Raw genomic sequence first — 144,179 nt, forward strand, 5'->3', positions numbered from 1 at the left:
TCATCACACATACTGGACATAATAAAAACAATCTTGTTATGAAATCCAGGAAACAATTTCTTTGACTATATAAATGTTTATTTAGCCGTGGCTGAGAGAGCAACAGCAGAAGGATAATGAGCTGTTGTTTCCTGTTATGAATGGACCCAAGCAGAGTTGTCAACAACTGCTATCTCACTCTGCTTTTAGAAGCCAGCCCTGATAAACACATTTGATTTTAGAATAGAGGATTAGAATAACCTCAACAACAGGCCAAACTGAGCGCAATAACAATACACAAATGTTACAATTCTGTAGATAATATCTGTTTTTTTAGAAATATTTTTCTGTTTTCTTTGTCACGCATGTTTTCCAATTTCCACTGGCCCCGTCATATGGAAATAAAGGAGGTCATTAAAAGAACAATGAATGTAGCCTATTGTGTTACGTGAATATTATCATTCAGTACAAACATACATACTTATTTGTGAGTGTGATGTTGCTTTTATGCAACAAGATTTTAGACACTTTTAGCCTACTTGGTCTATTATTGCTCCACCAACGAAAGTAGTTCCAAACCCAGCCACAGCAGATCGAATTAAAGTCAACATGAAATCAAAATGCACAATTTTGCAGTGTTTATTATAAATTATTCTTGCACATCAATATTTTTTTTATTTTTTTTATTCATATGCTCTTGTAATGTGTAATAAGAAATGTTAATCTCCCCTACCCCTCGACATCTGTTCTCTTCATGATCTCTCGGCAGAGTGTGGGACTAAATATCCTCCACAACTGACTGCAAACCGACTTTCAGATCTGCCTCCATTTAGTTAGCAAAGCCCAACTTCCTATGATCCAATCAATTCCCGAGGACGAAATCAAGTCCCGCCCTACAAGAGCTAATATAGTTATCTATCTCATAGTTATAACAACACACAGTAGTGGTGTTTTGTTCCTGGAAGAATCATGTTTTTTAGAATAAATAGGTTGAATGAACGATTTAATGAATCACTCATGGCCGTGTCCGAAATCGCATACAGTACATAGAGCTCGTTAAAGTCAGCATGAAACGGAAGTTGCGATCATCATAGGCTAAATCGTGCGCACGATTTATAAATCAAGGGAACAAATTAGAAATTTGTGCGCACAATTTAGCAAATCGAGGGAATTAAATAGTAAGTTGTCCACACAATTTTTTTTTTTTCTTGCATGTCATGTGTGGGGCTCTGTATGAAACAGCTTCTCGAACAAGAAAAATTGTAAGGCGGGACTTGATTTTGTTGGGAATTGATTGAATTGTTGTCATTTGCTGCCGTGATCTCATGACTGGTTGTCCCGCCCTCACGCCTTTTGATTAAATATTACGACCCGAATTCCGGAAAAGTTGGGTCATTTTTTAAATTTGAATAAAATGAAAACTAAAAGACTTTCAAATTATATGAGGCAATATTTTATTCACAATAGAGCATAGATAACATAGCAAATGTTTAAACTGAGACATTTTACATTTTTATCCACTAAATGAGCTCATTTCAAATTTGATGCCTGCTACAGGTCTCAAAAAAGTTGCACGGGGGCAACAAATGGCTGAAAAAGCAAGAAATTTTGAAAAGATTCAGCTGAGAGAACATCTAGCAGCTAATTAAGTTAATTGACATCAGGTCTTTAACATGATTAGCTATAAAAGGGATGTCTTAGAGAGGCAGAGTCTCTCAGAAGTAAAGATGTGCAGAGGCTCTCCAATCTGTGAAAGAGTGCGTGAAAAGATTGTGGAAAACAATGTTCCTCAACGTCAAATTGCAAAGGCTTTGCAAATCTTATCATCTACAGTGCATAACAATATCAAAAGATTCAGAGAAACTGGAGAAATCTCTGTGCGTAAGGGACAAGGCCGAAGACCTTTATTGGATGCCCGTGGTCTTCAGGCCCTCAGATGACACTGCATCACTCATCGGCATGATTGTGTCAATGACATTACTAAATGGGCCCAGGAGTACTTCCAGAAACCACTGTCTGTAAACACAATCCGCCGTGCCATCTGCAGATGCCAACTAAAGCTCTATCATGCAAAAAAGGAAGCCATATTTGAACATGGTCCAGAAGTGCCGTCGTGTCCTGTGGGTCAAGGCTCATTTAAAATGGACTGTTTCAAAGTGGAAAAGTGTTCTATGGTCAGACGAGTCCAAATTTGACATTCTTGTTGGAAATCATGGACACCGTGTCCTCCGGGCTAAAGAGGAGTGAGACCTTCCAGCGTGTTATCAGCATTCAGTTCAAAAGCCAGCATCTCTGATGGTAGGGGGGTGCATATAGTATGGGCAGCTTGCATGTTTTGGAAGGCACTTGAATGCTGAAAGGTATATAAAGGTTTCTTGACGATGTCTATTTCAGGGAAAAAATGAAGAATTGTTGCCACCTATAACTTGTAGAAAAATGAGGACTGGAATTATTCTATTCTATTCTATTCTATTCTATTCTATTCTGCTGTGATACAGTAAATACTAGTGACTATTTCATAGATCACAGATCACAGATTTCATCAGAATTTATTTACATACCCCTCACAAAAAATACTGTGGTGGTACCATGAAACAATAATGGTATCTGATAATACCATGTTACCGAATTATTACCATATTCATATACCATGGTAATTATTTGGACCTCCAATGCATTTCAAAAATAGCACAAAAATGGTAGTACCATTGTGCTTTTTGATTTTGTTTTTATGACTCTTTATAAAATTACCTACAAATCCTTATATTTAGGCAATATGCTACCATGCTTATATTGGAGTACAATATTATTCTCTCTTAAACTCAAGGCTTTAACTTTGAAAAATGAATATTGCAGAGGAACTGTGACACATAACCAGCAGAGGGCGCATGCCAAGTAAATATGTGTTATAGTATTGAAATAGCGATCGATAAAACAACCTGGACATTTATGATTTCACTCTAAAATCACAACCTCACTATCACTACATTACTGACAAGACAGCAGCACAAAAAACAAACATTTTCAAATTTCGGACGTTGCCTGTGACGTCGCACCGAGCGTGCGTTGAGGTCATTTCCTGTTTGTGCTCCCGTTGAGTCGCTAGACGGAGGCCTATTCGCGACACCACCACCACTACCACCGCCGCAACATCGCTCACAGACCTACAGGACGGGCACGACGAGGTTTTAAAAGCCTTAAACGCGTCAGAAAAGCGCTGTGGGATGAGTTTGGGCGACCGGGCTCGTGTTTTGGGCCACTGAGGGGCGGTTTGTGAGGATAATCGGACGGTTGGGTGTTGTTATTTTTGGGGCAGCTGAGTGGTCATTGGCAGAGCTCAATACACAGCAGCTCTCGAGAGGAATAAATACACACTTCAGGTCTCTAAACACCCTCGTTTCACCCCACTTACATGGGCTTTTGAGGATTTTTACATTTCAGTTGACCAACACAACGCAGGAGAATAAAAGTGGAGGTAAGGGACTAAAACGTGCATCGATGATTGATGGCTAGCGTGATGTTTAGCCTAGCCCGAGTCTCTATATTTAAATTGCACTTAAATGTTATGTGTTGTTGCCCATTGTGATACATTACCAGACAGAATCTCTTTACGAATATGTTTCTTAGGCTTACTGGATAGATAAACATCATCTCCCGTCATAACACACGTTTGTTCCTCGTTTCCCTTTACACATCATTTTAATATATAAAAGAACGCTTATATATTAATTTAAACCCATTTGGCGCGTATGCTGGTCTCTCCCGCGGGATCTTTGATTGTTGTAAGTGCATCATTGTGTCTTGACGGAAATCTCAGTCTATTAAGTAAAAAAAGAAAAAGAAGCTGAATTAGTGGTAATGAGAGTATATTATTGATCAGGCCCTTTACACGTTGTACAGATGCATGATGGATGTGAATCTATAGGACGAACTCACTGTACATGCTGTATGATCGATCAAACTGATGCCCCTTTGCCATTGGTTTTATTAATAGAGCTGCCATGCTGTTCCACGTGGAGTTCAATTCAATTCTGTTTGCGTGTTTAAAATATTTAAACTTTATTTAAGGTTAAAGTGGTCAGATGTTTGACAGATATGAAATAATGCATCCATCCGGTTAGTGCGTGAGTGTAAACGAGGCCTGAAGGTTATTGGGTTTGAGAGGGGTCAGGTTTAGGACTTCTCAGTATGGAATTATTCCACTCAGCACAGAAAATGTGTAATCATTTGTTTGTTGAAATGGTCACAGCTCTTGTTTGTCTTTCTCTTGTGGACTTCAAAGTGCGTATGTGCGCGCGAGAGAGTTGTTGTTGAAAAAGAGGAACAGACAGACCACTGACCAACTGATACACGCACGCTAGATGCACGACACGTATATGCCAGCGATAGAGACAGTCCGTCTGTTTTTAATGCCAGTGCATGTGTTAAGCAGTTGTGTAATGGACTAGCAGGGGCGTCACAAGGTGGGGATTTTATTTTGCAGGGATAATCCAGTGTTGTGCCCATGGTGATAGGACAGCATGCCAGATCTGTGCCAGAGGCACTGCTATGCCAGGAAACTCCTCTGGCACAGACTGATCTTACACTCAGATCTCACAACAATAATAATAATAATAATAATAATAATAAAGCAGAAAAACAGCTTTTTTTTAAATTTTAGTGGTGTTTGCTAAGGCAGTAATCTCTGTTACTATTGTTTATATAGGGTTAGTGGTTTGAACAAACACCTTACACTAAATGTTAAACTGTGCCATACATTCTGTCCTGCACCGTGTGTGCTACAAACAATAATGGTACTTTAAAATATGTCTTGCTGAGGAGAGGTGTGTTTTCTAGGCGATCAGCTATAGATAAAATTAGCATTAGGGTTAGCACTAGCATTACATTCCACAGACTTGCATTATATCAAGACACTAAAAATTAAAGAGACTCAGAGATGGGCTTTTTGGACCACATTGCTGGAAAAAAAAAATTCTGGTAAAACTGGTAAACAATTTTATAGCAAAAAGAATTTTGCTTATCAAATTTCATTAAAATATTAGACTAATATATATATATATATATATTTTTTTTCCCAGATATATTTGGAGTTAGTTTATTTGTTTTACTCATCTGGCAGATCTTTCAAGATTTATTCTGACAATAACTCTTATGTTACACGGTTTTGCTTCTTAGATTAATATTTCATGCAATTTTGCTTCAAGTTGATTGATCTAATACCTTATGCTGCTTTCACACCGAACGCGTCTGGGGCGTCTGATTTACATGTTAAGTCAATGTAAACGCGCGTCTAGACGTCCTGCGGCGCGAATGGCGCGCGCTCGAATTGAGCGTTCACGCGTCTGATGCGCGAATCGAGCGTCTGACGCCATAGACGCCCGAGTTGAAAACTCTGAACTTTGGCGAAAATTCGCGTCGCGTTAACCAATCAGGAGCTTGCTCTATTAGTGACGTGACTGAGGCAGAAATCCGAAACAGCAATGGAGGACAAAATTACGTCGCTGTACATCTTCATACTTTTATAGAAACAGGAAAAAAGAGGATCTTGCTTGAAAGAAAGTGAGTGAGGAGGTCGGACAATCTGGTAAGTTATAAAAAACGGTCTTTACTCAATTTGAGCTATATATATACATATTGAGACCTCAAGCTAGCTAAAGCTGGCAAATTGATCTTATTCTCTGTAATTTACAACTATTTTCCCGCTGACGAGTTGTTTATTCAGAAGAAGTGGAAGAGTCTGGGACACAAAGGAGCGGGAGAGCCCCTCTCATGACGCGAATTCGCGTCTGTTGTGAAGTCAGTTTCACGCGCGAATGAAGCGAGTAAACTCAAAATGTTCAAGCGTCCAACTAGACGCGTCTGACGCGAATTTGACGAATTCGCGAATTTGAATTTGATTTTTTTGATTTTTTATACACAAGCAATGCACCAATATTAACATCCTGAAAGATAAAATAAGCCAATAATTATTTTAATGTCATGGTCAAAAAAACATTAAAGGACAATATTAAAATATAATGTGATGGTTCACCCCATAATGAAACCTGTATGACTTGCTTTCTTCCATAGATCTAGGGCTGCCCCTGATTAAATATTTTTCTAGTCGACTAGTAGTCATTCAGTTAAGCCATTAGTCAACTAATCACATGTTTATATTAATTAAATTATTTAATTAAATTAAATTAATTAAATATACTGAGAATACTAAACCATAATGAGCCTTTAATATAGGTGTAATATCTATTCTGCGTTCAAGCGTATGCATAAATCTTGCCGCAAAGCACTGGCAAAAGTTATGATTATGAATATGTCGGGGGAAAAATTGCAAGGAGACATTTTAATTGTTTATGGTAACACTTTACAATAAGGTTCATTAGTTAACATTACTTAACTACATTAATTAACATGAACTAATAATGAACTGCACTTATTCAGCATTTATTGATGTTTCTTAATGTTAATTTCAACATTTACTAATACATTATTAAAATCTTGTTAACATTAATGCACTGTGAACTAACATGAACAATCAATGAACAACTGTATTTTACAGTTAAAATACAGTTGTTAAAGAAGATTAATAAATACAGTAGCAAATGTATTGCTCATGGTTAGTTCATGTTAGTTAATACATTAACTAATGTTTAACTAATGAACCTTATTGTAAAGTGTTACCTTGTTTATTAATAAAGTTGTGTTTTCTGAGTCAGTGTCGGCTACAAAGATGGTTTACAAAGCTGCCTCGCCATCTCTGCAGTATAGTAAATGCGCCTATAGAAAGAAATGCAACTGTCCTATGGATTACATAAGCAGAGAGTATTTCTTTTCGATTTTATTTGGTTAGTTTAAAAGTAGACATTTCATGATTTCTATAGATGTATTTCTCATGCCTGTGAGGCAAGTAGCCTATACGCTATATAATTTTGGTTCATTTTTGTGACGCTCTCCAGATCAGGGAGACCGAAACAGCAGAAATCGCATCCTGTTTTTTGTTTTTTGTTTTTTATATACAAAGGCACACCGTTTTCTTGTTGTTGTGAGTTTACACAAATAAAAGTACATACATCAATTTCGAATGATGTATAACTCTTATCTGTATGACCAAAATGTTTCCGCTGTTGTCAGGAAAAATTGCAAGTGATTGCGCCGGCGCCGTTTTGCAGTAAGTGTGCAAATACTTCAGCTTCCACACTCTGCACGAACACTTGGATATGCCCCTAATAACAACGTTAGAGTGGGCGGCCATGTAAAATTGCTACTTACATGTTTCAAATTATAAGTCATATTTGAGGTCGATGGATGATAGACGAAAGTTTGGATTTCTTGCCCGACATACTGTAATTACCACCAGGTGTGTAAGAAAATATCGATACACGTGAATATCGCGATATTATGTTTGGCGATACTGTACTGATTCTCAAAAACACTGCAGTGCTTCCCACAGGTTTGAAATATACTTGTGGTGGTAGCCAGGTGAAAAATCCTCGTATTACCCATGGCACAAAAATGGTCTACTGCATGTGACAAACAAATAATTTGTGATTTTTAACAATATTTTTATTGAAATTCATTTTAATTACATAGGCTACTATTACATTTAATTAAATACTAATATTATTGAATAATGTGTCAAATAATGTTCTTAGGCTATTCTTCCTGTGGGGGAGCATCCCAGCCAGAGACTACAATAGTTTACTATGAATTAAATGGATATCAAAATAAATACAATTTATTGTGTAACCAAAATACCAATAATGCCCAGAAGAAAAAAAAAAAACTTTTAATGACTTTTAATTATAAACAATCCCGAAATACACCGGGACTCTTATTTTGAAATGTCTACACTATTGTGGGCTGATTCTTCAGATGAGAGACCGTCTCTAAAACGTATTATATAAAAGTCATACAGTAGACATTGTCATAATTCATAAAACTCGAGTATATTAGCAATCGCTTGGCATAATGGTGCTCTATTCATTGATTGGGAATCACTTTGAAGCAGTCTGAAACACTGTTGTGCGAGCCTGTAGAATGCGCAACAGCGCCGCCTTTGTGAAATATCCACCGCGTCTCTGCAGCGCACGTGGGAATGTCAGAGGGAGCAAATAGTTCTCGCGGACAGCCGCACACAGAGCCAGCAGGTAAGAAACACGTAGGGCGAGGGGAGATTTTTCACTAGTTAATCGATCGCGGATGGTTTCATTAACTCGGGCGGATAAAAAAGTATAAGATGATAAAAATAATAAAAGCAAAAATGTGTCTCCAAATTATCCCAGCTCCTGCCGCAGTGTACAGAGCTAAAGTGTGGACTCATTTTGGCTTCAACTCTAAAGAAACCACTAAGGAGAGTAGGCCATGTTAAAATCCAATACTTGGGAAACGCATTGAATCTGAGAGCTCACTTAACATCCAGATGACTTCCGCGCTGCTAAGAGAGGCGTTTCAATAGAATATTTAATATGTACTGCACGCTTTCCTCTTAATAACAAAATAAAACCACAACAAAAATGATGTTGATATGTTTGCATCAGCTCTGTTTCAGCACTTCACTGAAGGCACGTTTATTTAAATAGCACTTTATACAATAGACTGCTTTAAAGCAATCAGCTTTACAGTATTAAATATGAAAAAAAAAGAAAAGAGTAATGCAGTCAATGGACTATGACTTTGTGTTGTTAAATACTTAAGAAATTAAAAACTGCTATACTGTGTGCTATACTTTAAAACATATACACCTAAAGAATCCTGCAGTCACTTTACTATTTTCCTAGATAGCACAAAATAGTGATAAGTAGGGCTGGGTATTGACACAATTTTCGCGATTCGATTCGATTACTATTTACATGCTTTCGATTATGATTTCGATTTGATTTGATATTGATTATTTGTGGATGTAGTATATCAGTACAGTACATGGCAAGTTTTCTAGAGGAAAAAAATCAACTAATGCTGTAAACTACACATGTTAGGTCAGTTGGTACTACTATAATACTGAAAGTTAAATTAACTTATTTATATACAAACATTTAAATTACACTCAATGATGTTTTTATTATAAATAGTTTAGAATTACATAATTATATTTCTACTCCAATTCGTAATTCAAATTTAAATCGCGGCTGTCATAACTGATTTATTCAAACATGGATTAAATATTGAAGAACATTAAAAATTATAATATGTAATGGTGCATAGCTATATTTATCAGAATGTTGCTTTCTAGAGTTCACTTTTCTAGCTGACTAGCGAGTTTATGGTCACTGAATATGTTTTTCTGAGGTAAATGTGACGTTACGTGACATTGTTTACAAGCTGTTTTATTGACGTCTTTCCGAGGTTGAAACACTGATTGAGCTATTACACGAGACATGATACCGATTTCGGTAAGTTGTACTGTATATTTTAACATACCTTCAGATGTTTAGTCGTGTTTATTTCGCGCTGTAACTGGTACTAAAGCGGAGTAAAGGATGTTCACATGCGCTCCGTGCTGCCGCTTCTCTTTAACTGAGGCGCTAAAGCGGTCTGTCACGTCACAATAAACAGCGCCAAAACGGTATTTATTTTTTGAATCCCATAATAAGATGGATGTCATTTGAAATCTGAGACTTTGCTTCATATCAAAAGTAACAAAGCACAAAGATTATTGTGATTTATTGGATGGGAGGCGCTACGTATTCTGCTCATTCGTCAACTGAAAACAGACTAGACTAATCGATTCTTGGGATTTAAGAATCAATATCAGTTCGTAAAAATGAGAATCGGTTAAAATTTTTACCCAGCCCTAGTGATAAGTGATAATCATCTTAATCATCTTGATTAAATAAAGTTTTTTGTCAGGTTTTATGCATATGGTAGTGTTCCTTTTGACAGGTTTTTTTTTTTTTTTTTAAACAAGAAATATTGCAATATATCACCTTTCTTGCAGTTTCGCAATATATATCAATATATCATATCGTAACCCTGTATCGTGATGCGTATCATATCGCCAGATTCTTGGCAATACACAGCCCTAATTGCCACAAGGACCCGCCGTTAATGATCTGTCCCCTCACAAGACTTCGCCACAGGTTTTTTTTTTTTTTTCTGCGACTAACCGACTATAAAATTTTGGTCGACTGTTGGAGGCCAGCCCTACATGGAACATAAAAGAAGATATTGTAAAGAATGTTTTGGCATTTGTTTTCCATACAATGAAAGTGAATAATGTTCTAATCCATGTCGATCATATCTAACCTGCCACATCTAATGGTTAAAGATTAAATTTTATGGCAGCAACCATTAACTTGATATGTAATTCACATGTCATATTGAACTACTTTTAGTAATTTTGCAGTTTTGAAGTGTCTTCTTCAGAAAACAAAACAGATAGGTTGTGTTTTAAAATGTTTAAACTTTTTTTTGGCCATACAATGGTCCAAAACAGCACTGGATCCCACTGAAGGCCCAATACACTTTAAGCTAAATTGGGGAATGAACTGGGGTGACGCCATTTCGAACAAAATCAGGCCACAACAAAGTTCATTTGGAGTTCATTTCGGGAGTTCAAAACAGCTTGCCAAAGCGAACTTTCGGAAAAAGGTCGCTCCGGCTGGTAAAAACCTTCATGCTACCAGTGGTCCATGGCGATTACATATTAGGTAGGAGTACGCTGAGGCTCCGCCTTCTTTAACATGGAAAGTGCACAGCACATATTTACATATTCATCTAATTGTTGCTCTCATCAGTGTGGGTAGAGTTGGGATGTTATGCCGTAGTATACCGCTGGTCACACATTATGAACTTCTTTTTACCCCAAGCGAAGAACGAAAAAGAACTTCGCCAAGAGCATATCGGGGCATCGACTTCAATTGTACTGACAAAAAAAAACATTGGTGGGCAGCGCTCCAACACATAGCATGGAGTGATGACAGAAATGATGATGGATTTTTCATTTTTTTTTTGGTGAACTATTCCTTTAAAACAAAAATTAAATGTATGCAACTATTAAACTAAACCATATTACTATTATATTAATAATGAATAAATTAAACACACTAAAGATCTTATCAGTAGTTTTTAATCATTGCCAAATCAGTGTTTAAACTAATCAGCTTAAAAAGAATTACCAGCAATGCCTTAGCAACCACCCACAATACTCTGTCAACTTTCGCATTTACAAGGAGCAATTTCATTTGCGGATGAACAATTCTGCTCCCAAATTGTCATTTAAGCATTGCTTTATGCAGCAAAAACCATGTGCTTTCTAATGCTGATTCTGAAAACAGCAGGTGTCTTGTCTTGTTCAGTGTACAGAGTGGCGTGTTCACCTGTGGATCAGACTGGCTTCACTGCAGTCTAATTGGCATCTCCATGGTGATAGAATAGAGCTGTCGCATTTCCCGTCAGAAATGGTTTAAAAACACTTTGTGGTAAATGAGGCTCATCCTTGTCCCATGTTCATTAAGTCTGTGTTATTCTCTTCACACGTATTGTGATTTTAAAAACCACAGCATTTGCATTACACATAATATTGTCAGAGTAAAAGCCTTGCGAATAACATGGAATAACAGGGAATGCAGGTTTCATGGTTATTTTGCACTCTCATCCAAAGCATCAATTAAAAACATTTGTAAATTAAATTCAAATTAAGTTGTTCCACAGGAAGAAAAGTAGTTTTTTTCCCTTTTTGTAACTGATGTCAGTTTAATCACATGCGAGTAAATTTAGATAAAGGGTTTTAGAACAAATGCATTATACATTTAATCACTATCATCAGCATAAGCATAATACATTTATTTATGGGTCGTTGCCGAATAAGGTTTTTAAAAAAGTAAAAAACATAATAAAGATGTACTTAATTTTAAAGTTTTATTAAGTGTTAACAATGAGATTGTGTTTTTTATAATCAATTTACACTGCTTTTTTTTTTTTTTTTTTTTTTTTTTTTTTTTTATACAAGATGGACAAAATTTGTCATCAAAAAAAGTTTGAATTTTGGTTTTACCGAATGAAGATATTTTCAAACAATGCTAACAAGCTGATAGCTAGCTAGATAGCTAGCAAAAAGGACAGTCAAACATTTTATATTACAAGTTTTTAAAATATTACAACATTTTCCATGTTTTATAGCAGTTGTACCGAATGACCTGATGTTTCGGGACATGCGTATGAGCAAGTAAAAACATTAATTTTTTAAAGAGTTAAAAGAGAGTTGGTTACTTTGCTTCAGGACCATGTGGTCCTTTGCAGGTGTCTGAATGATGTCACATCCTGTCACATGATATTGACCGCATGACTTGATCCAAAATGGTCCCTTTATATTGGTTCCCCCGAATGACATCAATGAAATTCATTTTTCTGGACATTCTTATAACAAATCAACGACTTCGACACATAATTTTAATTCCATTTTGCACTATGTTGAGAAATGATGTTATAAAATCATGCCAGAATAAAAAATATATACATTACATTTTTAAGATATTTTAATCACAATTGCAATGGCTGTATTGGCCTTTGGACGGTTAAACCGAATGACCTTTTGACATTTCAAAATCTTTAAAGGTCGGAACACACCAAGCCGACGGTTGGCCGTCGGGCAGTTTTTGTTCGTCGGCCGACTAAGTTTTCTCAGTGTGTTCTGCACCATCGGCTGAAGTTGGTCCTCGTCGGCTTTTTTCCGGCTGATTCGAAATGTTGAATCGATGCTCGGCGGTCCGTCGGGCCATCTGATCATTCTGATTGGCTGTTCAGCTACTGCCACCTGCTGGTACGGAAAGGCATTTCATCTTGCGCAGGCGCAGAACGGACATGCTACTTGGCCGTCGGGTGTCGAGCGTTGGTTTGGTGTGTCAGGCCAACTTTGGACACAGATGCTGCCAACGTGAGCCAACTCCGCAGTCTGCTTTCGTCACCACCAGTTCGTCGGCGTCGGCTTGGTGTGTTCCGGCCTTAAAATACCCTTATATGTAGCAAAATATAATTAAAACCTTTTGGATTCAATAAAAGAGATCTAGTTGTACTTCCTTACATACTTTGGATGTCATATCTTTGTTGATTATTATTATTATTAAGGTGTTTGGACAAAAAAAAATGACCGGTTACGTCATTGACCCTTATATTAAGCGTAATTTTATATAATCATAAATTCTTAGCCTATATTTTTTTTTTCATTATAGCTACAATAAATTATTCATCCAAAAAAATGGACTTCTTAAAAAGACTAATAACATCTTAAAGTATCTATCTTATCTTTTCGAACTGGTTTGCTCTTATTTTTAGTAACTGAGCTCAGGACAGATGTGAGGTGAATATTGCATTATTCACATTAGCACTTTTAGAATAAAAGGTGATGATTAGTGTTCAACTCATTGCCTGGAATCATCTTCATAAAGTCAAAAAAATGATTATCCATCAGCATCCACCAGGATCAGACCCTGATCCTCGATCAGCACTTTATCCCGCATGTAAAGACACTTTTATGTGAATAATGACTCAGCACTTAAGATTCATTCATGCAGTGTATAACACCACTGAAATTTTCCATAGAAAGTCTTACACTCACCTCTCTGTCATGATCATTGCTCTCCTGCCCCCAGCTAGAGTTCAATATTGGTGTACAGGACGCTCTGTTTTATTCAGTAAGATGATAACAAATGCAATTCAGCTGTTCCTCTTCTGTTAAATGTGAAATCCTTAGAGATTGAGGCTTATCTCTTACAGAGTGCTGAATGCTGCATTTATGTCAAGTTTACATTACAAACTTTCTGAACAGGTGGCATTCCTGTAGCTTTAGTCAGGTGACAATTTGTGTAAAATCTTTCAGTTTTGTGCTAGAGCAGTGTTTCTCAACTGGTGGGTCGCAAGATCGTTTTGAGTGGGTTGCGGAGTGTGTAGTCAAAGAAACAACAACAAATAAAACTTAATTCTAATTAATTACATCTAATTAATGTTTTTCTGATGCGAAACTTTTTTATTTTGAAAGACGTGCATGAACGCTGTTGACTTTTTCTTTCAGATGCAGTTTAAGCTTGTCTGAGAAAAACGAGTTGTCCTGATTCAGTATCTGTGGTCAGATGAGATGTCAGGCTATAACTGTATGTAATGTCAGTGTCATTATTCTAATGTTATTTTCGTAACTTGCTGCAAAACAAAAAGTCTCTCACCTCAGAAAAACTAAATTTCCTGTCCTGTCGGACGTTATTCTGTGCTCGAGCGCGCACTCTTCATTTGCTCGTGAATGTGGAGGTGCGTACTGTATAAAAGAGCAAATGAAATTACAAGCATGCAACGTCACGGTTACGTTGTCAATTAGTAAGTCATACACAATGCTTTTATTAAAGGTATTTGCTCACCAAATGGTGTTGCAAACCTATATAATTTTCTTTATTCTGTGGAATAAATGCACCCATACAATGAAACGCAATAGGGTCTAATGTTGTTTCCATTATTATTCTCTTGTTTTGTTCATAAATACTATTTGCTATTAGCAACCCTCTACAGACACACTGAAGCTTGATTTGCCATTGGCTAGTAACATTTTTTTATTTTACTCGCCAGACTTTAGTTTTTACATGGAATGCAAGAACAATGCAAATGAAAAAATTCTATATAAATATAAGAACAAATAATCAAACTACAAGAAATAGCACAAATAAACACAATGGATGCAAATTAAATAAACAGTGCTTTTCAGTTTTTTCAAGTAGATCTCACAGTAGTTAGATACAGATTAGGTAGATTATGTACAGAAATTTAATAATCAAACACTGCATAGTCTTCTCTGTATAAATTAAATACAGATTAATCCTTATTAAAGTTACAAAAGTTCAGTCAAGAGCAGTAATTTTTTTTGCAGTGAGTCTTTTGTTGTTTGATTAACATTAAAAACACAGCAGCAGGAATATTAGGCTGTCACTTTAAGACAGTGCACGGATATACTGATATTGTTACACATGCGCTTTCTTTTTTTTAAACTGTTGTTTGTTCACTTAAGATAACCGACTATGTTTACTAAAATACAAGCCAAGATGGACATTTTGACAATTTTGTGTGAAATTGTCCGTTCAAGTGCAAGACGTGAAAGAGCTCAATTCAGTGTTCGCATCCCAGGCCTTCTGTCAGACAAGCGTGGTTTATATTTTGTGTCTTCTTGCTAAAAAACACGAGCAAATGATAAACTTTTATGCAGCACTGGCCCGTTTGGGAAAATGACAGATCTGTCATCTCTTGCCCATCGGGCAGTCATGTCGAGCCTTGCGTTTAGATCTAGCACATCAATTCTCTTTACGTGGCATCTGTAAATCTCTCTCTTTCTCTTGCGTTGGGCGCGCGTGTGAGAAAGCGGCAGAGGGCGCTCTTAGTCAAGCGACGGTGCGTAAACCTCAGCAGGCAATGAAATTATGTCTGTGTTAAACTTATTTTGACTGAAATCATACAATTTACTAGCCACTGGCTAATTAAAAACATTTTTTAGTTGCCTAGCGTGAAATTTAGTGATTTACTTGTGTTGTAGAGGGTTGGTTATAAGCAATAGATATGTAAAACTTCTTAGTCTGTAGTGCTTCCTATGTTGTACTTTGTGGTTGACATTGGTTTATTTGTCTTGATCCCAGGTGAGTCTGGCTCTGTGGTACTGAACGTCTGTCTGACCCGAGGCTCGACGCTCCCCCTCCCCCAACCTCCCTGCCACCCTGCCCTACGCCCCACATACCCCTAACCCAGCATGAACGAGGTCAGCATCGTCAGAGAGGGCTGGCTCCACAAGAGAGGTGAGCACTGCATGCTCACACATTCATCAGAACAGTCCGTATCATATTTTTAGATGGTAAACACTGATTTGTTGTTTGTCTCTGTCTTTTCTTTTTTTTCCCCTTTTGACGCTTTTATCTTCCTGCCATCTACTTCCTTGTATCTCTTCCTCCTTCTGTCTGCAGGTGAATATATTAAGACTTGGAGGCCCCGATATTTCATACTAAAAAGTGATGGCTCTTTCATCGGCTACAAGGAGAAGCCTGAGACGTCAGACCACAATCAGCCGCCTCTTAACAACTTTTCAGTCGCAGGTCTGCCACAGTCTGTTTCTCTCCATGCGCACCAGATCGTGTAGTATTCTAAAATATGGCTCCCTTAGTTGGTTTATTGCTTACCAATTATAGTTTACAGAAACTATTGCTAAGGCAAGGGATGTATGATATACAGTCAAACCAAAATTTATTCAGACACCTTGAACATTTCATTCATTATTACAGTTTATTCTCTATAGTTTAAAAAAATGGTAATAAAATATGACAAGATCTCAGAGTTAAACTGTGTCAGAAAAAATTAATCTTAATTATGTCAGATAACACTTCTAGCAGTTGAAACTGTAGTTTGTAGTTGGGACTTGATTTTGTTAATCAGGAATTGATTGGCTCATTGTTGTTTGCTATTGCTGTGATGTCATGTGAGTGGCAGGTTGCCCCGCCCTCATGCCAGTAACACATCAACAGAGAAGAGATGTCACTGCAAAGGGGGAGGGGAAGTTATTTTGATTAAAGAATATGAGAACACGTGAATTTAAAAAACGATGTGCACAAATAAATAATTTAATAAATACTGAAGTATTCCATAAAAAAAAATAACAATCATGGTCAATTTTGTTTTTAATGGTGACTTTAAAGTATAGTGGTAAATGATGGCAAAAAATTTATTTGTTTGTCTGACCAATAGCAAATGGAGTCAGTGTTCAATAATACCTTTTTGAAAATAGACTTCAATTTTACAAAAGTGGCATAGAAATTACACCGTTCATCTTTAACTAAAGTATAAATACGAATGTTTGAAAAAGTATGAAAACACCACTGAAACTGTAAACTACAATTTGACCAAAAATGAAAGAATTCATGAAAAAAATGACTTTTTACTTTATTTTATAATTGTTATTATTATTATTTTTAATCAGTGTTGAACAGTCTGATGCGTTTAAACCTGGAAATCAGAGTATTCAGTCAAAAAGAACCACCTAATCAACAGCAAGCAAGGGGCACAGATCAAATCACAGTTCACCTTTAATATATGGTGTTTAGAAATTTTGACCCATTCAAGAAATTTAAATCCAAATTACAACTTTTTAAAACTGTAATATCCTTTGCAGAGTGTCAGCTGATGAAGACTGAACGACCTCGGCCGAACACGTTTGTCATCCGCTGCTTGCAGTGGACCACTGTTATTGAGCGCACCTTCCATGTGGATAGCAATGCTGAAAGGTGAGATGAGATGGAGAGTCCTGCTGGAATCTGTGTTTGTTGTGGATGAATGAATGAGTGGAAGAGAGAGAAAGCTTAAGATGGAGATGCTAAATGGTAGGGCTGCCCCCTAACAGTCGACGAGAAGAGGCTTAGTCAACCAAAATTTTATTAGTCGCAGAAAAATAAAATCGACAGGATGTGGCGAAGTCACGCAGTCTGTGACAGACAGACCATTAACAGCTGGTCTGTGTGGTAATTACAGTACATCAGGCAGGACATCCAAACGCTCACCTATCATTCATCGACCTCATATATGGCTTATCATCTGAAAAAAAGTAGTAGCAACTTTAGATGGCCATTTGCTCTAACACTAACCTAGAAAAATGTGGGCTATTCAAGTGTTTATGCGGAGTGTAAAAACTGAATAGTAGCGCGCTTACTGCATGACAGCTAACATGGAGGTGCCGGTGTGATCACTTGCACTTAAAATACTCCTTCATTTTTGGTCATACAGATAAGAGTAATACATCTTTTGAATCTGTAAAGAGTCTACTTTTATTTGTGTGCACTCACAATAACAACAAAACATTGTGCTTTTGTAAAATAATGAAAGCAAACAGGGTGTGCTTTCTTTGTATGAACTTGATCACACCAAAAAAAAGAACTCCATGTAAACTTGCCTCACAGACATGAAAAATATATCTATAGAAAGTGATATGTCTACTTTTAAATGAAGCAATTCAAATGGAAAACAAATATTCTCAGGTTATGTAATCCGTATGAAACGTGCATATAGGTGCACGCACTACTGGCGGAGATGACGAGTCATCATCGTCAACTTCATCACTGCAGCCGAAAATACAGAAAACACTGGTTTATCAATTAATTATTAAAATGTTAAAGCAATCTCCTTGCTGTTTTCCCCCGATGCATTCATAATCATTACTTCTGCTGGTGCGCTGTGGCAAGCTGCGTGTGCTTGAACGCTGATTAGGGTATGTTGCCATTAAATGCTCATTATTAGGATTTATATGGTTTATTAATAAACATGCGATTAGTCGACTAATCGCTTAAAATGAATGACTACTAGTCGACCAGAAAAATCTTTAGTCGAGGGCAGCCCTACTAAATGGCATTTCCTGGGAAAGCAGATTTAGGTGCATTAACCACATTTTTTGTTAATCAGAACAGGTTATTACTCACTGCCTGTTGCTTATAATGGACCGTAAAATAGGTGAAAAACATTTCAGTGGAAACAGGAATTGTGTTTAGGTCATTTTGTGAGTAAAAAGCTCAATTCATCCGAAGGATTGTAATCACATACATGAGATCAGCGTAGTATGACACAAAACAACAAGAGGAACCCTAACCTCCTTTGCTATTTAGATTATTTAAATTATTAATGACTAATATGATTTCATCTTGATGTCTATGCAGAGAAGAGTGGATACGTGCCATCCAGGCTGTGGCCAATGGGCTCAAGTCCCGGGAAGAGGAGGAGCCAATGGACATCAACTTTGGCTCCCCTGGAGACAACAGTCTGGAGGGGATGGAGGCTGCAATCGCAAAATCCCGCACCAAAGTGGTGAGTGCCTTGCCTCAATGTGTAGCCACATTCTGGTTGTTTGGGTAACATGATTCACTTCTCTGTTAATAACCACCTCATTTGACCGCTGTCCCAAGAAACCAGTTTCTTTCATAGATGTGCTAATTTCATGTCTCTCGTGTCACCTTGCACTCTCTCTTCTCAAATAATAGAATTTCATCTTGTATCAAGATTTCATATCCAGTTATCATCATGTAGTAGCCATGTAATATACGAGATAAAAAAAAAAAACCTCCAGTATTATGAGACCTGTGTTGGTTCCCAGTCACCCTGTAATGGTTTATTTTGTGATAATGACTTGCTGAATTCTGTCATAATTGTAGGTGATATTGTACAAAACAGTTCAATTGTGTGATTGCAAGTTTGCTTTTTAAATGTATTTGTCACTTTATGTTAATAATAGTTTTTTTTATTTTTTTTTTTTAAATTGTAAATTAAAAGTAAAATTTTTATTTGAAGTGCCTCTGTTATGCTAATTTAAAGGTTCCTAATTTTGTTTTGGAGGTCTCCTACAATGTTTACATGCATCCAATATACCATAATGTATATCATAATATACATTGCAGCATCACCTCTTTTCTCCGTGTCTGAAACTAGTGGTTAAACGGATTGTTGTTGATCCGTGATCCGTACGGACCAAGCCCTACGGTTCGGCACGCATGTGATTGGCGGATCAATTGCAAGTTTAACCGCAATAGAGTGAAAGGTTATCATTTGCACGTGTTTTGTCTTGCTAGTTTACACATTAAATAGATATAAAACCATTCCAGCGCTAGAAGAGGCAAAAGAGGGTTTAATTCGGTATCGCACGCCACGTTGTTATCGGTGCGCACAGACGCACATACATACAAGACTCGCGCACACACAGAGAGAGAGAGAGGCACGTTACAGATAGCTTGCAAACTCCAAACTGATTTCTCTTTCGCGTCCTAAATGCACTTGGATGGACACATACATGCATTATGTCAGTCAAAATACCCCTCTCGGCAAGTATTCTCATAAACACATTCGGTTATGTCTTAAGTGAACAAGGTGAGAATTCGGAAGTGTATCTATCGGATGTGTGCGTGCATGGAGTCTTAGTCTTAAAGTGACAGCAACCTATAAATAGCTGCTGTTGTCTGTCATGTAAATTAAACAGCAAAACACAGCTTTAACAAAGATTAATCTATTTTAAATTTATACAGTGAAGTGTCATTTTACATTTAATTACTACATTTCCATACACGAAAATTAATATTACAGTTAGACCTTATACTTTATTTGTAACATTATGATGTATTTATCTATGCTTGTAATTGGTGTACAGTATTTGTTCTTTTTACAGTCTGTTCACTTGCCTTTAATAATGTGTTAGGCTAGTAGTTTCTGCTGTGGTATTGGAGTAAAGTGGGCTAAGTAATAAATGGAAAGTTACCCCCCACCCCCCAATTTTTTTTTTTTTTTTTTGTGCTGATCCGAAAAATGATCTGATCCGTGACTTAATAACCGTGATATGATCCGAACCGTGAGTTTTGTGATCCGTTGAACCACTATCTGAAACGATTCAATCAAGGATCCATATTCTTTCCGAGAGCCTACTCTTCTCTAATTGGTTAGATGGCCCAGTCATTGTGATTTGGTCTATTGCATACAGCGCGTGTCGGAAACGGGAGCACCCATTACCATATCTGAATTTCAGCTCCAGAGGCTTCTTCAGCACTTGCATACACAGTGATGCGAACAGTAACGATGGTGTGAATTTTCAATTCAATTCAATTCAAGCGCGAGTCGTCATCGTTTGGCATGCAAAGTGGACTCGCAGTGCAGAAAACGGTGTCATCTCGACAATATCAACAAAACAAACCAAACTCCTCTTGGTCTCAGCTAAGACTACAGTGTTTGAGGGCAGGTCAAAGTAGATGCTGTTCACGGGCAGCCAATGAAGACCATAGGCTGGTATTATGCAAATGTGTTACAAATTATGCATTATGCAAATTTGTTACTCATTTCAGGATCACAGTCAGTTCTTTTATTTGCGAGATAACTAATTTATCATGCACTTTGATCTCTGAAACTTTGCAGACCTTTTACATTCACAAACAACTGTATTGCACACTAAATGAAAGGTAATTTCCGAAAAAGCATAATGGGGCACTTTTTTAGTTTGTTTTTCATTTAATTGCACTGTTTTGTTATGACATGATTCAGATCTGCATCACTGTAATTGTTCTATTAAGGTTTTATGACTGAGTAGAATTAATTCATATACAATAAACTTTTCAACTGGATTTTTTTCTTTCTCAGACAATGAGTGACTTTGACTACTTAAAGCTGCTGGGTAAAGGCACTTTTGGAAAGGTGATTCTAGTGAGGGAAAAGGCTACTGGCATGTACTACGCCATGAAGATCCTACGCAAAGAGGTCATCATTGCTAAGGTGGGCACCACATAAATCAAAGTTTAAAATGCTCCTGAATGATTTGTTTCATAATCATGACATGGTGGCGTGTCTTTTTTTTTTTTTTTTTTTTTTTTTGTTTTGTTTTTTGTCTATTTCAGGACGAGGTTGCACACACAATCACAGAAAGCAGAGTGTTGCAGAACACACGGCACCCCTTCCTTACAGTATGTCCATCTCTGTTAGGTTTTTTTGGTTTATTGCACAATTATCTTGGTTTTAGATTTGTTAATTCACATTTTTCAATCTTTCCGAGTACAGACACTAAAATACGCCTTCCAGACACGAGATCGTTTGTGTTTCGTCATGGAGTACGCAAATGGAGGCGAGGTTTGTCACATCCTCTCACTCCTTACAAAAACAAACTAGAAAAGCCTTCACTATTCTGTCTCTTTTAAAATTCTGTTTTGTCTCCTTTCTACGTGTTTCCAGCTGTTCTTCCACTTGTCTCGAGAGCGTGTGTTTACGGAGGATAGAGCTCGTTTCTATGGGGCTGAAATTGTTTCAGCATTGGAGTATCTGCACTCTAAAGATGTCGTCTACAGGGACCTAAAGGTTTTCTTCTTTTAATGTGCTGTGTAATTATTGTGAAAATAGTTTATGAATTGTGTTTGAAAAGTATTGCATGTAATGGTGTCATAGACCACAAAGACATGAAGTCCATGTTCCTTTTTTTACCACAAATGACAGATTTCCTAATTCTGTTTGAACTATGTTTCTCTCTACAGCTGGAGAATCTAATGCTGGATAAAGATGGTCACATTAAAATCACAGACTTTGGCCTGTGTAAAGAGGGCATTACTAATGAGGCCACCATGAAGACATTCTGTGGGACCCCAGAGTACCTTGCTCCTGAGGTACTGCCAACTCACTCCATTAACATGTTTTCTCAACCGATTTATAAATCATAGTTTGGTACCAGATTAAAGTGAAAAAATCTAAATCAGGCTCATCTAAGAATTGCTCTTTTTTTGACCCATGATAATTAAATTTTTTTAGTGTTTTTAAGGCACGTGTCATTGCATCACCTGTCAATGACATCATATCCACATTACCCTTGATTTCCGGTTTTACCATGGAAACACCAAAGACAATTAGACAAGTGAGCATCTGTTAGGATATCTTTATCGACAGAAAACTAAACATTATTATATAGCTCAACATTGTTAGTCTTACTGTTTGAATCTTTTATTTTCTTGATTTACCACGAATAACATGTTTGTACCATGCCTCAGAGACAACACTGTTTTGTCAAGTGGCTAACATGGCGTAATCAGAAAGAGCTTTATTTGTAGTAACAGTAATACAGCATTCTCTCCGTCATACAATATATTTTAAAATAGATTGCATGCCATTTAGCAACACAAGTTATCCAGCTTTTATTATGATATTCTAATATCGATCTAGTTTACTGCAATCCTTGAAAAAAGTGTCTCAGCTAAGTTAGCGCACGTTAATGTAACGTTGTTATAACACAACCTTATAACATAACTTTCAACACATTCAAATGTATTTTTAGTATGATTGTTTTGACCAAGTAAAACAGCGTTGCATTACCCACAGTTTTAATTTGTCAAATAAAGTGACCTGTATGAGTAGTAATTAAGCACTTGTGGTTATTTCATTAGAATGAAATAAAATAATGTGAATTTAAGTGATGAAATGTAACTGTAACAAAGTACAGGGAGCGAGGTGGATGTTAAACGTAACTTTAATCATAATAAACGTAAGCAACAAAACGAAAGGAGCGGCAACGGCCGTCTGCGGCATATATGCATAATAAACTCAGCAACGTAAAATGTCTCAGGCTCTCAGTCCCGCCTGGCTTCATAACACAGTACTAAGTTAATGAAACTTTAATAAATTAGCTCATCCATAAACATAACCTCAACCATCAGCTGTGGAGGTTAAGACAACAACTTCCATGATTCCACGCTCATTCACGGCATCGTCAAGCTACGCCTTTATTGTTTGATTAGCGACCTCTAGCTGCAAAACTTACATACTGTGCCTTTAAAGTAGGAAAATATTTTGTTTGGATGTTTTGAACTTCACCATTGAAAGGAGAGCAGAAGCTAAAAGGCATCTTCACAGTATTACTACATGTCAAGAAGTACTAGATCAAGGTTTAAGAAAATATTTTGCTCCTGAGCTATTTCTTCTAGTAACTAGTTAAATGGTTAAATTAAAAATGTGTTTAAAAAAGGCTCAGTTATGCAAGTATCATTTCATGTAAAATTTAGCATATACATTTCATCTTTTTAAATGTTAAGAGATGGAAAGGAATCATTAAACATTGTTCATTTGAAGCAACTAAAAAAGAAAAGGTAAAGCTATTGCTCTATATTAATATAGTTGTTGTAGAACAAAGCTTGATGTTGATTTGAAAATATTTCAATTGCTCTTTTGGCTAACAGAAAAAGATGCTATGTAAACAAATTATCAGTTTGTTATTCTCCATGTATTCCCAGTGTGTTCTTATTGACCGCAGTTCGTCAGTGCATGTTGTGCCAAAGAGGGAAAAAATTCATCTTTATAAGCTTTCATTATTGGTCTTAATATCTAAATAGCTAATTATGGTTTAAGGTACTATTGTTGCCATGCAGCCTTTCCAGTATTTGACACAGTAATTTACTGCTTGTTAATGGTGCAGTAAGCGATTTCTAAGAAACATTGTTGATATTTGAAATCAACACCCAAATACCCCTCTCTTCGTTGCTCCGCCCCTAAAATAACATGCGCTATGCAACAGTCAGCGATTAACAGCTGGCGCATCAGACTGTCTCGTTACTATTGCTAATATTACAACAACATGTCTTGGTTCTGTGAAACATAGCAAAACCAATGTTAGTCACATACTGAGCAGAAAAAAAAGAAACCTCTGCATCTGTTTTCAGGCCTACCCGCTCTCTAACATCTCTAAGCTTATCCAATGTTGACATGGGTCCTAGCTCTTGCCTGATCATAACCCTTCTTGTTTTAATTATATTTCTCTGCCCTTGTCCTGTTTGCCATCTATTTTTCTACAGTCTTTATATAAATGTCCTGCTTGCTCACTCTCTCTCCTCCACCATCATGAGCCCTCTATTGCTGATTGGATACAAGAGTGTTTTGGTGCAAACATTTCTAGCAAACATCACAAAATTGTTTCTCAGAAATTGCTTACAGCACCTTTTAATTTAATAAAGTTATGGCAATAATTCCAAATAAGATGTTTCTTTTGGGAAAAGTGGGGGTACACTAGAAGGTGAATTCGGTCATTTATTTTCTTTTTCACATTTAGTGTTCTTGTCACTCAGAAATACGCCTCATTATGAGTAAAGTGGTTTGTGAAAGCCATTTCATGCTGTATTTAAGCACTAGCTTCCTTAATATTCTATCCTATTGTTAAAGAATTTTTTGTTTCAGCTTCTTGTTTAAAATAAATATATATATATGCATGCTTCCTTTTTCATCTTCTCCTCCACATTCTTTGCTGTAGGTATTAGAAGACAATGATTACGGCCGTGCAGTGGACTGGTGGGGTCTAGGAGTGGTCATGTATGAAATGATGTGTGGTCGCCTGCCATTCTATAACCAGGACCACGAGCGTCTGTTTGAGCTCATTTTAATGGAGGAGATTCGCTTTCCTAGAAACCTCTCGCCCGAGGCTAAGGCCCTGCTGGCCGGCCTGCTCAAGAAAGACCCTAAACAGAGGTAAGAGGAGCATCTGTTTCTACTTTTGTTGTGAAGAGGATCTTGCATATGTTTTAGTAATGTGAATTTGGTGTTTTGAAGGCTTGGAGGAGGTCCTGAAGATGCCAAAGAAGTGATGACACACAAGTTCTTCAATGCCATGAACTGGCAAGATGTCCTTCAAAAGAAGGTAAAAGAGTTTAAGACAGTGAGAGAAATGATTCATCAGGTGAAATCTTCACACAAGAGTACAACGTTAAGGCTCCTTCACACAGAATGCGTTTTTTGCTTTGAAAAACACTGGATGTGGGCAATGGAATAGGGAAAACTGCAAGGTCTCGAGACGCGTTTTTAAAAGTTGAACTGATTTTAACTTGAGCACCTCTCGTTTTTAAAAGCCTGTGTCATGCGCGAGACATTGTAAAAGACGCAAGATGCGAGCGTAACTGTCATACACATCCTTCTAGCATGTTAACATATAAAAACAATGGAAAAGTAGTGCGTTGGAATGGAAAAACAGCCCCTTCATGTTTTTGACAAATGCTCTCAAATCTCGTTTGAGGTGCATCAGCGTGATTGATTGCAGTGTGTTCAGAAGAACTATACCATCAAACCAAATTAGTTTATTTGTAGTTCATTAGATATTTAACATTGAACAGTCATTTATGCTGATCTTTGCATGTGGCTAATGAGAGACGTGTGAAAACAGAATGTTTTCTAAATTTTTTTTGTCTCTGACTCACCTCTCACCCTTCATGTTTACTGCAGCTCATCCCACCCTTCAAGCCCCAAGTGACCTCAGAGACAGACACACGCTACTTTGACGACGAGTTCACTGCACAGACCATTACTGTCACGCCACCTGACCAATGTGAGTACCTCAGTCCTTCCTCATTGCCTGAGGAGTCGTGACTCTTTGTGTCTGAGAAAACGATTAACATAGGAAGAGTCTCTTTGAAAAATAACTCCAAATAGTGATGGGAAATATATATTTTTTTTTTATTTCATATATTATATGTGTAACAGATTATCAAAAAAGAAAAAATGTAAGGTGGTTATTTTTTTGGATTTTGAGACGTGGGCATTGCACTCAAAAGTGGAGGGTTGAAGGTGCTGGGTTTATTTGATTGGATAAGTCCTGCATACATCACCAGAGGGTCTGTCGTTTTCGCCGGAAGATCCAGTTATGACGTTTTGATTAACCCTGACATATGAAATAAGTTTAAAAAAACAAAATAATTTTTTTTTTTTTTTTTTTTTTTTTTTTTTTTTTTTAAACCTTTGAAAATCAAAAAAAAAAAAATAATAATAATTTTGTTGGGAATCAGACCCAAACTGAGCAAAAACATGCGATTTGGTGCGGTTGACCAGGCCCCATGGTGCAGCATGTGATTCGCGGATTATTTGCAATGTTTAACCATCATAGTGAAAGTTTATCATTTAAACTTATTTTCTCTTGACAATTTACACATTCAAGCGATTTTAAACCATTCAAGGGAAAGAAGAGGCAAAAGAAAACACGCTGTTTCGGCAAGTATTCTCGTAAACACAGTCGCTTATGTCTTAAGTGAACGTAAACGGTTGAGAAAGAAATTGGATGTGTATCATTTATATTGGATCAGTGCATTAGGTCTTAAAGTGACAGCAGCCTATAAATACCTGCTGCTGTCATTAATGTTAATCAAACAACAAAACACAGCTTTAACAAAGATTGATATATATTTATTTTATACAGTGAGGACTATAGTGTTTTTACATTTAGGCCTAATTATTACATGTCTGTAGCTGAATACTACTGTTAGACCTTACTTTGTACCTGCAACTTTGTTATATTGTATTTATCTATGCTTGTATTTAGTGTATTTGTTCTTATTTTTACTGACTATTCACTTGCCTTTAATGTTTGGACTTTATTAGTCCTCCCTCTTTATTTATTTATTTTTCTTGCTGATCCGAAAAATGATCTGATTGGTGACTCAAAAACCTTAATAAGATTCGAACCACTTACGTGTGTAAATCAGACAGTTCATCACAATATGATCTGATACCGATTTTCTTAGCCAGCGATACAAGATTTGCTGATACCTCAAATTCAGCGATACGATTTGATTTGGTGGTATATCGATTGATATACCGATATTGTGATATGTTGCTATTTTACACTGCAAGTTACATTTCTATTAAATCACAAATGCTACCAAAATGAATATTTATCTAAAAAATTGCACATCTTGTACCCCAATTAGGACATCCACAACAACAACAAAATACTTTAGTTTTTTAAATAACAAAGAAAGAGAAATAATAGGAAAGAAATCATGTCACACATTAGATCAGTAATCTGATGACAGCTCATGACATGACAACAGTCAAGAAGTCTTTCAGGCTTCTGTGCTAAAATGTGCAATGTGTAAAATCTAGTGCAAATCCTCATTAGGAAACAACAAAATAAGGTACTCTAGTTGTAGAAAAAATACATTCATTAAGAAAAATAAATATAAAAAAGAAATGCAAAAATAAAGCTGTTAACTTATTTTTATTTGAGACTGTTTTTTGCCTGCTACTAGTAGATCACAATCTGGGGGCACATGCAGGCATGCAGGGCTCAATCTTGAGAATCTTTTCTATAGATAACCAAATTATAAGCAATGGCACAAAAAAAATACAGTTGGACAGACACAAATTAAATAAACAGTGCTTTTCGGGTTTTTTCAGGTAGGTCTAACAGAAGTTTACAGGTACAGCAATTGAATAAAGTAATCAAATGTAAAATAACACTGTATAGTTTTCACTGTAAAAATTAAATCTAGATGAATCCTTATTAAAGTTACAAAAGTTATTCAGTCAAGAGCAGCGAGAGATTTTTTTTTTTTTTTTTTTTTGTCTTTTGTTGTTGGATTAACATTAATAATTGGCAAGATCATTATTCATTAAGATCATTAAAGAAGGCAGTAAGATCATTAGGCTGCTGTCACTTTAAGACCGAATGCACAATCCAATATACTGTTACAGTGCTTGCTTTCTCAACTGTTTACATAACTGTGTTTACTAGGATATTTGCCAAGGAGGGCATTTTGACATCATTTTGTCTGTTTGTCCATTCAAGCACAAAAAGAAGTGAAAGAGGCCTAAAAGGCCTTTTACTTGCTTTAACTTAATCAGACAAAACTAAGCATTTAGAAGATTGTGTACAACAGTTTTTTCAGCAAAGTTTCAATCCAGTTGATAGAGTCCATTTAGGCTTTATTGGGTTAAACATTACAAGGTCAAAACATGTAAAAAATGAAACATATTCACGGATGAATTGTTCACAATAAGATCTATAACATGCATTTTGACAGAGATGATAGTAGTGATTAGTGTTGTCACAGTACCAAAATTCCAGTAGTCGATACCAATACCATAAAAATTTTACGGTTCTCGGTACCAATTTCAGTACCACAGCAAAATCTGTTGGAACTATTTTATATAGCCTATTTTAAAAACATATTAAATATGGTAATCATACATATAAATATTTGGAGCATGTGTGTATGTTTGTGTGTGTACATATGCCTCAATGAAATAAATTTTGAAATATAAAAAAAAAAAAAAAAATGCTCAAACATCCATTTTGTAACAGACATGCGCGTTATTTTCGCTATTCCGTCAGTGAAACGACACACTACAGCCTATAAAAATATGAAATAAATATTGGTAAATAATGGTAACCTAAATAATAAAAAAGTTAAGTATTATTTTTTAAAAAAACATTCGTTTTTTATTTCCACACAAAGATGCGTCATATAGCCTCTCTGTGCTTTGAGAGGGATGAGGGACACAAGCAGGAAAGAGACCATTTCTCTTTTAGAATATCTTCATGTTATCTCCTGATGTTACATGCAACTGACACTTGTTGTAAAAGGTTTGAAGAGCGAGTTTTATCTTTAGCAGGGGCAAGACATTCAGGTTATGTTTGATTTAGCGCTGCCTTGAAAGCGAAAGAAAAAAATACCAGCGTGTGTGAAGCGCGCTATACAAATCAACTTGATGTGCCTTATAAAGTCTAATAACAATCACAAACTGTGTTAAATAGAAATTGACGTGCAAGCAAAAAGGTTTCTGTCCTACAGTGTTTTTTTCTACTTTACCACAGTAAAGAATGTGAATAGCCTATAATAGGCCTAAATGCGAACAAAAGAAAGAAACATTTATAATCCCCTGCGTGAGTGAAGATTTGGGAAAAGAAACAGAGATTCCATGTTCAGTGGAATAACTAATGGAATATTGTTAAACTCTTTTTCGAGCGTTTCGCAAAACAGAATACAAAGCATAAATTTATGGACTCACGTACCTCTCTCATTCGGCATGAACCAAAATGTTTCCATGGCTGCGATGTCACAATTAATTGCTAACCTATTATTTCTTTTGTAAACAAAGCTTTGTGCTTCACTCGTGTCATATTCAAGTAAATACTGCCACAGCCCTATCAGTGGGTACCAAATATACCTGGATTCTCTGTACTACTGGTACTACAGAAATGCAGGTATCGTCACATTTTCAAAATGTCAGTACCGACTTGGTACCAAAGTACCGGTACAACACTAGTAGTGATAGACAATAATGAATAAAATAAATGACTTGAGGAACTGATTTGGTTTTCCATTGGTCTTTGTCTCCGTTGTTTGCAGATGACAGTCTTGATGCTGAGGATCCAGATACACGCACACACTTCTCGCAGTTCTCCTACTCAGCCAGTGTGCGGGAGTGACCACATCCCCCCCCTCCCCGCCACTCTCTCACCCTTACCAGCAAACCGGACGCCCCTCACATACACAAACGCAAACTCGTACAAGGACACGTGCACCAGCAACCCAAGCTTTCCGAGGAAGCGGGTTCTAAGCGGGAGTACGGCATCTGTGAATGATCCCGAACAGGTGGTACCCTCTGGTCAGTCCTGGTTTACGATTGGCTTTCCATCCAGCCAATCGTTGCCTGACACTACACACTGCAACTCAATCCACCAATCACTGAATATATCTCAACCAATCAGGTACCAATGAGAAACACAGCTCAGCACCAGCAGGTTTCAGGACACATGCTCACACTCAAAACACTGGACTACAGGACTAAAGCCTCTTGCAAACACAAATATCGAACACGCTCTAAATCATCTTGTGGGGACAAAAGAAGTCAAACCATTTGGACTTTTTTCCCACTGATTGTTACAGTTTTAAAGCCATATTTCTGCAATTGTACAAGTGCTCTTTCTGGAACTAGCTGTTACCAATAGTGTTTTTACAGCGGGAGGACCGATGATGGGGTAACACCGAAAGGAATAGTGCTGTTTCTCTGCCTGGGTAGCGTACCGAATGCTGTGCGTGCGTGTGCGGATGGACGGACAGATGCGTGTTCTCAAATCTACTTCTTAAACTGTGTCTTTTTGTTTCGATTTTTGTACATGGGCATAACGTTGAGTAGTAGGACCGGGGTGGGATTGTTAGGGGTTTGGGAGGCTCACACACTATAGATGTGAAAATGTTTGTGCTTTAAAGGGAAGAGAGAGGAAGACATCTCTAACGTGTTAACAGGGAGGTTGTGGTTTCCTCCCCAACCGGGAACCTTGAAACCGGCTTTCTGGTGAGGCCTTTTTTTTTTTTTTTTTTTTTTTTTCCCAGTTTTCATCTGCTGCCCCCAGAGGCTTGATGTTCCAAGGTCAGTGTATCATAGAAACTCTCCATCATGTTGTTTTCATTCTCTCAAAAGTTTTGCAGGCATTGATGTTGAAGTTTAGAGACAAACGTACAGGCAACAACAACCAAAAAAAAATGAGGATTTAAATGTCCTGTTATTTAACTGCAATAGCTACTGCGTCAGCATGACTGACTGCTTAAAGTAGCAAACAGTGGAAACGTGTACCTGCGCGCCACGCCATTGTTGTCGCAGCCTTGACACTTTTTTCATTTCTCCTTTTTTTATTATTAGTGTAGTAAGAAAAAATGGTTAGGATGTCTGAGAGGAAATGTTCAACTTCATCTCCAGATGTAGGTGTGCTTCTCCAGACGGAAGCTGTCAGAACACACCGCTTAGATGTGTGAGGTGTTTTCTTCTTTTGCCTTTTTAAAGATTCTTCATGTAAGGAACATCAAACTATTTTTGTTTTTGTTTTATTCATTATTTTATTTGGATCATTTTTTCGTCTTTTTGTTCCATTCACCCACTCCCTGAAATGAAATTGTCTTGATAAAATATATATAAAATATATATTACAATAGTAAAGGTTTTTTGTTTTGTTTGTTCGTTCGTTTCATTTTTCCATTTGTGTGAGTGTGTGCTTTATTTGTGCATGTGTGGGTGTGTAATAAGGTAGTCACAGTATATATTTGCAACGGGAAATGAAAAACCTCCTTTAAGATATGATGATCCTTCTTGTTTAAACAAGATATATATTATCATCCCTCCTACATAGACTTACTCATACAGGAAGGTCCTCACTGGTTTCAAACTGAAGCGCTTCTATGGGTCTTAAACGCATTATGCCCAAAACGTGCTGTCTAGGTTTTGAAACAGCCCTTGTTGCCTTGACTGAGAGAGACCGCTAGATGGTGCCATTTGCCTGTCATTAAATAATACATTGCTCCGGACATGAATAACATTTGTGCACTCTCGTTCACACCATTGATGATGCTCAAATATAGTTTTTAAAAGAAACTTTTGGGTGGAGACATGAGGGGCTTAGATCTGAAATGGTCTGCTGTAGTGGTTTCACCCATCTTTCTTGTGTGTATATACCTACTTGTAGGACAAATCAGCTTTGAAGTGAAATTATTTTGCAACTTTAACCATCGACTGTTCTGTTCTGAATGTGATGAACAATCACGAATGTCATCATTGATGCTCAGTTTGCTTTTTTTTAGTGCTGGGGATGCAAACGTTGGGGAAACTTGAAATATTTCAACAAACTTTTTTAATTTTTTCCCTTTCTTTTTTCTTTTTTTTGCTACAGAGTGCTATGGGTTATGCTTTGCTATTAGGACATTCATGCAAGTAAATTCTTTTACCAAAAACTGTATGTCTGCCTTTTTTACTAACCCAACAGTGTGTGAAATTAACCCAATGGACAGTAAGAGTTTTTAAGACCATGTTCTTCCGCCAGGGGTGTGCAAGGAGAGCTCAATGGAGAACACATCTTATTGAATACTCTAAACGGTTTTTTTATTTTTTTTTCCACAAGAATTAATTTGAATTATTTGTACATGGAGATAAAAGATGCCTTAATATGTACAAAATAGTTTTATGATGATCGAGAGATCATGAATGACGGTGATTAGTCCCACAGCAGAGATAAGTAACAAATGCTGCATTATAATTTAGTCTACTTCAGCAGTGGTCTGGGTGTTAATTTACACCTAATGACACTGCAAAAAGCTTTCTTGGCCAATAAATTAAATGCAGGGACACAGAGTTTTTGCTTTTGACCAATCCGCATCCAGGATCGGAGCTATCCCTTTATAAACCAGTGATATTTTGGTGGGTGTTCCTGTAGAGCAGTGGACCACAACCAGGGAACAGGTGCTCACTAGGGGGCCGTAAGATGGCCTAAGAGTATTTAAAGTAAGACTAGACAAACTAAATAAAACCAAAATATCAAAATGTAAACTGCCATCATTGTTATTTTAATTCGTCGCCATCAACAACTGTCATTTTTATTTAAGAAGTAGGGTTTCAATGCTCATGGCAAACCTGTAATTTTAAATGTATGGTTTCTAGACCTAATATACTAAATATCAAAATAATTAGTCTAAAAAAGTTATCCATTAATTGTGAACAACACCTGGTAAAATTAAAGGGTTAGTTCACCCAAAAATTCTCTCAATTCCTCACCCTCATGTCGTTCCACACCCGTAAGACCTTCGTTCATCTTTGGAACACAAATTACGATATTTTTCATAAAATCCGATGGCTCAGTGAGGCCTGCATTGCCAGCAAGATAATTAACACTTTCAGATTCCCAGAAAGGTATTAAAGACATATTTAAAACAGTTCATGTGACTACAGTGGTTCAACCTTAATGTTATGAAGCGACAAGAATACTTTTTGTGTGCCAAAAAAACAAAATAACTTTATTCAACAATATCTAATGGACGATTTCAAAACACTGCTTCGAAGCTTTACGAATCTTTTGTTCCGAATCAGTGGTTCTGAGTGTGTATTAAACTGCCAAAGACTCGTGATTTCAGTAAACGAGGCTTCGTTATGTCATAAGTGTGTTCGAAATTTCAGTGGTTCACCACTGGGGGACAATTGTCTTGCTAGCAATGCAGGCCTCACTGAGCCATTGGATTTTATAAAAAAAAATAACAATTTGTGTTCCGAAGATGAACGAAGGTCTTACGGGTGTGGAACGACATGACGGTGAGTAATTAATGACAGAATTGTCATTTTTGAGTGAACTAACCCTTTAATTGGTCATAGGAACCCTGAAGAACATTTAGTTCTTGAAACTTCTGGAATCACAATTTCAATTGTTTATTTTAATCTATTCACAGTTAGTACATCTTAAGTAACCTACATGGGTCTTCGAATATTGTGCTGGACAATGAAGAGCGTTGGAATCAGTCGATTTTAATGATTTCTTTGGTCCATCACGGTGCTGATGAATGCCCACACAACAAATACTACCCTCTAACCCTACCCAAACTTTAACCTTAAATTGATAGTTTACTCAAAAATGAATATTCTCTCATAATTTACTCAGTCATGTCGTTCCAAACCGATATGACTTTCTTTCTTTAGTGGAACATAAAAGATGTTTCAGTGATCCCTCCCCCCCTTCCGTGTGGCTACCAACATTCCTCAAAATATCTTTTATGTTCTGCAGAAGAATGCAAGTCATACAGGTTTGGAATGAAGACGAGCACATCTTAATGGCATTACCTACTATTTGCCGTGATCTGATTTCACTGATCTTCACAAAGGGGTCCATTAAATCGAAATTTTGTACTTGCGTATGTCATGTCACTAAAAAACATGGAGCGAGAATCAAAATAAGTTATTAAAATAACATCTAAAACTGGGTATTTATACACTGTAATTATATGCAGTCATCAAAAATGCTTCCAGTAGTACTTGTAATAAAAGGCTATATCCAAAACACATAATTGAACCAACAAAAAATGCTTACACGTGTGCCTTTAAATAAAGGACAAATCTGATCTTCTCAAGAGAAAGTAGTTGGTGTGAAGCATGCCTTGATCCCAAAAGCTTTCACAGGACCTTAAAACCCATATAAAGTCATAAAAAGCTGGAAAAGCCTGAGTGTTCATGAATCCATGCATGGTAAGATACCCTGTCTTCAAATGTGGAAAATTAGGATGTCTCCCTAGGAGAGGACATCCTGCAAAGATCACTCAACGAACATAACAGGCAATCCTGAAGGAAATATGAAACAACCCAAAGACCTCCAGAAAACATTGTAAGCCTAAGTTGATCGTAGAACCATTGCCACCAGTGTAGCTACAATCAACTTAGGTTTACGATGCTTTTGGGAAATGCCAAAAGTTCAACTTTTTGGCAAAAAATGTATCTATAATACCAATAAGACTTGATCCCAACTCAACACACGGTCACTTTGCAGTCCTTGAAGGAACAATGAATTCAAAAGTGTATCAAGACATTTTATAGGAGAATGTCAGAACAGCAGATCATGTCTTCAAGCTTTATTGAGGTTGGGTGATGCAACAAGACAAAGACCCGAAACACAAAAGCAAATCAACTAAAGAACTGAGATGCTGTGGCATAGCCTAAAGAGAACTGTGCTATCAAGACAACCCAGAAATACTGATAAACTGAAACAGATTTGTGGGGAGGGATTCAAAATTGGTAAAAAGTCTGTGACAAGAAACATTTGGTGGAGGTTGTGCTGCTAAAGGAGAATCTACAGGTTACTAAATTCAAGAGTTCGCTTACTTGGAATGATTACTCGGGCCGTTTAAACGACACCGTTATCTACTAAAAACTGAACACTTTTTGTGTGTTTTGGCTGTTCATTTACACGACAACAGCGTTTTGGGGGGCCTGAAAATGCAAACTTTTGAAAACGGTTTCAAAGTGCAAGTTTTTGAAAATGATACCGTTATTGTGTCCGTGTAAACTACAAAAACGCGAATTTGTGAAAACGGTGACGTAAAGCTCATCCGTATTACATGTTCAGTCTATAGGTGCGTAGTTTTTCTTTACAAAGTGACATCGGCAACTACTGGCCTGGCAGCATAATACAGTGTTTTAGTAGTTTTCGTGGATTTGTGTGAACAGGGATTGTTTTGACAACGTTGTTGTCTGTACGTGAGAAACTCAAAGGAAAAAGTTTTTAGTACATCGTTGTCCGTGCCCTCATTGTATTTGATAAAAATGTAAAAATAGTTGTTTGTGTGTTATTAGTTTAGTCAGATTATGCTTGTCCACAAATGCAAGTTAAATTAAATCAGATCCCTTTTATGAACAACTGATACAATTTTTAAAGGGATTATAAACTTATTTTGTCACTGAAATTAATTTGAAATAAATCAGTGATGTACCAGGCAAATTCTGTGAATATGGCTCTTTTAAACATGATTAATTCCATAGTGATAACTATATTGGTAACACTTTACAGTAAGATTTCATTAGTTTAGTTAACATGAACTAAGAATTAGCAATACTTCTACAGCATTTACTAATCTTGGTTAATGTTAATTTCAACATTTACTAATACATTATTAAAATCAAATGTTTAATATATTTATATTTATTTATGTATATTTGGACAATTTCTCTCCAAGTCTGTTTAAAACTACCCAAGCACACAGGACATCCAGAGACTAAGCTAGTAACACAGGGCGGGGCTTAGTGAAGGGTCAATTAGTAAGCTTTATTAGTGCCACTGGTGTTAATTAGCTGATGCTGCATGTCAGTGTACAGCTGCAGATTCAGTGCGTGCAGGTAGCTACAGTGTCCAGGTGAATCATGGCTCGAACTGGGTTTTGTGATTCCAGGCAACTGTTGGACCTCCATATGGTGAGAATGAATATAAAATCTCTACTTTAATTCCTAGACCTCCAGTGTAATGTGAATAATGGCCAAAATGTGTCCACTAAAAGCATTTTAACCTATCAGCAGGAAACTTTGTATAAATTCACCAATATCTACATTCTTATTGATGTATGAAGGCATACTCAAGTTAACAAAAAAATCAGATTCCATGTGGACTTCAATTTGAAGGCCAACCTCAAAGACAAATTCCCATGGTTTCCTTCTAGAAGTTCTGTGTTTTTAGAACAGCAGTTTTTAATTTGTGTATGTGGTTAAAGGGATAATTCATCCAAAGTGAGAGTTCCAAAAATGAAAGTTCTGTCATCATTTACTCCCCCTTAAGTTGTTCCAAACCTGTGTAAATTTTTATTGTTCTGCTGTACACAAAGGAAGATATTTAGAAGAATCTTATATATAATCTCTTCCTTTGTGTACTTTTGGATTGAAAGACTTTACTAACCTACTGTGAATAAATGAAATCATTTTGTACTTCAAAAGACTGAGGACAGACAAGCGCCTCTGCGGACGTGGGCAAACTCCTGTGTTCTGAGGGAGCGCAGGGTGTTTGCTGAAAGAGAGGAGGTTGGGTCAGGGCAGCACTACAAACCTTCACAGGAGAGTCGATGGGTAACTGCACCTTTTATGTCGGAGGTCTTCAGCCCTGCTCCTGGAGACCCACTGTCCTGCAGAGTTCGGTCCATCCCTAATCAAACACCTGAAGCAGCCAATCAAGCTCTTCAGGATTGCTTGAAAATACACAGGCAGGTTGAAAAAACTTTGCAGAACGGTGGGTCCCCAGGAGCATATTTGAAGACCTCTGCCTTATTGCATTAAACTGGCACATAATGATATAATTTGTAACCTTCTCTGCATGTAATGGATAGAAAATCACCCTGGTAGATGGGTGGTTCTTCAAATGATGTGTTCTCATCACCATTCTGCTGTCACAGCATTTCTTTTTCTCTCAAGGTTCAAAGGCTTCCCATATCCGCAGAGGATGGGATCATAATGGACTATGCTCCGCAAGACGAATCAATAACTTCAGGTGATATTAGATAGCTTGTTCGATGCTGCTTAAGTAGCCGAGGTCCATGATTTAGTACATTTTTCCCAATTTAATTTATTTGAGGCCAAGTTGAACCCAACTTACTGCTGCAGAACATAATGCAGCAAAAATATAATGTCCGTGCACTGATGTTAATGCTTAATTTAATCCAACTACAATGTTTTGACCCCCCAGGTCATCAGGCCAGAGACCCGATTTAAATTTAGCTATTGGTGCAAATACAGTACAGTGACTCAATCCTTTTTATTTTTTTATTTTTTTTATTTGTGCATTCAAAATACCAACTAGATTTTTTTCCGTTTTCTACTAAAATCGTGTTTTGCCTGTGTAAAACTCGCTACCACATTGCGAGGTTAATATGACGCTGGTCCATCCACTTCAGTTCTGAGACATTTTTTCCTCCATTTTATTGTCTGCCAAGCCACTCGATTCTCAAATGGTGTGAGGTTGTCCTAAAGTTTAATTCCATCTGTGGAAAAAGGTATTGGAAAATGCCTGCCAGGACATTATCCATTAAATTGACAGATGTTTTCTTCAACCATAAAACACAATGCACCACATAATTTGAAATGTTGGTAGGGTAAAATACCTGTGAAAAATCAATACAGAAAATTTACACTAAGTGCATATTTATCAATCATGTGCAACAATGCTAGATGTCTATGAAGAGGAGGCTTTGCTGAAGTATCTGAACAGGTTGCCAGGTCCACCTAGTCTGCGGGAACTGCTGCCCGGGCTTCTGCGCAGAGAGGTGGAAGTAGCCATCAGCAAGCTGGGGCTCCTCTATGACCAGACCTATGCATGGGACATCTTTTCAGACATGATGGTGAGGATGCGACACAAAGTACTTTTGATTTCCCATTACTGTGGTCATGTATGTGTTTCTCTTGGTTTACAGAGAAGTCAGCTACTATGTACTCTCCCAAATGCTGACCTGCCCAAGCCTTTCACTGACACTACCAGAGCCATTTTGGTTGACTGGCTAACTCAAGTCCATGTAAGTGCAATAGATGCAAATTTGTAAGTATGACCTGTTTGTTCCATTTCTGTTTGAGTGACAGAGGAATAATTAGCTGTTATCCTAACAGTGTGGATTATATTATATAGGAGTTAGGTGTGTTATGTAATATACACTACTGTTCAAAAGTTTAGACTAATTAAATATATAGACTTATACACATTTTTAAATTTTGTAGTCTTATGCTCACCAAGGCTGCATTTTAATCAAATTTGATAAAAACAATAATTTACAATTTCAAAGTACTGTTTTCTATTGTAATGTATTTTAAAACAATTTATGATGGCAAAGCTGAGTTTTCAGCAGCTGTTGTCAAACAGTCTTTCAGAAATCTTTGTAATATGCTGATTTGGTGCTCTATTAATAATGGTTCTTATCAAAGTTTTTGCTGCTTTATATTTTTGTGGAAACGTTTTTTCCACTCCAGAGTATTTATTTGGAATATAAGTGTTATAAAAGTCTTTACTGTCACTTTTAAACAGTTTAATGTGTCCTTACTCAATAAAAATAGATTTCTTTTTTTTCTGACCTGAATTGTATATTATGTAACTTCTTTTATGGAATGTCTATTTACACTAAGTGCAAATAGTGTCCTTTGTTGGCAAACGCGGTTTATACTAGCCCCGCCCACCAATATCTGGTTAGGCCACTCAAGTTTTAAAAAAAGACACATAGAATTCAGTGTCTTCAGTGGCGCAGCGATAGCGAGTAAGGCTTGCAGATCTGGCTTTTAACATGATTGACACTGGTTCGAATATGCTTTCTGCCAAGCTTGCATTTATTCTAAATAACAATGGAAAATAATGTTCTAAAAGTGGAAATAAAGCGTTTATTGGTTAGGGGAAGGTGTAGGGAGGGTTTTTATTCTCCCAATAAGGCAGCATCCATTCAATAATATAATCATTTACACTCTGATATTATTGCATCCTGTTAATGTACAAAAATACTGAGGTGCAAATAGTATCTGCCGATATATAAAGTATAGATAGCATCGAATTATGATTTACTCTTATTGCAAAGAACTGATACTTTTACATGGTGTAAATAGATGAATAGCGATGAAAAGTGCAACAGATTCTATCGCTATTTTCACTTGGTGTAAATAGCATCTATCGCTAAGGAAATATGCTATTTTCACTTAGTGTAAATAGCATCTATTACTATTTGCACTTAGCCTCTGCCTTTTTTTTTTTTTTTTTTTTTTTTTTTTTTTATTGGTCAAAATGTGTTACACATGGACACTTGTTTTCACCTTAGGAAGTGTTTCAGTTCTCAGAGGAAACATTGTATCTGGCGGTACACCTGTTGAATCGAGCACTAAGGCTCATCAAAGTGTCCATCACTGGCCTGCAGTTGCTGGGTGTGGTTTGCCTCTTTCTAGCTGCCAAAAAAGAGGAATGTCTATTACCAGAGGTACTTCAGTGCTAATAAGTTTAATGGAAACGTGAACTCAACGCTAATAAGGTGTCAATGTTTGTCAGGTTTCAGAGCTCTGCTATCTGATGGAGAACGCCTACAGTAAGAAACAACTGCTACGGATGGAGAGGAGAGTTTTAACTGGGCTCAAGTTTGATCTCTATTACTGTCCCCCACTTCATTTTCTTCTCATCTCTGCTTCCATTGCGCGCTGCAGCGACAAGGTCAGTGAACTCTTAAACTGGAGCTAATGCTACTAATATTAAAGGTGAAGGACCAAACAGAATAGCAAAAATTTTCTTGAACATCAACATCTCAAGGGGGAAAGTGTTTTTATGGTACGTGATGGCACATCGGATACTAGGTATCCAGAGTAATGGAGATTCATTCATTATGTTCCTGAAAACTGCATGTAATATTGAAAAATCCAAGCTTTGATTCAGATCTGTCATTTAATAAAGTATTTATGAATGAAGCTTGTGTGTGGGATGTTGTCATTAATACCAGATCTAATTTAGGTGATTACTTTTTCTTGTATATCTTGGATATTTTGGTTTGTATTTTTCTATCTACACTCAGAGAAAACATCTGAATACTAAATTCTAATGTTCTTCATCCAAGATACTTGTGCGTCATTGAACATCTCTGTGCCCCAAGTAATAATATGACATGCAGCCAAAGTTAACTGTGTGCAAAAACATCTTTACCTTGTCCATTTCACATTTTTTCCAATGTCAGTGTTTGATGACTGTTTGACTTCTTGGTATATTTTCTCCTAGTTTTTCTCCTCTTCTATTTAGTGTTTCAACATAACCTGACATAAGAGCTTGTGCTTTCTCATTTTTGTCTGATAAACTGCTTTTAAGAGTAATTTATTCCAAAATCACAAGCTAGCCGACTTGTCATTTTGTTTGACTAACATGGAATACCCTTTTTTGGAAAGCAGTAGGTGTTTTTAAGTAACTGCTGTCATATGGTCAGTTGTTTACATTTTCAATGTGGTCTTGCAATAAAATGTCCTAAATTATTTCTGTTCAGGTAGTCTGGATGGCACGATACCTGTTGGAGCTCTCGCTCCTGGAGGGGCAGTGTGTGGTGTATCTGCCCGTCCAGCTGGCAGGTGCTGCCCTCCGTCTGGCCCGAAGTATCCTCCAGGAAGCTCCCACTCCAGATGGAGAGACGGCCTGGTGCATTGCCTCTAGTATCCATATAGGAAGGTCAGGAGAAGTAGCCCTTTAGTACTGTACAGTTTTTACGGATTGATTTCTGGGAGTTTGAGCTTTTAAAGGGTTAGTTCACCCAAAAGTGAAACTTGTCATTAATTACTCACCATCATGTCGTTCCACACCTGTAAGACCTTTGTTCATCTTCGGAACACAAATTAAGATATTTTGATAAAATCAGAGAGGTATATGACTCGTCCATAGACCACAATATAATCAACACTTTCAAGGTCCAGAAAGGTACTAAAGATTGTTAAAAGTCGACGTGACTGCAGTGGTTCAACCTTAATTTTATGAAGCAATGAGAATACTACTTGTGCGCAAAAACCAAAATGACTTTATTCAACAATATCTTCTCTTCTGTCATTCTCATATGCTGTTTACATTCAGTGCCTTCAGGTTCTGCGTCAAAACTCTGGCTCCGTATTGGCAGACGCTGTTCACGGGAGCAGCACGACGCATGTGTGATTCTGACGCAGTAGCTGGCCAATAATGAGTCGGCATTCTGACATAGAACCTGGAAGCGCTGGACGTAAACAATGTATGGGAATGACACAGAAGAGAAGATATTGTTGAATAAAGATGTTGTTTTTGTTTTTTGCGCACAAAGTATTCTCGTCACTTCATAAAATTAAGGTTGAACCACTGCAGTCACGTCGACTTTTAACAATGTCTTTAGTACCTTTCTGGACCTTGAAAGTGGTGGTTAAGTTGCTGTCTATGGATGAGTCATATACCTCTCGGATTTCATTGAATATCTTAATTTGTGTTCCGAAGATGAACGAAGGTCTTACGGGTGTGGAACGACATGACGGTGAGTGAGTAATGACAGAATTTTCATTTTTGGGTGCACTAATCCTTTAACTTTGAACACATTGTTTTAAAAAGAACCTTAGGTGACTCCATTGATGTACATTACCAATCAAAAGATAAGAATAACAAGAATTAGTTAAACAAACAACTTTTTTTTGTTTTTTTTTGTTTGTCTTTTATGCTCACCCAGAACTGCGTTTATGTAATATAAAATACAATAAAAAAAAGTAATATTGTGAAAATTACATTTTAAAACAATGGGTTTTCAATTTTAAATGTCATTTATTCCTGTGATGTCAAAGCTGAATTTTCAGCAGTCTTTACTCCAGACTTTAGTGTCACATGATCCTTCAGAAATCATTCTATAATATAATTATTGATGCTCAATTTATTTGGTTCTCCTTCTGATGTTTGAAATGTTTTTGCTGCTTAATATTTTTGTAGAAACTGATACAGTGATCAGTTAAATACTGAAAGTTCAACGATCAGTATTTATTTGAAATAGAAATAATTTATAACAAATGTCTTCACTGTCACTTTTAATCAATTTAATGCATCCTTGCTATATATATAATATAATATATATATATATATATATATATATATATATATATATATATATATATATATATATATATATATATAAATATATATATATATATATATATATATATATATATATATATATATATATATATATATATATATATATATATATATATATATATATATATATAAATATATTAATATATAATTTCTTACTTGCCCAAAACTTTTGAATGGTAGTGCAGTTTCCACAAATATTAAAAGACACAAACTGTTTTCAACATTGTTTCTTGAGCACTAAATCAGTATTAGAATGGTTTCTAAAGGATCATGCGACACTGAAGACTGGAGTAATGATGCTGAAAATTCAGCTTTACTATAACAGGAATAAATTGTTTTAAAATAGTAGAAAAGTTAAATTATTTTAAAGCGTAAGTTCACAATATTATTTCTACTGTGCTTTTTGATCAAATAAATGTGGCCTTTGAGAGCATAAGACTTTCAAACTCTTGAGTGGTAGTGCACGTATATGTTCAAATTTGATTTAAAATTTTTGCCGAGTCTTCATTTCTTTTCTTTTTTTTTTTGTCTTCCACTATTTCTGAGGCAGTGAAGCGGCTCTCCTCAGTATAATGCAGATCATGGCCATGGCAGCAGCGAGAGCACATGCTCGTGAGACCCGTGCGACTTTCATCAAGTTCTCCACTATACAAACCCTCCATGTCAGCATGCACCCTGCTCTGAAGGCTGCTCCTGGCTTACTGGGCCTGTCATGCCCTCAGACGTGACGCTCTATCAACAACACCAGTGAGGAGGCCAAATGGGGCCGGAAATGTTCAGGACAGCTGCATAGCACTGCTACTCTGGGGAGGGAAATAAATGTGGAATGTGGCCAGTCACGAGTATTGTGTTGCACTGGACATCAGTGAACATCAGAATACCTCTGTAGGAGAGCTGGTTACTCTTTTTGGACTGAATTGTTTTCTGTAACTTTTTATAGTAATCTTATGTCACTTAATGTAAAAGGATAAAGAAGAAATGTGTATTTATGTCTATGTAGCTTTTAAGTGTGTATCAATGATATGGTGAAAACTTTATATACTGGAATAGGTGTTATGGTGTCTAATGAAATTAAAGCACTTTGAAACATTTACTGTTTTTAAGTGTTTTTGAAAATGTGTGTTTTAAGATTGTGAAAAATAAAAATGACATGTCTGTTTCGGAAAACTGCATTGGGAATCCACGCATGATTCGTGTGTCAGTACATCACTGTATGAAATTAAATTTGTTTAAAAAAAAAAAAAAAAAAAAATCATGTGTGTAGGAGGTTCAGTGCACTCCTCACATGACACTCTCAGCAGGGGCATCATGTGCGGAGTTGCCAGATTTGCATGTGTTTTATAGACTGGCCAAAACTAGCTTGATAATGCAAAAACACTACTTTTAGATTCTTGAAGGTTTATTATATAATGACAATTACTGTTGCTGGCTCAGTTGTTAAATATGAAGTTTAGAAACATAACCTTGCAAAGCCAACATCACTATTATCAGATTGCATTAAAAGGGATTAAATGCATTTTAATAATAGGCATGGTAATGGTCTTGTGCTATTTTCATTTGTTGGCTACTATTTTGCTGACACGGCTGTAAATTCACAGAATGATGAAATTATTAGAGGTGCAGTGGTAAGTAGGCTATGTGCTTGACCTCTTCTATCTGCTGATCGTAAATCATTTCTATAGAATAGCATATATTTAATAAATACGTAATTAATCTGCTTTGTAAGTGAAATGTCAAACCCTCAAACTGCGGGAATTGTTTAAAAATAGCTTAATTACGCCGGGAAAAAAAACAAGGATTTGGCAACTGCTGTTTTTTTTTTTTTTTTTTTTCCCCGTCTCTTTATGACGTCACCTGAACCGAGCGCAAATTTTTCAACGGGCGCCTGTGCACAGTACCGAACATGTGCGCGCAGCTCCTCTACTCTCGCCCTCACATGTCCGCGCACACCCGCGCAGCTGATTGGCTGACCCGAGCGCGCTGCGTCATTCCGCCCTGCAAAAACCACGTGGCGCTGTAGTAGAACAGCTGAGCGCTCGAGATCTGGCACATTTGAGAGGCGCGTGTGAGGCACAAGGAGATTTCACGGAGCGAAACATTTTCCCCCATTTTCCCGGGAGTTTTGCTCTGTAGTGCATATTTTATTGACTGCCAATATGTTTCACTCGTTGCAGTATCATCGATTTCGGACCTATCAGTTTCAGGTCCCACTTGTACATTTTTTATGGCCAGAATGTTACCCTTTCACTCTCGAATTATGTTCCTGTAACAAAAATATGGCTCTAAATGCAACCATTGATAGGGAAATCTTATTATGATAATGTATTGGTTCTTAACACAACCAACAAGATAACTATAACCTTTAGATATGTATTAGTTACTATTTCTACATTAATTGTGAGTGATTGAAAATTATTGTAGAACCCCACATTAAAAATACTATAGTAATTTATATTAAATACTATAGTAAATTGTAGTATGCTGTATATATTTTAGTATTTACAACACTTGTTAATAAAGGCTACAGCATACGGTAGTAACTATAGTGAACTGATAAACTGTAATAAATGTACTGTAGTATACTTTAGATTTTACTACAGTAAACTGTAGTATATATTGTAGATAATAGGCCTAGTTGTGGAAAACTTAGTACAGTATTGAGTAATTTGTTTATATTACTATAGTTGTTATATTACCACAGCAACTATAGAATTGCCACAACAAATAAATTCAAGTAGCCTACTTTACTATAGTATGGTTCAAAACACTATAGTATTTACTATAAATTACTATAGTATTTTTTTTTTCATGTGGGATTATTTGTTTTTAATTGCATTGTTCTTATCAGATATCATAAAGCTAAAATATTTTACATGTAAACACATGAAATAGATAATGAAACACTGCGTGGCAAAAAAGAAACAACGTGAAAACAAAATATAACATAAATAATTAATATGGCCAAGCACGTAAACCTGCACTTACACTCTTAAAAATAAGGGTTCTTTATTGGCATCTATGGTTCCACAAAGAACCTTTAACATCAAATGAACCTTTCCATCGTAAAACAAAAAACAAAACAAAGCAAAACATTTTCAATCATTTTCTGTGGTGTTCAAATTTACAATATTTTGGTGGCCACTTCTGCTTATACCACATATCCATTAAAATGTAAAAAAAGGAAAAAAAAAAGAAAAAGAAAAAAAAGAAACACGTGTAAGACGTGTAGGCCTATCTATCTTTACAATATTTTATGAGTTGTCTTATTTGTCACTAAAATGGGCAAAGTATTATCTACTTTTTGTCATATGTCATTGATTTAGCAGCATCTAATCGGCCAATTCGTTATTTGACTGCTAACAAATGACAAAAATATAAACACCAGAGAAAAGTGTAAAGTAAATGAGGCTGAAAAGGTTCAAATGAAGTAAATAAAGCTGTAATTCACTTTGACCTGCAGGATACGTGTTATGCTTCCCGTATTTGACTCGACAGATAGTCAGTGGTCAGAATTACAAAATATGGCACACATGGACAGCCAAATCTAGTTAAACCAGTGCTTCGTTTCTTCGCCACTCCTCCGTCTGGTTATGTTTCGTGTCCGTTCAGTTGCGTCCTGTCATACAGTCTCGTTCCTCCTCTCCACGTGCCTGCTCACAGGATTGGCCATGCCACTTATTCCCCTGCGTCACTCGTGCTTGGGGCGGGATTAGGCTGAATCCCTTTGCCACTATTGGCCTGATGAAATGTCAACCACCCGAGTGGGCGGGCTTCGGTTAGGTAGGGAGGGTCTTACTGCAGGTGGAGTTGTCGTTCGGCAATTTTGAAGTACGGGCTGGAGGAGGTTTAACACACCCGAGCTGGAGACCATCAGAAAAAGTACAGTCAAAGGTAATGTGGCTCGGTCACGCTGGTTGGTCATCATCCTTGTCAGCGAGATGACGGGAGGCACAGATTGCCCCTGGACAGGTAGTTAGGTGTGTGTGCACCCCTGGACGGAGAAGAGACGAATATTCGGGACCAGGACCAGTATTGTACATTACTAAGGTAGGCAATACTGGTGTGTTACTATTTATATTTTAGTTTTTCTGCAAACAAGTGCTGTCTTTTGCTCTTTAGGCTAAATATTTATTTTTACCCATTGGCACTGATAATGTATCTGACTGACAGGTTTTCTTAAGCTCCAGCTTTATTTGCACATAGCTAAAGGTTGTCTAGGCACGTTGTTTTAACGGTGTATGTGGTGTCAACAGGAGGAAGTGGAGACTGAGCTCGGCTGTTGTTGTAGTATTACATAACAGTCAGGGGAAGGGAGGGCTCTGAGCTCCGTGTGTGTGTGTGTGTGTGTGTGTGTGTGTGTGTGTGTTAGCTTATGTCTAAATAAATAACCTTCCTCCTGGCAGGATAATTCATGCCACAGACCAAAGCAAGAACTATGAAACTATTTTGTCCTGCTCATGATAATCGATCGTTTTAGAGCAACTTTCCCCGACTTTTTAAGGAAAAAACATCACTAAAGCAAAACAAATGGTTAAAATCTCTTAAAGTGGGATTTAGTGGCGTATTGCTGTTATAAAACCGAAGGAATAACAGTATGACAAAGCACTATTGTTCATTAAAATAGTAGCCTAATAATTATAACCAGAATAACCAATTCTCCAGCCAAGTATACTTTCCAGCAACTGTAGGTTGTAAATGATTGCCAAGCAACGTCGCAACTTTTGGCGCAATAATATGCCTCGTTCAAGTCCTCTGTGGAAGTTTCTACTTATGAGTTTGAAAATTGTAATTAGGACATGAGGTGCTTTCAAGTTATTTTGGTCATAATGAAATCAGCCATAACATCGTTGGCCATATTTCAAATTTCTTCTCTTATATTTTACAGATTTTAGCACTTATGCAAAATGATTAAGATTAAATTAAGCACATATTAGAGCTAATTAGTCTAATTTTTGCGTTATCTATATACTTTATCATTCACATGCTGTAGTTTTTTTTTCTGGCAAGGTTTATCACTGTTCTTCTTCAACAGTACACAAAATGCGTTATGGAACTGGCTGGTTAGCCCCTGCTGGTAGGTGCCAGAACTACACCATGACGGCAAAAATCATTTTTCTCCATTCAAACGTAACTATGTTCTGACAATATATATTTTCTCCGGTCAACATATATAATAATATGATGAAATATTTGTGATGCATATGTTGTAGATGTAGCCTAGATGCCACTGATATTTTATTTTATTTTATTTATTTTTTTGAGGTCTCTTAAATGGATATCCCCATTCTTCTGTTTTTGACAAGAGGTCACATGACAAATTATCCCGAAACTCATGAGTGTTAATGAGCAAAGATGGCAGCATTTAGCAGCATTTTAAGGTGCATTCACGCCATGTTGTAATTACCGTAATTACAAGATTCCAACTTGCAAAAAGTGTTCACATCCTCGTAGAACTCGTAATTACAAGCTGTAAACTGAATTTTCTAAGCACTCCTACTTGTACCACATGACCGCTGCGGATTTATTGAGGCATTGATAGTGTTGCCATAGAAATGCATGATTATTACGGTATTACGGAAATTACGGTAATTACGACATGGCGTGAGCGCAGCATTACAGCAGCATACACAATTAATCCAATCAGAATTAGAGTTGGAAGTATCTTTTCTATAGCTGAAGTATCTTTGAACTTCTATAAAATGCCCAAAAAATATAAGCACAGGTCCCATGGAGTCCCTTGTAAATTAATATGCTGGTGAAAAGCCATTTAACTATCATTAAGTATTGTACATGTCTGAAATGTTGGTCAATGAGAAGATATTACAATAATTACAATAAACAATTGTGTATTTGCAGTGAGTTCAGTGTATCTATACATAATGTATGTGTGTAGTAGTCACTTTAGTAGTTACAAACATTTAGAAAAAGGCTACATTTTATGCAGTAGCATTGAATACGCTGTAATTGTCACTACAGAAAAGGCTGGACATTCAGAAAAAAACATGACTAGTGACAAAATTTGTACCCTGTGTTTTGAATTGACAATAAACAATTTACACAAACTTCCTGTGGAATAAGTGCTCTTTAAAAACCTGTTAGCAGCTAACAGAACTCAATACACGATTGGATTTGTAAATAATACTTTTTTGCTACCTATTTTTAAAAACAACTCTCCTCCTAGACGACTGTTGAAATATCATTTCCATGGTTCACCCTTTGTGGGCATAAGTGTAGCATTTTGGAACTCTTCATGTTGTTAGTGCTCCTGATCAAAAATGTTTGTATGTAAGAACCTTAAGAACAAACTTCATGTTAGAAATGGGTAAATACATTCTGCCTGAGGTCACTGTCTGCCCAGCTGTGTCTCTCTGCTCTCAGGGCCCGGGATGCCCAAGGAACCAAGAGGAGATGCCCAAGGGTGTGTAGGGGAGAGGGAACGCACCTCTCGTCCAGCCAGTAAAAATGCTAAGGACAAAAGCAACAGTGCCGCCCTTTTGGCATCTAGAGCAAGAGCACACACTGAACAGGAAACAAATGGACGCGACTCCCGCTGCTCTGAGAAAGACTCTGGTTACTCAGGTGAGTATTGATTGACAGTCCTACTGTAATATTCACCCCCGAATAGACACAGGTCACACTATTACTACTATTATGACAAACAATACAATTGACTTAAAACTCCATGTGTATTAAGAACAGCAATTGTCCCAACATACAATATATACAAAACCACAAAGCAATCTCAAAAGGTTTTATTCCCATTAAATCAATCTCAATCTCACCTGGTACTCGAATGGTGACTGAAAGTTCTGGTGTTTGGAACTCCTGTGATTAAATCACTGTAATGAAAACAAATACAAAAAGAAAGAAGTTTACAATTAATGGTGAAAGTATTCCAATAAAAGAGCAGAAGTCCATAGTCATTGTAAATTCTTTTACTCATACACTCCCTAACCCGCCGTTCAACCTGTTTCAAAAGCACTTCCTTGAATATTTCAGCACAACATCACAGCATCACCAGTCCTACTGAATATTGTAAATACAAATAAGGGGTCTTTCATATTGACAACATTAATGCAGAAAAACAAGGAACACGTATGCATACGAAAAATAGCCTTATCCCATGTTATATTCCTCTGTCTATATTTGGCCATGTCACACTACACACACCCACGCACACACACACACTGCAAGTTTTATCTGCATTTTTCATCAGCCCGCATGTTGTTCCAAACTTGTATAGCTTTCTGTAGAACACAAAAACAGATTTTCCATACTCTTTTTCATACAATAAAGTGTCCAAAGGCTATTAAAGCGGTTATATGATGCTATTCTAAAAGTTTATTGTTTTGTTTATTGGGTATACTAGAATAGGTTAACATGTTTTAATTTTCAAAAAACACATTATTTTCACATACTGCTGTATATTATTGCTGCACCTCTATTCTCAGACTGTCTAAAACACTCTGATTGAGGTCCGGTTTATACAAAGGCCCTTGTTCCGAAAATCCCAGACTGCTCTTATTGGCCTGATATAGCCCTTACCATAATCAGGAGTTTCAGCTTCCTAGGCTTCTAAAGCAATTGTTAACACAAACAGTTAATAATGTCATTGGTTTTACCATATCAGTTTGAGCCCTAGTCTGAAAATGCAGATGATCAAGCAGATCGACCAGAACCAACTTTGCACAACATTAAGCTCACTTTAAGCACCAAAAATGAAACAACAACAACATAAAAATAGTCCATATGACTTAAGCTTTGTATGTTTGGAAAAGAGCAGCATGAACATTCTGCCTTTGTGTTCAGTAGACCACAGAAACTCATATGGGTTTAGAATGACACGAGGGTCAGTAAATGATAACTGAACTTTTCTATTTGTGTGAACTTTTCCTTGAACATACATGTCAAAAAAGTATGTGGACAATAATAGGGAGTTGCCCTTAGAGGAGCAAGTGGAGGAACTTCTACTATTCTGGAAAGGCTTGCCACTAGGTGTAGGATCATGGGTACAGGTATTTGCTCCCAGTTAGAAACAAAAACATGAGTCAGGTCAAGCCCTGACGCTTGTGTGAAAGAACCTGGTTCAAAGTCAACCACTTTTACTGGTTGCAGTTAATGACTGTGTCATGTGACATGCTCGATTCAACTGAAAATGTTTGTATAAGGAGATTTAATGGCTGTATGCTTTAATTTATACACTCGACTTTTGCATACTAAACTTAGTTGTATGCTTGAATTTATGCACACTAGACAGCTGAAAGAGCCAAACCTGTTCATTCGAAGTTTGACCATGTAGCTTTATGAAGCTTAAGTAATATCAGCAATCCTTCATTTCACTTGTCATTAGTAGACTGAGACTGCCACCCCTCTCGCTTTTGTTTTTCTCTTTCTCATGTTTCCCACCCTTCCTGTTGCCTTTCCTTCTATCTCTTTTTTTTTTCTTTTCCACCCAATGCCCTTGCTCCTCCTACTGCTCTGTTTCTCTCTCAGACACTGGCTCAGATTCCTTGCAAACTGATGCAGATGACCAGCAGAGCAGTGTGAATGAGCCTCAGGTCTGCAAAGGTTTGGGTGGGGTGGAGCAAGGCCCCCTACAGGGAAGCCACATACTGGTGTCCGGGACCCCTGAACTCACCCCCATATTCATCATTAAGAATGTGGTGTTGAAGCAGGTGAGACAATCCAAGTGGAAAGAGTAAGAGGCTCTGTTCCAAAATATAGTGAGCTGCCTACATATGTAGCCAACATATGCCTTATGTGAGCACTATTTCTATGGCACATGGAATTGCTGCCAATGGGAATCGTTCCAGGTCAGTCACTTATGAGCAGTGTTGGGTAAGTTACTTCAAAAAAGTAATTAATTACATCATCAATGTTGTATTTAAAAAACTTTTCTAATTACTCTGTCTGAAAAGTAATTTAATTACTCAATAAGTAACTTACTAATTACTTCTTAAAATCCCTATAAACCTTGACTGGATAGACAATAGAAAGGAAACTCTTTTCATAATTTAAACCACACATGGTATAGTTTAGCCTTTTAAAGCTTTTTAAAACATTTTAACTTTATTAAAACATATACTATAATACTTTTATTTACTTTATAATACTTACATGTTTTTTTTTAGTAACAAATAGGGATGTCACTATACCAAAAATCTAGTAGTCGGTACTGATACCACCAAAAGTGCACAATACTCAATACCAAAGTCGATACCACGGTAAAAATATATAAAAATACAAATAAAACAATGCTATATATTTTTTTCCTGGTAGGTCTAATAGTAGTAAGTAAAAATACCACAGAAATTGAATAATCAAATATAAAATAACTCTGCATAGTCATAACTGTATAAATTAAATATAGATTAATCTTTATTAAAGCTTTTCTTTTGTTGTTTGATTATCATGTATAATACAGACAGCCAATAGTAGACAGTAGCATTTTAAAGACTGCTGTCACTAAAACCTAATGGACGGAGACAATATGCTGTTACACATGCTGTTCACATTCACATAACCAACGCGAATGTACGCCAAGACGGGCATTTTGACACAACTGTGTGTGTATTTGAACGTTTATGTGAAATAAACCGCGAAAATTTGACACTCGCGAGAGGCGACTATGTGTGTGCGCTTTGGTCGAGAGCGCACTGACTGAAGACCGTCTCTCAGAGAGCGCGGGCAGTTTTTTCTCTCTAGGACATAGCTTACATTTTACCGTAATGTTCTTGCCTACCTGTGTCAAAAAAAAGTGAAGTAATTGGACTATTTCCTTTCTGCAAAACAGCCACTCGCTTCTGCCGACATCTTCAGACAGCGACTACACAGCCAGCTGGTGCGCTCAACTGCACTACAACTAACGATTTTAAAGAGGCAGCGTTCACTTTTACCTTTAGACGACAAATTTAGATTTTAAATTCAATATTGATTTAAACAGAACTGTTGAACTAATTTACAGTAAGTAACGCAAGTACATTATAAGTAACTGTAATTAAATTACCTAAAAATGAACAGTAATCCCTTACCCTACTTTCTCAGTGGATAAGTAATTTAATTACAGTAACGCGTTACACCCAACACTGCTTATGAGGTTTCGCACAATGACAGTTAAAGCCTAAGTATACTGATTTTTCTATTTTCCGTTCCGTCTCGTGCACAGTTGAGAATGGAAGCCTTTCAAAGTATACTCTATTGAGCTCCGTTAGAAGGGGTGTCTGACGTACGTACACACATATTATGGACCTTTCTTTTCAAGCGTTCAAATCATTCGCATATGACACGCACAGACACAAAAATCGAGCTGCAGACAGACACAAAAATAGAGTCGGACACAAACAGCTTTAGGCAGCTACCTTCTAAGGCAGCTTCGTTTGAAGAAAGTACAGGGCAGGGCAGCTCACTATATTTTGAACCAAAGCCAAAGATAGAAATTAATTAGGTGGATGGACTGGAAAAGGGATGAGAAAGAGGTACAAAGAAAACAGAGTGATGCATGAAATTGAAACAGATGGTAAGAGGTGTCCGAGGGTCCTAGGTGTTTGTGAACATAACAGTGGAAGTGAGTCACATAGAAAACAACAAATCCTATAATATAAGATATGAGATAAGATATGCTACAAAAGAAACAGCTTACTTGATATTTCCTATTGTGAAATTGCTCTGTACAAGAAGGATTTCTGTCTCTCCTCTTTTTCTCTTTCCCAAGCCTGGGCAGTCTGGTCAGGATCACATCGTCCCTTCATCTCTGTCATGGGGTGGAAGTACTACAAGCAATCAGGGTGCCACCCATGTTCTCTTGCTACAACCACCTGACATCAATCAAAGCGCCCCAGTGCACACCCTCAAACCCCAGTCACAGAGATCCGAAAGCAAGGGTGTAAAGAAAAGTAAAAACACTTACCTCCCCATCCTAAACTCCTACCCTCGAATCGCACCTCACCCTAGTAAGAAAACCCCAGAGAAACCTGCAACCAATAGGGGAAGTAACACAGAGGAGCACAGCCTGAGTAAGAGAGTATGCACAGAAGAGAAAAGAGAGGAGGTGTCCACAACTACACAAGTGACTAAGCAGCATCTGCACAAACAGCCAGAGAACAACTTGCTGTTGCACTCTCATTCCCTCGCACGGTCGCTGTCTGTGGGCCATGAGACACTTTCTGCCTCTCACAAGCACCGGAGCCCATGCCGCCCATCTAGTCCCTCCACTTCCCTCAGTGTGAGCTCTCCGTCAGTCTCAAGCACCCAGACTCCTTCCCCACCCTCTTCCAATGACCTTATTCAGTCCAGAAAAGAGCCCCATAAGCATTGCCAAGGACCAAAAAATGACACTGGCAAAGGGTCAAACACCCTCAAAGGGACAGCACGGCATCGTCGCTTCCTCAACACAGTGGAGATTCTGAGCCAGTCGGGGCTACTTGACATCACCTTACGAACGCAGGATCTGCTGCGGCAAAATGCCGCCACCGAACGAGACATAGCCCAGCTCCGCCAACATGCCCATCTGCTTTTCCAGGCTGCTCAAGCAGGTGTTGATGCGCCGGCTGCCTGGGAGAAGCTCCAACAGGTCATGGCTGAGTCTGGACACTATCCCAGCCTCAAGTGCCTACCAACAGACAGCAATGATGGAGGGGACCGGTCTCAATCAAAGTTGGAAGTTGAGACAGCCACTAGCACAAAACCTGACACTCATGTGGTATACAGATATGGAGTTAATGGGACTGAAGTGGTGGCACCCCCATCTCCTCTCCTAGCTCCCACGCCAGATGCAGAGTGCCAGTCAATAGGTCAATATGATTCTGGCACCACCACTTTTGAGCAAATCAGAGCCCACAGAGGAACTGCCAGTCCGCTGGATGATTCTATAATGCCACCAGACAGCTCTACACATGGAAACCTGCTTTAGACGGCACCCAGAAACCTACTGAGCACCGGGTCTTCCTAGCAGAGAAGCAGCAAGGGAAACTTGACGATACTTTCTTGAACATCTCAACATCTCAAACTTCAGAGATGTTATGTCATTGCCCCAAGATTCAGTAGTCTCTATGGTAACTCAGGGCTATGCTCAAGGACAGCAGCTCAACTGTGCTGTAAACCATCTTCCTGTCTGTCACATTTCTACTCATCTGCATCAGCAATCAGCCAAAGTGTCTGATGAGATATGCAGAATTAAACACGCATGCTACAGACTGCCACTAGTTAGTTTTGTCACTGACACAGTTTTCTGCATAAGCTATTCTGCCCCATAACTGAATTAGGTTTTCAATGGCCACTTACAAATGTGTTTTTGATTGCAACACTTCGTGCAGTCGATCACAGAGTGATCACACATTGCAGTCAGTTTCCTAATTTATTTAGATTTTTATCATAGGCAAGTTGAATTAGCAATTTCTGTCACAGTTTGTAGCATGTAGTGTTTTTAAAGAACATGTTCACCTTTGACCGGGAATGGTATTTTACTAAAATGTGGTATTATTACTGATGAGATCCCCTCTGTGAGGCCTTATCACTTAAAAGAGCATGAGGATGGTGCATGAAGATTCCAAAAGTCAAAGCTTAGAACTGTACACACATGCAAAGACACTTAGAATTGTGTGAGAACTATTCTCACAATGATCTTGGTAAGGTCCATGAAGCTTGTGTTCTTCTATGCAGTACGCACTTCATTAATATGCTTGCTTTACGTCTTCATCTTTGACCATGGACCAACTGGCAAATGGTAAAACACCCTCAAAGGGACAGCATGGCATTGTCTCTTCCTCGACACAGTGAGATTCTGAGCCAGTCTGGCCTACTTGACACCACCTTAAGAACGAACGATCTACTTAAGCCTTTTTGGTTGGCGTCCCTCTGAGATGAAGGGTCAATTTTGAATGTTTATGTGAGCTTATTTCCCATTTGTTTGATCACAGATCTTGTCGTTTATGTATTTGTGAGTTTGCTTGTGTTAATGGTGTTTTGTGCCAGCCTTAATGTGTTCTGCAACATCTTTACGTTTCTTCCCCAATTCTCTACTACTGCACCAATCTTTTTGACACATTTTGAAATTCTTGACATAACACTAATATATTATTTGTTGTTATTTTGGTATATTATTTCCATTTATTTACTTACTGATTTGTCACTGATTTGTGTCTAAGGAAGCTGTCAGGCCCACATAGATTTTGCATAATTCTGCTGTCATTCACAAAATTGTATACATAATCATATTCATTTATGAAATATTTTGTCTAATTTGATTATGCTTTAAGAGTTTAGTACTTTCAGCTTAGTTTAACATATTTTATGTTTCAATGCCGCGGAATTTCACAGATTTTCCCCTAAAATCAGTAAAGGAATTGATGAAAGAACTGCAGTTTCCACCTTAGAGTCCTTCTTTATGATAGATATTTTTCTTCTACCATAGCTTTTAATTTTCTTTTTATAGATATTGAATGGTGTGTTTGTACACAGTAATGATCTTAAGTCCAAATAAATGGCAGTACAGTAGGGATGTTCTGAGCTGTGTGTGTGTGCGTGTGTGTGTGTGTGTGTGAGATGGCCAGGTGCAGCAGATAATGAGTTTGTGTTTGAAATGAATGGCATGTTATGACATGATCGATATTTGTGCTTCCTCATGTAGCAGCACAAGCAGTATGTGATGCAATTCTAATGCATCTAAAGAATGATTCTTTCAATGTTTCCATGCAGTATGTTGGCTGAAGTCAGGATCACTGCAACAGATACACTATTACACTACATGCAGATTCAAATAAAAAGCTTCATTAAAAGGCTTTTGGTTTGTTGTTTAATGGCACTTTTATTTCTCTTGGGAATATATTTGGTCCTACTTTTTCCCCAGACAGAGCATGAGCAGTTTGTGACAGAGCCTTGAGGTTTTTGGATCACATGACATTACTTTTATTCTGCCGGAGGAGCTCAACAGTTGTTTTATGGTCTTAGATGAAAGAGACATTAGTATGCAGCTTAAATTAATCGTCTAAAACCCTGCAAGGGCTTGAACTGAAAAAAGCTGTATTAAAGGATTAGTCCACTTTCAAATAAAAATTTCCTGATAATTTACTCACCCCTATGTCATCCAAGATGTCCATGTCCTTCTTTCTTCAGTTGAAAAGAAAATAAGGTTTTTGATGAAAACATTCCAGGATTATTCTCCTTATAGTGGGCTTCAATTGGCCCCAAATGGTTGAAGGTCAAAATTACAGTTTCAGTGCAGCTTCAAAGGGCTTTAAATGATACCAGACGAGGAATAAGGGTCTTATCTAGCGAAACGATTGGTCAACAACTGAACAACTGTTTTTTTTATTGAATAATCATCTAAATAAAGATACAACATATCAGAATGCAGCCCCCCACCCACTCACCCACCCACCCACCAGGTAGACTTATACTGTGCTGAGAAATTACAAGACATTGCAGTGACAGAAGTATAGAGTGAAGCACCTAATCAAGAAAAAAAAAAAATAATAATAATAATAAAAAATAAATAAACAAATAAAATATATGGATATAAAATACAGAAATAATTTACATCAAAAAGAAGAAAGAAAGGATTTAACAACATCAAAGGTAGCACTCCAAGTCTTTAAAGTCTTTGACTTTGCTCCATGAATGCGAGCTGTTGATAGCTCCAAAGAAATAATATCCAGCAAAGATAAGGCCCATACACGCCTGCTCATCGTATGTGGAGGAATCCAATGACCGATTAACATTTTCTCAGCCGCAGTGAAAGCAGCTAAAAGTAAGTTTCTCTGTTGTGGAGACAATGGCAATTCAGAGAAGTTACAGAATTAGGCAGAAATAACAGAATTATCAGTTGGAAGAATCACCTTTCGCAAGGGATGTACAGGCAATTGTGCATTCCAGGGAACTCCATATGTGCGAAGCGCAGACCTAATGTGAAGATACATGAAAAAGGAAGTTCCTGGTATATCAAAAAGAGCCTTAATATCTTGAAATGATTTCAGGCCTTTGTCATCAAAAATGTCACCAAAGCAATTTACATTACATTTAACCCATTGTGGACAATGAAATGGAATCTTTCCTGATAAAAAAATTATTATTATGGAACAAAGGTGAGTGACGATGCCAAATCAAATTTGGTTCTATCCTTCTGGTCACCGTTCTCCAAGTAGAAAGAAAATGTGTTAGGATAGGGCCAAAATGAAGTTTATGTTGTCTAACTGAGACACCAGCAAAAACCAAATGCTTTATATTGTAAGGAGAAACGATAGATTCTTCAATAGCCCACCATGAAGTTGACATATTTTGAACCAGGCTGACAATGCATGAAGGGTAAAGGAGTCAGCGTATAACTTAAAGTTTGGAAAGGACACGATTGGTCATTTTCTAAAAAAAAAAAAAAAAAAAAAAAATTATATACGTTTTAACCATAGACACTCATAAAAGTTTGAACTAATTGTTATATACTTGCACTAGCATATTGTATATGACAATTTAGTTCAAACTTTGACCTGTGGAGGGCAGTAATACACTTAGCAGCGTCTACACTGCCGGAATTCTAATAGAGAAGAAGAAGAAGAGAGCTAGGCTGTGTCCAAAATCGCCCCCTATACCCTTAAATAGGGCACTATTTGAGGGGACAGCCATTTGTAGTGGTGTCCGAAACCATAGTGGACAATGTTGAGTGCACTCATTCAATCCCACAATGCACTGCAATAACGAGTGTACAACCGATGCACGCTCAACGGCTAGAGAATACCCATAATGCACTGTGAGAGTCGCGTGCTGAATGAATTCCCGCGTCTCGCCAGGAGATGGAGCCCGCAGCTGAATCAATCATCCATTCATTTTCCAAACCGCGCTGGTCCAGTATAATGTCATACAGGTATAATTTCCTTTTTAATTGATCATTAAATCGTTTAATTAAGGTTTGTACATGCTAGTTTTCATGGCAGAGTTTAACATAAATATTCATTACTACTGGAGCTGCCAGTTTGCTACATTTTAAATGATTATTAAACAGCAAGCGCAAACTATGCGAAATCGGCAGCCCTTCAGATGCACTCGTTTCATTCACACCTTCTAGTGGACTATGTTAGTGGACTAATATAGGGAATAGTGAATGAGGGTATAGGGGGCGATTTCAAACACAGCACTAGTTCAAGACAAGCGTCTATGGTTAAAACGTATATAATTTTTTCTTTTCTTTTTTTTAGAAAATGACCGATCGTTTCGTTAGATATGACCCTTATTCCTCATCTGGTATCGTTTAAAGCCCTTTGAAGCTGCACTGAAACTGTCATTTTGACCTTCCACCGTTTGGGGCCAATTGAAGCCCACTATAAGGAGAATAATCCTGGAATGTTTTCATCAAAAACCTTAATTTCTTTCGACTGAAGAAAGAAGGACATGGACATCTTGGATGACATGGGGGTGAGTAAATTATCAGGAAATTTTTATTTGAAAGTGGACTAATCCTTTAATGCTACTCAAAATTGTAAGTTACTTGTGATGAATCTTTTGGAACTCTAATAGAGGAACTCTAAGAATTTCATTATTTATTTATTTATTATTTGCAAGAACCTGCAATTTTAAAAACCATCACTTTGGATATAAAGTGACATTATTTTGTTTAAAAAAAATCTTTTATCTCGAAAAAGAATAACAGCTTGTCTTATGCAGCTTCTCTTCACTACACAGTTTGAAGTGTTTGGAACGGCAATCTCGTGAACGGTTTCCAAGGCAACCGTCAAGGATCACCATAGTAAAGAATAAAACAACAGACAGATTCAGTTACAAAGCTCTGTTTTTTCCTTTATTTGTATACTTAAACTCATGCACTTTCAGGTATTCATTATAATCTATTATACAGTGGCACCAAAAATATTTTGACACTAAAAGAAGGCACACTCAAAAATGTCTGCATGCCACTATATTAGATAACGAAATATCAACTAGTCTATTTAAAGAAAGAGCACAAACACACTTTGCAAGCAACAATTTGTTAGGTTTAAAATGATAAAAGTATATGTTAACCATAGACAGAGTATTTGGATACTTTGTGGTTTTCAGCAGTTACCGGATCATATTCATAGTTCATGTGATGAACTATACTATCTGTTAGAAAACCTGGGTCAACTTGAGGAGAACTGACTTCATACATCCAAATCACTAATATACCAGATTACGTCTTTAAAAAATATTAAAAGTGAAGTTAGCTCAGAGAAAAGCTCTAGTGGCATTTTAGATCAGATGCCACTTGAGAAAATTTTATCCTAAAGGAATGACAAGTGTCCAAATACTTTTAAAGGCCAGTATAGACTATATATTATTTATGGTAATTTATGGTGCATTTTTGTTCTTTTGGAAGCTTGACAGTATAAATCAACTTTCCTTGTATGGAAAACAGAAGATGATAATATATAGTTGTAGATCAGTGAGCAATTAAGAAACTAAACTAAAAAGGATTTTCGGGGGCCATTTACACAACTTTTTAATGCGTTTTTGCAATTCTTTTACACAACGTTTTTAGGGTCTGAAAACGCAAATTTTTGAAAATAGGTTTCAAACTGCAAGGTTTTGAGACATATACCGTTATCTCCATGTAAACTACAAAAATGTGAATTTGTGAAAATAGTGATGTCATGCGCATGCGTATTACGTGTTCAGTCTAAAGGCGCAAAGTGTTTCTTTACAAAATGACATCGCCAACTACTGGCCTGGCATGCATAATACAGCTTATTTAGTCGTTTTCGCATATCCGTTTGAGTGAACAAGGATCGTGTTGACAACGTTGTCATCTGTTCATGAAAAATGCTGTTTTTAGTACATCGTACCCTTAGAAGACAGTAGTTTTACCAGAAGGAAATGCGGTACATACTCTTATATTGCCATCTACTAGCTTTTATTGTTTAGCTTAATTAGACTTTTTTTTTTTTTTTACACTAAAACCAAAATAATAATTTGCAAAAAGTTTATATGCCTGATTTGGATGAGATTATGCTTTCATTCACCCCTGTTTCAGGCTTCCTTTCTCAGAAAACAATTTGCTCAGCAGCAATGCAGGCACTAGAAGAATAGACAGGCCCAGTAACCAGTCTACATAGCACTTCTTGTTATGAGACATGAAAGTAGTGTAATTTTAGTTTAGGATGGTTGTAACATGGGGTGAGTTTAACTACTTAGTTGCAGGGGTGAAATCACTATCAAATATGACCAACATGCTCCTGAGTTTACAGTTGAAGTTGTAAGTGTGCAAATATAAAAGGAATGTTTTAAAAAAATATGTAGAAATATCAACAATTCTGATTTGTGTAAAGGCTGGGGGAAGTAGGCCTAGTTGATGTGAATTGGTATACAAATAAATATTAACAGAGATTAAACAAATACAAAATAATAAACCATCTACCATACACTGGCACGGTCTCCCCAGTATTATAAATCTTGCAGGAGAAAGTTGTGTAAACCTACAGGACACTGAAAGAAAGTACACTTACCTTTCTGATTTTTGTTCTGTCCTGTCCTGTAAGGTTCATGTACAGAACTACAATTCTCAGAATTTTTTTTGTGTAATCAGGTTAAAAAAAGAGATCTGGCTCCCTCAGGTGGCTGTTAAAGGAAACAACTACTTGAAACCAGTCACTGAATCATGTTAAATTAAAATGTAATTAACGGGTTAGTTCACCCAAAAATGAAAATTCATGTCGTTCCAAACCTGTAAGACATTCGGAACACAAATGAAGATCTTTTTAATGAAATCTAAGAACTTTTTGTCCCTCCATTGGCAGTCTACGCAACTACTGCTTTCGAGCCCCAGAGAGGTAGTAAAGACATTGTCAAATTAATCCATTTCACTCCAGTGGTTTAACCTCCGTTTTATGAAGTGATGCAAGTGCTTTGTTTGTGCAAAAAAAAAAAAAAAAAAAAAAAAACAATTTACCACTTTATTTACAAAATATTAATCTCCACCTGCCCATACAGACGAGCTGCTGCTGCTTTAAATTTATTTACTGAATAATAATGTGGAAACCTCAAATAATCCACAAAAGATGTCAAATGGTCACATAGTATATATCTTATCTTAGTAGCTATAAGATAGCAGTGTTGGCATAAAATTAAAGATACACCATGTAACTTTTTTTGTTCAAATTTATACACATGCATGCCATCACTATTTTCACAGATTCACGTTTTTGTAGTTTACACAGAAATGATTGTTTTCAAAAACTTGAACTTTGAAACCCGTTTTCAGGCCCCCAACACACTGTTGTCGTGTAAATAAATTGCCAAAATGCATAAAATGTTTTCTGTTTTTAGTTGAAAACAGGCCCCTAAAACAGGCCGAACCTCTGGGGAATCACCCATTTTAAAAAAAAAATTATGAAAAGAGAACACGACAGAGCTTGTAATTAAACGAGAATCAACATTGGCTTGGCTTTTTGGAGATGGGGAGAACTGAGGGATTTGAAATGTTTGATAAATTGCCATATGTGGCTCTCTAACAGAGTTAATTGTAAAGCTGTGTGTGACAAACAAAGTCAAGTGCAAGATATTGTCACAACAAGAGAGGGATTATATTAATTATATTGATGTTTCACAATAGTCTGATGTAGGTTTCAAAACTCTACATTGTCACATCAAATGTAGATAAGTTTTTAAGGTAACACTTTACAATAAGATTCATTAGTTAAACATTAGTTAATATATTAACTAACATGAACTGACCATGAGCAATACATTTGCTACTGTTTTTTCTAATCTTCGTTAACGTTAGTTAATAAAAATTCAGTTGTTCATTTGGTTTGGTTTGTTCATGTTAGTTCACAGTGCATTAATTAATGTTAACAAGATTTTAATAATGTATTAGTAAATGTTGAAATTAACAGTAACAAAGATTAATAAATGCTGTATAAGTGCAGTTCAATATTAATTCATGTTAACTATAGTTAACTAATGTTAACTAATGAACCTTATCATAAAGTGTTACCGTTTTTAAAAACAAATATTACTTCTCTTTCTTTATAACCATAGTTCACTGTGATTTCTTGCAGCACCATTACACTGATAAGCAGAGCATCATAGTAATGTAAACAAATTTCAAGTGGAACCAAATGGAATACTAATCCCCATAATGGTGACTTTAAACCAAATGAAGTCAACTTATGTAATGTTCTCTCAAAATTTTCAGTTGTATTGACAAGTTAACAACATTCAAGATGACTTTGGAAAATGAATGAATTCAAGTATAGAGAAAGATAACTGCAGAAGAGAGGGAAATAAGTGAAAATTTTATTAAGATCATCAGTCCCAAAAAATAATTTTTTGATAGACAAAATGGTACTCATACAAATCAATTTATCTTGGGTTTTCTGAGTAACAAAGGATTAATTATGCAAAGAGTACAGATTAATAGATTTCTACAACGAAGTTCAAAAAATTTGTTGGACATTAGATAAAGTCAGCTAAAACGTGTTAGTTAGAACAACTGTTAGGTTTTACAGTGAGGTCGATTTTAACCGAGGTTAAACTATTGTATGTTTCTCTTTGTAAGGAGATGCTTGACAGTGTCTTTCAGAAGCCCATTCAAACACATAATATTTCATTGTATTAGTTGGGGATCATGTCCGTTAGTTTGTATTCTGCAGGAGAGATGCTTTTTTGGTGTTGGTTCTTGACATGCTCACAAATTTTATTTTGTCGGTTTTGCAAGCAACTCATTTTACTTATCTAATTAAAAGTCTTTTATCTAATTAAAAACCAAAAACACATTTTTTTTTAAAAAAATTCCAAGCATTCATTTGCTTTTCATTATGTAAAGTTTTAGTTTGTGTTGCTCCTGACTAAGTCTTCCATCTCTGTGGTGAAAGTGTTTTCCTGTATTTCAGCTTGTTGCTTATAGGTGAGAGGGAGGTTTGTGTCAGGACTACACAAGTGGTGCCAACGCTGTCAAGAAACAGAGACAAAGAAAAACAACATTAGCATTTTAGGTAAATTTACTTTATTTATTTATTTATTTATTTTAAGATCGCTTTGATTAAATTGTTAGTTTGCATCCATCTTTGGCAAAGTTTCCCTGTTTAAATCCAATGGGAATGAGTGAACTGATTAAATCTATACCTCAAAAGCAATGTAAATATCTTTGGATACAAGTGTCTGCAAAATGCATAAACGTGATTGATAAAAATTTTCATCCTCACCTGTTTCAGACTTCCTTTCCGAACAAACATTTGGCTCAGCGCCCATCCAGGCACCAGCAGAATGGAAGACAGGGCCAGTAACCAGCCTAGTGCATACGCCCAGTCCGGGTACACATACCAGCGGTTAAAAGTCAGGGGCTGGTACTCCACAATAGAATAGATGAAAGACACCTGAGAATGGACAGAAGAGAAAGATACTGTGAGAGTAAGAACAGCTGAAGCACATCAGTGGCCCTATGGAGTAAAGCAATAATCAGCTGTTTTTCCTCAATTGATTTACACATTCTTCCAAACTAAGATCATTGTTTTCAAATCAATTAATACTTCTCCATAACTGAACATTTTCATTAATTAATTAAATAATCATCTTAAGTAAATGAAAAAACTCCAATCCACACCTTTTTATTCTTAAAAATCAGTACAAGCAAAACCAACAGCAGCATTTTACAAACAAAAATTTTGTTTAAATCCAGAGAAAAAGTCTGTGCGTCGCCTATCAATGCCCTTACTCAAGGGCACTTCAGTCGTGGATATAGAGTACCTCAGGGATGACGTGTTTTTGTAGGCCAACTCGGAAGTTAGCGGCGCACGGGTTCCCTCGATCGAAAGCCTATGCATTTTTCCCATAGTAGTTTGGAAAATCGCAAAAAATAAGCTCTGTGTTTAACAAAGGGTTATGACACTTACACGTTTTGTCTATCAAGATAATCTTGACAAGTTAACACAACATTTATACATTTTGATGTCTAAATAAAGTCGTCAGATATAAAAAGCTAACAGTAGGCTATAAATGGACTACAGCACAAAATGGTCGTGGATCAACGTCACCACCACCAAGCTTCCTCAAACTTTATTTAAAAAACAACTTTATTTAAAAACATGCTCGCTGATTATGATCTGCGCTGTGTATGAATACTCATCCACTTTTTCATGAGACATGCTGTCCAAATGTCCTGTTTGTCATGATGTCGTCTAAAGTCCCCACCAAAGGAAGTAGTCCCTTTTAGCAATTTGTTAGCAACCGCCGTTTTTAAGACACAATAAAGGTTTAAAAAATCACAAGCAGGTTATAACTGGTGTGTTTTATGTCATAGATCAAAACGTGAAAATATTTAGAGGCTTGTTAACCACAGACCTTATTTCAGGCGATTTAGCAAAAACCCATTCAAAAAACCCATAGACTTTGGGGTGATGGAACCGGAAGTCCTAAAATGCTAACTCGCTTACAAAAAACACATCATCCCTGAGGTACTCTATTGAGAGTAGAAGAGAGCGCAGTTCATTCATACTCCCACCTACATTTTCCTACCATTTGCCACAAAGGGGCTTCCTTCAAGGATATTTATGTAGGGGCAGGTTGGGCCTCTCTGTACACGTTTATCCAGTTTTATGGTCTTGATGTGGATTTAACTGTGGTGTGGTGCTGTGGTATATTCACAAGTTCACACTTAAAAATAATCAGAAAGTAAATAGTATGCGTAATAGTATGCGTATTTGGCGTGCTGTCTGAGGAGAGGGCTCTGAGCTGGGTATTTGGCCTGAACCCAGAGTACTCCCCCTGTATTTCTGTTTAGGAAAGTAACCAGGCAAGTGTGAGGGGATGGGGTGGTGGAAGGATGCTGAAAAACTGTCAAGGAATATGGGTGAGTCGACTGTATTTATTTATAGGCCTTCACTCATGCTGATTGGGTAGATATGTTTATTACTGATTGTTGACAGCTGGCTGAAATGACGTGATGATTAGTCAGATTATTTGAACGTTGCTCCTCCCGAATTTTGTTAATAAAACATCATCTGTTCAGCTACTGACGCAGCATAGGGAATGAAACGCTGTGTAGCTTACCATTCTCCTCGTCTGCTTGCTTCTTTTGTTGGAAATCTGAGAGGTGTGACGAAAGCCTTGAGGGGCAGTGCAAGTGCCATCAGAAGAATTGGTATTATTCTATCCAGGCTTCAGACAATCGTCACACCGAACAACATATACATCTCATAACATGAACTACTGATGCAGCGTCTCATTCCCTTCTCAGGGAACCAAGGTTACATATGTAAATGATATGTTTTCATTTACAAATGAAACAATGGATTTGATTGAAACGTAACACACATTCATTACTATACGAAACACCGCTAATTACATGTTTATAATTATACTTGCTAATACAGTATATTAATTACTAGCCAAAATGAAATAAAATATTAGAGCCAAATATGTTAAATAGTAGGTGAACTTATCGTAAAATTCCTACAGAAACAGAGTCATATAGAAACAAAGTTGTATTGGGCATTTACAGTAGGCCTATTTGTGAAACAGGTTATATGGTACTATTCTTATTAGTTCATTACTTCAATGAGTGAAACTAAAGAGTTTGAGCTTTTATCTAACTTAATGATCTGCTTTGATGGCACTGAGACCTTGGAGAATGGTTAAAAATCAGTTGAGAAAAACAGTAAGATGTTTTTTGACCAATTATAAGCACCTATGAATCCTAAATATACTTACCAGGCAAATGAGTGGAGTGAGGTATTTCCAGCAAAGCATGAATATGTAATTGGGTCGTGACTTTGTCATGTCTTCAACGATGTCAAACATTTTCTCAGCCCCTGTGGTATGTTGGAGAGAATGGAGAAAATACTGTCATTGCAGTCTTTGGCATTTCGTATTTAACTTTTTATAATAGACAAGTTGGTTTCTGTAGCTAGTTTGCAACTCACCAAATATCCAACCCATGGCCAGAGACTCAAACACAGACAGGAACAGAACACAGGCTCCATTACAGGCATAGTAGTCAAACAACTGGAATACATACATCCCCCCCTGCAGGTCACAATACAACATTACAACACTAGATATAAGCTGTGTTCCAATTCACCAAACCAGAACAGGGAAAACCCAATGACAATTCAAACAGAACTACAGGACAGACACATACAGGACAGGTGTACATTTTGGCTTGATTTCCATTGATCAAGAAAAGGCATTTTAACATGTAGAGCATAATTATTTATGGGAAGCTCTAGATGCCTTTGGTTTTAATTAAGTTTTTATAGAATGTATTAGAGTATTATATAGTGACATTGAGAGTATGGGTAACACTTTAGCATAGGGAACACATATAAACTATTAACTACGACATTTCCCTCAATAACCTCCTAATTTACTGCTTATTAATAGTTAGTACATTAATAAGCATAAACATTTAACTTCGCGCACGAGCAGATCCATTTCCACGCTAGAGAAGCATTCAGTTTTTCTGCTTGCAAATTCCGCCATGTAAATAGCGAATCCGCCATGGCGCGAGCGCAACTGGCTTTTAAAGGGAATGGGAGATGAGACTCTGATTGGTTTATTGCACGTTGTGCCCAAAACACAACCATTACACATTAAGAGAATAGGGACAACCCTTTTAGACCATGCACCGGGTGCGGCGACTATTTTTCCCATCGTTAAACTAGCAAAAGTGGATTCAGACATGCCCCAAGTGCACCTGCGGCGTGCGCTTTAGACCATGCGCTTAGGCCCTTTATTTTATTAAATGTGTCATTTAAAAAAAAAAAAAAATGGGTGTGTTTTTCATTTTTTTTTCATGGAAATAAATTATAATAAAGGTTTTTTAAAAATGAAAAATCACAAACACACACTCTTCTCTGACCTCTGTAACTATGATGAGTTCTCCGAAGAAGCAAGTGAGACAGAAGATCAGGAGGAAAATTTCTCGGCGACCGGCTCTGCGCAGCACCACGGGGAACAAGTCCATCACTGATGTAATTACAGACTCAATTCCAACGAACTTAGAAGGATGCAGCACAGATGCATTAGAACTATGAAACACTTCTGATAAGCTCAATATTCTAGAATATATCCACCAATATTAATGAAATACATTAGTATTCATTGTGCTCATAACTCACAATAAAAGCCTGCAAGAAACATAACATTTACCACACAGATTGTGCTAGCTCATTACTTGAATTTTTTTCCATTTAATGATATATGCAAGGGATAAATGCACAGTCACCAAGCCATAATATCTATAAATAAATCAAGACCCATGACCGAAGTGGGGACATGTAAAATTTCTACAGTCAATTGTTTAACTGGACAAAAAAAGTGTTATAATGTGTTAAGATCATGATAATATCTGGGGCTGAGGCAAACATTTTTTTATTACTGGAATTTGGGATGGGGATATCTACAGTATATTTACTAACTATTTTACATCAAGAAATGTTTTGAGGTTTTTAATATCACAGTTAAAGTCTAAAATCATTGAGAGTTTCTGAAGTGGAGCCCATTCAATCCTAGATAAGTCACTGTAGGGCACTGAATGTAAACTGCCCGTTTTTGAAAGATTTAGCAAAAAAAAAAAAAAAAAGATTTACCTAAATAAGCATTTAAGAAGATGTTACAGATTTCAGAGATCTAATTTCAAGCAAAATACTTGTTTTAATGCAAGTTAAACTCAATCAACGTAATTTGTGCAAGAACAAAAAAATAAAGTAATTTAGAATCTCTCATTTTCAAGGTTTAAGGTTATGGTGTGGCACTTACAATGTGGCCAGTTTTTGGAGGATTTAATAGCTGAAACTTGAAGCTTGTAATTTCATTTAAAAAATGGTCAAATAAATTATTCTGTAAAAATGTATTGTATTATTTGAGCCGTAAAGTTTAAATAATCATTTTACAGTTGTTTTAAGGGTTATGGTGTAGTACTGTAATGTGATGACAATCTTCAATAATAATATATAGAGGTTTTATAAATCTTTATATATGCGTTAGTTTTAGCTCACCTGTGAATCTAGTCCCAGCAAAATAATCATGACAAAGAAACAAACAGCCCACAACTGAGGGAAAGGCATCATAGCTACTGCCTGAGGATAAGCTATGAACGCTAGTCCTGGACCTGACAGAGACAAAGTGAGATCTGATTTTGAACATTTAGCATTTTTAGTCATTAATTTCATTTTGTCTTCACATGCCTTATAACACCTCCTCTGTTTTCATGAAATATTGCATTACCTGATTCTGCCACCTCTTCAATGGGGACGCCCTGCTCTTGGGCCATGAAGCCCAAAACAGAGAACACAGCAAAGCCAGCCACAAAACTGGTGCTACTGTTTAGAAGGCAAAGCCACCAGCAGTCCCTGATAGACACACAGTATAAATATTCAGCTATTAATTTGTACACTCATTCATTGTTTCATTTATTTCATAGTACCAGTACTAACCTGTAGCAGTTGTTGTTGTATTGATTATAACTACCTAGTGCAACGAGAGTGCCACAACACAAACTATAAGAGAAAAAGATCTGAGTTCCTGCCTCCATCCAAACCTAAACAAACAAAGTGGCTTTAGTATGTTCTCTTACTTATAGAAAAACATTCTTTTAACTGTTGGTATAAACATCATTCTTGTACAGACAGTTATATTGTACTAAGTAGTTATGTTTAAATGGTGACTTTTCTGCAATGAAAACTGTATTGTTGAGACTTTGCAGTTGTTATTGTCATTGTCATTGCAGGTGTCATGAAAATAGACCTGTGGGTCAGCGAGACGGGCCGTTTCAGGGTACAAGTAAAACACAACCCCCTGCAGAGCTCCAGGAAGAGTCAACCCACGAATCAGCAACACCAGTAGCATCACATAAGGAAATGTGGCTGTGAAATACACCACCTACAGGCACAATGCAATAATCTAATAATATTGACACTGAGAGCAGAATAAATACAGAATAAAACATGGGTTCAGTCTTCAAAAGACAAAAAAATTCGACATTTTAAACAAAATAAATATTTTTCAAAGTGGCCATGTGGCCATGGCAAACTAATGAAGGGAAATTATCTATGCCCAATATATATATATATATATATATATATATATATATATATATATATATATGTCCCTGTTGCACAATTTTCCTGGTTAAGTTAACATTACATAAAAAGAGAGACCAAATACAATTCTATTTTGTATTTTTACACTATGTAATGTTCTATTTATTAAAACCAAGTATAAATTTCATCAAGTTAGTGTTTTTACGCATTTTTACATTTATTCCAAAATAATAACTAAAGGCAGTAACAATTTAAACAATATATATTATTTATAAAGTAATATTCAGCTTTTCTTTTTAAAAGTCAATTTATTTTCAGCAGTCATCAAGCTGGTCAGTGGTCACAGACACAAAGATGTACCTTTAATTTCACCACGCTGATTGCTCACTAAAACCCCCCGCAGTCATCATGTTTTTAGGCCATCTCGAGTTTGATTTTGACATGAAATAAAGTTGTGATATCTAAGTGACATTTGTTTACTTACTTTTTAATTAGTCTTCCCATTAACGCCATCACTGTCTTCATTAAGGCCGATTCGACGAGAACGCGCACGAAAACAAGAGGCGGGATTTATCGCACGAACCAATCATGTCCAATCGTAACCGATCATATCCAATCATAGCGCGATAGAGGCACTGCCTCCTCTCACGTGACTTTCCCCCATTCATTCTCAATTACCCCCCACTAAACCCACCGCATGCTTAGGGGGCTCTGCTTTGTTTCTATGAGCTGAGGGGAGGCAGAGAGACGCGGACTCCCCGCTGTAACTTCACCTGCGGGTGTCGCTGTTTGACAGTGTTTCTTTAGAAAAACGAGTGACTTTTACACTTTTTAATGTCAAATTTTGTAACATTTGCATTGTTTTATTTTTGTAATATCCATTATTTTCTCATCCAGTTTTTTTGAGGAGGCACTGCCTCCCTTGCCTCCTCGCAAGGAAACGCCCCTGATATATATATATATAATTTATAAAGAAAGCAATATTTTCTCAGACAACGCACACCTTTCCTGTAGATTTGACTCCTTTCCAGATGCAGAAATAACATATGATCCACACTACAATGAGACACAGAAGAATCTCCCAGTTGATCTTACCAATCTCCTCAATACCTCCAGACAGAGCCAGCACTCTGCGCCTGTACAATGGGACAAGAGCAAAACCGTAAGCCTCTTTTATTTTAATAAAAATGAGGAGTTTTATTTAACATTTAGAGTCTTTATATAACATTTATCCTATTTCTAATATTCTTAGAAAACTCATTATCAATTTGTATTTATTTACTCCCAGAACTCAGTAGCTGCAGGTGTTGAATTAATCAGTGTTGTCCGGTTGAGGGTCAGATTGCTTGAAGCAAGATTTACACAGTCATCTGTGTAAAAGAATTTTTTTGTTTGTTTGTTTAATATAATATTTACTTATTAAACACATAACAATGGAATATATATATATATATATATATAACAATGGAATATATATATATATATATATATATATATATTTATATTTATATATATATATATATATATATATATATATATATATATATATACGCACACACTTTTTATACATATATAACTTTTCTTTTTTTAACACATAACAATGTAATGTTTATTTATTTTGCACATTATTACCTGTATTCCAGGTGTTGTCACAGCTGGCCCACGGCAGTTGGGAGCTGAAAGAGAAAAGGAGGTAGAAAAGTGCCCAGGCCAGAATGATTATGTAATAGATGCAGCCATACAGAAGAATCAGTTGTCCTGCATAGCCAATACCTGACAAAAGCAAACAAAAACACTGACTAGTAGAGAATGAACACTCGAATTAAAAGGTGATTTATCAGCACTTGTTGACCCAGGACAAATGCAAATTTGAGAGAGCCAAAAATTATCTATAGAAATAGTTTGAATTTTGGCAAAAGCAATGTTTGCATTAAAAAAAAAAAAGTGTCATTAATTTAAAAAAAAAATCTTTTTAATTCTTTATAAAGCATTATGCATTCATAAAAAATTAAGATTTATTTATTAATTAATTTTACAACTCTCACCCTCAGCCAGTGGACATAGGCGATGCCAACATGTAATGCCCCCTTCCTGTGTGTACTGTCCCATAGCTGTCTCTAGCAGGAACAGAGGTACCCCACAGGTAACCACAAACACCAGGTAGGGTATTAGAAATGCTCCTGAGAACACACAAGTACAATAATACATTATCTAAAGGGGACATTAAGTGCATTTTTCCTGTCTGGCCTGTCGCGGTCGAAGAGGCTGCCCTCTCCCTGTATGTTGCCGCTGTTATGCGTGTCTGGTATATCCTTCATGTCCTGCTTTATCTGTCCTGTCCTGCCGTATCCAGCCCTGCCTTGCCGATTGCCGGTCAGTTTTCCCCCTATGTAGTTTGTTTTGTTTTATTGTATTACTAATAAAAAAAAGCCCAATGTTCCCTGCATCTGAGTTCTCACCTCATCCCTTCACCAGCACCTGACATGAACCACTATTTAATAATCATGTTTAATATCAAAATGATTTTGATATTTCTTAATTTCATGAATATTGGGCTATACCACATATGCATAACTTCAGTGGGATTCTTGTTACACAAATCAGAGTTGAATAGTACAAGAGATATTCCTGGTGGGCCGGAGGTGTTCAGTTTTTATTTCTTCATCATTTAATACTATTTATTTTTATTAATTTTTATATTTATTTACAATTTTTTAATTTTATTATTTTTTTCCTGAAAACAAATTTTGTATAAAATTTGTAATTTAAGATTTTTTAACAAAAGGGGCTGGTTTTGAAAGGAACTTGTCACATATCTGTCTGTTTTGCACTATGTTCTGTTAGTCACGTCTTTGTTAGTTCTCTTTTGTGTTTATGATTGGTTTTCCCCTGTACTCCTGATCATTTTCATTAAAAGTCTGTTTATTGGATTCTCCTTCGTCATGCGCTTTGTCTACCAACATGAACCGTGACAGAAGAACTGACCAAAATGAGATGATCCTGGCTGAGGATCGACTGTGGGGACTGAGGCAGAGTGGTCTTCCTTTGGAGAGGTATGTGGAGGAGTTTCTCGAGCTCTCCCATCTGGTGAGCTGGCCTGACGCCTCTCTCATTGTGTGTTTTCGTATGGGTCTGAATGAGGATACTATTCGTTTTAGCGGACCTGCTTGTTATTTCTCTCTAGTTGAGTCGATTAATCTTATTCTCTATTTAAATGGTTCAAATTTTAAAGTTGAAGAAGTTAAAACAGAGAAGTATTTTCCTCATCTAGCCATATCGGAAACACACATGGCCTCACCAGCTCACCCCAAGCTGGTTCCCTCCACATACCGCTCCAATGGATCCGTCCATTTCTGTCCTCAGTCCTCAGGCCCTTGATCAAGATGGCCGCCACCACGCCTGAGCCCTCGGTCAAGATGGCAGCCGCCACGTCTGAGCCCTCGGTCAAGATGGCTGCTGCCACGCCTGAGCCCTCGGTCAAGATTTCCACCACCACTCCTGAGCCCTCTACTGTGATAGCCACCACACTTGTGCCCTTAGGCATTTTGGTGGAGTATGAGGGGATGTCCTGGAACCTAGAGATGGTACCAGCCCCTTGGTCCACTCCAAAGTCTTCTCCAGCCTCTGAATCCACTCCAGTGTCTTCTCCAGCCCCTGAATCTGCTCCAGTGTCTTCTCCAGCCCCTGAGTTTGCTCCAGTGTCTTCTCCAGCCCCTGAATCTGCTCCAGTGTCTGCTTCAGCCCGTGACCAGAGTCCAATAATGGCTTCAGCCTGTGACCAGAGTCCAGTGATGGCTTCAGCCCGTGACCAGAGTCCAGTGATGGCTTCAGCCCGTGACCAGAGTCCAGTGATGGCTTCAGCCCGTGACCAGAGTCCAATAATGGCTTCAGCCCATGACCAGAGTCCAGTGATACCTGCCCACCACCTCCAGGGTGCCCGCCCCCCCTCCCTGGTTTGACTCTCTCTGGCATGAGGTCATGCCTTCCGGGAGGGGGGAGTAATGTAACATGTCTGTCTGTTTTGCACTATGTTCTGTTAGTCACATGTCTTCCTTTGTTTAGTTTTCCCGCCATTATTTAGTTGTCATGGTTTCTAATTTGATTAGTGTCCTCATTTCAGGTGTGTCTTGTTAGTTTCTCCCTTTGTTTGCCTTGTATATGTGTTTTCCCTTAGTTACTGTCGGTCCTCGTTTGTGTTTATGGGTGGTTTTCCCCTGTACTCCTGTTCATTTTCATTAAAGTCTTTTTATTGGATTCTTCTTCGTCCTGCGCTTTGTCTACCAACATGAACCATGACTGAACTATTGGTAACACTGCTTTACTATTTTTAGAAGCATAAATTACTTGTTTTATGCTTCTATTTAACTTGCTGTTCATTTTATAAAATTGTCAGAAATTCAATGATGAACAGGGAGCAGACATTAAAAAAACATTCAAAGAAAAAAAAAGTCTCAGATTATGCATGTAACCATGGTTCCCTGAGAAGGGAAATGAGACACTGTGTCCGAAGACACTTTGGGGAACGCCTCTAGCATGATGGTGTCTGAAGCATGTGATTCAAATGCGACAATGTTATTGGCCGGCGACAGCCCATGACGTACAAGAGTACAAGAGTACAAGAGGTCACCTGTAATACACGTCAACAACTTCTTTGTCTGAAGGAGATGTCACCAGGTATGCCTGAAGCATGGCAGCGAGACGCAGTGTCTCGTTCCCCTTCTCAGGGTACCATGGTTACATGCGTACCTGAGACATTCCCTTTCGAATGGGAACTCACACTGCATCCGAAGACACTTTGGGGAACAAGTACCCACTCCGCCATGCTGAGGGAATAACTGCCTGAATGGCAATGAAAAGCAAAAAAGAAGGTTCAATGGACTAGATGCCGGAGACCAATCCCTTACTCAGGTCACATACAGGGCTGTCAGTGACACTATTCCCTAAGGCCACAACCTAGGCCCATTCCCTAAGCAAGGAAGAAACCTTACCCCAGGGCAGAGCTCAAGGTCTGGGAATACAGACCTTGAGGGAACACAAGCAAAGAGAAATGAGAGTTCCCTCGCCTTGTCACTATACTAAGGGGATCTGGTTTAACCCCTGAGAACCCCAGGGGAGCTGAAAGGACATGCTCAACCCTGCCTGACTCGAAGTCAGCATCTCTGAGCCAAATAAAAATAGAGCCCGAGATGGGTCAAAAGACAGTTTACCAAGGTGGCCTAAAGAGGGCCAACACTTGATGTCACCATCCAACTGGAGCTTCAGCATTATGACAGTTTATCAGGGCGGCCTCCTGGAGGGCCGAACTCTTAATGACACTGCCTAACCATAGCTCAGGTGAGAGGAGACCTCAGAGAACAACTCACAAGATTGAGGGGAGGCCTGCCAAACTGAAAAGAAAAGCCTGGAGAAAAGTCAATCGAGGTAGCCTCCCAGAGGGCCGAACCCTTGATGTCACTGTTTAACTGAAGCACAGATGAGGGGAGGCCTCAGCAGAATGACTCTCTATAGCCTCACAGAAGGCTGAACACTTGATATCACTGTCTGACTTAAGCAGAAGCCTCAGCCGACATGCTCAACTTCATAGACAACTTACCATGGCAGCCAACAGGAGGCCGAACACTTGACATCACTGTCTACCTGGGGCTTACATGAGCGGAGGCCTCAGCAGAAAGACCCTCTATAGTGAGAGAAGGCCAAACACACTCAATTTCAAAGACAGCTTACCAAGGCGGCCTCCAGAAAGCAGAACATTTGATGTTACTGTCTGACTTGAGCCCAGACAAGCAGAGGCCTCAGCCGACATGCTTAACCTTCATAGACAACTTACCAAGATGGCCAAAGAAGGCCGAACACTTGACATCACTGTCTAACTGGGGCTACATGAGCGGAGGCCACAGCAGAAAGACCCTCTATAGACCGTTTACCAAGGCGGCCTCACAGAAGGCTGAAAACTTGATTTCGCTGTCTGACTTGAGCCCAGATGTAAAGAGGCCTCAACAGAACAGCTCTCAATAGTGAAAGGAGGCCAATCATACTCAACCCCACAAGACAGTCTACCAAGGCGGCCACACAGATGTCCGAACACTTGATGTCACTGTCTAACTCAAGCTCAGGTTAGCGGAGGCCTCAGCAGAACGACTCTCTGAATGAGAGTAGGCCAACCATACTCAACCTCAAAGATAGTTTATCAAGGGGGCCTCACAGAGGGCCTAACGCTTGATGTCGCTGTCTGACTTGAGCCCAGATGAGCAGAGGCCTCAGCAGAACAGCTTTCTATAGTGAGAGGAGGCCAACCGGTTCAAAATATAAACAGTTTATCAAGGCAGCCATTCTCACCAAGGGCTGAACACTAATTTTACTGTCTTACTGGACATAAAAACAGTTTACCAAGGCAGCCTCACAGGGGGGCTAAACACTTGATGTCACTGCCTAGCTGGAACTCAAGTGAGAGGAGGCCTCACCAGAATGATTCTTGGAAGCCAGCCAAACTCAACCAAAAGACAGTTATCAAGGCGGCCACACAGAAGGCCGAACACTTGATGTCACTGTTTAACTGGAGATCAGGTGAGCAGTGGCCTAAGTAAAACGACTCTCTAAAATGAGAGGAGACCAAACACACTCAATCTAAAAGACAACCTTTCAAGGTGGGGGGCTCAGATGTCACATTACACATTACATAAAATCACATTAAACCCCAATAAACCCAAAGTAATGAATTCTACACATCTGGGAATTTAATTTATTCGTTGGCGCACTACGTTGGAGCTCTTTGTAATTTTGACGCCACAATGAGTACTCACAGATCCAGGGAAAACACGATTCCAGGAAATCGATACCAATCCCAAACCAGGAAGCACAAAGAAGAGCACAGCAGCAAACTTGATCCATCCAGCGATGATGATGAACTTGTCCAGACGAACTCCTCCATCCACGAATGAATCCCAATTTGTCACAGCAATACACACCAGCTTTGATCTCTCCTTCTGATCACTCAGTCTTCAGAGCACGTTTCTCAATCACTTTTGATCACTTTTCAGTTCAGTCCGCTTCTCAAAAGTAAAGTCAAATCCCTTACCGAACTCAATCTTCCGGATACTCAGTTCTTACAGTCCTTTAACTGTTAAAATCGTTAAGCTCAGTCAGAAAATAAACTTCTTCAAAGTTTACAGCACACCATGTGTGAACAAGTGTCTCTGTCTCTTCCAATAGAGTTTATCTTTTTTACTTATCCTCACTCAACTCTCTACTGACAACACCAGACTGTTTTTTTTACTATCCTCCTCACCCGTCCCTTGAACTCGAGGGGTCACTGGGGCTGCGTTCCACTCCACTTTTAGACACACACTCGCAAACTTCCCTAAGCACTTCCCCTCGGGGGAATCCCTGCCGCAATTTTGAAGTGCGTTCCAATTGGTGAAGTGGACGAGGGAAGTTTGTGTGGACAGACCCTCGCTCCCTCAATTTTGACCAAGGGAGCAAGTCTACTTCATTTGTACACTTCAGGCAGCTCCATATACCACAATGCAACCTGATTGTGACGTCACTGCATATCGTGTTTAATTTACCACACCACAAACAACTCTATGATATATATATATATTTTTTTTTTAAATATCTAAATCAACCTAAACACACATATATACATATAGAATGCTGCATTAAACAGTTTCATAAGGAAAAAAAAAATTAAATAATAAATCAACTCCATAGCAGATTCCAAGTAATCAAGGGCTTAGGACATTAGGACACGAGTTCCGCCAGTAGTGGGCACTCGTGCAACATAAGCCATGACGTACATCCGAGTCAATGAGACTAAGGGAAGTTAGTGAAAGAAGGGCATAATAAAACGAACTGGAATGCAGCCCATGAGAACACCACATTGGTTAAACAGATTTCCAATCAAATAAAATAAAAATACATTTTCTGTAATTTTCCCTTACATTTCAACAGCATTAAAAGTTTGTACACTAACCAGATATTAATTACTTTGAAAATAACTTAAAATAACACCTTCAAAAAAATAAAAAAATAAATCAAAATAAAATAATGTTTGCGATTCCAAATGTGAATCCACATTCCAATATTCAAATATACTTGCTCATATAAGCAAATAACTTTTATAAAACTCTTCTTTTCAATACAAAATTAAAAGCCAATAAATACCTTTCATAAAAAAAAAAATAAAACCTTAAATTTAGAAGGGCTCTACATAAGTCTAAAACATTATTTTTATGAACTGTAAAATGGTTAATAATTGGTTAATCATACCTCCTCCATTCTTGTAACAGAGATAGGGAAACCTCCACACATTACCCAGTCCAACCACATTCCCTGCCACAGCCAGAAGAAACTCTGCTTTACTGCCCCAGTACCCTCTCTCTTCTATTTGTTCTTCTAATCTGTTCATTTCTTCACCAGATCTGACTGATTCCGCTGTCATGCTGTAGAGAAGTCAGTGTGTGAGAATTTATAATTTATTATGATGGTTGGGTGAGCCTCAGGTAAAATATATAATGCAAAGTAATTCATTTTGAGAACATTTAAATATGTAAAACTTTCCATTTGTTCAGTCAGCAGCTGCTACTAAGTTTTAACAGTTTTACCGAGTTGTAAAACTACTGACGATAACAGCAGTGACACATTCTTAGAAAAGATAAATTCAGATAACGTTAATACACCTCAAAACCCACATCACTGATCAGAGTAAATCAACACATTTTTAAATCTGAAACACATGTGTGAACTAAGTGAAACCTTAAAAGACAAAATGTCTTGAGCACACATAATTCAATCTTTAATATGAAAAATATGCATTTTCATTGTTACAAGCTCTCCCAGTCTAGGGTTGGGAGAGGGTAATTAAATTAAATCAAAAAGGAGAAACATAAATGTGGAGGATTCCCTTCAGTCCTCTCCCCCAGAAATGTGAGTCAACCACTCGATGATGCAAATTAAAGTTATTTATTTTAATTAAACAAAGAAAATGGAAGCAGTCAATCTTCAGGACAGGGTCTAGCCAAAACAACAAACAAATGGGTTACTAACTATTGGGAGGAGAACTAAATGACCTACAGTATACAGGTAAAAGAAAGAAATAAACTACATAAGCTTCTCTCCACTCCCCGAATAACCAAAAACATTGGATAAACGTATTAGAAAAGAAAAAGTGGCACCCTCTCTCTACAGCTTCCCATAACATAACAATAGTTAATATAAGATACCATACCTTTTAATACTGAATCAATGTAAGAAAAAGAAAAATCACTACAACGCTGTTTTGACACTAGAGCACACACAAACCACAAGGTGTGCAAACTAACTGCAATACAAAGGTCAACACATCAATTTTACATTCAATAGCTTGTTTGCAATGATGTGATTCTGATGACACATGAAATTCAGATGGAGGACAGGAAGTGAAAAGCAGAATGGATGAGATGGAGGAAAATCCTTAATGTACTGGTTTAGACACTGTTACAAGTGATGTATATACAGAAAACCACAACATATGTTGTACTTGATCCTTGTGTCATAAAGAGGAGCAATTTTTCTACTGAATTTGAATATTCGCCTCAAGTTTTTCCCTTAAGTATTAGACTTAAGGCGTGATTTCCCTTACCTGTGGGAATGACTTAAATGTGTTGCTAAGTGTTTCACGACAGCAACCCGTTAAGCTTAGTCTTACGACCGGGTGTACGTCCAGCTGGTGCAACCGGCCCAGGGTGCTTTATTTAACTGGGCACGGACTTCTACTCTTCTACTCCAGAAAACAAATTTAAGCATACAAAACTATGGAGGCATACTACTTTTTTGTTAGTGGTTGCATATGCAAGTTGTATTAACTTTTGACAAAGTGGTCACTGCACACACAAGCATTATCCAACTCGGCTCCACCCAACCACAGTGGCAGGATTACAAGTCACTTTTTCAGTAAATTTCTAGCATTTCCTCCCCTGATGAACTACAACTTTTGGTACACGATAAAAGCTCCTTGTGGTTTCTCGGTTTGATCGATTAGAGCAACAATAAACGACGCAAAACATAGGCATTTCATGCTTCCCTATGTAGAAAATCACTTCCTGCCCTCCATCTGCATTTCGCGCCACCCCGTGACATCATGTGCAACCTATTGCAGGAACACACAAGTCTGGCATGTGTCATATGCACAATAACGTTTCAATGACATACATTTTGCAGTTCAGGCACCCTTGTGTGCTGTTGTCAAGGACATGAATAGCTGATTAAATTACAAAGATTAATAAAAACAAATTGAAATAAATAGCAAGGCTGAGCATCTTTTAGTTTGTGTTTCTCTTGACTAAGTCTTCCATCTCTGTAATGAAGGTCTTTTCTTGTGTGTCAGCTTGTTGCTTACAGATAAAAGGGAGGTTTGTGTCAGGACTACACAGGTGATGCCATCGCTGTCAAGACACACAGACACAGAGAATCAACATTAATCTGTTAGTTGATTCACTCTTGGTTAGGTATACAGTTTAGCTTTGGTTAAAAGTTAAACATACATCCCTGCCCTGATGATATCTCAGCGGCATGTTTATCTCTTGATCATGTTTAATCTCACCTGTTTTAGGCTTCCTTTCTCAGTAAACAGTCGGATCAGCGCCCATCCAGGCACCAGCAGAATGGAGGACAGGGCCAGTAACCAGCCTAGTGCGTACGCCCAGTCCGGGTACACATACCAGCGGTTAAAAGTGAGAGGCTTGTACTTCACCATTGAACAGACAAAAGACACCTGAAAATGGACAGAAGAGAAAGAGAAGTTGTGAAGAATGGATGGAAAAGAAAAAGGAGAATGAAATCAGATGAATGTGAGAAATGGCTTTAGCCTATAACTACAGTAAATAATAATGATCTGAGAGATTTGTTGGATTTTTGACAAATATAAAACATGAAGCTCAAAGAGATGAATGAAATGCAGAGACACACACCAGGGACACGAGAGGAGTCAGGTATTTCCAGCACAGCATGAACATGTAATTGGGTCGTGAGTTTGTCATGTCTTCAATGACGTCAAACATTCTCTCAGCCCCTGTGGTGTTAGGGAAGAATTGAGCATAACTGGCTTTTAGGTACTGTCATTGCTGTCTATTGCGGTTTCAGATACTGTTGATATTGTTGTCTCATATCATAAATCATATTTAATTTAAAGTAAAAATTTAATTAATTCATAATTTAGTTTCTTATGATGATTTTCAAAAATGATCAGGGACCCTGACAAGAAAACTTCTGTTTCTCATTTCTTATAGGGTTAGTTCACCCAAAAATGAAAATTCTGTCATTAATTACTCACCCTCACGTCGTTCCACACCTGTAAGACCTTTGTTTATCTTCAGAACACAAATTACTCAGAACACAAAGATATATTTAATGAAATCCGGGAGCTCTCTGACTCCTCAATAAACAGTAATTTAACCACCACTTTCATGGTTCAGAAAAGTACTAAAGACATTGTGAAAATAACAATACTGCCAATACTGAGTCTGCGTTCTTACATAGAACCTGGAACCACTGGATGTAAAAAGCGTAGGAGAATTACACAGAAGAGGAGACATTGTTGAATAAATTTGTTATTTTTGTTCCGTTTTTGCGCACAAAAAGTATACTCGTCGCTTCATAAAATTAATGTTGAACCACTGCAGTCACGTCGACTATTTTAACAGTAGGTGCGTTTACATGGAGCATTGTAATCGGTTTAAAAGTCCAATCTGAATGAAAATGCTCCATATAAACACCTCAATCGGAATAAAAATGCCCAAACCGAATGAAATTGTAATCGGTTTGAGAGAGGTGGGATAAACCTTTCTATAAACTGAACAAAATAAAAAGTCTGCCAAGTAAATGTGTTAAACCGATTACTTTGCGTCTACGTCATCACGTCAAGTGGTCAGGGGTCGTCAGAATGCAAAATGTCGGCGGCAAAATCAAACTGGAGTGAAACTGAAACAACACATTTATTAAATACACTGAAGGAACTCAGTGAATCATTACTACGGACCTTCATCCACACGCTTCTGCTTTACAGAGGAGGGAGGGGTAGTATTGAGATGTTCCTTAGAGATGCACAGCCAACAAACAGGTCAGCTTCCTGTTCCCGTCTTTTCCTCATACCATCCAGCAGTAATATGCTACAAATTTCACGCTGTTGCTTGATTAAGAGCAACACTTTACATAAAAATAGCACGCATAAGAAATAACGGAACTCCATGTTGACAGGAATACACGGCGGCAAACAGGATAAGCTAATGTGCGCATGTCACGAAGTAATTTAGATTGAAAGCGCCGGTACATGTAAACACCATATTGGATTAGATAACGTCACATGTAAACACTCCACCGAATCTTTCAATTGGAATGATTTTAATCGGAATGACAAAAAAGTGTACATGTAAACGTGGCTAGTGTCTTTAGTACCTTTCTGGACCTTGAAAGTGGTGGTTAAATTGCTGTCTATTGAGGAGTCAGAGAGCTCTCGAATTTCATCAAAAATATCTTAATTTGTGTTTCGAAGATGAGCGAAGGTCTTATGGGTGTGGAGCAACATGAGGGTGAGTAATTAATGACAGAATTTTCATTTTTGGGTGAACTAACCCTTTAATGTTAGAATCCTTCAGAAGGCTATGCAGAGTGGCAGTGCTACACACAGCCAGAAACAAGGTTTGACAGATTTTACAACATTTTACACTTAGTTACTGCCGTTTAGAATAATAGTATTTCAATCATGACAACTCTCAGAGTAGCTTTGGCATGTTAATAATTATGGCAATGTTAATGTACTGTATTTGGCCTTGGCGGACTAGATCTGCTACCCAAGCTGCTGCTGCTGTAGAACAAGTATGGACTTGCTACTACCATTAGATATATATATATATATATATATATATATATATGTAAACAATGTTGTGAGCATGTAAGATATGCAGCTACATGCATAAATCCCATAGTACATCTAGGCAGGTGGAGCTGGGGGAGGTGGAGTTTCAGAGGAACTCTGATAATGCACTGAAGGACAACTTACAGCGCATACTGAACCAGACTATTTAAATGTTGACCAAGCAATCTCATTGGCTGCAAAATCAGCAGAGGCCAATCAGCTTGTGCCCTCTGGTAATGGTGAGACAGCTTGCAGATTGCATGTTAAGGATCTATCAGTCAGCGCAATCTATAGTTACATGACTAAACAAAATAAATACACTATATTGCCAAAAGTATTGGGACACCCCTCCAAATCATTGAATTCAGGTTTTCCAATCACTTCCATGGCCACAGGTGTATAAAATCAAGCACCTAGGCATGCAGACTGCTTCTACAAACATTTGTGAAAGAATGGGTCGCTCTTAGGAGCTCAGTGAATTCAAGCGTGGTACCTTGATAGGTTGCCACCTGTGCAATAAGTCCATTCGTGAAAATTTCTCACTACTAAATATTCCACGGTCAACTGTTCATGGTATCCTATCAAAGTGAAAGCAATTGGGAACAACAGCAACTCAGCCATGAAGTGGTAGGCCACGTAAAATCACAGAGTGGGGTCAGCGCATGCTGAGGCGCACAATGCACAGAAGTCACCAACTTTCTGCAATAGCTTAGTCAATAGCTACAGACCTCCAAACTTCATGTGGCCTTCAAATTAGCTCAAGAACAGTGTGTTGAGAGCTTCATGAAATGGGTTTCCATGGCCGAGCAGCTGCATCCAAGCCTTACATCACCAAGTGCAATGCAAAGCATCGGATGCAGTGGTGTAAAGCACGTTGCCACTGGACTCTAGAGCAGTGGAGATGTGTTCTCTGGAGTGACGAATCACGCTTCTCTGTCTGGCAATCCGATGAATGAGTCTGGGTTTGGTGGTTGCCAGAAGAACGGTACTTGCCTGACTGCATTGTGCCAAGTGTAAAGTGTGGTGGAGGGGGGGTTATGGAGTGGGGTTGTTTTTCAGGGGTTGGGCTTGGCCCCTTAGTTCCAGTGAAAGGAACTCTTAATGCTTCAGCATACCAAGACATTTTGGACAATTTCATGCTCCCAACTTTGTGGGAACAGTTTGGGGATGGCCCCTTCCTGTTCCAACATGACTGCACACCAGTGCACAAAGCAAGGTTCATAAAGACATGGATGAGCGAGTTTGGTGTGGAGGAACTTGACTGGCCTGCACAGAGTCCTGACCTCAACCCGATAGAACACCTTTGGGATGAATTAGAGCGGAGACTGCGAGCCAGGCCTTCTAGTCCAACATCAGTGCCTGACCTCACAAATGCGCTTCTAGAAGAATGGTCAAGAATTCCCATGAACACACTCCTAAACCTTGTGGAAAGCCTTCCCAGAAGAGTTGAGGCTGTTATAGCTGCAAAGGGTGGGCCAACTCCATATTAAACCCCAAAGATTAAGAATGGGATGTCATTAAATTTAATGCGCATGTAAAGGCAGGCGTCCCAAAACTTTTGGCAATGTAGTGTATATCTTCTTTTCTCCTTATTACCTCATCGTGACTAGGTAGGCTAAGATTCTGAATACAGAAAGGTGTCATTGTTGGGTCATAAATGTGGGCGGTTCTGCTCAAATGTATTAATCTGGCTGACATCAGAAGGTTATGATAGTATAGAACAAGCTGTTTAAATCGTCTTTTACACTGTTGAGAAGTTCTAAATACTACTACATACTATTTAAAGTATGTCTTCATATTACAGTGCTTTTTTTTTTTTTTTTTTTTTACAACTCTCAGTTTCTGTAGCTTCTGTGCAACTCACCAAAAACCCAACCCATGGCCAAAGACTCAAACACACAGAGGAAAAGTAGACAGGCTCCACTGCAAGCATAGTAGTCAAATAACTGGAATACATACATCCCCCCCTGTAGGTCACAATGCAAAATTACAACTCAAACAGAACAAACGTGTGGAAGTCAACACAATATGCGCTGTATACTGCCTACTATTTTCAAAAGTAGTAGCTTGTAAGAGTATACAGCATACAATGTTAAAGGTATGAAAGTGTGTAGCAAGTTATACAAACACAAACCTCTGTAACCATGATAAGTTGGCTGAAGAAGCAAACAAGACAGAAAAGTAGAAGGAATATTTCTCGACGTCCAGCTTTGCGCAGTACCATAGGGTACAGGTCCATCACTGATGTCATGAAAACTTCCATTGCAACAAACTTTGTGGGATGCAGAACACAAGTGTATTAGAATTGTGAAACACTTTCAAGTGTATTACATGAGGTTTTGTATATTACATCTACTTAACAGCTTCCCAACTTAAGAAGCCTTTAATATCAGTATACCCCTTAAACATGACTCTTGATTAAGAATTTAGGTTTGAGTTTTAGCTTACCTGTGTATCTAGTCCCAGCAAAATAATCATGATAAAGAAACAAACAGCCCACAATTGAGGGAAAGGCATCATAGCTACTGCCTGTGGATAAGCTATGAATGCTAGTCCTGGACCTGAAAAAAGACAGAGAGAGAATCTTTTCTTGAGTTTTTACTGTTCTAAAGCTTTTTAAAAAATCATGAGAATGTTGCAGTACCTGATTCTGCCACCTCCTCAATGGGGACACCCTGCTTTTGAGCCATGAAGCCCAGGACTGAGAAGACAGCAAAGCCAGCTACAACACTGGTGCTGCTGTTCAGAAGGCAAAGCCATAAGCTGTCCCTGATAAGGAAAACATAGATTATATAAGTCCTTGGTATGCAAATCAGTGTGCCTAAATTATATGCTATGTAGAAGAGAGAAGAGGAGGGGGCCAAACACCGAACCCTGAGGTACATCACTGATTAGTTAATGTGACTTAGACACCCCATACCCTGAAGTAAGAATACCTTTGAAAAAGCACTTAAACAAAGGCAGCAGTATACATACAGTATAGTTCAAGAGAATTGTTACGGGTGTAGCAGGAATGGATGCAGAGCAAGAAATTGAAGAAGCTCTGGAGCGCGGAACAGGCATAGGTTTTATTTCCTTAGCTTGCAAATCTAGACGGTGCAGTTTAATATCACAATCTGCTTCTACCTCCACAACTTTAAGTTTCAAGCGTAAATTTTCATTCTCCTGTTGTTTAACTTTAAGTTCTAACTCTTTTAAACGAATGGCTTGCACAGGATCAAGATTCACACGTTCAGTATTTATACCAGAAACAACCTCCTCAGCCACAGCTTTCGCCACAACTACAGGTTGTTCTTCACCTTCAACATCTGGTAAAATACCATTGCGCACAAGCTGTTCAAACAGAATATCCTTAATTACCTGCTTTTTGTCTTTTGGTACCTCTATATTATAGAATTCTGCAATCAAAATTAGATCCTTTTTTCTACACTTATGAAAGACCCCTGTGGTGGGAGAAAGGGTAAATGCCAACAAATCAAACTCCATTTCTTATCACACAAAAAAGCGAAGACAGCAAAAACCAGACATCTAGAGAGAAAAGAGAAATTGTACTCACCGCACAAAGTAGTCACTTAAAAATAAAAACGGCCGGATGAGCCCCCACTTGTTACGAACCTCCCAGGTTGTCTAGGGGTAGGAGGATGTAACAATTGGGGGCTCGTCCGGCCGTTTTTATTTTTAAGCGACTACTTCGTTCGGAAAGAAAAAAGATACTGAAAAAATATCATATTTTTGAATAATACCAAACTAACCTGTAGCAGTTGTTGTTATATTTATTGTAGCTGCCTAATACAGTAAGAGAGGCTGTTCCTAAAGAATAGGAGAAAAAGATCTGAGCTCCTGCTTCCATCCAAACCTAAATGCACAACACATTAGAAGTGAGGACTTGGGAAGGGGTTCAAGAATTGTAAAATTAATGCTAGTTTGATGTCCGCAAAATTTCAATTTTGTTTTGCTACTTTTAACAAGAAAATAACATACTTTTTACTGGATGTAAATGTAATTAAAAATACTATGCAAAAACATTTATTTATACAGTAATATCAACTGATCTAGTCTTTGTATAACAGTCAGGCTTGGGAGGGTTACTTTAAAAATGTATTCCGTTACAGTTACAAATTACTTCATAAAAAAAGTATTCAGTAACGTAATCCAAGTACCACAATATGAAAGTAATGTAATTTGATTTCTTTTGGATTACTTCAAGGACATATATATATATATATATATATATATATAAAGAAAGAAAGAAAGAGAAATTTGGGGGGGATCAACTTTACTATAAATAAATTGCATTTTTAAATTTAATTTTAATTATTTCTTCTCAATTTCTGCAAGTTTTTAAATTTTACACATTCCATACTTTTGAATGGGTCTCAACAATAAAAATATTTTACAAATCTGATAAATTATCTATTGCAATATTATTGTTGTTGTTGTTTAGAGCTTAAAAATATAAAAGTCACATCAGATCATAAACAAACTGAACAAGCTCGGATCAAACATTTCTGTTTATGTTTGTTCTGCTTTAATTTTAATGTTTAGCATTTTGGTTACTTTTAAAACCTAATAAACTAAGCAATCATGTCTCATTTCCACAACTTGGGAACACACAGCCCTGAATATATATATATATATATATATATATATATATAGGGGCTATTCAGACATCTAGTGGCTACAGTATGGTATTACAGATAATTTTTTAGTCCTTTGATAAAGAAAGTGTTTTCGTAGCTGGAAGGCAAAGTTTGCACTGTAAAACCACGTTGTTTGCATTTTCTTCTTTGAAAACATAATAGCAGCGAAATTTCCATGAACTGAAAGCGTTTTTCCCAGCGTGAAGCATCGTTTCAACTAGCAGCAGTGATTCAATCTGCGTCTGAAGAGATTGTAGACGGGTGTTATTTGCGCATGCACCAGCGGGTGGCTCACGTGAGTCATCACTGGCAACAGAACCAGGAAATACTGTATAATCAAGCAGCGCTTAATATGTGTTATTATGTCAAAATAATGATTTATTTAGTTTTAAATGAAACGATTGTAATCCTGATAGTATTCCCCCTTTTTTTCCAAAATGTAACTGTAATCTGATTACTACATTTTTTGACGTAACTGTAACGAATTACAGTTACTGGATTTTTGTATCCTTATTACGTAACGCCGTTACATGTATTCCGTTACTCCCCAACCCTGATAACAGTTATTGAGCCTGATGCCAGAAAAGGGCAGATGGTTGATTACCTGTGGGTCAGCGAGACGAGCCGGTTCAGGGTACAAATAAAACACAACCCCCTGCAGAGCTCCAGGAAGAGTCAACCCACGAATTAGCAACACCAGTAGCATCACATAAGGAAATGTGGCTGTGAAATACACCACCTACAGTACAGGCACAAACAAGAAAGGGTAAAAATTACACGCATTTGAATAATAATAATAAGTTTACTTACAAGTTTAATTTTACTTACAAGTAATTTCAATAAACAGCAAAATACTTTACTGACATTCACTAATAATGAATACAAATATAAATTAATATAAAAACTGTAAATGCAGAAGAATCAAGGACCAAGAATTATTGAATTTTGACATTTTGAGAAATGTTTACTGTGATAAGACAAAATTCTCTTCAATGATATTTTTGCACACCTTGCCTGTAGATTTGATTCCTTTCCAGACACAGAAATAACATATGATCCACACTGCAATGAGACACAGAAGAATCTCCCAGTTGATTTTACCAATCTCCTCAATACCTCCAGATAGAGCCAGCACTCTGTGTCTATAAAATTTAATGAGAGAAAGCAACAATATGGCTTTATAATTTGCTAATAATTTGGAATGTTCTTGCAAGATATGATTTTATTATTATCAATTGTTATCATGGTCAGTTTATTTACTTCCAGAACTCAGTAACTGCAGAGGTTGAATTAATCAGCGTTGTCCAGTTTAGGGTCAGATTCTTTGCAGCGAGATTTACACAATCATCTAAGACAAAGAAGGAGGAGAAGAAGAAAAAACAGTTTGCAAACCCCTGGTTCAGCATATTTAGATACATTTGGCAGATGTTACTTCTTTAGGTGAGTTTTGTTTCAAATTATCACCTGTGTTCCAGGTGTTGTCACAGCTGTCCCATGGCAGTTGGGAGCTGAAAGAAAAGATGAGGTAGAAAAATGCCCAGGCCAGAATGATGATGTAATGCATGCAGCTGTACAGCACTATCAGCTGTCCTGCATAGCCAATACCTGACGAAAGCAAACAGATACTTCACCAGCAATGAAGTTATTGACCCACTGAATTAAGTTATTTTTAAGTAACCAAATTAAGTTTTTTTTTTTTAATGTATAATAGATTGCACATTCAGAGATTTACATAAATTGAAAGCAAAGAAATCAAGTTTAGAAGAAAAAAAAAACAACAAAACAATATTGTTGTATAGAACACAAATAATATGACTGAATAAATCTATCAATTTTCAGTCCAGTGACGAATGCAAAGGCTTGAACAAAATGCAGTGTATTTATTAAATTAAACTCAGGTAATCCAATACTGGCAAACTCAACAAAACAACATACAAGGCACAAACAATACTGGACAAGAAACAGGACAACTGGAGGGACTTATGCTGCATTCACGCCACCGCATAATTACCATAATCTTGAGATGACAACACGTGACGTTATATTCGGAGCTGTTCACGTCCTCGGACTGGGAATTATGCATTTCTATGTCACCACTACCAACACCTAAATGAATCTACAGCGGTCAGGAAGTACAGCGGCCATGTGGTAAACGTGGGAGCTTTCAGAAAACTCCTAGCTTACTGTACAGTAATTATACACAAGGATAACAAACTAAACATGAACAGGTGGGAGTACTTAATCAATAACCACAGTAACAAACAAAGAGTGGGAAAATGAAACAAAGGAAACAACGATAAGCATAATAAAAGTCCTGAAAATGAAATCAAAACACATCAAACAAAGTATAATGACAAAATCGGGCATTCTGTGTTTTCCTTTTTTTTGTCAGTGTACGTTACGTAATCAATATTCTCTTCAAAAGACCTTAATGTTTACTGTGATGGATTTTTAAAATATATTTTCTGTTATGGATAAAAAATAAATTAATTAAAAAAAAACACCAGAAAAAATAAATAAATCCCACAATAAATTCTGCAGTCGGTAAACCTAGCCAGTATGTATTCTGCACATTAACAGTGGTGTGAAGCGAAAATACTCTTTAAACAAAATTGTTTATTTTTTTTTTCTTATTTTTTTTTAACTGGAAACCATGATTTTCAATTAGACCAATATAAAAATGCACTTTAAAGAAATACAGTCAGTGTGCCAAATTTCACCTCTTTTTATAATACAGTTCCAGGGGCTGCCATAGGCTAATAATAATAATAATAATAATAATATTGACTCGATTGGTACATTGCCTCACATTTAGGCTACTTTAGAAAATGTAAGTACTGGTTGTCTGTGCAAATCCCCCTGCTCAAAGAATGCAAATAAAATGATTTAAAAAAAACCATAAAAACTAATTTTTGACTCACCCTCAGCTAGTGGACAGAGGCGATGCCAACATGTAATGCCCCCTTCCTGTGTGTACTGTCCCATAGCCGTCTCTAGCAGGAACAGAGGCACCCCACAGGTAACAACAAACACCAGGTAGGGTATCAAGAATGCCCCTGAGAACACAACAGTACAATAAAACATTATTAAAAAACAACATTATTAGCAAACAACAATTGTGTATTTAGGCTGCCACATACCTCCTCCATTCTTGTAGCAGAGGTAAGGAAACCTCCACACGTTACCCAGACCAATCACAATCCCTGCCACAGCTAAAATAAACTCTGCTTTACTGCCCCAGTTCCCTCTCTCCTCTATTTGTCCTTTGATTCTAGGCATACCGTCACACCGTTCTGACCAGGTCACTCTGATCCTGCTGTCTAGACTGCTGTAATTTCACAGTGAGATTGTTTTAAATTCTGCTTAACATTTATTAAAATGTATCAAGCTATTCATTGACCGAAAAGCTGAAATGCCGAAATGACAACCAAAGTACAAAATAAGTAATGGTGCGAATCTAAAGCAGATGCAGTTCATCATGATATATGATATGCCTCAGGCAAAATTTGCATTTCAAATTTTAGTTTTGAAGAAAATTGTTAAAATGTGCAAAAACCTATACATTGTAAAAAAATAAATCCGTAAAATAATGGAAAAAGTACTGGCAGCTCATTATCTGTTCATTATCTGGTAATTTTACGGACATTTCCGTTAACCCAACTCGAAGTGCAAAATTCAAAATACAGATAAAAACCTGTAAAAAATAAATATGGAAAATTCTGCTAATTAATTTAGTACATTGTGCCCTATTTTTTAACAGTTTTTTTTTTTTTTTTTTTTTGAGTGTAGCATTCAGTCTAGGAGTACATAGTGTGCAATTGGACCCATATAATCCACACTAGGATCATAAGGGGCCCCACAACAAACTTAAAAATGCATGGCAATTTTCAGTTTGAAAATACTGTATAAGTAAATCATTATGCAGCCCTTCTGTTCATTGCTACATATTGGTATTATGGTTATTTTCTCTCTTTTGTCGTTTGTAAGGAGGTTTCAGATCCCATTCAACTGTCTCAATTAAGTTGACACCCCCCAGGTCTTAGTGCATCGTGTCGCCTTCTTGAGCATCAGTGAATGTTTGCATTTTTTGTAATAGTTGTGTATGAGTACCTTAATGGACTGCATGAATGATCGCTTCTGCCTTTTCCCTCAGTGGTCACCACAACTTCCAGTGCAGCATGGTTCATGGAAATTCTGAAAAAATCAAGCACAAAATTACATTTTGAGGAAGTTTCCCACAACAAGACAAAGCAATATTGATACAATCCACCTTTTCCAGCTAGATTTTAGCTGAAATATGTAAACAGACGACAGACGATGGATCTCAAAATCACACAGCTACTGTCGGAAAAGGTTTGAAATATGCAGAAGATGATGGGAAACCAAAGAATGTCCAGGACCTGGAGTGGTAAGTCTACACTGTAAAAAATGAATGTGATTTTAACAGTAAAATATTGTAAAAACGCTACAGAAAAAAATTGTAAATAGGTTAACAGTAAGTTCCCGTACTATATACAGGGAAAAACTGTAAAAGCTCTTACCAGACATTTTATGTAATTTTCACAGTAAAATGCTGTAAAAAAGAACAAATCAATGTATAATTTACAGTCAAAAACTGTAAACTGATATTCCCACAATTCCCTGTGTGACACTCCACATTTGAAAGTATTTTGTTTAAAAAATCATGTTTCTTAATAGTTTTTGTTATCAGTTATGTACATTAGGGTTTTATGTTACATCTTCTGTTGTTTAATGAATGTTTATTGCATTATGTAAGTGTTGTGGGTTACCATGATGGTGTTTTGCATTTGCGTGAATGACTCTTTGCACCCTCTTTACATTAGTATATACTTGATTAGTAAGAACTCTGATTCTTCATGTGGCTTTCTCTTTTACCACCTGCATTATTATGGTGGTTGTCAGTATATGTTAAAGGTACAAAACAGATTTTAGTAGTAGTGTGCATTGTTGAATTTACTTGTTTACATTCAAATTCTCTTGTTTGTAAATTACAGTTTTATACTGTAAAATTGACAGTTTGTTCTGTAAGTGTGTTTACAGTTTTTCTGTATTTTTTACAAAATTATTCTGGCAACCACAGCTGCCAAAATTATTTTGTAAAAACTACGGAATATTTTTTACAGTGTAGTATTTCTGGCCTAGATGAATGCCTTTGTCACCCATAACAGGATCAAACTGTCGACATTAATTCTAGCTATGGTATTTTGACTGAAATTATAATTTACTAAAGATAAATAAAATAAATTTTGGTTAGCACAGCTTGTTAATAAAGATGTTATTAGTCCAATCTAAAAGACAATAAACATCTTCAGAGTCTAAAATGAACACTCACTAAGTGCCAAAGGCAAGTAAAACTGGCTTGAGCAAGTACATTTATTGACTGGTAACATTTTTGAAATTGCAGTATAAAGCAAGGTTCAATGTTTTGTAGTCACAATACGAAGTCAGCATTTGGGGACGTTCTGCGTCAGGCTGTGCAATGTCAGCTTCCATTTAATTTCAAAACAGTATTATAACCATCTAGACATGCATGCAACAGATCCACAAAAATGCACCCTGGAATCCAGAAATATTTGCAACAACTGCGCACATCCACAATAACCTCCCCATCTAGGCTCCCCACAGTGATTCTCAGCCATTTCCACCTCTGGTTACACCACAATGAACACAGTGACCTTATTTTGAGTCTGAACAAATGTTCCGAAGGATGGAGTGACATTAACAATATGTTCATGTCAGCAGATAAAACTACTGTTGCTCTTTTTGTGGGGGAAAACATGGGAATAGTTATAATGTAAAAGGATGTACAGAACACAGTGTCTTGGGAAGTTAACCCAGGGAAATATTAACTAGATTACAGGTGATAATTCATTCGAAAAAGTTTACACGAATTTCATTAAAAAAACATGCCTGTGGTGACATATTTGCAAAAGGCTTTTTAAGATAAACAACAGTGAAAACAGTGGAAAAATACTTGTGACAGTTCTTTGAGCACAAGAACAATGATCAAAACATAGATCGAGTAGATCCAAACTAAAGTCTTTAGTTTGTGGGTTCGACATTTCATTCGGTAAGATTAGGCAGTTTAGTTGAGACCAGGGTAAGATGAGAAACTTTTAACCTGATTTTGGTTAGTCAGATGGGGTTTGTATCTTTACATCATGGGATAAGATGTGACAATGAATGCTTAAACATTACTTTAATTTTCTCTGATTTTACTTTAATTTTCTAAACATACTTGCTAAACTACATTTTCATTGTTGTGATTTTAATACACACCTTCAAACAGTTTGACAGAACTGAAGTATTATATGTTGTTTGAATCTTGATTAGTTCTGGTGAGGGTGAGCCTCATTTAAAAAACTTTATCACAAAGTAATTTGTTTTAATAACAATATTTAAAATATATGTAAAATTTACAGACTCCAGGCTGGGAATACATTCTTTTAGCCAACTGTTTTCCTGGGGGGTGTGCTAGGCAAACTGCATCATCTGCATAGCAATGGTACTGCTTTATAGTGATCTAAACATGATCACCACCATTTATGTGCACAAAATCTATTGTGTCTACTCTCAGCGAAATATATTTGTGTCATGCTGCAATGTAGTTTCAAGGTACAAGATGAAGGTGTAGAAATCAAGGAAACTTTAATTTAAATCCACCAACTGAAATCCAGGAATTCACAGGAGAAAACAGTACTACATAACAACTAATGCTGCCTTCACATGCTATAGGAAATTGGATAATTCCCACTTCTGAAGTCATGATTATGAGCTTATCGCATTGAAGTTTCGACATGAGAGGCTGTTCATGTGTAATTTTTTTACCTAGGAAACTAGTATTTATGATAATTCCAAGAGCATGTGAAGGCAGCATAAAACACGACTAATACCAGAACAAAGATTAAGGAGAAATAGAGAGTATAAATACAGACACCGAACGAGGGAACTTAATACACACCTGAACTGAGTACTTACATCAATGTGTAACCATGGTAGCAAACAGATAGGGAACGGAAGAGAACAGAACCAGTTAACCTACTTGAGAACTAACCATGAAACCCAGGCATGAACAGAGAAAAAAAACAAAAAAACAAAAAAACAGATTACAAAACAAACTCAAAACATGACAATTAAGTATAGTTTATTAAAACTTATGTGATATGTTTGTGATAGTTGTTAGTAATATGTCTCTTATGATAAAGACACTGGCTGTTTGTTGTCTTCATCTTTTTTTTTTTTTTAAATAGAGAAGCTTTAACACATTAGACATATGCTGTTTTTGGCACTAAAGACTAAATCTCTTTAACCCTTTAAAACTGGATGTGTCGTCGGCGACACATCCAACCAAGCTGTATTCATGTTACCGTAACTCTTGAACCGTTTGCGCCATCGTAATAATTGCTACAGATAGTAGACAATGTCACGATCACTGTCTGTTCCTGGACTCCATTTCCCATAATCCTCCCTTCCAATCACCTGCACACTCCACACCAATCACCAAGTGCCACACACACCTGCAAATCATTACCTGGACTATAAAAGACACACACACACACACACCCTTGGCGAAGTCTTGATTTGCCTTGGTGATCATTTCTGAGCGTTTTTCTGTGGACTGTTTACCTGTTATCGATTGGACTGTTTATTCCCTGCGACCCTTTGCTGCCGACCCTGATCTTTGCCTGTTTCCTGGACTGTGAATGTTTTGCTGCCTGCCCTGATCCTTGCCTGTACCCTGATTCTGTTTGTCTGCCGCCTGCCTCGACCATTGCCTGTTACTGTTTTTGCCTCTGCCTTTGCCCTGTCTACTCTGTAAGTACTTTTAATAAACTAGCTGCAAATGGATCCACATTCTGTCGACCCATCATTACAGAAGACTTCGCCATCAAACGATCCAGCAGCTTCTACAAGCGCTTCCAGCCTTAGCATGGACCCAGCAATACGCCTCGTCCGCCTTCGGCAAGGTAATTGTACACTCGAGGACCACATTCAGAAGTTTTTAGACATTGCCTATTTCTCTGACCTGCCTGACTGTGCCCTCATTGACTTCTTTGGCTATGGATTAAACGAACCATTGAAGGACTACTTACTTATTAATGGTCCCCGAGGGTCGTTCGTGGAATTTCTGGACTTTGCCCTGCTTACTGTTGGTTCACTTTTTACTGTGGGTGTCGCGGAGGAACGCGACACCTCGTCCCCCCATGTAATGGCTGCCTCTAAAGAGAGCCTGCACAAAATGGCGGCCACAACATCATCACATCATGTCTCCGCTGATCTTCCAGAGCCAAGTCAAGTCTCCGTTGATCCTCTAGAATTACATCACGTCTCTGGATCTGTTTGGGAGCGGAGTGGGTTGCGTTCCAGTGTGGCTGATCCAGCGCTGACTTCAGTACGAGCGGCTGGCATTCCTAAGCCTCCGCCGGTTGCTACGCACTCAAGCTCGCCGGTTGCGACGCACTCAAGCTCGCCGGTTGCGACGCACTCAAGCTCGCCGGTTGCGACGCACTCAAGCTCGCCGGTTGCGACGCACTCAAGCTCGCCGGTTGCGACGCACTCAAATTCTCTGGATGCTATGGACAAGATGGCCGCTTTGCCAGTGCCCACGGGCAAGATGGCCGCCCCGCCAGTGTCTGGGAACATAGGGGTCGTTCCAGCCAGTGAGTCCACTCCAGAACCAGCTCCAGTCCGCGAGTCCGCTCCAACCCGTGAGCCCGCTGCAGCGCCCACCGAGGAGGTAGGCACAGAGCCACCGCCTCAACTATGCACATGGAGGAGGAGGAGGAAGAAGGCTTCCTCCAGCCCTCAAGGCCCGGAGGCCTTCCCAGAGCCCGCTGTAGGCCCGGAGGCCGTCCCAGAGCAGCCCTCTGCCGTCCCAGAGCAGCCCGCTGCCGTCCCAGAGCAGCCCGCTGCCGTCCCAGAGCAGCCCGCTGCCGTCCCAGAGCAATCCGCTCTTCCTGATACAGCCACGGAGGCCGGCACCGAGCTCCTCGCCCTGCCGGCGCCACCCGAGCTCTTCGCCCTGCCGGCGCCACCCGAGCTCTTCGCCCTGCCGGCGCCACCCGAGCTCCTCGCCCTGCCGGCGCCACCCGAGCTCCTCGCCCTGCCGGCGCCACCCGAGATCCTTACCCACGAAACCGCCACGGCCTCCGTTGAATTCCCCAAGAACTTTTTGGGGGGGGGCCATATACCTGAGGGTGGGGAGCTTGTGGGTGGGGACCCTGCACGGCCGCGATCATCAGCGGCCTCCGAATTGCTTGAGCTTGCGGGTGGGGACCTTACACGCCCACGGCCTTCAACCGCCTGTGAACTGCTGTGGCCAGCTACGGACCCTGACCTGCCGTGGTCGCCCAAGCCACCTGACCCGCCGTGGCTGCCCGTGGCACCTGACCCGCCGTGGCTGCCCGTGGCACCTGACCCGCCGTGGCTGCCCGTGGCACCTGACCCGCCGTGGCTGCCCGTGGCACCTGACCCCCCGTGGCTGCCCGTGGCACCTGACCCCCCGTGGCTGCCCGAGTTCCTGGACCTGCATTGGAGACCCCGTTCCCGTCTGCCAACAGGTCTCCAATGCACCCACCCCCCCTCCCTATCTGGGCCATTTACGCCGCGAGGACGCGCCTTCCGGAAGGGGGCGTTATGTCACGATCACTGTCTGTTCCTGGACTCCATTTCCCATAATCCTCCCTTCCAATCACCTGCACACTCCACACCAATCACCAAGTGCCACACACACCTGCAAATCATTACCTGGACTATAAAAGACACACACACACACACACCCTTGGCGAAGTCTTGATTTGCCTTGGTGATCATTTCTGAGCGTTTTTCTGTGGACTGTTTACCTGTTATCGATTGGACTGTTTATTCCCTGCGACCCTTTGCTGCCGACCCTGATCTTTGCCTGTTTCCTGGACTGTGAATGTTTTGCTGCCTGCCCTGATCCTTGCCTGTACCCTGATTCTGTTTGTCTGCCGCCTGCCTCGACCATTGCCTGTTACTGTTTTTGCCTCTGCCTTTGCCCTGTCTACTCTGTAAGTACTTTTAATAAACTAGCTGCAAATGGATCCACATTCTGTCGACCCATCATTACAGACAACATGGGCTTTTCGGCAATATAAGGGTTATTACGGTAATTTCGTTCCTTCCGTCAGCAAATGGCAGCCGCTTTCGGGGAGAGCGGGTGGAAGGAGGATTTGAACGTAGAGATATGGAGCGCGGCAGTTTAGGGAGTTTTGGATCGCATAAATAATAGAAGAAACAAACAAAAACATGGCGAAGGAGTACACAGTCAATTGGGATGATTTTTTATAAGACTTGGGAGGAGGCTAAGTGAGACTCGCATTTCGCATTTGGTGTGTGCATCTGTATAATGTGTCCGTGCGGTAAATGTATGCGTGCTGATGCGTGCATATGTAGTATTTAGGTTCTAAAGGGTTAATATATGTCCCAAAGCAATGCCAGGAAACTTGATGCCCTGAACCTTGAACTGGATATTCACCAGAGACACAACCCGCTTGAACTGATCAATCACAACAAGTATCTCTTTTCCAGGCAAAATCCCTCTCAAAGGCATTAAATCCATACCAAATCTTGGGAAATTATCTAAAAGAAACCCTATCGGGCTCCAGAGGCCTAATACCAAGTAACACAGAATGAGATAAACCAAACGCATGCCATGGGAATAATGCTATGGGATTTATTCTGAGTGCCTCGTAGATGCCTGAGGTTCATCCAGGCACCCTGTGGAGAAAAGTAATTTCAGCCGATTGTAGTCATGATCTCGTTCTTTTTGTCACTATCCAAAGTTCATCACCATAGGTGAGAGTCGGAACATAGATCAATTGGTAAATTTTCTGAGGGGATTTTATTTTCCCCTCAGGCTCAGTTCCCTTTTCACCACGATGGTCTGGTACAATGACTGCATTATAGATACTGCTGCACTGATCCACCTAGCAAGTTCCATTTAGGGAAGCAACATGCTCTTTACCTGAAGTAGGCAATCCATCTTTTTCTGGCTGAGAATCATCGTCATCCCCCCAGTTCACACTCGGCTGCAAACTACTTATGCAAGTGAACAGTACCACAAGAGGTTCCCAGGGAACCGGGACCGAATCTGCATCGGTTGTCCCCTATAGAAAGATCAAGGAGAGAGAGACTCTGCCCAGAAAAGGGGTATATTGGGGCCCTCTCCTGGAGCCAGGCCTGGGAGAATAGCTTGAAGGAGAATGTCTAGCCCATGGGCCCCAGTTGGGCTAAACCTGAGCAAACAACATAGGGCCATCTACTCACAACTTTAGGGGACCGATGCAATGCACAATAGGTGGCATGTAGAGAAGGGGGGGCCCCATGTGGACAGGAGCCAGGTTGGCAGTCAGTTAAGAGGACTTCTGAAATGAATTGATGCATTTGTGTAAGACAAATATCCTTATTTAAAACTTTATAAAGTAAAATAACGAGCTTCCGACACGACAGCCATATGCATTCGACTTGCGTCTAAAAAGTGTTACACAATGACATGACGTTGTACACTATGTCCTATGTTACAACGCATAGTACGTCATGTCATTGTGTACTACGTCGCGGAAGGTAGCGCTTTTTAGACATATGTCGAATGCGTATGGCAAATGAGTGCCATACATGGGGTAAATACATGAGTAAATTATGGGGTAATTTTCATTTTTGGGTGAAATAACCCTTTAAGCTTTCAGACCCTGACAGAATTATTTACAAATTACAGTTGGGTTGGTTAAGTTGGGATTGGTATAAAAAACTGCAGAACACTGGCCCTACAGGACAAGAGTTGAAGAGCCCTGCTCTATGGAGTTCAGCTGCTGGATCTATCATAGGGTCATGTCTTCTATAATGAAGAATCATCTGTAATGAGTTTTAGATAGCAAGGGTAGGATCTAAATGCAATGTATTTAATGAAAAAATAATCACAAGGGTACAAGGAACTCAGGAACAAGAAACGAAACAAGAACTAAGACTAAAACCAAGAACTAAGACCCATAAACTAGACCCAGATGGACCAAACCTGACAATGAACAGGAAACAATGAAACATGAGGGCTAAATACACAAGGATTAATTGGGAAAACAAGACACAGGTGAGAACAAAGAGGAAGTCACAAGGGGAAACAATAAACAGACAAGTTCTGTGTACTGTGCAGTACTTCCTGATGAGAGCCAGAAACATTCCTAATTTTTTTTTTTTTTAGTCTGAATTAAAGAATTGAGACCAGAAATACAGAGTTTGTCTGAAACAACCTGGTTTAGGCATATCCTCTGACTCTAACCTGTGTGTTGAGGAAAGATTACCTGTTGCTTATGATGAAAAAATAAATTTTGAGCTTTGTTTCTGCAGGTTTTTATTTACTAGAATAGTAATGAAAAGACTGATTACAAAATACAATCATTTTTCTTTCAAAGTCCATTTTGATGTTCCTCTGTGTTCGTCCTGACTAAGTCTTCCATCTCTGCAGTGAAAGCAGTTTCCTTCATTTCAGCTAATTGTTTAGAGGTGAGAGGAAGCTCTGTATCAGGACTACACAGGTGATGCCAACGCTGTCAAGACACACAAATACAGGGAAACAACAGTTAGGTAGAACTGAAATTTGAAAGCAGATTAGATTCTCTTGGTTAGTTGAGTATATTAGCATTAGTTAAATAGTTATACATTTGCATCCCTGTTTTGATCTCATCTGAGATCCCGGAGACTTGTTTATCTTTTCAAATGTCAGGGATGAACATCTTTTCATCCTCACCTGTTTCATACTCCCTTTCTCAGCACACATTCGGCCCAGTGCCCATGCAGGCACCAGCAGAATGGAGGACAGGGCTAGTAACCAGCCTAGTGCGTACGCCCAATCCGGGTACACATACCAGCGGTTAAATGTCAGGGGCTGGTACTCCACCATAGAACAGATGAAGGACAACTGTGAATGGACAGAGGAAAAAGAGAAATGGTGAAAAAGGATGGGAAAGAAAAAGGATAGTAAGAGCTGAATACAACTGAAGTGGTTATGGTTAAGAATGCTTCAGGAATTCACAACCAAATAGTATCCATTAAGACAAGACAAACCCAAAATGATGCTTGAAATGCAGAGACACTCACCAGGGACACGAGAGGAGTCAGGTATTTCCAGCACAGCATGAATATGTAGTTGGGGCGTGACTTTGTCATGTCTTCAATAATGTCAAACATTCTCTCAGCCCCTGTGGTGTGTAGAGGAATTAGCATTAATGGCTTTCCAGGATTGCCAGTGTATTCTGTTGGCTTTATTATGTTATGGTCTGTAGCCTGTGTTCGACTCACCAAAAATCCAACCCATGGCCAGAGACTCAAATACAGACAGGAATAGAACACAGGCTCCATTACAGGCATAGTAGTCAAACAACTGGAATACGTACATCCCCCCCTGCAGGTCACAATAAACCATTACAGCCAGGGCCAGATTAAAGTACTGTGGTGGTAAAAATATAAAATGCAGATAAATTAAATAAAATTGCACAGGCCCTCAATCTTAAAGCTCTGGGAATTTTTAGAAGTTAAAATAGGTTTCTTTTAAAACTTCACTGTGAAGTTTCAGCTCAAAATATCCCACAGATCATTTATTATACCATAAATACACCTTTTTGGGGGGAGGCAAAAACATGCTGTTTTCAGATGTGTATCTTTTAAAGTTGGCATAAAACAGAAATTGTGATCATCTGATCTGAGTGAAACAGCTTTTTGAATGAAATGAATAGGATCATTGAGCTTCTGCTCCCCACCCCCTTTTCACGAGTTCACACTTACAAATAATCAGAATTATCAGTAAAAGAATGCGTATTTGAGGAACATTGGTGAGTCAGCTACATATTTATAGGCCTCCTCTTAAGCTGATTGGGTAGATCATTTGAACGTTGCTCCTCCCGAACTTTGTTAATAAAACATCATGTGGAAGAGGGCTATGCCTTACAGCTTGTGCCTTGAATACTCAGAAAAAGAAAAGAAAATCAATATGGTTGCTACTGTAAATAATGGAGTTCAGCCCTGCTAGCATGAACCAGATTCGGACACTGAATAAAGAGACACTCCAGTGGAAGGAATAACTTTGAGAATGCACCATGACGATTCTGAATGGTTAGTTGATCAATTTATATAATTTTTAATATTTGTAATTTTTTTTTTTTTTTTTTTCTCAGTTGTTTTGCAATGATGGATGTGCAACACACTAAATACTTTAATGATGTTCACTATGCGCTATGAAAGGACATTATACATGCAGTATACTTTTTGTGGTGGTTATGTTGCATCATACACGTTTATTAATTGTACAGGTGCTCATTCAGCTCCATTCAATTCACATTTATTTGTATTGTGCTTTTCACAATACATATCCTTTCAACCACCCCGGAACGCGATTTTTACAATGAAACGCGATTGGGCTAGTTTTGGGCTAGTTTTCAGTAGGAATTAAGCGCATTATGTTGTGAAAACCTGGCAACCCTGATAGGATGGCTATAAAGTCAGAGAATATATACTACATGTAGACAGAATAGGTATCGTTTCGCTTAATTACAGTTAATTTCTATTATCCGATTTTATTTACGTCATATCATGACACTGTCACTTGTAGTCTGTTACGGTTTTGTTTTCTCTGTGTTCTGTTCCTGTTTTGCCAACATGTGTTCTCTAGTTAGTTTACTCGTTTGTTAATTAGTCCTGCACACCTGATACAATCTCGACTCCTGATACAGGAGCCGGCCAATACGAACCCACGTTCAGACATAAACACTGAAGCTCTGCAACGAAAACAGCATAGCAGTATGACAGGGGACAGACGAATTTGTTGAATAAAGTCGTTATTTTTGTTTTGTTTTTGCGCACAAAAAGTGTTCTCGTCGCTTCATAATATTAAGGTTGAACCATTGTAGTCACATCGCCAGTTTTAACTATGTCTTTAGTACCTTTCTAGACCTCAAAAGGTGCAATGTCGTTCCTGCCTATGTGTGGATCAGATACCCTCAGATTTCATCAAAAATATCTTAATTTGTGTTCCGAAGACAAACTAAGGTCTTACGGGTTTGGAACGACATGAGGGTGAGTACTTAATGACAGAAATTTAATTTTTGGGTGAACTAACCCTTTAATAATGATATTTACCACAAGGGCATTTTTTTCCTTTATCGTCCTGAATCTTCTTAAATGAATGCTTTATCTTTTATTTCAAATATTTGTTCAATAAATTAGAATCAATAAATTAATACATAAAAAAAAAATCGCGTACACTGAAAAACTACAAATAATGCATTAAATATTGTTATTCTTTAAATATTTTTAATGGATGAAATTAAACCACCAGTAGGTGGCGGCAAATAACCGTCTAGAGTCATTGATTCATTCTATAAAACGATTCGTTCAAACAACTGATTTATTCAAGAATTAGGCAGTTGTTTACTGTCTGACTCAACCGATTCTTTCAAAATGCTGAATCATTCAGTAATGCAACACACTACTGAGTGTTAATTGCTGTGAGACGATATGGTTCGTTGATTGGATGAACACATGCTATACGCACACCGGCACACGAATTTCACAAAAAGCTGTGTAAACACACGGTTTACTCCGTGAACACGGAAACCGGCTTACGTCACTTCAGAGTTCCTATTTGCGATGTGAATCCAACCAGGAAAATTGCTCTGAGGGAAAGTTCCTATAACTGAGTTCCTTTAACTACCCAGTGCGAAATCCCCTATTGACTTCCATAGTATGGAGAAAAAAAACTGTTTGTTTACCCACATTATTTAAAATATCTTACTCTGTGTTCAGCAGAAGAAAGAAATTCATACAGGTTTAGAACAACTTGAGGGTGAGTATATGATGACAGAATTTTCATATTTGGGTGAACATTAGGCAATTATAGGTAACAAATATTTAACTTTTGTTCATTTTAATCTTTCTCACACACAAACCCACTCTCCTCTTACCTCTGTAACCATGATGAGTTGTCCAAAGAAGCAAGTGAGACAGAAGACTAGGAGTAAAATTTCTCGTCGTCCTGCTTTGCGCAGCACCGCAGGGAAGAGGTCCATCACTGATGTTATGACAGCTTCCATTGAAGCAAACTTCAACGGGAAAGTCATATAGGTTTGGTATGACATGAGGGTGAGTAAATGATGACAGTATTTTCATTGTTAGGTGCACCGTCCCTGTAACACACTGGAAGCTGTTTTTACAACTAACACCAAAAGATCCCAAAGGATTTGCAGATTTGTCTTTACAGTCCACAAATCTGAAAATCACTCTAAATAAAATGTTTGCAGTTCATGAACTCCAGTATTTACCCTGTGTTTTTCCATGTCAATATTTTTTGGGATACTCTGCACATATTTGTATGGAAGCTTGTTTCTGCCACTAAATATAAAATAAAAAAGGTAATTGCGATTTTTTTTATCTCACAATTATGACTTCTTATAAGAATAAGAAGTCAGAAGTCCCCCCCCCATGAATTGGACTTCATAACTCGCCATTGTGAGAATAAATATATTTTTAACAAAAAAAATTATATTTAAAAAATATAATTATTACATGTAATTATATTCTTAATTACAAATATAAATGCTAAATCTAAATATGAAACACATTCAGAGAACATGCAAATTAGTGTTTAAACAATTATATTTAACAATGTATTTTTGTTTGATGAATCAATTTATATTGTCATTCTTTCAATATTTCAAACAAACATTTGTAGTCATTTGCAGTTTTTGGTTCAAGGTATTACAACGTGTGTATCTGATACCTGTGTGTCTAGCCCCAGGAAAATAATCATGATAAAGAAACAAACAGCCCACAACTGAGGGAAAGGCATCATAGCTACTGCCTGAGGGTAAGCTATGAATGCTAGTCCTGGACCTGACAGAGAAAGAGAGATATTATTTTAAGCTTTCCGTGTTCTTAGTCATTACTTTAGTACAGTCTCGGTTTACAACATTTCATTATGCTTACAGTTGTATTATAATACCTCCTGTGTTTTTATGAAATATTGGATTACCTGATTCTGCCACCTCTTCAATGGGGACGCCCTGCTCTTGGGCCATGAAGCCCAAAACAGAGAACACAGCAAAGCCAGCCACAAAACTGGTGCCGCTGTTCAGAAGGCAAAGCCACAAGCAGTCCCTGATAGACATATATAAAAACACATATCGTCTTAACATTTGTTGGCTGAGTTTTACAAGAAGCAGTATACATACATTTTCAAGAACATCTCGCTCATAGTGTACAACATAACAAATAGTTAATTCTTCAGTTGTTGACTCGTTCATATGCTCATTCTTTGGTACTGTAATTTTACTGAAAGCACCAATACTAACCTGTAGCAGTTGTTGTTGTATTTATTGTAGCTGCCAAGAACAGTGAGAGTGCCAACAGACACACTGTAGGAAAATAAGATCTGAGCTCCAGCCTCCAACCAAACCTACACACAAAGAGCACCTCAATTTCAATATAATAATACTTTTTTTTTTTTTTTTTTTTTTTTTTTAATTGATTTAAACAAAACTTTGTTTAGATACTGTTATGTTTATTTTTATGTATGATTTTTTTTTTTTTTTTTAATTTGTGGTAAAGTGTTATATTAGGTGTTTAACTACTAAGTAAAAAATTGTTAGGTTAGGTACAATGTACTTATTGTGATGATGTTGTATTGTAAAACACTTTTGCTGCTATTGAGGTGGGATACAGGTAAGGTTTGTTCCCTGTTTCATGTCTGGATGGTTTCCTGATCCTGGTGTCATCTTTTTAGTTCTTTTTAGTTCCCGTTGATTAGTCCTGATTGTTCCCAGGTGCTTGTGTATATATAGCCCTTTTGTTTTTCTTGTTCTTGCTCAATCTCTGGATTTATGTAAATGGTCCCGTGTCCCTGTTCTCTGCGATCCTTGTTTCCCGGTTCTTGTTTTACTTTTTGTGTTTAATAAACAACCCTTGCATTTAGATCCATGTCTCTGCCTGCCAACTTATCTGCTCCTCTGAGTTACAGAATGACTAAGCAAAATATAGATCTAGCAAGGGTTTGTCTCATCCTCCTTTGCCAGGGCAAGTGGTCCCTCAGGTAGCTCACCTGTGAGTTTTTGGACATGGCTCACCACACCCAATTTCTGGACAGTTCACTCATTTTATTTTATCATTCTGGTCTGAATGAACGATAACATCAGATCACAACTTTTCTGTGTTGGTCTTTGAGGGAAATTTTGTAAATTTGTGGAACATGCTCTTCTGCTGAGCGGATCCCTCTTCACTGTAGGAAAGGTGGAGGAGGATCCATTTCTTCTGGGAAAGTGCACGACACCACAGGCATATAAAGCAGGGAGATAATGAGTAGAACTAATTAACAGGTGTGGGAACTAATTAACAGCCAGGGAAACTAACTAGGGAGCTAAGGAAAACAGAAACAGAGCAAACTAAAACAGGACATATGCATTACAGTATTCCCCCCGGGAAGGCGCATCCCCGCACAGTCCAACTGAGGAAGGCGGGAGGGGGCTCTGGAGGAGGACGTGGAAGGGCAGGAGACAAGTGCAGGTGACGGTGGGAGAAACCAGGTTGGCAATGACCGTGGGATGAGCCAGGAGCAGGAATAGCCAGGCAGGGACCCAGAGTGCAGCCAAGATGAAAGCCCATGGTGGAGTCAATGGAGGGAGGAGCCATGTGTGGGGTTTTGGCTGTTGACTCCACGAGGCTGACCGATGGAGATAAGGCTGATCGATGTGGAGCCCTGGACACAGACGGAGAGCAGATGGAACTGGGGGCGACACAGATGGTCCTGAAGGCCGAGGCGGAGCCGCAGTGACGAGTGTCCGAGGTGTAGCCAGGGTGCCTGAGAACTGAGGTGGAGCCGGAGGGAAGGCGGAGCCAGACGGAGCCGAAGGTGTGGAGAAATGGAGCGAAGTGGATGGCTTGGAGGTCCATGGCACAGACATGATGACATTTATGCAAGGCAGAGCCAGAGGGACAAGGGAGCCTGGTGGAGCCATAAGGACGATGGTATCTGGTGGAGCTCAGGAGGGAGGAACCAAGGCAGAGCCGACAGGTCGAAGGGCTGAGGTGGAGTGACAGGATCAATGGTGGGGATCCACTTGCCTGGACGAAGCTGAAGACCTGAGGCAAATCCACAAAATATAGTGGCATTAGAGGAGAAGACAAGGGCTGAAGGGAACCAGTGGAGGTGGGGCTGGTGAACTGTCTGACTTTTGAAGAGGAGGCCGGAGAGGGAAGCTGAGCAGGAACTCTGGAGACACAGGAGACTTTGAGCTGGGTGGAACCAGTGGGGACGCAGGAGACTCTGAACTGGGTGGAAACACAGGAGACTTCAAGCTGGATGGGACCAGCGGGGATGGGAGATTAAGGTAAGCATCCTCTTCTAAGTCATCATAAAAACAGTTTGCAGAGGCCAGCTGCAGCTCACCCTCAGTGGTGGGAGTGTGGGCAGGGTCTTCCTCCATTCATGTGAACTACACTAATAGTCCCACAGCCACACACCTGGTCAGACTCTCCTCAGGGCTCAGGCTCTGGGACGATGGTAGGCTTAGTCCTCATGTCTAATTCCTCTCAAGGACCATTCTCTGAGAGTCGTCCGGATACTTTGTTAGGCACACCAGATCTAAAAAGTCACCAGTGTGGTCCTCCGGAGAATGGTCCAGGAAGGTCCATTTGTGAGGGGGGAGAGGAAAAAAAGAAGAATCCAAAATAAACAGTTCTTAATCATATAATCCAAACAAACACGCAGGAGATCTTAGGAGGAAAACTACAGAACGCTAAACATAAACATTACTGGACCAAGAAACTGAGGAAACCAAGGGTATAAAAAGCAGGGAGATAATAAGTAGATCAGAAACAGGTGTGGGAACTAATTAACAGCCAGGGAAACTAACTAGAGAACTAAGGAACACAGGAACAGAGCAAACCGTGTGAAAATGAAACTAAAATAGGAAATAACCCATACAGGTAGAGGGAAGATGGTTGATTACTTGTGGGTCAGTGAGACGGGCCGGTTCAGGGTACAGGTAAAACATAACCCCCTGCAGAGCTCCAGGAAGAGTCAACCCACGAATTAGCAACACCAGTAGCATCACATAAGGAAATGTGGCTGTGAAATACACCACCTAAAGTTCAGGCACAAGAAAGGGACGTGTTAATTTGATGCCAAAAAATGAAACAATTGATGTAACCAATGGAGATTGTTGTTGTCCTTCTGCCACATAGCTGAAAGATATTTGTTCTCTCCTGCACACCTACTATACACTTAAAAGAAAACCAATGTGAGCAATGTGACAAAATGCTAATTTAATTTCTTACCAATAACTAGGACTAATATTGACTTTATCGAAAGTAATAGATAAATAAAGTGACATTCTTGCACACCTTGCCTGTAGATTTGACTCCTTTCCAGATACAGAAATAACATATGATCCACATTGCAATGAGACACAGAAGAATCTCCCAGTTGATCTTACCGACCTCTTCAATACCCTCAGAGAGCACCAGCACTCTTTTTCTGTAAAGAGAGAGACCCATCAAATTTTTCTTTTCTTGTTATGAACATAGTTTAAAATTAATTTGCTTAACCCTGCTGTTTTAGGGTCTATATGACCCTAGACCCTCTTTAAGTAGTGAAAAAACATATCCATCATCATTTTTTTTTTTTTATCCTGAGATTTAAAGAAAAGATATTTTCAGAAATGTAATTTTGACTTAATGATAATGTGTCTGATATCCACTTACAAGCGACTGCACACAAATGATACTGACCCCAATTGACAGTAATGGATTTTCACAAGTTTTTATCTGTCAGTTTGGTAGGTACCAATTCATCAATACAAAATGTCCACAAACCACACACACACACACACACACACACACACACACACACACACACACACACACACACACATCCTTTGAGGTCTGACTGGGGTCAGATTGACCCCAAACAAGTAATGTTACTATTTTGGAAAACATAAGCTTTATTTTATGACAAACAAAAGAGATGCATATCCTTTTTCCAGTAGATAAGTATAGAATATGTACAATAATATATATATATATATATGCCCTGTGACCCCAACCAACGAGGAAGTGAAGTGGATCTCAACAGAAAATAAGGGTTAATTACTATAAAATTTGTTAGTGCAGAATGTTCATGCAAGACTCTGTATCACAATTTGCAACTTGTGTATTTATTTACTCCCAGAACTCAGTAGCTGCAGGTGTTGAATTAAGAAGAGATGTCCGGTTGATGGTCAAATTCTTTGCAGCAAGATTTACACAGTCATCTAAGACAGAGAAAAAATATTGAGATATTCATCAGATGGCACTTATTGTTTATAGTTTTAATGTTACTTTTGTTTATTTATTTATTTAGATTATCACCTGTATTCCAGGTGTTGTCACAGCTGGCCCATGGCAGTTGGGAGCTGAAAGAGAAGAAGAGGTAGAAAAGCGCCCATGCCAGAATGATGATGTAATACATGCAGGTGTACAGAAGAATCAGTTGTCCTGCATAGCCAATACCTGACGAAAGCAAACAGAAACACTGACTAGAAGAGAATCAAAAAGAGAAAATTAATGAGAGAGTTAAAGGATGATTTACCCAGTGCAAATGAATATCTGTTGCTCTTACACTATATGCACTTTGAATTTTGGTTCTTTCTACTGATTATTTATTAAACCAGATGGTTTCTTTTGAAGTCGTTTTCTACTGGATCAAATGTTCATATTCTTCATTTAAATAAAAAAGGAAATAGCTGATATAATGAAATAAATGGTTTCAGTCACACTATTTAAAGGTTTTTTACAGTGTAATTATACATTTAAATACTGAGTAATATTAATTAATAGCATATATTTTCTATAGGGTTAGGATTGGGAATAGGACTTAGTTTAGGGTTAGTTGCATGTAATTATTCATAATTTACTGATTTTACTGGAGTAAGTGCATGTAACATATGTAACAGACACTGTAAAACAGAGTGTTTCTTTGCCACTGTGACGTGTATACAACTGCATGACATTAAAAGTGTTTGCATGCAAAAAGATTAACACAATTTCATTAAAAAAGTATAAATCTTTTATAAAGAGATGTGTTGTTTCTACAACTCTCACCCTCAACCAGTGGACAGAGGCGATGCCAACATGTAATGCCCCCTTCCTGTGTGTACTGTCCCATTGCAGTCTCTAGTAGGAACAGAGGCATCCCGCAGGTAACAACAAACACCATGTAGGGTATCAGGAATGCCCCTGAGAACACAGCAGTACAATAACACATAATACCACTGAAAGAATTCTAAATCCATGAATGTATTGCATATTTAGTTCACTGCTGGTTTCATACCTCCTCCATACTTGTAGCAGAGGTAAGGAAATCTCCACACATTACCCAGTCCAATCACATTCCCCGCCACAGCCAGAAGAAACTCTGCTTTACTACCCCAGTGCCCTCTCTCCTCTATTTGTCCATCTATTCTGTCCATTCCACACAGTTTTCATACGGTTCCACAAAGGTCCAGGCAGCCCTAATTCTGCAGTGGTGGTACAGAAGTACTGAATTCTGGTTAGTTAAAAGTTTATACATATGAATCAAGCTATTCATTGACTGATCCGCCCCAGCTGAACTGACAACCACAGTTACATTATTTTAGAGAAAAAAGAAAGAAAGAAAGAAAAACAAAATTTAGTAAATCAGTATGATACAAAATTATATTTTTATGTAAGTAGGTTCAAATTAGTAAAATAACTTGACTAAGTGAAATAATGCAAAATGGCTAGTTTTAAAAACATGGTTTGATTAACCCTTTGACGCGTACGATCACACCGGTGTGATCAGTCTTGGCTGGCCCCAGGAGCGTACGATCACACTGGTGTGATTAGAACGTTCAGCGCCTCACGTGATCAACTGCCAAATTCAAATGTGCTTGCGCACTTTGGCTGACGCTAAACCAGAGACGGACGCGCACAGCGCTTTCATATATCACATATATGCAGTGTTTTCAACCAAATAATGTTTATTTTAGGTTTCAGACATTTAAATACACATGAGTACTAACAAAACAATATATTTAGAGTTTGTATAATACACAATGATGTCTATAGAAGCGGAAATAACAACCCTTCCCATTATAATTAGACGACACGTTTTATTCATATCAGATACACATTGTGAAAGTAACTTTAAAGTTTACTCTATTCTTCCCCAGTTCACCGACTCACTTTCATGTATTTCGGGAGAAGTGGATGAATTCACGTGTTGTTAAATCCAACAGATCCGATTCTCTGTGTGGCGCAAACTAACATGGCGGCGCCCATCGCGCATATGGCTCAATTAATGCGATCATCATAAAGGTGTGTAAACAGCAAAACAAATCCACTTGCACAAATTTGACAATCAGAATATCAGATATTTCATGCTATAGCTAACAAATTTGTGAATATTTTGAATAAAAAAGGAAAAATTAAATAAAAGCAGATCATCAGTCATACAGCGCTGTGGTGTGTTATGTGACAAGCAATGACGCGTCACCATGGAAACAATAAAGTGATACGTTCTAAATAACGGTCGCCTTGAAAAAACTCACGCTGGGGGGTCAGCCAGAATATTTTAAACTTACATGCGAAAGTGTTAATCAATATGTAAAACCTACAGCCTCGAGTCTAGGAAGACATTCATGCAGCCAACTAGTGCTTCCATTTAACGTTTAACCAAGGAGTAACAATAGATTACTGTTCGTAACACTGGTTCTCTGAAACATCGAGTGGAGAGATTCACCTATGGGAAAGGTATCCATACCTAACCTCTGCAGAAGCATCTAATTGCGCCAAGTCTGGCTTGACAGACAGGAGTGCATGTACAATTACAGTTAGGGAACCCGCCTAACACCTGATTGCATAAAAGATCTTCCCTCAGAAAGCTTATTTGCTTCTCGTGCAGCAAGAGTGGTGGATTTCTCCAAATGATGTTTCAGAGAACCAGGGTAAGTCTGCAGGAGTGCATCCTGCTTGGCGATTGATATGTGCTACAGCTGTGGTTCTGTGTTGTCTGGAATCAGCTATTTTGTTTCCCTGTTGAGCTGGTGGCCTATGGCCCATATGAGGAAGGTTAGATGGCCATGTGGCCATGTATGGCATAGCACAGATTTCCTGGGGAGACAAAGTTTGAAAGCGTCATCTTTGTTCTTTTTAATTTGTCACAGCGCTGCTGCATCAAATTAATGGCAGGGCTAAAGAGAGCTTGACCAGGCCTGCTGGCTTGGACAGCCCAACAGGCATTATGGAGAATCAAATCATTAATGTATGACAGTTCATCCTGGTATGTCGAGAGCAAAGAGGAGATGTTAAAGGATCTAACAGCCAAAGCTGAAGCTTAATAGGAAGCGGAGAATCAATCCATTTTGCTGAGGAGGGGTGAGCAGAGATTAATGTGTCTGAGCGGGATTAAGGTGTCTGGCAATTGAAAACTCAATGGTGCGGGGTCACCCAATGCCAGGGGGCTGCCATGTCCTTAACTTCAAGACCCACAAGGGTCTTGTTTTAGGTCAAGCAAATCTCCACAGCAGTGTTTCATGTACTTAGCACATGCAAAGAGGACAGAGAGAAGCTGCATTCTAGAGCTAGATTACTATCATACAGTACACATTCCTCTCTTAGTCCATAGCACTTTGAGGTGTCCCCTGGGTGTGCACTGTCACCTCCGCCCTATGCAGTATCCACCTTAAGCTTTTGGTGCTTATTGGGAAGCACCAGGCAGTGGCTGCAATTCTCAGGGAATTTGAGGGCTTCTTCCTCTTGTTTGAGTCCCATGCAAACCATGAAGAAAGGATGCAAATCCTTTGCTGCAATGAGTGATCCACATGTGACCTGGCAGGTATGCGACAGAAGGAGGTCTTACAAAGCACATATGAACTGGCATAGGCGGTGATACATATGGAAGATCTCTGAGGTAACCCAGCCAACAGGGTGGACAAGTTTCAATGTCAGAGATAGCAAGAGTAGTCTTGCCAAGGGAAAGACACGTGCTACCAAAGGAGGCTTACTGTGGAAATACACACGTAGGATTGCCCAGAGGGGGAATCATGACACATGGAGGCACCTAGTCTGGCACAAGGGCTGACCGACTGGGCATGCACACAGGTGCCAGACATCAACAGTGCTGGAAGAACCCAGGGTTCTGAACTGTGGAACTCACCTGAGGAGAATAGTGCACGCATCCAGTCCGTGGAGTGGAATGGCGCAGCAAGCTGAGCAGGCCCTACACTGAGCAGGTCCTACTTACTGGCTAGAAGGGGCAAGTATATGGGAGGACACAGGCTCTACACTGAGATTATAAAATCTCACAAATGTGTTAGGTGTCGCCCAGTCTGCAGCTCTACAAATATCTGTTATCGAGGCATCAACGCCCAGGAGGAAGCGACACTCCTGGTTGAGTGTGCTTTCACCCCTAGGGTGCATGGCAGGTCTTGAGCCTGGTAAGCCAAGACTATAGCATCAACTATGCAGTGGGATAACCTCTGCTTGGAGACAGCCGTTCCCTTCTGCTGGCCTCCAAAACAGACAGAGAGCTGGTCTGAGGTCCTAAAGCACTGAGTTCTGTCTACGTACACAAATGTGTTAGGTGAGTTGCTCCATGCAACAGGAGCGTAGATACACCGGTTGATGTATGCTACGGTCGCAGTGTTGTCCGTCTGGACCAGAATGTGCTTGCCCTTCAGCAGGGCCCTGAAGCAGTGCAGAGCAAGCCGTACTGTTAGCAACTCGAGGCAATTGACATGCCACTGAAGTAGGGGTCCTGTCCAGGAACCTGACCGCTGCGGATGCCATATGCCCTAGGATCCTCTGAAATAGTTTCAGTGGGACCACTCTCTTGACCTCAAGTTGACTCAGGCAATTCAGCAGCGACTGAGCGCGCTCGCTCATAAGCTGCATGAACTTGGCGACTGAGTCTATTTCCATACCGAAAAGAGATCCTCTGCACGGGGGAGATTTTGCTCTTTTCCCAGTTGACCCGAAGGCCCAGACGGGTGAGGTGTCTGAGCACCAGGTCCCTGTGCTCACACAATTGTTCTTGACAGTGAGCCAGAATCAGCCAGTCGTCGAGATGAGAATGCGAACACCCTGTTCGCTAAATGTGAATCAAGAGCCCTCTCCGTGACCTTCGTGAAGACGCGGGAAGACAGGGATAACCCGAATGGGAGAACCAGCGAGGTGGAACAGATAGCCCTGACATGGTAGGCCCAGCATCCCTTAATGAGGGCGGAGTGCATACACTCATCTGGTTCCTTGTAATGGCAGAGGGGGCATAAGAAGGCTTGCCGTTCTCGGGCCGCCTCTGACTACTGGTGACAAAGGAAGAGGGGGACGAGAGCGGCGAGGTATTCGCCTACTGTCATCTGCACCCTCTTGGGACCCAGAGGTAGAGGAAACAGCTTTTCTTTGTGAGAATTTGGGTACCGCCGGCCAAGAGGCCAGTGGCGGAACAGAAAGAAAAGGAAAACAAAGGATTCTTCCCCGGTCCTCCTCCGGAGGAAGGAGTGGTCCTGCTACCATCTCTTGGAAAGCTGACGTCTCTGACTCTGTGTCACCCATCTCAGGATGGGTGGAGGCTGCTGCTGTAGCTGAGCGGGAGTGGAGAAGGCTGCAGGGGGGTGCCCTCAGCGATGAGGAGGCAGTGACCATCGTCGCCCATAGAGCGAGGTTGGTAGCAGTGCACACCTCCTGCATAAGCCCTGGGTCAGCACTGCTCGATGAGCACCTTGGCCTGGTGTACTTGGAGGATGGCCATGGCATGCAAGGCAGAAGCGGCCTGGCCTGCAGCTCTGTAAGCCTTGCCCACAAGCGTGGACGAGAACTTACACACTTTGGACCGGTGCTTGGGATCTCTACGCCAGGTGGAGGCGCTCTGAGGACACAACTGCATCACAACAGAGCGCTCCACTGGGGGCATCCCCGCATACCTTTTGGCCGCTCCACCATTGAAGGCGGGGGTAGCCCCAGAACGGTTTCAGGCAGTTAAAGGTGCCTTCCACAAACTGGTGACTTCCTCATGCACTACCGGGAAGAAAGGAACTGGCAGGGGATGCTGACGATCAACACGTGCAGCCCCCAGGAACCAATCATCTCGCCTTGAGCGCTCAGGACACAGTGGAGGGTTCCACTCAAGCTCGAGGCTCTCAGCTGCCAAGGCAAGCATGGTTGTCAGCTAAGGATCAGACCTGGGCAACGCTGTCATGAGTGTCGTCCCAGAGGGAGGCAACGCAGCCGAATCCTCATCTCCCAAGGACTCAAGCCTGCCTTGTGATGCAGCAATCGACATTTGGTCATCTACCGGAGAGCTGAATGAGATGCTAGGTCCCTGATGAGAGGGACCAGCAAGCTCACCCGGAAGCTCCACAGCTTGTGGTGTGTGAGAGGGGTGTGTGGCGTGTGAGAGGGGTGTGTGGCTTGAGGAAGTGGTCTCGTTGAGGAAGCTCACACAGTCACCCTCAGATCACCCTGGCCATCAGCCAAAGTAGCCCTCTCACGATAAGAGGAACTAGATTGGGGTATGGCAGAGGGGACTCTACCTCGTCTGAGGTAATTGAGTCTCGATCGCAACACCGTGATGGTCATCTTCCCACAATGGGTACATGACTCATCTACGAATGCAGCCTCAGCGTGTTGAAAGCCCAGACACGTGAGACGGCGCTCGTGACTGTCAGACGGAGCCAGAAACTGACCACACCCAGAAACACACGGGCGGAATGACATCTTTAAAGAAAGACGCAGTGTCACACCCATGCTGCTCTTTCAGAAAAAAATAGCTCTTGCAGTTTTGCTGAAGCGCACAGGGGGAGATCACAGTTGAACAGGAAGCAAGAGCTCTTTTAAGTGATCCCCGCTGAATACACCATCACACCAACAGGTGAGACCCATTTGTCAGAATGTTCTGACGTAACGTTGAACATGACCAACTGAAAGAGAACTTCTTTTTGTTCAAAATAAACAAAATGTAAATAATGAGTCAATACATCAATCCTTCTTTCAAAACATGAAAGAAGGATTGTTTTACCCTGATTCATTATGGTATGCCTTTTTTGTTTATATTTTAGACCTGTCAGGATGGTTTTCGCGGGAAATTGCACACATATGCACTCTCCTGTGTGTGTCTCTTCACATCCGTAAATAAAGAAAAGTTGCTCCAGCTACTTTGACACATGTATGGTGTGGGAGTGGCACAGGTTAGTTGTCACAATGAGCAAGAAATGTTGACATGGAACAGCTAAATCTCAAACCTCTGGGGAATTTTAAAAAAGAGACTGTGACAGAGCTTGTAATAGAATGAAAATGAACACTGAATTGGATTTTCAGAGATGGCAAGAACTGAGGGATTTAAAATGTTGTGGAAGCGACGCAGAGATTGCGTTTTTATTACTCAACAGGTGAGTTATTTTATTGAACAGATAAATTGCCACAAGTAGCTAACTCTCTAACAGAGTTCATTTTAAAGCATTATCTATTGTGAAGGGTCATTTTATTATGGTTGTTGTAGAGCTGTGCTGGTATTTATTTTCAAGGAAATACTGTGTCTATTAATGGGTATAGCTACAGTAATGTGATTGTTTTGGACAGCTCTACCATTTGAGAAAGCATATTGATCGTGTGTGGATCATGTGTGCGTTATAAACAATTCACTTTCTTTAGTTTTACGACTATCACAGTTTGCGGATACCATAGAAATGCCATAAACTGAAAACTACCTGTTGCTAAATTGTCTGTAACTTTAAATTGTAAACTTCAAATACCCTGCTGAAAAATCGCTTTGGTTACTAACGTAACCTTGGTTCCCTGAGATAGCAGGAATGAGCATTGCATCAGTTACTGATGCTTATGGTGAAAACTCAGTTTTCCCGGGGGCGCTTGGTGACAAAGGGCCCCATGACAGCCTACATGAGAGATAACGACTTGAAAGGTTTGTCCGACAAGACGGGCTCAGGTCAGGAGCAGGAGCCCATGGGGCATGACGCCTTCATAAAAGCCCTCGGAAGTTGGGGACAGGCTAAGCAGACAATATCTGTGCCTGAAGAGCAGAGACGTCTAGAACATAGTAAAGGTGGATGGTGAGGACCAGCTGGCCACTGCACAGAATGTGGACACTCCAAAGTCTCCAAAGCACACGGATAGCTGCTCTGACTGTTGGAACTGGCTAGAGCGCTTGATCTACACCCTAAGGGCCTGGGCCGGGCAAACTGGGTGTGGTGTCGGCTCATTCTTGGTGGAGGGGAGAGCCGAGAGCATTATAACCTGTGCTCTCAATGGGGGGAAAAACCTTGAGCCTTGATGCGGTCTAAGGATGACTTTAAAGTGAGTGAGTGAGTGACGTGTGGCCAAGTATGGTGTCCAATACTCGAAATTTGTGCATTTCACCCATCCAAGTGCACACACACCGAAGTGAGTATTGAACAGACACCACTGTCATTAGGTCCAAATTCGAGGCAGGATGCGTCCACTGAAAGAGCCTGCAGATCATCAACTCGCTTGACCGATGCCAGAGCCAGCAGAAGGGCAGATTTTAGCGAGAGAGGCTGAAGGTAAGGTGTTGTGAGTGAGGGCCTCAGAGTGCCCTCAGTACTGTGGAAACATCCCAGTATGGAACTGTGCTGTGGCGAGGCAGGTTCAGCCCCCTGGCCCCTGTGAGAAACTTGACCACCAGGTAATTTTTCCCAACTAACTGGCAAGCTAAAGGAGTGTGGTATGCTGCAATAGCTGCCATGTATACTAGAGATGCTCCGATCGAACGGCTGCAGATCGATATTTGCTGATAATCACATTCTATGACTCGATCTGGAGTCACTAAAATAGGCAGATCTCACCAACCAATCACAAATTGATGATGTCAGACTTCAGTGCCAAAGTCATGTCATCACCAGTGTGGAGTTATTACTCTGTCTCAAGAAACAATGCAATTTTAAGACTTGCAATTTAAGAACAAGTGATTTGAAACTGCTCACGTGCAGTAAGCAGCGAAACAGTGCTCATTTGATATGTGCACGCTGTCTGAGAGACGAGTTCTGAGCACAGTTAGAGCACACACTTGGAACACACATAAAGCTGCTGCTCATACAGCGCGCGAGTACTTATCTTATTGGGCTTGAACAGTCAAATACACACACTTATGTGTCAAAATACTCGTCTTTGTATCTTCGTAAAACAAATTCATTTATGTCTTAAGTGAACGTAAACAGTGCATTTGGTGATAAAGTGAAAGCAAGCTAATAAAGCTAATATTTGTTGTGCTTATTTATTTAAATCTCAATTAAAACAACAATCTATAGCATTAAATAACGAATGTGGTATTAGGCTACTTATCTGAAAAAAAAAAAAGAAAGAAAAAAAAACTGACGTAACAGAGAGCTTAAAGAAAGCGATCCATGAGCACAGAAGAGCAAGACTCATGCTCTCGCAGTGAGAGCAGCTGGTCTGTGAGTGCAGCCTTGGCGTGGGAGCGTCCCAGGCAAGCGATGCACTCGGTGTGCTCATCCAAGGGATGCAGGGGAGCCCTGCATGAGCCACACTCGTGGCATGACATTTTGAAACAAACGCAGCTTAAATTTGCTCTTTTAGAAGTGAAAATTGCTCTTTGAATAATCGCCGGATGGCTGCAGGGGAGAAACGCTGAATAAGCTGCAGCTGTCGAAGCGTCGTTAATCCACTGATTAAGGCTTGTTCAAAGGCTTCTTCTCTATGGAAAGTAAGCGAGATGATCTTCGTGCTTGAAGGAGAAAAATTTTGACAAAAATAACTTTCAGCATGACTTGTATAGGCAGTCTGCCAAATGCGATTTGTCTATGCCGGTGCACAGATGTGAACCAATCAGGCCTCAGTATTTGCTATAAGCATCAGTAACTGCAATGCAAGTAAACCGTATCAAAGGGAACCAGAATTGCTGGTCACCAGCACAATGTTATGCATGGGAAGCGAGAGTGCTGGTGGACTAGCTATACACCAGCTCGGTTGTGCTTGAGAACAGCATGTCTATGCTGGTCCGACAGCACTATTACAGCTCTAACCAGCATAAATCAGCCAGGACCAATATAGATTTCACACTGGTTTATGCTGGAACATTTAACAGGTTATAGCTCTGAGGAAACCAGTAAAACTAAGCTCTGGAGCAGGGTTATATTCAGAGAATAAGTAGCTATGACTACTTACATACCCTGAAAGTTACCCTTTTTTGGAAACGAAAGTTGAGGTTATCCACATAAACTGATCTCAGTATCACAATGGGATTTCATAGCCATAAATACTGTGGCATTTTCTTTCTTTTCTCTCTCTGGGCCATGCCACATTATGTTTCATTAATGTCCAAGGGGGTAAGAACAGACATATGCCCAATGTAAAAACAAATACATTTTATTGCAGCTAAAATAAAAGGTGGATTGCACACACAGCTCCATTTGGCACGTTATAAATTGTGAAAACTTGAAATCATTAAATTAGACCTACTTGTAAATTTTTGCTTGTACTAAAATGTTGTCTTTCTGCCATAATAATACACATGTCCTGTGAAGAGCTAACAATATACCATCCCTGAGTGACAAATCTTTTTCCTTTTTTTGTTGTTGTGTGGCTTACTAGTATTAAAGCATGATAAGTACTAGTATATGTGTAAAACTAGTTGTGTCCACATAGAGTTGCATAATAAACAATAAATCAAGCAAATTTCAACTGGGATCATAGATAATGCTCAATGCTAATTGACCCCACAACATGAGAATTTGCAGTGAAGTAAATTCCACACTGTGCGCACTGTTGTTTTCTCGTAACGCCCTCTGCTGACTGGCTATGAGATGACAGCGTCTCATATTACCCGCTCTATCCCACAATATTATCTCTGCCTGAGGGGCACAGCAGTCTGAAGAATAACTCATCATTACAGGCTTCCCCTTAGTCCATTCACTGATGTTTACTGGATGATCCCCATTAACTAACTGGATTCCCTCTAGCCTTAGACGTACATGTTCAGCTCCTGTTCCAAGATGGTGATTACTGATTTCTGAGGTGTCCTTTTGTGGCTTTAGCAAAGGGAGATGGACTCCTTCTGTGGTCTCTTCATGAAGTTGTGGGGAATACTGTATGTGTCCCTCTGTAGCCACTTCAGACAGAATGAGGGTGCCTTCTCCTTGTGCCAGCTGTATGGATGCCAGTCCAGATTGACCTCTGTCTTTTGCTACCTAGTGAGACTTTCCAGCTACCCTGAGAGCACAGAGAGGGGCAGGAGGACTCCACGTGCAGAGAAGAACATGCCGGAGGAGTTTTGTCAGGCTCCTGGAATTGTCACAAGACCACATTTAAAAACATTCACAATGTTTAATGTAACAGGCTAGTTCACATATGAGACAGTAGACCCAAAAAGTGAGTCTTAAGACACACCTAAAAATGCATGAAAGTCATTGTATTAGATGTTAAAATATCATCACATCCTCAGCCAGGACTTGAACTTGGGACCTTCTTCTTTATATAACATTGTGATGGTTCTTACCTCTGGTATCACTGTCAGGTGTACCACAGCATAGTTTGAGTCTGGTGAGTCTTCTGCTTGAACAGTCAGAGTCAGGGTGATTGCCCTCCCTGTCTGAGCGGTATGAGGGGTCCTTAGCTCAACCTCCCTCTTCACAGAGCTCCTCACACCGATAAACAGCCTAAAAAAATGAATAATTGTGAGGGACATATCTAACATCTCTAGTTAAAGATGAATATACTTTCATATTCCGGCCAAACTACTGATGAACATCCAGTCTTTGGGTAGATCTCTTATGTTGGGGTTAGGGTCATTTAACTGGCTCTTTCTTTCTACCGTTCTCACCTTTGTTGGTCTTGATGGGAAAGATACCCAAGGTCATCTGCTGCTGAAAGACTGAAGTGACGGTTGGGACCATGATTAAATATTTCAAACAGCACAGTCGAGCTGTGACCTGGGAGAAGCTGGGGAGCAAAGAGCACCTGGGGACAAGGAGCACTTTTCATTTTGCTGTTTTACATTTTGCCAGCACATTATTTTCAAATTCACTAGTACCTGTATCTGTACGTGTGTCGGCTGAATCATCTCAGTGGAAACTCTTTCGAGCAGGTTCCCCCTTCCATCCTTTCCAGAGAGACGCATGGTGAATGGCATCCTGGGAACTGAGTCCATATAGCCCACTAACTCCTCTCCAGACCAATGAGAAGATGAGGAGTTCAGCAATACCTTCTGCATGCTCTCCCCTTTGGGTCCCAACAGAGTCATGTGACTGAATGAGGCCTCCTCACTGGGTGAGAGGCCTGTCACTGCAACCACTAAAAACACAGGGACTCCTAAGAAGAAATGTGATGGTAAGAATTCATATAATCACTTGAAGTGTATAGATCTCAACAACAATGAAAATGTAAACAAAATTCAACATTACACAAATGGCTCGGAACAATGAGAAAGACCTGCTATAGGGCTGCCCTCAATTTTCATTAGTCCTGGATGTGTCTCATTGGATTCTTTTGCAAAATAGTACAGAAAGTCCAAGCTGCTATCACCTAGGGGACATCAGTTAATGCCAACTTGGAAAAACTTGAAGAAATTTGAAACACATTTTGTCATATCCAACAAATAGAATAGCATAAAATAGCATAAAAATGTGTGTTTAGGCTTAAAGATGTCTTTTTTTGTTACTTAGTTTTATTACTAACTTAATTCTGTTAAGTTAAGACTGGCATCTTTACCTAGGATGCTGAATGTAGTTGGTCCAATGGCTTTGATCGAAAGCTGCCATATACCTATCTCTAGTGGAGGCAGCAGGCTTACTCTGTATAGACCCTTAGATGAGTCTAGCATCGCCAGAGGACCATCAGTACCAGGAAGAGATTGTTGAGCACCTGAGATAGATAAGACAGATCATCCAGAGCCACTTACAAATGAGGAATACTATAATGTAAGTGATTCATCCTGGGGAGACTGTAACATGTGACGTGGCTGAATATGAAGTTCCATAATCGTTTAGAAAAGTACAAGATAGTACCGAAATGTAGGTGATACAGAGTGAAGCAGAGAGAGAATAGTCTTTTTTTTTTTTTTTTTAAGACAAAGTGCATCAGCACTTGTAAGTCCAATGCTCAAGGGATACTTCTGTCTTTAGGTGTTTTAATGAAGTTAGAGAAGGACTCAGCTGTTTGAATCATTCCACCATCAAGCTACAGTGAACATTAAGATTGGGCCCTCTTTGTATGGTTATTGGAAACTTGGAAACTTGTCTTTGGAGGTCCCCCTACCTCCTGAACTGCATGTTTTGACTAACACAGACAGACTAACATTCTGCAATAGGCCCTAGAGGTCAGCTTGCACTGTATCCTGGGGTCTCTGTATGTGCTGAGACCCTGGTGTTCACTTCCTTTGGCAGTCTCAGGCCATAGGTGTAATGGAGACCAGCTAGTAAGAGCTGTGTGAGTAAACCACACTCCCCTAGACTCAAGTGGCGCACTAGCGACTGACGGTAGAGGCTGCGGTCTTTAGAGTCCTTGTTAACGCACAAACCTCCCATGCTGGAGATGCCTGTTCGAATCTCGCTCAGAGCAGTGTGAGTAGAACCGGAAGGGATGCGCTGGTGCCGTAACCCATATGCGAGTGAGGTTTAGAGGGTGAATGTAACGGAGGCCAGCTAAGAAGAGTTGTGTGAGTAAACCTTGCTTGCCAGTCTCAAGAGGCTCACTAGCGACTGGTGCTAGAGACTGTGGTCTTTAGGGTCCTTGTTAACATGCCTGCCTCCCATGCAGGAGACGCCGTATTGAATCCCGCTCGGAGAGGTGCGAGTAGAACTGGATGAGTTACACATGGAGGCCTAAGACTGAGCATTGAGCACATGCAACGTTGCAAGTGAGAGTTCTCCATTGCTCTAGCTTCACTCTAGTTTAGTCAGTTAATTGACTATTGGCTGTGATTTTTGAGTTTACCTTGGTATAACCTTTAAGAACAGATTACTTTATGCTCTTAAGATCAGCTGTTTGATGCATGACATCATAAGATTAACCTAAAAACATTCTACCTTTCATTATATTTATATATAGTGTTTAGGAGTGTCTTAAGTTTATGCTTTCGTGTAAGTGTTTGTATGTACTGTATTGCATGCTATTATTATTATTGTATGTACGCAATCCAAAGTTGAAGATAATTGTCACCACGTGATAATGTTCAGATAAACAGCAATCACTTTCCTGACTTTCCTGATGTTGTTCAACACGAATGCATGGCAGTGTGGTCTTTGCGACTTGGTATGTGAAGCTAATCTGGTCATTAAACACCTCCAAGTTACTGGCTTATCTGCATGTCACTGATGACCCTAGATAATGTAATGTTCAGATGAGCATTTGTCTGCTTGGTTGACTGTTTGGTTGGTCAGTAGTTCTCTGCGTTAGCGTACCTGAGGGACTGACAAGCTCACAATGTGTAAGCTGACCAGTGATGTGCAGCATCACCTTCCTCACAGCTTTGTCCACTCTGAAGGAGTTTGATGAATCCGATTCACCCTCGGTGTAAAGCAGAGTCACCTATTTAGAGAAAAAAACATGGTTGTGAAGAATCCTGTATCCAGAATCCTGACAGGACTGTATGAAATTCTTGAAACAGGCAGACAGAGCCTCTTGTGCTTCCAGTTGACTGTACCTTGCTGGAGGTAGTGGTGTCTTCTACGATGGCTGACACATTGTGGATGTCTTTGTTTGTAGTGAAGATGGTAATTCCTCCAGACAAAGATGAAATAGAGGAATACAGAGAGAATCTACCAGGAGATAAAGTTTCCCTTCTTTTTCTCTTTCTCATCCTCTTTCTCTTCCTTTGAGGTTTGGATCCTCAGTGAGCAAGAAGTTCACCTAGCACATGTATTGAGATTAGATGGATCTCTCAAACACAGTTGCCTCCATAGACAACTGCTTTCTAAGGCAGCTTCCTAGCTGAAATGGAACTTCGTAATTGACTGATCTGGAATATGTATAGCTTTCCCACCAAAGAGACTGAATACAGTTTGGCGTTAGCATGCTGCTAAGAAAACAACAAAACACTCTAATAAATACAAAGCACACCCAAAGATGGAATAAATAGTCATGTTTTAAATAGACTGAACTATTTCTCTTAATAAATTTCATTACTGAGTGAATAATAGCATATATATTGCTTTCAATGTAGCCTGTGTGTTTGTGAGTTACCTTTGTTTGCTTCTCCAGTATGAGAGCCTGGACCGCTCTCTGCAGATGATGGTCTTTAGGAGAGGCGTCTGTGAATACAAATATCTCTGACAGTGGAGGGCTATGGGTCAGAGCCAACTGATCCACAGACACATTCACACACATAAGACACACAGATAGAGACACAGTTAGAATGTACATTATTGTAATTAGTACTCAATTGATTTTATTTGTCTCAACCTTGGTATTATAACTATACATAAAAATTTACACTCATAAGTAAGGCAGCTTTTTTTTAAATTGCATTCAAGTTATATAGAGTCAAACCAAAATTTATTCAGACACCTTGAACATTTCATTCATTAATACAGTTTATTCACTATAGTTTAAAAAATGGTAATAAAATATGACAAGATCTCAGAGTTAAACTGTGTCAGAAAAAAAAAAAAAAAAACTTAATTATGTCAGATAACACTTAAGCAAAACACGGTCAAGTCAAAGTGTCTGAATAATTTTTGGTTCCAAATTTTTATCAATTTTACTGGTAGTCCAATGTATGAAAAATTTTTGGGTATACATACAATTATTTAATTTGAAAAGATTAGTGCTTTTAAGTCGTCATTATATTTTTCCATTTTACCAGGATTGTAACAGATAGGGGGACCATGAAAAAGTTGCTCACCCCCCAAAAAATGGTCCAAAATATGTGTTTTTCTCTGTTAATTATATCAGTAGTAAGTCTGATATAATTGTGTTTAACTGTGTTCAGTGTTTTCTAAGAATGTCAGATCTGAATGTTATGGTTACCTGAAGAGCAGAAAGACACATCTCTGGTTCATCCCCACCTCCAAGAGCCGTCAGATCCTCCATGTATTGCATGAACTGATGAGGGTCATCTGTCTCCATCACCGGCCCAAAACCTGAGAAATAACAGACTTCATCATCTGTGTGCTCAACACAGAATTAAATATAAATACAGCTCATTTTTCTTTGAATTTTTACATATGCCAGTGGAATATATTGTTGACAACAAGGGTAGTTGTGGCCTAATGTTTAGAGTGTCAGACTTGCAACCCAAAGATTACAAGTTCGATTCTCAATACTGGCAGGAGAATGTAGGTGGGTGTGAATGAACAGAATCCCCATTACTGAGGTGTACTTGAGCAAGACACCTAACCGCCAATTGCTCCCGGGCACCGCAGCAATGTCTGCCCACTGCTCACACGGGGTGTGTGTTCACGGTTTGCAGTGTGTGTGTTCACTACTCACTGCTCCTAATGTGTGTGCACTAACTTGGATGGGTTAAATGCAGAGGACAAATTCTAAGTATGTCTTCATGTCAAAGTTTACTAAATCAGATTACGGGTTTGTTCAATGTTGTAAGATATCACTAACCAGGGTCATGAAAAGGCACCAGAATGAAGGTGCCAGGCAGACTAGTGCGTTGGCTCTTTTCACGGGCTTGTATGATGGAGAAGGCTCGGTAACGTGCAGCTGTGATCTCCTCAAACATGCTGCCGGTGGTGTCCATGACAAAGACCAATGCTGGGGGCTGCTGGACACTGAAGAGCCTACAGGTTTCCACAGACTACATCACTTATGTGTTTGCATCATTGGACAACTATGTTTCACAAGACTGGAAACAGGAAAGTAAAACTTCTCAGACAAACCAACCTTTTCTCATGCACTCAATATCAAAAAGAGGTGTCACACATGAGGTGTCTAAAGTAAAACGGAAATTCCACTTTTGCCTCATAGATCACTGAAAGCAATGTTTAAGTTAAATTAAAGTGACCTCTGACCTGAGGAAGCTTTTGGGCCCAACCTCTTTGCGGAGGTCTTGGAGCACTCTGAGGGTTGCTGTGGTAGCCAGATGGGCAGCTTCTTTATGGAGGAAGTGATGAGGGGAGAACAGCGGAGATGTGCTGTCTTTGTTGATTCCTCCCTCAGCTCCCTGGTGACGACTACTGTCCAGAATTCCACCATGACTGCACTTGCCTTTAAATAGCAGACAATGCAGGTTGCTTTTCTTATAAGTAACTTACTGAATCATCAGAATGAATTATAACTCAATTTACCTTCGAAACTGACTTACAAATAAGGGGATCAATCTGATTAAATCTGTAAAGGTTATATTTCACCTTAAATTCAAAGGAAAATAGTAAGAAATTATATTTTTATATTAAATAAATTAAGACTTTTTTTTAGAATTTTGTGTTGGGAGATTATTTTAATGACCCTTAAGCACCGCCCCCAAATTAACAATAATACCAAATATTTAAATATATAAATTACTTAAATACTTACATTGAATTTAAGTATTTTTGTATCTTGGTATTGCAGTTTTTGTAATGTAATGTCAAATAATAATAAAAAAGTAAATAAAATCTCAGAAGTAACATTACAGTAATAAGGTTTTGAAAGGGAAATGTAAATAACTGTCATGAAAATAATGTCACAATGCAAAATCTCATTATCCTAAAAATAGGCTTTATTTTCTTTAGCCAAAATATAATTACTTTTCTTTGTTACATTGATTTTAAGGTGAAATGTTACAAGGACAAGTTTTAGTCACTCAAGTTACATGATTATGCCTCTACCTGGTGGTTTGACAGGGTAAGTGCTGAAATAGCCTGTAGTCAGTAACGGTTCTGTCTGACGAATCATTTTCTCCAGCAGATTGTTGTAACAGCTAAATCTGTAGCATTGTGCACAGGTAGGGGTGTCCGCTGAAAACAATCAATAGAGATTTATTTATTTACGTGAACAGTGAGTGTTTAATGACTTACTGTGAAAGTGTCAGGGTTATTTCTATGATTTCTATGTCTATTTAGTTTCATTGTGTTTTGGTTCTGTTTTCCCTGTTCCCATTTGCCTGTGTTCCCTGTTATTGTAGTTTGACCAAAGAGTACAGAACCCAAGAGGCAAAACTCTACTTTTTGGGTAACAGCCACGAGGTGGCGCTTCGTAGCACGGCAGCCATTTTGGTGTGAAAATGCCAACTGGACAACAGAATCCATCACATCTTACGCACCCAAAATCAGCGAATCTCACAGCCAAATCAGAAACGCAATAGAAAATTTCTCAAATTCAGTACATTTTATGACACCTACAGTAAATGTTGTATTGTCTTAACCTATATGTTTTATATTATCAGTTGTGGAATCCAACCATTACACATCTGAGGTAACGTAGTTAGCCTACTTTGAGTATTTCCATTTTATGCAACTTTACATATTTACTATTAATAGTAAATTAATAATTAATAAAATTAAGATCATCATGTTTGTAGCGTGATCCAGGGGATTAAAACATATATAGGCAGACCTAGTGGAGTAATATAGTAATAGTAAATTACTCCACTAGGTCTGAAATACGTTTTAATCCACTGGATCACACTACAAACATAATGATCTTATAAAACATGATGCATTGCTGTGTCTGTTATCCCCTAATTGCTACCTTTGGACACAGTGGCTGTGTTTTTTTGTTTACATAGTCTTGCTTTAACGGACATTAATATAAGACAACACTGCAAAAACAGTTTACTGTCAAGCTGTCATATTCTGTTATATATTAATTGTCCAACATTCCCAATTTTTCTGATGCATGTCCTTAATTTAATTTCATATGTTGGTATTAATTCAGTGTTTATAATGCTAATACTTGAACTTCAAAGAATTTTAACCCAAACTGACTGGGTTTCTAGAGAGCAAAGGTTTTGTGAAAAAAGTGGAAGACTTAAACACAAAGTCTGTAAAATAAACTGTTAAAAAGATTAGATGATCACTAGTGATAGTATTTTATTCTGTGTTTTCATCATTCAGGTTGGATTTTAGTTTCAATGTACATTTTTTTTTTTTTTTTAACAAAGCAGCTGATATTGCCATAGAAACTAGTGGACTACCGACTAGTGGTCACTTTCACCCCAAAATGGTGGAAACGCAGGGCTGCTGCTAGGCGCCGGTGTTGTAACGGAACGTTCTGTTGAGTTTCGCTTCTTGTTAGTGTAGATTCTTTGGTTTGGCATAGTTTCCTTGTGTGTGCCAGTTTGTTCCCTTAGTTACTGATCATCGCCACCTGTGTTGAGATATTGTTACATCCTGTGTATTTAAACCCCTGGTTCTGTTCTCTGTCAGTTCTCGTTAGAGTATTGTTTGGTTTGTGGTTATCCTGTGTGTTCCTGTGATCTCCTGTCTTTTGGTTGTTTAATAAAGCATGTTATTTGAATCGTTTTTTTTTTGTGACTGCTACCTGTAAACGTGACAGAAACACTTTACAAAGGACTCACCTGAAGCTACAGGAACTGACGGCTCTTCTGGGTGCAGAAGGTGGAGATACACTGCTTGCTGACCCATCTCCACCCAGTTACTGTGACTGTAGAAGTCCTGCACACAAATATACAAACACAGTTTGCTTAACATATTTTGTATTGCTAACAATATTCTGATTAGAATGTTAAGTAGGCTACAATAAAGCTACAATGCTACAAAAGTCTCATGCTCCATATGCGACTTTTTGGTCTTTATTATGATAGGACAGATGACACAGAGACAGGAAGTGTCAGGAGAGGGGAATGAGATTGGTACTGGACCATGAGCCAGGACTTGAACTTGGGTAGCCTGAAGCGCAATTATCTTGGAGCCCTGCCAAACATTGTTATAGTTCCAACATAAATTGTTATGTTAAAATACTTTATGCTATCCATACAAAATATGTAACTATTAATAAACCATTTATAGGTATTTTTTTCCCTGTAACTTATAGAGACTGTGACTCTTTGGCAAAGCTAAAACAAAACTCCTGAAACAACAATGGCTCCACCAATGGCATGAGTTTTGAGTGGAACTATCCTAGAAACCTGTCTGAATACAGTCATTATTTTTCCGATTCTGACTGATGACACTATGCGCAATAAGTACACACTTCACCTTTATCAAAAATAGTATACTGTATGTGTTAGCCAACCTGTAATGAGTGGAAAAGCTGGCCCAGACTACGTCTAGCCCCCTGGTACTCTTTAGACTGGGTCAGCAGTACCGCCTGGCTCCAGAAATCTCGCAGCATCTCCGTGGCTCCTTCCACACTTTCAGAGTCAAAGTGGTACACTGGATCAGACCGCGTGGTGCTCAGGAAGTCCATGGCAGCGTTAGCGCTTGCCACCTCACCCACAGCATGCCAAAACCCCCGACCAAGCCCAGTATACTGTAACAAATAGATCAGTGAGACTATATACTCGCATGCAATGGCAACTACTAATAATGACAAAATGCGCTAGGTCTTACAGACTTCTGGACTCATGAATTTTATTCACGTTGCGTTCTCTCAAAAAGTTTTTAATGATTTGCTGAAATGTGTGAAATAATTTATAATTCCAAACGAACTCCGTCATTTTGACAGGAAACAACAAGAAAAAATATAATTTACATGTACCAAGTCATTTCTACGTGTTATGTAAGTCTCACTTTCTCTATTTGAGTGCATGAGAGAAAATGAAATAGAGATAGCGCTCTCAGCCAAGCGACGGTGAGTAACAGCTTCTACACTTATACGGTCTGTCAGAGATCAGAGAATCCATTCATGGTAAAAAGACAGAGACGGAAACAAAACTGTGTGCGGTCCAATTCAATGTAGGCTATTCCGCTTTTTTTAATAGCCTACTGAACCGAAATATTAGTTCTTTCCTGTCAAACGCAGTCAGCGAGTTATAGTATAGGCGTCCTAAACTGTTCAGTGGACACAACACGCAGTGAAAATATCGGTAACACTTTACATTAAGGTTCCCTTTGTAAAGGGTTTATAAAGGTGTTTGTTAATGAGTAATAAGTCATTTACAAATGCATTATAAATCATTAATAATGCAGTTATAAATGCATGAATAAAAAGGGCGACTTTAATGCAATACCTGCCAAATAGTGAGCCGTTTTTAACTCACATGTTATAAATGCTTAATAAATGTATTTATTAACACTTATTTAACTCAAAACCAGATTAATTTCATGATGCAACAAAAATTGACTATCATAATTAGACTGAAGGGTGTTGTATTTGTGCTTTTCTTATTAATATCTCATGACTGCCACTTTTCTTACTATGTTGCTTACCAGAAGTTTCTGTCTTACCCATGATACTCTCCAAAAAGGCCATGATGCCTATCCACAGCAGTGTATAAAAACTGATTTCTTGTTTTTTAAAGATGAAATTCCAACTTTATTTTGAAAATAAAACAAAAGATAATAACCATAACTTGATTAGATATTAATGATGAAAAATTTAATTCCAGTATTAGTTACCTGTGAACCTTAATGTAGGGTGGACACTTGTGAACCATTTATTCATGAGTTATGAACATTAATAACCTGTGAAAGTGAAACTTAATGTAAATTGAACACATGTGAACCATTTATTAATGAGTTATAAACATTAATAACCTGTGAAAGTGAACCTTAATGTAAAGTGAAAACCTGTGAACCATTTATTAATGAGTTATAAACATTAATAACCTGTGAAAATGAACCTTAATGTAAAGTGAAAACCTGTGAACCATTTATTAATGAGTTATAAACATTAATAACCTGTGAAAGTGAACCTTAATGTAAAGTGGAAACCTGTGAACCATTTATTAATGAGTTATGAACATTAATAACCTGTAAAAGTGAACCTTAATGTAAAGTGGAAACCTGTGAACCATTTATTAATGAGTTATTAACATTAATAACCTGTGAAAGTGAACCTTAATGTAAAGTGGAAACCTGTGAACCATTTATTAATGAGTTATGAACATTAATAACCTGTGAAAGTGAACCTTAATGTAAAGTGAACACATGTGAACCATTTATTAATGAGTTATAAACATTAATAACCTGTGAAAGTGAACCTTAATGTAAAAAGTGAACACGTGAATCATGTATTTATTAAAGCACACACAGAAGATCATTTTTTTTCCCCTGGTGACATATTTTATTGTTGAAATATTAATAAGCAATTCATAATTATTCTTGATATCATGATAAAGGATACTGTAACTTTAGTATTTGGCCATTCATACAGTACCTGCGCACGACAGAAGCGGGAGCGCCGGAGCGGTTATTTGTTTAATATAACTACAAACTAACACAGCGATTACACATATAATATACAAACTAACACAGCGATTATAATATAAACACTTGAAAAACATAGTCTGCAATGTCACTTCAGTTAGCTTACCCATCAAATCAGTAACGTAAAACACAAAATTTCACTTCAGAGCATGTCGTAACAATACTGGTAACTGCGCCACTTCTTCTCATGATAGTGGCAAGGCTTTATTGGATGCTCACTAGCGCCAACTCCTGTCACACGCCAGAACACGCATGCTTAGTGATGTAACCCTGAAAGAGTGATGTGACCTGAAAGAGTATATAAAGTATAGCCTAATATATTATTGTCACGTCTAGTTGTCTATTACTATAGCTTACTATAGTTTGTTCGCCTACATTTTTTAGTTCAGTTATCTTCATAATAAAAAAATGCTGCATCTAATTCCTGCTTCCTCACTGCTCTTTACAACCAAATGTGACAATAATGTATAATAAGCAATGTCTTCTTCTTCTTCTTCTTCTAATAATAATAATAATAATAATAATAATAATAATAATAAAGTAGTAGTAGTTGTAGTAGTAGGCTATATACTTTATTATACTCTTTCAGGTTCTCATCACTATGCCTGTTAATTCTGGCGTGACAGGAGTTGGCGCTAGTGAGCATCCAATAAAGCCTTGCCACTTTCATGAGAAGAAGTGGCGCAGTAACCACGAAAAGAAGTCACACAGTACTGTTCCAACATGCTTTGAAGTAAAAAAAAAAAACAAAACAAAACATGCTTTGAAGTGAAAATTTGTGTTTACTGATTTGATGGGTAAGCTAACTGAGGTGAAATCGCAGACTATGTTTTTCTAGTGTTTATGTTATTTGTGTAATCGCTGTGTTATAACCGCTCCGGCGCTCCCGCGCTCCCGCGCAGGTACGTTACTGCAAGTGCGGATGGCCAAAGCCAAATATCCTGAAGTTATGGTGGCCTTTATCATGATATCATCATCAAATATGCTAATGTTCTGTTAACGGTGCATTTGGTCATTGATTTAATGATTTACACAACTGTTAAATAAAATAATACATATTTAGGTGCCTTTATTCAGCTTGTATCAAATATGTTTGGCTTATAGATGTGATGCTTATTGTCTTTTTTTGGAATACTTGATTGCTTCTCTGAATGTTTTAATTTCAGTTTACTTGCATAAGCCACTTTTCATGAGAAGTCATGCTCTGTAATTTTGTGCTGTAAAAGAAAAGTTTAAACTTTTTTGTTTCAAGTTTAAAGTTGTTTACTAATACATGCATCAAAAATAAAATATTTCATCAGAAAAAAATACTATCTTCTGTGTGTACATTAATAATTAATAAATGCATGATTCACATGTGTTCACTTTACATTAAGATTCACTTTCACAGGTTATTAATTTTTGAAACTTATTAATAAATGGTTCACAGGTTTCCACTTTACATTAAGGTTCACTTTCACAGGTTATTAATGTTTATAACTCATTAATAAATGGTTCACAGTTTTCCACTTTACATTAAGGTTCACTTTCACAGGTTATTAATGTTATAATTCATTAATAAATGGTTCACATGTGTTCACTTTACATTAAGGTTCACTTTTACAGGTTATTAATGTTTATAACTCATTAATAAATGGTTCACAGGTTTCCACTTTACATTAAGGTTCACTTTCACAGGTTATTAATGTTTATAACTCATTAATAAATGGTTCACAGGTTTCCACTTTACATTAAGGTTCACTTTCACAGGTTATTAATGTTTATAACTCATTAATAAATGGTTCACAGGTTTCCACTTTACATTAAGGTTCACTTTCACAGGTTATTAATGTTTATAACTCATTAATAAATGGTTCACAGGTTTCCACTTTACATTAAGGTTCACTTTCACAGGTTATTAATGTTTATAACTCATTAATAAATGGTTCACAGGTTTTCACTTTACATTAAGGTTCACTTTCACAGGTTATTAATGTTCATAACTCATGAATAAATGGTTCACAAGTGTCCACCCTACATTAAGGTTTGCAGGTAACTAATACTGAAATTAAATTTTTCATCATTAATATCTAATCAAGTTATGGTTATTATCTTTTGTTTTATTTTCAAAATAAAGTTGGAATTTCATCTTTAAAAAACAAGAAATCAGTTTTTATACACTGCTGTGGATAGGCATCATGACCTTTTTGGAGAGTATCATGGGTAAGACAGAAACTTCTGGTAAGCAACATAGTAAGAAAAGTGGCAGTCATGAGATATTAATAAGAAAAGCACAAATACAACACCCTTCAGTCTAATTGTGATAGTCAATTTTTGCTGCATCATGAAATAAACCAGGAATCTGGTTTTGAGTTAAATAAGTGTTAATAAATACATTTATTAAGCATTTATAACATGTGAGTTAAAAACGGCTCACTATTTGGCAGGTATTGCATTAAAGTCGCCCTTTTTATTCATGCATTTATAACTGCATTATTAATGATTTATAATGCATTTGTAAATGACTTATTACTCATTAACAAACACCTTTATAAACCCTTTACAAAGGGAACCTTAATGTAAAGTGTTACCAAAATATCTGTGCTAATTTTATTCTTAGCCTATAACTCAGTTACTGGGGTGTGAAATGTAACAATTTATTAGACAATGGCTAACGACATACATTATTTAGTCGTCTAAAGTGAAAAGTGATTTAGCTACTTAAGTCTTCAAAATATTACCAGAATCAAATGCATTCAGCAGTAATACAACTGGAAAAGTTCAACAGCATGAAACCTACCAGCTCCTCATTATTTAAATCATGTTGATGCTCCACCATTCTGCTCAGAGTTTCCATTGTGATGTTGAGTATAGCTTGTTCTGTCATGTACTGGTGTGTGTATGAATCCCAGGACAACGTAAGTACGCCTGACCAGAAGTTGGGCAGAAAGGCTTGACATATTGGCATATAGATGAACAGGACCAGGGCACACAGGTGGGTCAAAGCAGAGGAGTCCATCCCTTCACACATAATTCCACACTGGTCAAAACACCTGAACTGTTATAGAAAGATGCATCACACCTGCAAAGGATGAAGAGACGATGCTTACCATAAGGCTCGAACAAGGTGTTGATATCTACAGGATGTGGTAAGCTATTTTACCATACGCACACCATTCTGTTGGCTTTTCAATTTTTTTTTTAAGTTGTGTACATTTTGGGACTTTTTTTTTTTTTTTAGAAAACAAAAAGAATATCCACAAAGGAGCTCAATATCTCAAAACTGCTCAGAATGCAGACAGAACCTTATAATTCCAAGGTGGCAAAATAATATTAAGAATACTATCTCATATTAATTTTTCAAATTCAGTTTATTTTACTGTTAAGGATCTAAATGGCACGCCTACTTTTGTTCAAGAATAATGAGTTATATATTGAGACCAAATGTTTGGTCATGTTTGATCAAAAAAAATTTATATATATATATATATATATATATATACATATATAATTTTTTTTTCTTTTCATTTTTTAGTTTCAGTTCTAACGAAAAATATATAGCCTATATATATATTTCATTTTCACTTTCAGTTCCAACTACAGAATTAATAACATGCAGATCATTCACTATAAAACCATACACTTAAATGATTGGGGTGTAGCTTCATCCACCTGCTCTTTGTTTTCAATTGCTGATTAAATTGTTAATTAATTTTTGTCATAATGCAACCATGAATTTCATTTTTTTTTTTTTTTAACAGTGCACATACCAATGCGCATATTATGTAATCACAAAAGAGGTATAAACACACAGATATTTTTTTTCTTACCTCTACGGGCTCCTTTCCTTTTGTGATCTCAGTCTGGCTTTTTTCAGCTTGTATTTTTGTTTTTTACCATTTGACAGATTTAAACTCCAATCAGCAATCAGAAATGCCTTGTGCACATGTTGTGGTTTTTACAGACAGACTGTCAGCAATTTGTTTCCTCACCACATTGTGTGCAGTCTTACGAATAACAGAAGCTGAATAACAAGTTTTTTAAGACTCTTGTTTTTGTGAATATTTCTGGAGTTAAAAAAAAGAGACAAAAACATGCCTGCAATCTTGTAAAGATTGATGTCTATGAGACACATATCCTCATATCCTCATTGCATGTGCTTCCCTCCTTGTCTTCTTTCTCATCTCTACTGTTTTTCTCCCTCGCTTGTTCCATTTTAACATGCTGCATTGACTCCACACAATAGTGCTGCATATATTAAGGGCCACTGTGGCCCCCTTCCCTGCTCTTCAGTTGTGTCTTTTGGTTGACATGAAAACCCACACCATGCTCACTTCCCCCAGTGCTTCTATTGTCACTTCATGGTGAAAGACTTAAGACGTGTTGCTAACCAACCCCTCTCCTGGCATTAGACTTTAGACCCAAGCTTTAGGAGGGCAGGAAGGATAAAATTGCTTTGTATTGTGGATCTTTTTGTAGTTTGTGAGACTATGGAGAGACTATGGCTGAATGTTTAATATAGCTTACTGCTTACTAAATGCAATTCAGTACAATAAAATAATGCATTCACTGTAACAGTGCTGGTGAAGCTACCAAGTTGGCAATTAAGAGTAGGACTCGCAACTTAAAATAGGCTATCAAACAATCAAATGGACCATTTAGCAAACACAAGGAACTTTTTTCTTTCATTCACATCCAGACAATTAATCATTCACAGCACTCCAAATGGTTCACTGACATCATCAATCCTCAGTTACACTACTTTGAAATTTGTTTTTCAAGCTACAAAATACTCATAACTTATATTAATATTTTTATTATTATTTTAATGAATGTACAATCACATTTGGGTGACAACCTCAAATTTGAACAGATATATTTATTCTATATCTACTGTAACTCAAAAGAGTTAACTAGTACAAAAAGACCTGGAATGGCACCTTCTTGAATCAGTGAATCTTTTGGAATCTGATCATTTACAAGAACCTGAAAGAACCTGATCATTTACATATTATTCATCCTGAAAGAGTTTTTTTTTTTTTTTTTGATGACACTGGTCACCACCATTTCTGAAGCAACATGCATTTGCTGCTTTTGACCTCTAAGTGGCACTATAACCATAGACTTCCACAAGTTAGCAAACAAACATATCAAAGCATATTTGATGAGAAGTATGCAAAGACCATTTAGGACATTTAGTAATATATGGACTATAATTAATAAAACTTTCCAATGCTACATACTGTATGAGAGAGAGAGAGAGAGAGAGAGAGAGAGAGAGAGTGTGTGTGTGTGTGTGTGTGTGTGTGTGTGTGTGTGTGTGTGTGTGTCTGTGAGTGGTCCAGGCAAACCCAACGTTGTAAAGATAGTAATACCAGAAATTTTTGACCTTGTGAGGACATTTTTTAGTCCCCATGAGGAAAACAGCTTATAAATCATACTAAATTATGTTTTTTGAAAATGTTAAAAATGCAAAATGTTTTCTGAGATGGTTAGGTTTAAGGGTATGTTTAGGGTTAGGGGATAGAATATACAGTTAGTCTAGAATAAAAATCATTATTTCTACAGAATGTCCCCAAAATATGAAAACCCAACATGTGTGTGTAGGTTTGGCTATACTTGTGAGGGCCAAATGTCCTCACTTATATAGTGAAATATTATGACAACAGGAGGACATTTTACTGGTCCTCATTAGTTACAAATGCTTATAAATCAGCCAAAACAAGTCTTCTTTTTTTCCCCTTTCTTCTTCTTCTTTTTTAAATCTAGTGTTTTGCACATTTCTGTGATGGGTAGGTTTAGGGGTAGGGTTTGGGTTTGGGTTATTCAACAGAAAATATCATTAACCTAAAATTAGAGGAAGCAATGTCCCCAGAAATATAGTGAAACAAATGTGTGTTTGTGTGTGTGTATATGTGTGTGTGTGTGTGTGTGTGTGTGCGTGTGTGTGTGTTTGTCAGTGTGTGTTTACCTCAGCTTGATTGGCAGTGAAGTTTGCAATTTGCAATACAAATGTGCTGGAAAGCTATTACTGGAAAGCTACATTGTTTTGAAAGCAGCTGAAGTTCTGTCAGGATCACTATCGTCAATAATGACTGGCAGTTAGCATAAAGTTTGGATTGGCGGTATGGTTCTTTTCTGGGCAAAAACTCCCTGCCCATCCATGCAATCATGGATAAGAGCAGGGAGAGCAGCGATAGCCCCCCAAAACAAAACCATATGCTGACAACCCCCCAAGCACAAACTGACTGCGAAATCTGAATGAAATAAGTATCCTGGAAAGATGGAAAGACAATAAGACAAAATGGAAAGGAGCAGCATATCCCTCTGAATAGCTGGAGGCAGCATGCCCCTTATACAGGAGGGAAGTGGCAGCGAGGGGTGCTCTTCTTACAAGCAGCTGAGGAGAGCAGCATGCCCCTTTAAAAGCAGTTACCTGAATGAGCTTAAGACAACAGCATGTGACCAATATCTAAAAGCTTAAGGAACAAGCCTTAAGGCGAGACGCCCCAGGTGAATAGGGTAAAAAATAACTAATGCATATCACCATACTTCCCCAGCTGATTGATTACATTAAGAATTGCAAACATTTTTTGTATTACAAGTTTTCTGAAATGTTATGTTTAAATATGCAAATGAGGCGTTATCTAATTAAATATGCACTAATTTGCATTTCTAGAACAAAAGTCTGAATATTGGATGAAGTCAAGTTCAAAATTCTTGTTTATATTTTGACATATTAAAGTCAAAGGTTTCTACAGAGGGAATTTTGGATATCTATTTTTATCACTCCATAAATCAGAAAATATTGACAGCCAGAAAAAATACCATTTTTTTAGGATTAAAATGTTGTATAAAATTAGGAAAATTATATATCAACAAGTCCCTCTGAAAAACCTTCAGAAAATAGATATGAATAAAACTGTAAAGTTTGGTGTATATAAGTTCTGCTGAAGTGGAGATTTCTGACTGACAGGAGAAAAACTCATTTTGAGAAAACGGCCTTTAAAGATATTTACTGTAATTGAAATCTACAGACGCAAATAGTTAAAGTGCTATAAAATATACACTTCAAAGTTTATTTTGGATGTTTTCTTTCCAACAGCCAAAAAAAAAAAAAAAAAAAAAAAAAAACACTTTATAAAAAGCCAAAAAGTGCAAAATCTCAAAATTGACAGGTGCATGAAAAAACTGTTTTTGCCTGTAGTGCTGCTTCCCACAGATCTGAAATACTTGTAGCTGTGTGGAAACCCCCCCCCCCAAAAAAATATCAGAAGCTACAATAGTTAACTTCGAATTAACGAGAAATGAAATTATAGGAAATGAAATTAATATAAATTAATTGAATTTGAATCAAATTCAATACAGTTGTGTAACCAAATAATAACCAGGGGGTACACATTTTTAGTGACTTATTTATGAACAAGACCTAAATACACTCAGACTCTTATTTTGAAATGTGTATGCTTACTATTGCTGCTGTTCATTCAAGTTTAGATGAAGTAGATAATAATATACATTCTTATAACCATTTACAATATTTTATAATACCATAAAGTAAACTTTTGTCAGTATTGAGCAGCATTAGTCATATATCAGCATAAGCAATCGCTTGGCATAACATGCACTATAGTATACATTTGTATACCACAGAAGCAGTCTAAATGCTGCGGGAGCAGGTAGAACGCGCAACAGCGCTACATTTAACTTTGAAACGTGCGGCGCATACGTGAAATTATAGCCTTTTGAAATTTAATCACATAAGGTATCGCGATCTATGTTTTCCCATCCACAAAATGTGGGAAGCACTGAAAGAGCTTAAAATGGGAACTTAGCTTTGCTTTGTGAAGACGTTGAGATTTATGGAGGATGAAATACAGCTAGCTGTGACATGGATTCTTGATCTCCTTCTTGATATCCTTCCCCTTTGTTTGATGAGTGCAGATCTCATCTGAACATGTTTCAGGTCACTTCCAAATCGAGCAGCTTATAATCAATGCTGCGAATTAGTGTGTTTGTTCAAGAACTTGAACATGAAGTGAAATCTGTGTGAATTTGCTAAATTCCGGATTACGCAACTCATAGTGGTCTCGCCCGCCGAATTTGCCGTTTAATTAGCTCCAGGGGCCTGTTTCAGAAAGGGGGTTAAGTAAAAACTCTGAGTATGTTAACCCTGAAATGAGGGAAACTCTGGGTTTTCTGTTTCAGAATGGGAGGTATGTAAATCCCGAGAAAGCAGGGTAAGTCAAGACCTTTCTGAAAGAGAAGTAATACTCAGAGTCAGTTACCATGGTAACTTACTCTGTGAACCTTACCTGGTCACGAGCAGGTTTTCTTCGGTAAACCCAGAGTTTCTTTTGGTCTCCTCCCCCTTTTTAAAGCGCAAGCGATGTTTAAATACCTCAAAATTGCCGAGCTCGCTCTTCTCCCTTTTCCTATCACATATCACATCAGAAAGGCATTTATTTTCAATAAAAATTAAGAAAATGTTCTACAAGTGGAAGTAAATTGTCTAACGAGTAATAATGATAAAATCATTTACACTCTGTTATTATTGCATAATGTTAATGTACAACAATACTGAGGTGCAAATAGTATGTATCTAATTACTATTTACACTTATTGCAAAGAACTGCTACTTTTAGCCTACATGGTAAATAGAACATCACTTGCAAAATAAAAAATGCACTTAAATTATTATTTTTTTCTTTTTTTTTTTGCATGTGGGATACCATGAAAATGAATAGTAGTTCAATAACTTACCGTTCTGCCAGTTTTCACCTCTGATATTATAACAACGATAAGAATTAAACTTGTATTGTCTTTTTGCTGGGTGCTGTTGCTATGGTGAATCGTAATATCGGAGCTCCATTGATCATGGATTTTCATAGTCGTGGTGCACGCGCTTAACTCAGAGTCAACCTACTCAGAGTTGATTGAACTAACTAAATTCAGCTGTTCTGAAACAGAAAACTCAGAGTTTCCCATCTCAGGGTAAGTCAACTCAGAGTTTAAGTTTTAACTCAGAGTTGGTTGAACCTCCTTATTGAAATGGGCCCCTGAGCAATGTGATAAAGCCGCTGATAATACTGAATGAAAATTTGGGACCAAAAATTATTCAGACACTTTGACCTGACCATGTTTTGCTTAAGTGTTATCTGACATAATTAAGATTTTATTTTTTTTTCTGACACAGTTTAACTCTGAGATCTTGTCATATTTTATTAAAACAAAATTAACTATAGTGAATAAACTGTAATAATGAATAAAATGTTCAAGGTGTCTGAATAAATTTTGGTTTGACTGTATGTTGAGGAATAATGAATATCCATCAGAAATCAGGTGTGAATCAGGTAGATTTAAATACACTTATCAGCGCTATTTGAGTGTTTCCAGCTTTAGAACGTCTTCACAGCATGACTGTTATAGATAATGTAAGCACTGCCTCTTTCTGTTCAGAGTGTTCTGTTCAGCATATTGACTGCAAACTAAGAATAACTCAGTTATCTTGCAAAAGAAGAAAAGTGAAAGAAAACTTGATCAGCAGCCATGGTTGGTGTGTTTCTACTTGTATGTAAGTACTGAAATTAACTGTCTATGTAAAAAATCATAGATGTTCAACAAATTAAATCTAAACAAATGCTGGTGCTGTTTGCATGATTTCCCCCCCATAGATATCTCAGTGAATCTATTCCTCCAAAGTCAAGGTATGTTTTAATAGTGCACTAAATAAACACCATTGCAGTAAATATATTTTGCAGTAATATTATAGTTTTCAGAATGAACAAACGTCCCTAACTTATTTCCTTCACAGGTCTTGAAATTAAAAAAGCTAAGATTTTCTGTGAAAATACATAAGTACCAGAAGGTGGTAAACTGGAGGTTACTTGCACCACATTTGGTTTTGCAAAGGCAGAGGCAAAGGCAGTTTATGTATATCTGTCTAAAGATGGTAAAGCTATAGATATGAAAAACGGACCCGCTCGACGTGACATCACCTTTAAAAGAGAAAGAATAGAAATGGACGATTCGGGCAACTACAGCTGTGTGTTTTCTGAAGAGCAGTTGGAAATAACTGAAGTGAAGGGATATAGTCATAATATCATCTTTATAAATGTGATCGGTAAGATGTACGACACTTCTGCTTCCTGTGCACGGATGAGAAATGTTCAATCACTTGTGCAGATTAACCACAATAGACTCACTGTTGCGCAAAATTGCCTTTAATAAGAGAGAAATGTTTGATATTGTGTGTTTTTCTTTTTGTTTTAGACCCTCCTGAAATGCATTAAAGGCCATGCTAAACATTTAACCATAAGTGTTCCCTTTCTCTCCACAGAATCTTTTATTAATTCACAGATACATTTGCTTAGGTCTGAGGTAGCAGTGGGAAGTGATGCTGGGTTTAACTGTAAAATATCCAGTCCTATAAACAAAAACCTGTCCAATAATATGATTATGGCTTTTCTCATCAAAAATGAAAAGCCTATTAAAGTCAATATTTGGGACACAGAAGAGATGATGACAACATTCACCCTCAGAGAGGTCCGGATGGAAGATGCTGGAACATACAGTTGTGCTATTTTGTTAAACACTCTCCCTTACCAAGGAATGAGACTTGATCGAAATAATACAGTCAACCTTCAGATAGTCGGTAAGAATGGGAAGGGAAAAACAAAACCAAACTATTTATAGAGTTAATGTGTTTATAAGGCTGTAGGGGGTGTCATGCATTCTTATTATTATGATTAACTCAGTTTAGTGGCAGAATATACCCTTGTGAAAAACTTTAGAACACTTTTAAAAAGAGCAGTTATTACAGAAATAAATGCTTTAAATAAAAGAATAGTTAAGTGCAAACTGATGTTTTCAGACACTACATTGCATGTTAACTGCAAATAAATGAAAATGTATTATAGTTTATATTAATATTATTTATATATTTATATTAATATTATTATTTATATTTATATTAAATGCAATTAGCTAAACTTTAGACTTTTTTACCCAATTAAGTAGGAATTCAGATGTGTAATTTTGGCAACATTGCAATTTACACCGTCCTTATACACATTACATACTTACTATAGTAATAACTGTAAATTATGCATAATTACAAGCAACTAATACGAACCCTAACCATAAAATGGTTGTTAATTGATTTTACTCAGTACTTATTTGTATACTCACACAGGTGTACCTTTAAATATAGTTCAGCCGTATTTTCAGAATTACTACTGTTGTCTTTGAATAAAGGTCAAAGTGTACCAAATGTACTGATAAAATGTAAATGTAAATGTAAATGTGTAAATGTCATAGTTAATAGTTAGATAATAGTGAGAATTTGACCCTAATCTAAAGTGTGACCATATTTGTAACTACACATTTGAAGTTGCAATTTAGTACATTTGACAAAAATATATTAACTTTAAATAACCTGTAATGTAACACATTACAGGTAAAATTATAACGAAGTACTTTACTTGTGCTTTAATATGTTAGTCAACACTTGAAAATAAATGTCCTTCTTTAAAGCGCAAAAAAATATTAAAACATAATGATTTCATCATAATGAAACAATGAAAACTCAATGACTAGTTAATTGTATTCAAAAACATTTAAGAATGTGTACTCTCTAGGTACAGTCAAGTAGCCTTTTATTTAAAAATATCATATTACCTGCTAGTATAATTAAAGAAAGACAGAAAGAAATACTTTTAAGGTTTTAAGTACACAACAAGTACACATTCAATAAGCACACTCTTTTTCACAAGGGTAGTTAACTATTAAAATGTAATAATTAAGCAAACTGACAAAATATTTTTTTGTGTTTCTGGGTTTTCTTTGACAGTGGCATCTTACAGCAGCTTTGACAAAATCATAATTGTCATAATGTGCTCTACCATAGTGTTGCTTCTCAGTCTGTTTCTGTTAATTTGGTCATTGACACTTTCTCTACAGCTGCAATCATCGACACGTTTCACTTTCTTGAAAAGTTCTGATTAAATCCTAATACTCACAGCATTTTGTTTCTAATAGGATGCCTTGGATTCCACAAAGAAAGGTCTGTTTCAGAAGTTTTTTTTTTTTTTTTTTTTAAATGAAAATATATTAGATTTAGGATAATTTTGATGAATTTTTAATCAACAGATCCTTTAATGAGACAGAGCTCAGAGGAAATGATGTGTTCTACAAAGGTATTTATTGCATGGTTGATTTGTTAAATTATTTTCTATAATCTATAATATAACATGAGGTTTGTAGGGACCAGAAGTGGAGGGAAGAGAGGGGGTGTAAATGGGTACGCTGTCACTATACATAATGACAGAGCTCGTGAATATTAATTAACTCCTGTTGCTTAGTAATATTCCTACTGTAACGTGTATGTTCTGTTTAGTTTCATTGTGTTTTGGTTCTGTGTTCCCTGTCTTTCTAAGTTGACCTAGTTTCCTAGTGTGTGCCAGTTTGTTCCCTTCGTTACTGATTACGTTCACCTCATGTTAATTTAGTTTCCTCATTACCTCTGCCTGTTTATTTAAGCCCTTAGTTCTCAGTCTTTTGTCTTGCGTTAACGTGGTATATTTGGTTCGTGTTTCTCATTCCTGTATTCTCTTGATTGTCAGTTTATTAAAGACTATATATTGTATTCTACATTGATGTGTTTACTTACTAGCAAATCGTTACCTACATTGTCCAGTCATTCTTAAAAGTTTTGCTTAGATTTTTCTGTACATAAATGTAAGTGGATGCAATGGTACATATTTTAAAGGGGTAGTTTGCCCAAGAGTGACAGTTTTGTCATCATTTACTCATGCTTATGTCATTCTAAACCTATATGACTGACTTCTGTGGAACACAAAAGAAGATTAGGGTCTTAAGAATGTTGGGGTGCAAATAATATTGGATGCCACTGACTTTAATTGTATGGACAAAATCATTTTTTCCCTTATTTTGTTTTTCACAGAAGCAAGAGATGCATACTAAATATGTACATTTTAAATGTATGTATCTGCTTAAAGATAATTTTGTCAGTATTTAGATGTCCACTACCATACCAATAACCGTAAAAACTAAAGAAATTGACTAAAACTGCTTAACTTCCAAATTTCATGGGGTATTTTTCTTCTCTTTACTTCTGTTCTGAGCAAATTGTGTCTCTTACAAATTTAGAAATTCCCAAACCTGACACAGCTGGTTATGGAGAAATACGAACTGCTGTCTGGTAAGCCAGTAAAAAATAATATGAATGAATGAATGAGCTTTGTGCTGTTCTATTGATTGATTCCACACATATGCTGACTTTCAGATTATTGATGTCTTAGTTTCTATTTTTGTTCCTTATTTCTTTGACTTTCCATGCAAATGCTGTAAATCAATGTCCATTGATGTCTTAGTTATGCTGCAGTGTGGGAGGAGTCCTCTGATAGTGGTAAGTATGCGCTCTCAAAGATTTGTTGTAAATTAACTGTTGTGGATTTTTAATGCAATCTTACAGTACTGGAAAACACAGTAATTAGGCTACGGCAATATCATATTGTATTTCTATACCATGAAATGTGTCCATTTTCTGCTGCACAACTAATGACAGCTGTGTCTGCATTACACACATCTTGTTTTTTTTTTTTTTTACAGATTCAGTGTATGATGACCTGGTCCAGTCTTAATGCTCAATCAGTAGAGCATGGTGATAGCAGTGCAAGTTCATATGTTCGAGTCCCAGGGAAAGCAAGAACTGATAAAATGTGTACCTTGAATGCAATGTAAATTGCTTTGGATAAAAGTGTCTGCTAAATGCATAAATGTGATAAATTGGATGACATGCATAGGCTACAGCTGCAGCATGAATAAATTTTTGCATTTTTATTTAACTTGGTTATCTTTTTTGCGGTCAATTTTAGCTTGTTTAATAATAGTAAGAGTTTACTTAAAATCTGCAAAATATTACAGTGTGTTCACAGAACACCTCATGATAAAATGTTTTGAATGAAAAGATATTTCACCAGGTACAGATTGTATTTATACACTGTAAAAAAAAATCCAACTTCCATTTTGTCAGACAAATTGTCTTTTAAATGTTGATTAAACAATGTAGAAAAAGTTGACATTATATAAAAATTAAAATATTAAAATAAATACTTTATTACATAATATATTAAAGAGCAAGTACTTACAATGTCAAATTTGGTGATGAGGGTCCAACTAACAAACTGAGCATGCTCAGTGGTCACTGGTGAGGCACTTGAA

General features: G+C 38.2%; 7 protein-coding genes, 1 long non-coding RNA gene and 1 pseudogene across 17 annotated transcripts; 4 read left to right on the forward strand and 5 right to left on the reverse strand.

The window, feature by feature from the left end:
- The first annotated feature begins 3,061 nt into the window (after positions 1-3,061).
- akt2 (v-akt murine thymoma viral oncogene homolog 2) lies at positions 3,062-31,183 on the forward strand. 2 transcript variants are annotated; one of them, XM_051870078.1, is made up of 15 exons: positions 3,062-3,454; positions 13,979-14,057; positions 15,576-15,731; positions 15,897-16,025; positions 17,096-17,207; positions 18,627-18,774; positions 21,082-21,213; positions 21,336-21,401; positions 21,496-21,564; positions 21,667-21,789; positions 21,963-22,091; positions 24,716-24,930; positions 25,012-25,099; positions 25,678-25,780; positions 29,580-31,183. In XM_051870078.1, the coding sequence occupies exons 3-15, from the start codon at positions 15,686-15,688 to the stop codon at positions 29,657-29,659; spliced, it is 1,440 nt and encodes a 479-aa protein (XP_051726038.1). In that variant the 5' UTR covers positions 3,062-3,454; positions 13,979-14,057; positions 15,576-15,685; the 3' UTR covers positions 29,660-31,183. The 2 variants fall into 2 exon arrangements, with proteins under 2 accessions (XP_051726038.1, XP_051726037.1); XM_051870077.1 differs by lacking the exon at positions 13,979-14,057.
- Positions 31,184-35,617: 4,434 nt separating this feature from the next.
- Positions 35,618-43,270, forward strand: ccnp (cyclin P). Its single transcript, XM_051870079.1, has 9 exons — positions 35,618-35,943; positions 36,457-36,585; positions 36,928-37,003; positions 37,681-37,850; positions 37,923-38,021; positions 39,300-39,455; positions 39,524-39,682; positions 40,497-40,675; positions 42,651-43,270. The coding sequence occupies exons 1-9, from the start codon at positions 35,893-35,895 to the stop codon at positions 42,826-42,828; spliced, it is 1,197 nt and encodes a 398-aa protein (XP_051726039.1). The 5' UTR covers positions 35,618-35,892; the 3' UTR covers positions 42,829-43,270.
- Positions 43,271-45,894: 2,624 nt separating this feature from the next.
- Positions 45,895-55,875, forward strand: si:ch211-132b12.7 (uncharacterized protein LOC564531 homolog). 6 transcript variants are annotated; one of them, XM_051870439.1, is made up of 5 exons: positions 45,895-46,147; positions 47,133-47,227; positions 47,363-48,679; positions 50,594-50,775; positions 52,812-55,875. In XM_051870439.1, the coding sequence occupies exons 3-5, from the start codon at positions 48,487-48,489 to the stop codon at positions 54,006-54,008; spliced, it is 1,572 nt and encodes a 523-aa protein (XP_051726399.1). In that variant the 5' UTR covers positions 45,895-46,147; positions 47,133-47,227; positions 47,363-48,486; the 3' UTR covers positions 54,009-55,875. The 6 variants fall into 6 exon arrangements, with proteins under 6 accessions (XP_051726399.1, XP_051726397.1, XP_051726393.1 ...); XM_051870437.1 differs by having other exon boundaries at positions 48,479-48,679; XM_051870433.1 differs by having other exon boundaries at positions 47,133-47,174; positions 48,479-48,679.
- Positions 55,876-62,864: 6,989 nt separating this feature from the next.
- On the reverse strand, positions 62,865-69,072 carry LOC127499903 (sodium- and chloride-dependent GABA transporter 2-like). 2 transcript variants are annotated; one of them, XM_051870611.1, is made up of 9 exons: positions 68,801-69,072; positions 68,491-68,594; positions 68,282-68,406; positions 68,053-68,165; positions 66,915-67,052; positions 65,977-66,079; positions 65,765-65,865; positions 63,262-63,432; positions 62,865-63,007 (listed from the first exon to the last, which is right to left on the reverse strand). In XM_051870611.1, exons 1-9 carry the CDS (start codon positions 68,900-68,902, stop codon positions 62,885-62,887), a joined length of 1,080 nt encoding a protein of 359 aa, XP_051726571.1. In that variant the 5' UTR covers positions 68,903-69,072; the 3' UTR covers positions 62,865-62,884. The 2 variants fall into 2 exon arrangements, with proteins under 2 accessions (XP_051726571.1, XP_051726572.1); XM_051870612.1 differs by having other exon boundaries at positions 68,491-69,072.
- Positions 69,073-70,096: 1,024 nt separating this feature from the next.
- On the reverse strand, positions 70,097-89,950 carry si:ch211-132b12.2 (uncharacterized protein LOC571877 homolog). Of its 3 annotated transcripts, XM_051870600.1 has the most exons (16): positions 89,766-89,950; positions 89,547-89,681; positions 88,090-88,230; positions 87,886-87,973; positions 87,635-87,767; positions 87,230-87,364; positions 85,738-85,841; positions 84,630-84,754; positions 84,434-84,546; positions 84,120-84,257; positions 83,850-83,952; positions 80,043-80,143; positions 79,676-79,846; positions 71,142-71,276; positions 70,729-70,772; positions 70,097-70,466 (listed from the first exon to the last, which is right to left on the reverse strand). In XM_051870600.1, the coding sequence occupies exons 1-14, from the start codon at positions 89,902-89,904 to the stop codon at positions 71,265-71,267; spliced, it is 1,638 nt and encodes a 545-aa protein (XP_051726560.1). In that variant the 5' UTR covers positions 89,905-89,950; the 3' UTR covers positions 70,097-70,466; positions 70,729-70,772; positions 71,142-71,264. The 3 variants fall into 3 exon arrangements, with proteins under 3 accessions (XP_051726560.1, XP_051726559.1, XP_051726561.1); XM_051870599.1 differs by lacking the exons at positions 70,097-70,466; positions 70,729-70,772; positions 71,142-71,276 and adding an exon at positions 78,042-79,517; XM_051870601.1 differs by lacking the exons at positions 70,097-70,466; positions 70,729-70,772; positions 71,142-71,276; positions 80,043-80,143; positions 83,850-83,952 and adding an exon at positions 78,042-79,517.
- Positions 89,951-98,996: 9,046 nt separating this feature from the next.
- Positions 98,997-109,405, reverse strand: LOC127499894 (sodium- and chloride-dependent GABA transporter 2-like). Its single transcript, XM_051870598.1, has 14 exons — positions 109,016-109,405; positions 108,787-108,921; positions 108,055-108,195; positions 107,870-107,957; positions 107,050-107,182; positions 106,656-106,790; positions 104,004-104,107; positions 103,685-103,809; positions 103,433-103,545; positions 102,618-102,755; positions 99,961-100,063; positions 99,760-99,860; positions 99,410-99,580; positions 98,997-99,209 (listed from the first exon to the last, which is right to left on the reverse strand). Exons 1-14 carry the CDS (start codon positions 109,152-109,154, stop codon positions 99,069-99,071), a joined length of 1,767 nt encoding a protein of 588 aa, XP_051726558.1. The 5' UTR covers positions 109,155-109,405; the 3' UTR covers positions 98,997-99,068.
- An 8,641-nt stretch (positions 109,406-118,046) lies between these two features.
- Positions 118,047-121,998, reverse strand: LOC127499901 (von Willebrand factor A domain-containing protein 7-like; annotated as a pseudogene).
- Positions 121,999-122,487: 489 nt separating this feature from the next.
- On the reverse strand, positions 122,488-130,131 carry LOC127499526 (von Willebrand factor A domain-containing protein 7-like). The gene is made up of 9 exons (XM_051869892.1): positions 130,063-130,131; positions 127,822-128,058; positions 127,145-127,241; positions 125,454-125,582; positions 124,656-124,851; positions 124,249-124,424; positions 123,661-123,773; positions 122,875-122,991; positions 122,488-122,541 (listed from the first exon to the last, which is right to left on the reverse strand). The coding sequence occupies exons 2-9, from the start codon at positions 127,993-127,995 to the stop codon at positions 122,488-122,490; spliced, it is 1,056 nt and encodes a 351-aa protein (XP_051725852.1). The 5' UTR covers positions 127,996-128,058; positions 130,063-130,131.
- A 9,266-nt stretch (positions 130,132-139,397) lies between these two features.
- On the forward strand, positions 139,398-143,797 carry LOC127499906 (uncharacterized). The gene is made up of 7 exons (XR_007926215.1): positions 139,398-139,509; positions 139,610-140,589; positions 141,975-141,999; positions 142,086-142,132; positions 143,106-143,157; positions 143,330-143,364; positions 143,568-143,797. It is a non-coding gene; the product is annotated as an uncharacterized LOC127499906 (long non-coding RNA).
- Positions 143,798-144,179: the final 382 nt, after the last annotated feature.

The sequence above is a fragment of the Ctenopharyngodon idella genome, chromosome 18, assembly GCF_019924925.1.
Source record: "Ctenopharyngodon idella isolate HZGC_01 chromosome 18, HZGC01, whole genome shotgun sequence".
NCBI classification, from domain to species: domain Eukaryota; kingdom Metazoa; phylum Chordata; class Actinopteri; order Cypriniformes; family Xenocyprididae; genus Ctenopharyngodon; species Ctenopharyngodon idella.

Coding starts and splice junctions, on each gene's coding strand:
- akt2 (XM_051870078.1), top strand. CDS start 15,686: ATGAACGAGGTCAGCATCGTCAGAGAGGGCTGGCTCCACAAGAGAG. Junction 21,565..21,666: donor AGTACGCAAATGGAGGCGAG/GTTTGTCACATC, acceptor ACGTGTTTCCAG/CTGTTCTTCCACTTGTCTCG. Junction 25,100..25,677: donor AAGATGTCCTTCAAAAGAAG/GTAAAAGAGTTT, acceptor TGTTTACTGCAG/CTCATCCCACCCTTCAAGCC.
- ccnp (XM_051870079.1), top strand. CDS start 35,893: ATGGCTCGAACTGGGTTTTGTGATTCCAGGCAACTGTTGGACCTCCAT. Junction 36,586..36,927: donor CTTCACAGGAGAGTCGATGG/GTAACTGCACCT, acceptor TTTTCTCTCAAG/GTTCAAAGGCTTCCCATATC. Junction 39,683..40,496: donor TTGCGCGCTGCAGCGACAAG/GTCAGTGAACTC, acceptor ATTTCTGTTCAG/GTAGTCTGGATGGCACGATA.
- si:ch211-132b12.7 (XM_051870433.1), top strand. CDS start 47,141: ATGCGTTATGGAACTGGCTGGTTAGCCCCTGCTG. Junction 48,680..50,593: donor GAAAGACTCTGGTTACTCAG/GTGAGTATTGAT, acceptor TTTCTCTCTCAG/ACACTGGCTCAGATTCCTTG. Junction 50,776..52,811: donor AGAATGTGGTGTTGAAGCAG/GTGAGACAATCC, acceptor CTCTTTCCCAAG/CCTGGGCAGTCTGGTCAGGA.
- LOC127499903 (XM_051870611.1), bottom strand. CDS start 68,902: ATGCTACTGGTGTTGCTGATTCGTGGGTTGACTCTTCCTGGAGCTCTG. Junction 68,595..68,800: donor CCCGTCTCGCTGACCCACAG/GTCTATTTTCAT, acceptor TTGTTTGTTTAG/GTTTGGATGGAGGCAGGAAC. Junction 63,433..65,764: donor TCACTCCACTCATTTGCCTG/GTAAGTATATTT, acceptor GTCCATTCTCAG/GTGTCTTTCATCTATTCTAT.
- si:ch211-132b12.2 (XM_051870599.1), bottom strand. CDS start 89,904: ATGCCTAGAATCAAAGGACAAATAGAGGAGAGAGGGAACTGGGGCAGT. Junction 88,231..89,546: donor CCTCTGTCCACTAGCTGAGG/GTGAGTCAAAAA, acceptor TGCTTTCGTCAG/GTATTGGCTATGCAGGACAG. Junction 84,755..85,737: donor TATAACAACAACTGCTACAG/GTTAGTTTGGTA, acceptor TTTCCTTATCAG/GGACAGCTTATGGCTTTGCC.
- LOC127499894 (XM_051870598.1), bottom strand. CDS start 109,154: ATGGACAGAATAGATGGACAAATAGAGGAGAGAGGGCACTGGGGTAGT. Junction 108,922..109,015: donor CTGCTACAAGTATGGAGGAG/GTATGAAACCAG, acceptor CTGTGTTCTCAG/GGGCATTCCTGATACCCTAC. Junction 99,581..99,759: donor TGACTCCTCTCGTGTCCCTG/GTGAGTGTCTCT, acceptor GTCCATTCACAG/TTGTCCTTCATCTGTTCTAT.
- LOC127499526 (XM_051869892.1), bottom strand. CDS start 127,995: ATGGACTTCCTGAGCACCACGCGGTCTGATCCAGTGTACCACTTTGAC. Junction 125,583..127,144: donor GTCAGTTCCTGTAGCTTCAG/GTGAGTCCTTTG, acceptor GATTGTTTTCAG/CGGACACCCCTACCTGTGCA. Junction 124,425..124,655: donor GGGCCCAAAAGCTTCCTCAG/GTCAGAGGTCAC, acceptor GGAAACCTGTAG/GCTCTTCAGTGTCCAGCAGC.